This window comes from Aythya ferina, assembly GCF_964211825.1.
Source record: "Aythya ferina genome assembly, chromosome: 5".
NCBI lineage: Eukaryota > Metazoa > Chordata > Aves > Anseriformes > Anatidae > Aythya > Aythya ferina.
Window position 1 is genome coordinate 10,193,259 of NC_140301.1, and position 144,179 is coordinate 10,337,437.

Below are 144,179 nucleotides of genomic sequence, written 5' to 3' on the forward strand. Positions count from 1 at the left end.
ACTCCCCCTGTGTCACGGCTGTGGCATCTGGAGCACAGCTCTTAACTCATTTTTGAAAAACTGGGGAAAGACACAAAGGACTATGTGTTCATCCCCTCCATCACAGTGGTAGAATTCCCAAAATAATTCCAGGCCAAAGCAGTAAAGACATTCTAAGACAGGGAAACCACCTGGACCTTACATACTCAGGGCCTTCTGAACACAAGCTAGACACTAAGCTCACAAAACAGCCCCCAACAAACACTGACAGCAGTTCTTGAAAGTGACGGTAGCAGCAGGGAGAAGCAGAGCTTGCTGCAGGCAGTGTTTCTTCTTTAGCAGCTAGCCCAGGGACTGGCTGATATTTTAACAGCTGGTTCCAGTGAACTGGACCACACTTAGCTCCAGCACAGACTCACTCACAAGTTGATTTACAGTTGTTCAAAGCTAATGTGTTCTTCACCATGAAGAATGGTATTCAGATCAACTAACAAGTCTGCTTTTCCTGCCTGAAACACAGGGGTTTGAAAGGATACAGGCACCAAGGAGAGAACCACATAATGAAGGTAGCCAGCATCCCTGTATTGCAGTATATAGTACCATGAGAAATGAAAGAGATAGATGCCATTTCATTTGTTCTAAATCAATGCATAATTTAAAGGAGATTCACATTTGTATCCGAATACAATATTTACATTGTCGATAAGTGTATTTTCTCAACAGATGTCTTATTGTAAACTCTGATCTGTTTCAATCTGCAATCACTGGGGCTATTCACATGCTAAAAACACTCTGATGGATGATATATTTTAAGAAGTAATTGAAAAGGGAAATAAAACACATAGTTTCAAGTCAGAAAGGCTATATTACATACTCAAGAGATACTGGGACTGAAAAGCAAGTGCTGCAGTGGAGGGAAAGACTCCATGTAGTTTTCCTTTGCCTCTAGCTTACTACCAAACCCCTAAATCTTTCCAGGGGAAGAGAAGCAGTTCTACTTTCATGATATTGAATTGCCTTTAGTCAATCATCCCAATGCAGGAAAAGTGTAACAGAATTCAGAATCTGTCCCATTGCAATGAGCACGCTGCTGTTGACTAGAGGTATTTTATAGTTATTTTTATATTTTAGATCCCTGTGAAATCTGGCTAGGATGACCATATATTTCAAGAACTGCTCACACCTCATGTGAGGACCTCAGACTTGGGACACTTATAGATCCTCTGTCCTCACCATCTCAGCTAGCAACCCACACAGAGCATGTCGTTTGCAGTGAACAGTTGGTACAGAATCCAATCTGAAACCTACTTCCAATTGCAAATAATAAAGCCCTGGGAAATAAATCAATATCAGATTAGCTGCAAGGTTAGCGCAAGCATGTGAAGAAGATAAAACAAACACCCAAAATAACCCCTCAGAGGGCAATTGTATGAGGTCAGGATTCCATATTAAGGGCACAATGTTCAAACAAGAAGATGAATTTTTATTAAAGGCTAATACACAGCTACTTTGAAAAATGAACTCAAAATATTGTTCACACATGTACAGATGAAGTATTTTGAACTAGGCATACTCAAACTTACAACAGAAGTTAGACTGAGAAGAAAAAGATGTAAAACTAATCTGAAAGTTTTAAACTTAGGGGTTTGGTTTGTTTGTTTGTTTTGATGTGTGTTTTGTTTTTTAAATGCTAATATTTTGATGGAACTGCTATCATTTCTCACTTTGCTAGTCAAAACTACATAGCACGCTAACTACATCTCAGGTCTACTGCAAAGAATATTCTCATATTCAAGGAAAACAGGATGCGCTATTTTCCACCTTGATCTCCAACCAAACTGGCTCAGCATTTTCTTTCTGTGTTAGGTCAGAGCACCTCATGCACAAAAGATACCTAAAAAGGATCTAAAACAATGCTAAATCATGCCAGAGAAAAATGTCTCAAACAATGAGCTTTGTATGGGGAACAAAAAGCTGAGTCCCAGATGTCATCTGCAGCAGTTAGGGAACTCAAGGACAGAGCATTTATGAACAAAGATTACAAGCATTTAGCTTGCAAAACAATTTTCCCGGGTGTCTCCCCATTGAAAGCACAGCAAGGATGGTGGAGATGGGCTGTGGTCTATGTGGGAAGCAGCCAGCAGGGCTCTCAGAAGGAAGCAGCCAAGAGCACACAAAAAGAACATGCAGTGTTCCCACAGTCCACATGCAGAGAACCTGCAAAAAAAATCCAAGCTCACCTTCTCATTCTAGTGCCATGTAACACTGGCTAACACAGCACCAGGTTTGTCTGACCTGAAGTACAACACTAATTAGTTTCCCTATTACATGTAGGTCTACTCTGAAACAAGCTATCCTGCAACTGCATAGATGGCTTAGGTGTGTACACTGAACTCCACAAACGTCCTCATACGAAGACCCCCTTTCAGCAGGTTCACAAGGGTTAGTGGGGAGCCAACACACAGAGAAATGCCCAGTGGCCAAGTGATAACCCGGATTTGCCCTTTCACCAAGTTCTGTTCGCATTTTCATTAATATAAATTTCAGCATCTTAATACAGGTACTGCATGAGCCCCATAGTGTTATTGTGCAAGGAGCAAATGCGAGGGAACAGCCTGAGATCAAATGTTGTGGGTATTGATTGGAGTCTGGCACAAGCCACAGCTTGAGCTCTGCAAAACTCCCTGCATACAAAAGCCTCCCCTGTAAGGCCACTTGGACCTCTGACAATGAGAACACCACAACACCTTCCTCCCTCATTCCAGCCCTGTCACTGCCCAGGGCTCAGAACTATGTTCTCTTTACCCTAGAACCTTTTCAGAGATATTTAAGGGAACCATTAGTCAAAAACTATTCTTATCCACTGCATTTTCACTCGCTAACAAGGAAAGAGCAGCAACCAGAGCAACTACGCACGTTGTGCTGCTGTGACACAATGATGTTGCAGCCATTCCAATTGCACACAAGCTGCATAATCAACCCTTACTGATGCTTCTGGCTATTTAATAATAGACTTGCTTCAGAAAATTGTTTTTATCTCCAGTTTATCATTTCAAACTTTGTAACAAGAAAGTACTCAGAGGAAGTCGTGAAAAGACCCACTAGATGAAAATTATTCAGTGGAGGCCCATGACTGCAGGCTGTCATGCATGCTGAAGTCATATCAGGCAACAATGCATTAGGCTGTAACCAGTTTTCATGTCACATAAGGACTATGGCTATAAAGCTACTCGAACATCAGAGAAGGCACTGCAGAACCTCTTTTGGATGTGCCTACCCCAAAACAGGATGCCAAACCTGGTGTTAGGCACCAGGCTCCCAGGCAGAGGGGAAGAAAGTTAGGCATCTCAGCAGACTGTGGCAAGGAGAAAGCTAGGCACTTATCTGGCAAGGGACTTAACTAAGAAAAGAGGGTTCAAGCATATGAGAAATTCTGCTCTCTTGGAGCTTCAACGTCTCAACATTTCCTTAGATCCAATATTTGGAACCCTCTCCTAGAAGGTTTGAATGACAACTTGTCTCCTAAAGGGAGTCAGGAAGGAAAAAAGCAGAACCAAACCTCCCCTTTCTGTTACACACAACAGGCATCACACATTTTCTGCTCCCCACAGCTGACATTCCTGTGGACACAAGCCCAGGGTAGAAGCAGATCATACACTCACAGGGCTCCCACTTTACCTTTAGCTCTTTTCTGCTGAAATGTCCAAGCTGTCAGCTAACCTTAAAACCTGTGATTATGTATGTATTTCAAGGGTGTTATCACAGCTGCTGTAGTTTGGCTGAAACACCAACAGACAAAATAGCAAAGCTGTTTTCACAAGTTGACTGGGCATGGTAAAAATGAAAGGCAGCCAATGAACAGAAAATGAGTAATAGTTCCTCTCATGAATAAAAATATTAATTTACTTTGACTTCCATGTACGCATGCATTTCTCGTAAACTAATAAAAAAGACAGAAGACATTTTTGCTCTCTGTTAGCATAAGCCTCTTCATGAGCAAGAGGACGTCGGGCTACATTTCACTCATCTAATATGTTTAAAAGCTTGGAAGACTGTCTGAAGCCAGTAACTTTCCTCCTATCCCCGTGTGGTTCACAGCAGGTCACGGTCAGCCAAGACATGACTCACACACATCACAAACATCTGAAAGGTAAAAATCCTTCCTTCCCTTACCCACTATGCTATGGTCCTGCTAAAATAAAGGAAACCTATTTCCATCATGTTTAAATGCAAATCTGCAGAACACCTGACTCACCCAAATGAAAATGTCACAAATTCCCTTCTCCTAGAACAGCTTATGATGCAAACCCTTGTGGAAGGGTTTATTAAAATATTATAAAACTAAGATTCGTCCTAAAGTATCTTCTGGCATGGAAGAAAGAATTATATCCCTGCAATATAATTCTGGAGAAGGGTTCAAAAATCCTCTTTAAAAAAGAAACAGATAATTCCTTTAAAATATGCACATTTCTAATGTAATTTATGTAGAAAACCTTATTGGTTTCATTCCTGTTAAATGCCATAGGACTCTCTATAATGGAATTAATTTCAGAAGAAAAAATGCCATTTAAGTTTATTTAATCCCATGAATTAATACAAGCCATTTTCTGACCTACATTAAAGAGGAGGGGTCTAGCCTTAAAATGAAAACAACTCCTAGGAGATTTTTTTCCACTCAGTTTAATTAGAACTACAACATTAGACATGAACTTCATCTCAGACCCATATCATTCACACAAACTCTACAGCATCCAATATCTGTAACTCACTCTAAGTTTAATTTTATCTTCTGTAACCCTGAGGAGAAAATAAAAATACTCCATGAACTGCATTGTTCCACCGCAATTCATGATAATATTAATTAAATAAAAAAAAAATAAGGAAAGAAAAAAAGAAAGATGGTTTCTACACTGGAAACAATTAAAACTATTCAATAATCCTAAAATTACTATTCAGTTGAGTATAAGGAAAAGGGCAAAACTTAATAGCTCTTAAAAACAAGTTCTGCAAATCAGTTTAACAACTCCTGTTAATCCAGAGATTAACAGATTCAATAAATGAGGTTTGCTTTGCATTTATGTCTCAAGTGAGAAGAAAAACAACGTGAGCTCTAAAAAGACAAGTAAAGCCCCATGCATCTTAAATGCATTATTATGTAAAACTGCAGGATGTGCAGGCATAATAAAGCAGTTACACTCATGTATTTTCCCCAAACTGCCAGCTTTGTGTAGTACTTGCTATTCTGACTCTTTAGCATCAAGAACCCTGAGATGAAGCAGCCGCCCAGTGTCACAAAGAGGAACTTGTCAACTAAATGCCTGTTCGATCATTACAAACTCTTATTTTACCCAAACAATCAAGTGCTTGTTTTACAATTACATGTTAAGAACAGAGATACGAGTTGTTCTCCCAAAATCTAGATGCCATTCCCAAGACTGTCAGAAACATCTGTGCTCAACCAATATACTGATTATTGGATCGCCATTAAATTCCATCACAGATAATCAGATCTCTAGTGGTCCTGTATGGTTCCTCTTCTGTTTCTCACATAACATTTTATGTTTTCATGGTAGAATCTCAATTTTCATCAGTATTTTTCTAAGTCATGTCTTGGTTTTCTGCAGTCTTCCCACTGGCATCCCTTCTGGTTGGTTTTATTTTGCATTCTGACCAGCACCCAAGAGCAGATGTGCTGCTGTGACAGCACCCATCACCACATCACACTTGAAAACTGCCTGCGCATGCGCATATGGAGAGAGAGGTGGTAGGATGTTTAGATTCCTTTACAAGGTTGATACACTTATGTTGCAAGTCCACCAAAAATAGTATATTCCCAAGGCTAATTTAGAATACCATTTTAAAATGCACCAGGTTGAAAATGTTGTGGACAACCATCTTCAGTTTGCACAGCACACTAATAATGCTGTCTTGGGGACACCCTCCCCATTAACGTGATGCACAAACCATCATGCAAGTACGGTTCATACCTCTGAGGTCAGTGTCTTGTCTAATAAATTCCTTAGCCAGAGCTCCAAATTATACCTCTAACCCCTGGCAATCCAGTTGGATTTTTCTGCTAATACACTACCATCTGAAATCAGTCAACTATCAAGTCAGTAACTTAAAACGGAGAGAAATAAGAAACACAACAGCAGTATTGAAAACACACTAAGCCAGAAGCACAACTATTTTGCAGGTGAGTTAAAAGATGCAGTGCATGCATCTACGGTAATGTGCTTTTTAATGTCCTTTCTTCAGTTTTCTTTTCAGCAAGTCCCTGCAGTTAGTAGAAAGACCTTAACGTTAACAATTTCCATGGTAGCTTATTAGCACTTCATTGTTCTATAATGCCAACTCTATACACAATACTGTTGCAGTTCAATGGCTCCTGTATTATGATATGAGATTGGGCTAACTCAGCCAATATTTCAGCTGCACCTGAGATTTACACTTGGTGCAACTTGCATTTTATATATGGTTTGAAAATATATTAGAATAAATTGCAACTTGCAATCATGGAATACATGTATTTTTAATTTGCAGAATAGATTACACAGATTCCTCGTGCCCTTAAGAATCAAGGGGAGAAGCCTCCTACATGTAGTTCTACAAATCACCTTTTTCTACGGATGGTATTACTGTGACTCATAGGAGAGTATGCATAATCTGTAATGCAGGGAGAAAAAATTATTTTTCTTTTTTTTTGTAGTCTGAAGAATTGCTCATAAAGACAATGAAGTCTGACTCATAAACTGGGCAGTCCTGAAGAGAAATTCATAATCTTAATTTATTTATAGTCAAAAATGAATTATAAGTGACCAATGTTCAGTGATATGGTTGATATCCTACGAAGAAGTGATGCATTACTGTACAGTAGATGCGCATAATATATGTCTTTTTAATTCAGTTTTTAAAATGATAGCTTGTTACTTGCACAGAACAGAGTTTATCTGAACTCAAATATATAGAATAAACATACAACATGTTGCCATGGAAACATTACACTGAGAAGATTCAGATCTGATCTACGGTTCACAAAGAAGACAGCACTTCTTTTTAATTGCTGCAGCCAGTTAAAAATAGCAAGCATTGCTTTTGAAGATGCACTCGAGAATATTTAAAGGAGAGCCAGCACGAAGCAGTTGTTTCCCACTTACTGTTCCACTTCTTTCACCTGCACAGCTTTTCCTCCACAATCAGTCATCAAACCTCCCGTGTGTGCCCACTAAGAGGTGTCCTAAGCAGCTGGCACCCCATTGCACCCCTGGCACAAGGGTAAGAGCCAAACGCCTCTGCTCAAGGGTTCTGGTGCACAAGATCTTCTCAGGGCGGATGTTTGCATTGAACACATGACTCAGTGCTCCCCATACACTTTCTATAGTAACTGAACTTTTTGCTGAAACTCCTGAAAGAGAAGCAGCCCGAGGCAAACGCCCACATGAGGAATTTAAGTTTGAGCAGCTTGAGCCTGGCACTGTTAGAAAAAGATGAAACCCAAACCTTTTCATGCTAAGTGTCAGGAAACCAACGAAATGACACAAACAATTCTGTCTACAATAAGCACATAAAGAAGTGAAGAATTGAGACAGCAATCCTCCACAGGGTCAGAAAAGTGGACAGGGGGCTTTGGAAGATCACGAATGACAAAAGCAGCTGCAAAATCACAAGATAGGGAGCAGCTGAGGGGAAAGAATGTAGAAGTTGAAACACTAGCTAGACACGAAACACGTGGGAGTATAAGTGCAGAGATGTCACAGGATGGAGGAATGAGGCTATTAAGCACTATTGTGTCGGCTTCCTCTGACAAGGCATACCCACGCCTCTTCCGTGGCCAGCATTTTAAAGCAGTTTAAGCATTACTCTTTCAGGTAATGAACAGCTACAAGGTGTCCTTTCCAAAGCAAATTAGCAGTGCTACTGCCAGCCTGCTTCAACCCAGCAAGCTTCTTATCTAGAAGACCGAGGAAAATACCACAAATTTTCTATAGCAATGACAAATCCCCATGTTATTCTTTAAGCAAACTTTTTACTGTTGTGACCCTTAAATATTTCTGTGTTCACTCACATACAAGTTTCTGCTATGTCTGAGTTTTCCTTGTTTCCCTGGAAAGGCCTACTAAGCTCCTGGTCTGCTTGTTTGCTCTTTATCTGGTAATTAGCAAGAATCTGATTGACTCACCATGAATGCAAACCTGTAAAGGGCTAGGGATATAGAAACCTCTTCCCATTGCCATTCTCTTCAGTATGGGATTAAAACATTAACAGCCACAGAAATCAAATGGGTACTGCATCTATTTCCGTAAATGCCAGTGAATAATGACAAATTACTGCCATGAGATTTGTTGGTGACAATACACCCAGGTGAAATCTGGAAGTTTACACTGATTTCTTCATTTCCTGAATTTCACTTGACCTACCAGGATGGCACCTCCAGTCTGCTCAAGGACTTGTCTTCCTAAAGGCTTCAATATATGTACTCAGCCACACTGAAAGCAGAATTTTAGATAATTTTGAAAGATTTTTTTATATATATATAAATATTTCCTATAGGAAATATATTTCCTACCAAACACACTATTTCAAATGGAGTAAGGAAGTATTGCAATTTAGGTGTTTGTGTGTTTTTTTCCCCTCTTCAAGTGGCATACTGGAATTACATACATTTATTCTACAGTTTTAGTGAATATTCTTGTTTTTCATGTGGCTCTGAGAAGTACTAGAACTTCCTGGAAACTTATAACTCTATTGCACTGCTGATTTCTATTTATTAGGCTATGATTTACATTACACTGTAAATGTACCAAGTCAAAAAATCATCACTAAGGAATTTATCAGTAGGTATGGTCCACGTGTATAGGTAAAGCTCAGGTATGCTCTTCTCTTGGTCCAAGGAGACCATTAAGGCAAAAATAAATAAATAAATAAATAATACTGCTATGTTCATGGAATTGTACAAGCAGGTTACAGAATGACCAAAAATACCATGAAACATTAACATTGCAAATATATTCCAGAACATGCACCCATGGGTTTTGGGGACAGAATAATTTACATATCACTACAAGTTTTATCCCTAAGAATAGTCTGATGCACTACTCAAAAGGAAAAAAAAAAAAAAAAAAAAAAAAGCTTTGTGCCACATACACTGTCAGACACTCCAGCATCTGCTGACTGCAAAAATTTTTGTTTTGGTACATAGGTGTGTGCATTGTTTTCTTCTTAATATAAAGGTGTAGCTGAAGTCATACTTCCAGGATAAGGGGAAATAAATAAATAAAAACAAATGCACACCTGTGGCCTTCCTCCTCTGTTGTTTTGTTCTTAGCCCTTGCAATACTGATTTTAAATGTGTAACTGAATACAAATGTTCCCCACTGAGTGGATGCAAGAGGTACAAGAGGTTTAAAAACAAAAGCAAAACAAACAAAATCAAAACACATGCATGCGCACAAACAGGGCAGCTGAACTTAGACATGAAATTTTACAATCACATTTGTAGGCAAGTCCGTAAGATACCCGTGCTCTCAGTGCCCTGTTGTTTTTATGCCCCACGCTTGGCATGGGCCTACAGATGTCTCACCTCTGAGGAGACATCAGCTATATGATGTGACCCACGTTAGTAAGCAGCAAACCAGTAAAAGGTGCAAACAGAAAAGCACTGAGAGTTCCTGCATGGAAACAATTTTGAGAAGGACAGAATTTGAGTCAGAACATCCCCTCTCAGTAAGATATGTTAAAGCCGTACCAGTCCTTGGGAATACAGGCACTATGGCAGGGAGCAGACTGCGAGCCCCCCTTGGATTTGCAGGGGTTATTACACGTGCACAAGGCATCCATGAGAGAGCTGAACCTCACACTGCACTGAAGATAAGAAACTGGTGCCCAAGGCAGCAGCGTACAATATCAGGAGCATGCAGAAACCAAGCAGAATATACACAATCCAAAAATCAGCTGTTCCTCTTCTTATCCAATCGCAGGAGAACAGTCTGCTTTTTGTTTTCAAAGTTATTTTCTGCCCAATAATTCAATGTTTCTCTCTGGTAACATGCTAGAGGGAGAAAGTGTATGCAGTGCTGTATGTCATGTAAATGAGTTTATTGCATAGCGATTTTTCAAACTGTGCAGCCGTACAAAGGCAGAGTGCAAATTGACCTTAAAGAGCAGCAAAGTCTTCCTTCTCGGTTTTAATTGCCCTTGTACTCAGGCACAAGCTATTTCACAATGCAAATTTTTCATTATAAGTGGCAACTGTAAGCAGAAGGTTTTTTGGCAGCCCCTAATTGCTGTCTAACCAAGGCATTCCGGACTGGTAAGTGCATCGTGCGAACATGCTCAGTGCAGGACCTAAAAGCCTTCCTTTGTACATGTGAAGGAGCTTCATCAGGATTCCATCGAAGATTTATTCCTATGTGCCGGACAGTCGATCAAGCAGGACTTCCAGGTGTTTACAGACATTATTCAAGGAAATGCTGCCATTAATTTTTACAGAGTTTCCCAGAGATGTCAATGTATGGGATTCTGCTCAGAAGGAAAACGTATAGACAGGAAGTTTGTATGCAGTGTGCAAGTTTTAGTCACCCACGAGTGACATCCATACACCTCCCTTGCTTCCAGAGAGCAGATTGTGACAATCTGTTAGGAAAGATGGGAAAGTAATGGCAAGGGATTCACTGCTAATGAAGCAAAATCACTGAGATTAACTGAAAGCTTATGAAGTTAAACCATGGCTTAAAAAAGGTCAGTTTTCCTGGACCTCAGCAGAAGTTGTACTTCCAAAATAGAGAGTCTCCAGAGCGTGGACAGCAGTCTGACATTTTCAATAATCCCTAAGCTAAAATATAAAAGGAAATTTGCAGAAAATCATGAAGCGATCACTGAATATCTGCATCTGTATTCTATCAAGCTAGTCAAGCACTACACCGTATTCATCATCCTCTGGTTAGTCATAAACAATTTTTCACAAAGTCTGCCTTGCCACATTCTTGAAGAAACTCAAACTTTAAATGTACTAGTTCTCAATGTCGTGGAAACTGTTATCAAGTATCATCAAGTATTTTCATTAAAATGCTCCTTACATATGGTTCCCTATGTTTTGTGAAGACATAAGTAGAGTGAATACTTAAAGATCATTACTTCTTTACTGCCAATATTCTGCAATATGTGTACATAAAATATTTTGTTTCACGTTAAGCTGGTGATTTCACAGCTAGTTAGTTTTCTGAATTGTCCCAAACTAGGCAGTAGCTAGAAGCTTTCCTGTTTTTGGTTTCAAGACAGGCATAAACCTAGAGTTATTATCTGAAGTAACTCTTGAGATACAGTCCTATAAAAACAGGCAAAACACGAAGTCACTGAAACATGTTCATTCTATGCAACTGTATTTTTTCTCTTGCCCCACAGTCAAATATTATAATTAAGACTTCGGTCTGGCAACAGTAAGAACAGATCCTTATTTATTTATTAAAACACCAAGGACTTCGGTGGAATTACCAACAGAGTTGCGAATGAAGTTGATGTCTTAAAGTTTCATGATCTCTGTGGTTGGAATCACTATCTACATACAGAAGTAAAATGTTATGAGTGAAAAACCACACGATTTGCAGGCCCTAATTACTGGTGTAATAAATTAACAAACAGTGCACCTCTGGCATGCATTGGACCATTGCACATGGCTGTCCTTGAACCAGACGAGAATGGAAGAGCCAGAACAAAGCAACTAAGGATCTAAACCAGCATCACTGCCAACTTGAATATATCCAGTGTGCCTAAGGTACAAGAACCACCTGGTTCTTGTGGCTAGTCTGCTTACTGGCTGGATTATACACATTTTACAGACCCGTTACATAGGCCTGAACAGGGAAGAATGGCTGGGGGAATGGTCCTGTTTAGCCTGACTTGTTGTTCACTAACAGAGCTGCGTAGGTTTTCCTATATTCATAGGAATAGATCACCCCTATATTGGAGGTGGTGTTTACACAGGGACAATTATTCTACAACCAGAAATTTATTTCCCCTTTCTGTTTACTACAGAGCATCACAGTATGCAACAATAAAGCCAGAAAAAAGATGACACAAGCAGGACTGACCTGGTGGAGCTGCTGTGGAGGCCATCAGACCTGGAGCCCCACGACCATCTATGCAACATCACGGCCCCAGCAGGATGCTCTCAGAAATCAGGGACAGCCTTTGTATTGATTAGCTTCAGTCCTTTCCAAGTGGCATTTAAACTGATGGCTAATTTCTACAGAGTAACATATCAGGGCCATAAAGGCTTATATAAATGTCCACAGAGGCTGCAATTATTTTTCCAGTAGACAGCGTGGCACTAAGCTGACCCACGCCTTTCCCGTAAGGGTCTATGCTTCTGTTGTTGTAAAAACATTGCACGGTGAAAGCAAGTACTGCCAGTGCACAAATCAGAGTTATGACCAAGGCAGCTACTCGTACAGTCATTTGCATTTTTCTTGGGGAAAAAAATCAAGAAGTTTAAAAAAGTCAAATAAGTATTGTTATTAGCTGGAAGAGAGGTATGATACCTTAACTAGGCACTCCAAAGTTTACTCCCAATAACTAGAATTTGGTCTCTAATCAGTTTTCCTTGTGTTTTTGTTTCTTTTGTTTGTTTTTAATAAAATGATCACAAAAGCTTGTTAAACTCTCAGTCAGAAATGGGTTTTCTCTAGATTTACACACACCACTAACAACATTACTTCTCCATTATTAGTAAATTCCCACATTAAAAGATCAGCACTACAATTACTGTGGCAGTTAACAGCTCTTCAAGAGGTGCTTTTTTGTAGAGAAAGAGGCATTTATGGGGTAGACTAACTACCCCATAATTTTCACCCTGTAAATGTACGTTATCGACCTTCAAATCATTTGGCCAGGGTTCTTAAAGCCACTTCCCTTTTCTCTGCCCTATATTGCATACACAATAGTGGAGGATAAAAAATGCCTCCGGTTGTTTTTCCTCTTTTTGCATATGTTGTTGGGACTCAACCTTTTTTGGAGGGGGAAAAAAAAAAAAAAAGTTTCTGACACTTCCAGAACTCTAATGGATAGTATTGTATGATCCTCATTCCTATTCAAAGCCACACTGCCTGCAATATTAAAACACAACAAATCGAAAGTGTGTGTATAGATTTGGGAAATTCAGGAAATGTTTGTGTCAATAGTACCACCTGCTGGATTTAAAGAAGACAAAAGAGATCGAGCCTTAAATTGCATTGAGTTGCATCTTAATCTGACTTTTATCAATGTCATTCTTGCACAAGCCCCATCGTAACTATTACAAATGAACATGTAATGAACTGCCAGATCTTCTAATGAGCCACAAAATAATCTGCATAAAGGTCAAAGACATCTGTAGTGTGTATTTTTTGGTAAATCAGATACTCAAAACACTACACACTATTCATAACATTAACAAAAAAAAAGTTCCAATTGATCAGTCTAGCAAGCCCCTGCAGGAAACACGATACTCCTGTTAATGTCACTGTTAAAAGTATGTGGTTTGTTTGCTCGTTTGAAGGTGACTGCATAACAAATGTATTATGCAATAACACATAGCACTACCATTTGGCAGGGTGGGGAAAGGGGACAAAAAAAAAAATAAAATGAACCAAACCCTCCCCTGTTTTCTGTTACTGTTGAGCTACCAGGCGTTATTATTACTGATCTTACACTGGCAATAAATCCTCAGCGTGCAATTAATCGAAGAGCTTTGCCATCTGTAATCAGGAAGAGCACTCTTCACTCTGTTGAGCGATCCCTGCTGTGCTGTTTACAGATGATGAGCGTCACCCCTTTTCCAGGCAAGGAGCAGAGCAATGCTCTGCACTGCTCACCCCCAGCACGGGGGAAGGTTCCCCCAGAGAAAGAAGAGTCTGCTTAATCTGAAGAGACAGAGAAGGATTAAGAGGGAAGGGAATGACGGCTGATCACCACTGCTTGTTTTCAGAAACGCTTCCGAAGGAGATGCAGATGAGTTCAGCCTGCTGCCAGCTCCATGTTTCACTCGTGCTGTCACACTGCACCCCTGGCCAGGGGAACCAGCTGCCCTGCTGCTTCAGGCCAGGGAGCATCTGCCCCGTGTGCTGAAGCTAACTGAATAAGGCCCTTATTTCCCAACCTTTGAACGTGTATGTCATTTTCAAGCATCAGCACATCCGAATACTCAAAGATCCTGCTGACTTCATGTCAAGCTATACATACTCAGGGTTTCTTTAAGCTTATTGCAGGAAGCCTCAAGAAGAAATCAGTTCTTAAAGGACCCCAGACTAAGCAAAGTTACTGCAAGGTTATTCTTTAACTTCAGCAACTTCCTTAAATGTCTTGTTAGAGAACTAGTTGGTACCATATTTCCAATTACTTCTCAATAACCAGCACTCTGTGCCTTATGCACACAGTTTTAAAGAAGTGCGGTTTTGGTTGGACCACTCACTTCTCAGTTATATATCTTATCCGCTCACACTACCAGGAAGCTGCGCTGTCTCTCTCTGCAGAGAAGTCTTGTTCAATAGCGCTTACATCTTCCTCTAAACCTGGTAGGCAAGACAGACACCTTTTTGCTGTATTCAGGTGTTATCATGGTACTGATGGAGTATACAGGGGACTGCAGCAACCATGAACCCCTGGGGTCTCACCTGAAGCTTGACAAGCACTAATCACTCAATCGCTTAATCCATCCAACTATAAAACCATAGCGCCTTGAAAGCTCAGAAATGATAACAAAACTGCTTCCATTACAAAGCATCAACTTAAATCATAACACCCCAGAACATGCTGCAGCTCCTGGAGCACCACAGCCCTGCCACGCTGCTGCAGCTTCTTGCCTTCCTTTAGACAGCCTCTAGCTGTGAATGATGGAGGGAGGCAGGTAAATCTCCTTCTCCCTCCCTCCAGCTTGATAAGCCTCCCAGGACTACAGCCACACTTCTGATGCTCACTTCAGAAAGCCCAGGGCCATGCTGTGACTGGCTCAAAGTACTTCATTTAGCAGTATGATAATCCTCTCTGATGGCTAATTAGAGCTGCAGGGAACAGACACAAGAACTAAAATTACAGTAACATATGACATTGTGTACTCGTGAAATAAATAGCAGGACAAGAACATGGGCACAAAAATAAGTACTTGGTTCAATAGCACTGAGACAGGAAAGAAACTGCACAGATGTGGCATTGTTTGTGAAGAGTACTTCCAACACTCTTCACCTAACCCCTGAGAAGGGCTATATAGACAAAACCAAGTTCAGGAAATGTTGTTGAATAGAGCAATGCCATAGCTACTATAAATAACTAGGACAAAAGAGAAGGTAGCAACATTTTAAGAAAAAAGGAACAGAAATAGTCTAAGAGACAGGAAAGAGGAAAAGACTTTTGGAAAATTCGGTATCAGTAAACACAGGGAAACAAGGCCAGCATGGAGAGAAGAGGTTTGCATGGCACTTCAGTGCTGACAGGAAAGCACAGCAAACCATCTCAAAGGGGAAAAAAGGCTGAAGCCCAAAATGCAGTGCACGGAGGTGCTTGCTGTGCTCACTGACAACATCGCTACAAGCTGAGATTGTGCCAGAGCATTTAAGGGTTTGGCAACAGGCACATCACTATCAGCTTTCAGCAGGACCTCTGAGACACCCCACCACCACCATCGTATTGGAGCATGAAGCAAAAGCAATCTTTAGACCGCACTAAATCTGGCTCAAGCTTTAGTTATTCTGACACTTCCAGAAATCTAGCAGATGCTGGTGCCTTGGTTCCTTCCCATTTAGCAGTTTATGTTAATTTCTCAGAAATTATGTCAGAAATCTCTCAGAAATTGCTTCACCTTGGAGTGCCAACTAAGCCAGTTGGGAGGGATGGGGACAAGTGCTACGGTCTGCAGAAACCAGAGACTTTCAAGTTCTCATTTCACGATAGCACACGTGATAGCACCAAAGGGCTGCCAGGCATTGGCACATACAGCTGGGCCAAACCAACATAATCAGACAGAAAGAGCACTGTGCATTTGCTAGATATCACCAACTTCTATCAGCGTAATTCCTGATAACGTGGCTCAATGCTTCCATCTGAATTTTGCTTTATCACTGACAGCTAAATACAATTTTGTCTGGTCAGAGCGAAGGTTTGTCTGTTTGCGAATTAGGGCCGCAGGAGCTTTCTACTGACCCCAGGAAGCCCCCTGCTGACATTCAGTATCGGTATCATTGATACCTTCTTGCCAAAAATACAAGTACCCGATGTGTGGAAGCAGCCTGCCGCTGCTCAAGGCCAGTGGATGGCAGCATAACACCAGGGAATGGAAATGCTGCTTCTAATTTAAGCATACTTCCAGTAAACTACAAGTCCTAAGGTTTAGCAGAGCCACCTGGAAATTAATTAGACTACTGCCCCTCTCGCCCTAACACAATGAAGGCAACGCAGTTTACTTTTTGAAGGATTTATTGTGTCCTCAAGTGAATAGACATTGACACTAATGCCATGAACAAACGGGAACTGGAGCACTGCTCTCCTTTGGGGAGGGCTGGCTACGGGCCCGCCAGCACCGCCTGGACTCGAGCTACACGGGGACAGCTCCTGGGGTGGTTCCTCGGGCTGTGATTTCACCGCCCCTTCGGCTCCCCCGCCGGTGACCCCATAAAGCCTCAGGCACCGCCTGGGCTCGCAGCGCTCAGCCCGAGCCCGGCCCCGGCCATGCCCGCCCCCGGCCGCCCCGCACGGCCCCGAGGCGGGGCGAGCCCTGCCCGAGCGCGGCGCCGGGCGGAGGCCGCAGGCGGGGCCGCCGCCTCCTTTTCCTCCTTCTCCTCCTCCTCCTCTTCCTCCCCGGCCGCCGCCAGCCGTGCCGGCGGTGGGCCCCGCCATGGGGCTCTGCCTGCCCTGCTTGGGGGGCGCCGTCAAGGACGTGGTGGAGACGCCCGACCCGGTGAGTGCGGCCCGGCCGCTTCCCCCCGGCCGCCTGCGAGCGCGGTGAGGCCCCGAGGCCCTGGGCCTGGCCCCGCCGCCTGTGTCCTTCCCCCCCCCGCCCCGCGCCTCCTTTTGCCCTGGGAAGGGGAGAAAGGTGCCCTGGACACAGCGCTGGGGGCTCCCCGCAGCCGCACGGGGTCAGGTTTAGGCTGCAGGGACAGGAGCTGCTGCAGGGCTGGTTGCCCCTGCCCGCCCGCCTCCACTCCCCACCTGCGGCTTTTAGCCAGGCAGAGTACAATAACCCCTTCTTTACCTTCCCCAAGGACATTTATCACTGTCTTCTCCTTGTTTTTCGGGGAGCAAAAGCACCGTAGAGGTTTCTAAGGGGGGAGGGTTGGACTGCAGCTCTGTCAGCAGCTGCTCCTCTAGCCCATTAGTCACTAAACACACTTTGTTCTCCCACATTTGCAGTGGAGGTAAAAACGATGCTAATTGACATAAGGTTGGCATTTCGTGACGGTTTGCAGTACAGATTTGAGTCACTTAAAAATGCAGACTTTTAAAAGAAGGTACAGACTGTATCGGAATAGAATTTCACTGTCTTTCACATTTTATTTAGGAAATAAAAAGAAGACAGCTAGCAGAAGCTGCCGAGAAGAGGCAGATGGAGGTAACGCCTGATTAAATGCTATTTATTCAGAATATATTTGGGGAGCTGGTTTACAGGGAAAGTAGCTAGGACTTCTGCAGGAACACCAGATATCGTGCATGGATTATGGGCATTGTCGCTAAGTTTTCTGACTACTGATATTTTACCTCCATACTTCAGTATATACACACACATACTAGATTTTTTTTTTTTTTTTTGGTAAAGTTAAGTTCTGTCGTTGTGTCTTAAGGGATGCAAACTGGGTACACTTAATTGCATTAAAGTATGTTCACCTGGATATATTAATATCAAACTAGAACTCCCTCACATAGCTGCAAGAGCACTTAATATAAAGAAGTACTCTGAAAAGTCTGGTTTGACATCATGGTAGTGTTAATTACTGTTTACATCTTTACATGCAAACCAGAGTTCACAAGGTACCATTACCAGGACTCGCAGTTTGGCTTCTATCCGTAAAAATGACTGACCTTATGCAAATATTTCCTTGCAGGCTTCCTCTCGAGGTATTAAGAACACTTATTCCGTAGAGCAGAAGAAAAAGAAACAGGAAGAAATAGAAAAAAGAATTGCAGCTTCAGGTTCTGGAGGAGGAGGAGGACTGAGAGTAAGTTTAAAAATGAAACAGTATGATGCAACTGTCTTGATATTCACTAAGGAAAATCCAATTTTGTTTTGTTGTTGTCTACAAGATTGAATAATGCAAGAAAAAAAAAAAACAAGAGGAAGGGAAATGGAATAGAAATAGAAGCATGTGTCATGTATTCTCAAGCAGATTTAATTTCTGGGATGCAAGGATGGCAGAGAGCTTAGTTTTCCCGTCTTGCTCTCAGTTTCTGCACCAATGATCTGATTCTCCTCAGTTTTATGATACTCTCAGCACTGGGGAACCTCTTCCCTGATCTCAGTGTCCCATTTCATTACCTCTTAAGACTTGCTCTTCTTGGCTCAGAGTCTACAGAATATCATTCAACTAAGTACAGTAAATGTTTGGGGTTTCAACCATCTTTTTCTCTTTCTAAAAAAATGCAAAATGCTGCCCTATTTACTGATAAACTTGGTTGCTGCTATTGCTACCACTTTTCTAAATAAACTGTCACAGAAAAACGGGTGAAAATTTAATGCAGGAGTTCTCCAGGGCAATAGCTGGATCCATTTCTTGAAACACAAGTTTTGTAAGCAATTATCTCTTCCCCCTGTTGCTGGATATGAGGGCATTCATAGCAGTGGAACTCTGTGGGTGGGAGTTCACATATCTGCTACCACTGGTGAGCTTTGTGTCCACCACTCACTGGATATAAACTGCATTAGACAAGGGAGTTGGTCTTTGTACAACCCTGTGGTGTGGATATTTACCCCTCCAGCTTCATATAAACCTGTGGTGCATTTTGTTGTTTTTTTCTTTAGTGGCAGGTTGGATAAAGAAGTATGACTTCTGGAGAGACGATTGATGTTTACTGCCAATAACTTGCCAGTTTCTGCAGCCAAGTGGCACTTACTCATCATGTGGCTTTTGCTGTTTGCGTATGAAGACTCAGCAGTACTTTGCCATTGCAGGAGGGCAGATGTGGAATTGTGTACTAAGAAAGTTAAGAGCTCAAGCCTCTGAACACTAGGTTTTGGCCAATTTTTGTTTTATGTGCATGTTTTATTGGTTCCCTCTCAAGGGAGTGAGATGGGTTTTCTCACATAGAAGTGATGTCTTGACCCTGTAGTCAGTCTGTGTGTATGTTATCTGGTCAGTGGGTATGTCTATGTTTATGGCCAGCTTAGGCAGAGTTCACATGCCCATGTGATGTTTAACACTCACTTCGAGCTCTACAATTAAACTTTTATCCAACTCCTTATATAGAATGGAGTTCATAAATATGTATCTGGATATGTAGGTTACCACATTTCTTTTCAGTTTCCTAATAACTTGTGAACTGCTTAAGGATTTAGTGCCTTTAAAAAAAAAAAAAAACAAAAACAAAGCAACAACAACTAAAGCAGTTTCAATGATAGGCCCTCACAGACTGAAGCCTTTTGACACTGCATAATACACCTTTATAAACCCTGTATACTTACAGCAAGAAAGCTGTTTTATTGTGAGTCTAATAAGCGTTCTCCTCACTTTCAGATGTGAATTTCTCTTCAACATATACGTATTTATAAGGAATACTGGAGCATAAACACTACATTAAAAATACCTTTAATTCATTGTTTTGTTGCTTTTTCCTTTTAAACACAAGAGGGCAGTGCTGCACTTCAGATGATTTTGAAAAACACAAAACAGAAGACCCATTATGTCATCTCTTGGCTGGTTCATTTGCTGAAACTTCTGTACTATCTGGGTGGGTTTGTTACACTGCACTAACATTGGCCAAACGCCTGAAGCTCTGTTGCTTTTCTTCTGTATTCAGGAATGTCTGTAATTCCCTTCCCAAATGTGAAGCTGCCTTGGATTATTTAGAGCTACCTAAACTATGGCATAACTAGTGACCTCAAGCCCCTGTTTTCATAGACAAGGAAAGCTTGTTGCAGCATGATCAATGCTAAAAAGCTGGCCACTCTTTTCCCTGAAAAGCATTGTGTTTGGCTCAGCATGTCATTGACCCCGTTTTGACCTATATTGGCTTTTCGTCTTCCCTGAACTAAATACTTGTTTTACCTTCCCAAATTGTGTCTCACATTGTCTTAGGAGCTCAGTCCTGACACAGGGAGTTTCCTGGCTTAACCTTCATAATTGACTCAAGAAAGGAGACCTTACAATTTTAATATGATAGCGTTAGGGCTAAGAAGTTGTGTCCTTGGCAGATGATGAATACATGTCGTTTCCTTTGATTGTTTGCACTTGTTCTCTTCACTGTATTTAAAAAACATTACTATGACCAATTAATTCTAATGAAAATGTATTGAGATGTAATAAAGTATATAAAAAAAAGCTTGCAATGTGAATTTCAATCCAACATCTGTCCCATTTGGTGTCCTACAGAGATTATATAGATGGTACTTAGCACTGGGGCTTGTCATTTGGGATATGTCTAACTAACACATTTTACTTCTCGCTCTCCATCTTATTGCTCCCCCAAAACTGTAAGGGAAGATCAGCAAACTGACCTAACAGAGAGTCGGTACTTGAGTAGTGATCACGAAGATTTTCATGGAAACCAACATAATAACCTCATCAAGCAAGTTGTGATTCCTGGACACCTGCTGAAGTTTCCTCTTTGACAAAGCAAGAGGTATTTGCAGTGTGAAGTTCTCATGCTAGTGTGCCATGACATGCTACCCACACTTGCTATAGATAGGGCAAGGTAAGCCTATTCTGCTCCAGGTAATATCATCTGGACCAGCAAAAATGCTGTACATTTATTTTAAAGATTACCACGCTGGCTGAACATAAACACCACTTGTCATTGATTCCTGGTCCAGCCAACACAACTTGTGGCTCTTGGCCTGGCAATTTTCCTGGAAGGTGGGAATAAACAAAAATCAGATCACCTCTGATTGAGTGGGCCTTGTGTTAAAAGGAGGTTTTGCAACCCAGAATTACCACAGAAGCAAATCTTGCTTCTTTGTCCAACCCTTCACTAAATAGGAGATACGTCCATGCTTCTTAAGTGACCTGGTTTTGAACATGAAATATATTCCTACAGCAAAGAAAGACTTCAGAGGATTTGGGGTGCTGTTATTCTGTATTACAAGTCACCAAGTGATAAAGCTATTTTTAAAAAAGCTTTCTGTACCATCCTGGCTTGATTGTTTGGGCGATCACAGCCTGAACCTAAACTGGGAAATGATTTGGGTGAATAAAAACGCTTCTTGTTTTCCTAAGTTTTCTGATAACGTTAATACCAGATCAGAATGAAAGCAAGACATACTGTAGTTCAGTAGCATACAATTTATCGTTGCCTGCAGAGTGCTATTAGGTGGTAAAGCCAACAGCTACATAGATTCAAGCTGCTCCCTACTTGGAAAAACAGATACCACCCCTCTTTGTTACCACTTTGTGCTGCACTAAGTAGCTATTAAACTCAATAGGAATTTGGTCCTTATTTCCTCCATTCCTATCAGTTCACTTCCCCTCAGAAACTGTTCAAAAACATTCAGATGAGTTAGGTGGTTGATACTGGGTTTGATTTACAGCACTATGACCACACCTCTTCCGCCTACCTTCTGAAAGCATTTTTAGTTTCTTGCAAAACGCTTGGGGAAAAAAAAAAATTCTGGCAGCCAGAAAACCATGCTCCTGAACTGACATCAAAGGGCTGAAACTGAGTGACAGGATAGTCATTGCAGCAATAGTTACAGAATGAAACCATCTGCTACTGTGCACTGTCAAGATACACTGATTCCAGGCAGAGATTGAGGCAGGACTTGCTGAGGTTTGGGAGAATGCAGAAGCTACGGCTCCCCAAGGGTAGGTAGGTAGCACCACTGGGAGCCCTTAGCCAAACAGCTGGCTTCAGCATGTGGTTTGGGCACCCTGACAGATTCAATCATGGAGACAAAGCTCATCAGGTACGAGTGGTGCCAGCAGCTGGACTGGGATGGAAAAACCTCTCCAGCCCCATAAAATTTTGCGTGATCCTAAAGGTCTGTTTCACCTTACTTCAAACTCCAGTATACCCACAGGCTAAGAAAGTAGGAGACAAAGCAAAGAAAAGGCCCTTGGCTTCCTTCCCAGTCAGCAGCCAACAAGGCAGTACACAATATAAGCCCCAGAAGAATCAAACCCCCATAAGCATCTCTAGCAGATGCTGCTGTAACACTGTGCTGCGGCAAACAGCTCATCTCACTGATCTAAAATGAACACATATAATGTATTCAGTGTTGCGTCTTCAGTTATAAGAAGCTTGCTATACCTTCCCACACATATATTCACACCTCACTCTTTCACTCATCCCCACCAAGAGCCCTTGAGCTGGTTACCATAGAATTTCTCTCTCTTAAGTTGCTGTTGGGCGGGGGGGGGGTCGGTAATGCAAATGAAGGCTCAATTATCACTACAATAAAGATAAGGTAAAGTAATGTTCCCACTCAATTATATAAATAAAAATAGAATATGAACAGCAAGGTAACATAAGGTATGTTCTACAATAAGTATTAACAGGTGTTACAATTAACATTTCCAAATTATTTCTGAATTGTTTCCAGAATTATGATGTTTATTTAACGTTATATGATAATAGTTTTTAAAAGCCATCTTATACCAATTACCATCTTGAGTTTTACCAGCATTATTTATTTATTCACAGCTAAAAAGTGGTTCTGTGTTGGCTTCTACATGACCCAACTCACACTTCAAGAAGAGGCTCTGGTGCAGTTCAGAGTAGCTCAGCTTTGTAAGCCTCCCTGACACTCACACTGCAGAGTTACACAATGACAAGTTGAGCTAAAGTCACTACATGGTCCTCTTCCTCACTGTCAGCCTCCATTGATGCGTCAATGTTTCATCTTTTCATTATTCACTGTTGTAACAAGGAACTATTTCAGAGTCTCAACAGACCTTGCTTAGGATACAAAACAATGTTTGAAGATCTGATACACTGAAGACCAGAGCATCCACTGGTACTCTGATATTCAGTTCAGCCTCCTAGGAATCTATGCAAGATACCTTACTAGCCACACACCACGCCATAGAAATTTTAAGTACTATCCAGAATAACTGATGACCAACTTCGTTTCCCCTCCACAGACAACATTTTTCAAACAGCCTGTTCTGTTCCCATACTAACAAACAACAAGAAGCACTCTAACTCCTTCAGCAAGATGTGAATGCTCAGCTTCAGCTTTGTAACATGAATTTCAGACTCCTAACTCCTCAGAAAAATAAATAAATAAATACCCAACGTTGCTCCAGAGCTTAGTACAATAACAAGACACCACTTAACTAAAGAACTACACTTACCTTCCAAATATGATATCTCCAGCCCCTCTTTCCAAAAGAAGTTAAATTACTGCAGGATTTTTTTTATTGATTCTCCTGCTTTAACTTCCTTCTCCTTGCTCCTTACCCATCCCAGGTGCATCAAATGACAGAAGCCCCACCTGAAAACGTTTTACTCCAGTTAGGTGGTAGCAGGCAGTACGTCAAAAAAAAAAAAAAAAATCCTTTAAAGGGCTCCTATTATACCATCAAATAGGCTGAAGTTTTAAGTCAAGTAGTATTTCAATGTGATTTTAGGATGCTGGAGAACAAATGCATACCCTAGTTTATTACTTATTTATTTATTAAATTTAAAATCTTGGTTTGGATTTACTGGGATTATTTGTTGATGTTTAATGTTAAAATAAATCTAAGTATAACATATATATAAAATTGTAAATGTCTGTTCTTAATCTATTAACATATAAATATCTTTCAATACTGTGTGCCAAGCAACTGTGTAATTGCTAGTATTTAGCAGGTATTTATAGGTAGTAAGGTAGGATAGTTCTACTGATATGTGATAAAATGTGGTGGTTTTAGTAAGGCATTGAGCGTGAGGGAACAAGGTCTTGAGCCTGTCTTGCTGTAGCCAGTAGAAATCTTGCCTTTAATTTTTAAGACCACAGGAGCAGATCATACGGGTATTTATTAAAACTAAAAAGTACAGAAAAATAGCAATTGATACTTTAAAAAACAAAACAAAACAAAAAAACACTTCAGGAACACTTTCGATTCTGTTCTTTCCCTGCAAAGGAGGAAAATTAAACATAATCCAAGTATTTTCTGTGCTATCTGTCGTAAGTAAATGTTTACACCACCATTTGCTGTTTACCTTACTATTAGGTTAGTAAGCAGTTCTACATTGTAGGCATCTCCTCAGTGGCACCAAAGTACAGGAATACAGTTTACAAATACCAAACAAGACTTTGAAAACATATGAGTATTTTTAAAAAAGTTTATTTCATTTGTAATGAAACAACTGAGTTCTGCTTGAATTTATACAGTCAGTGAAATAATCCTATAAAATGATTTTTCTAGGAAGTTATAAGGCACATAAATTACCAAATATAAACAAAGAAAAGTAGCCAAAATTATGAACTAAGCCCCAATACGTCTTTAGCTATTTTAGAGGTGTGTGAATGATTTACAAGAATGTGAATCACTCTACTGACAGGGTAATGAATATTTTATATTTGGCATGACCAACAGAATGAAAAATAAGGGGAAGGAAAAGCTCACGCTCAAGCAGAGGATAATGTTTTGTGATGGAAGTGGGACTAGTCTGTTCTGAAGCTCCTCCTTGGATAGAAGGGCCATGCATCTTTTACTACTTCCCTTCATGGCTTGCAAAACATCACCCTGCTAGTACAGCTGGCCGTCTCTGTTGTCTGACAGGGGAAGGGGCAACCTTCCTTCTGCTTCTATATTGGGCAACTCTGTCAGAAAGAGGGAGGATCTAAGTGCGGATCTAGCACTTGGTATTGCCTTTTGTTTTAAAGAGTAGAAGGGTTGTGGGTCTTTCTTCTTGAGCTATTTTATGTTGTTTTGTTTTTGTGTTTTTTTTTTTTTTTAAGTAATCACTTTGGGAAGTTGTTTGGCATGCAACAAGTCTCTATATTCTATTGCTTAAAAAAATCTTGCAACCCATAAAAATAGTCAATTCTGATTTCATTTCAAGAGGCATTACCAAATAATTTCCACAAATACTAATTTTCCACCTGCATATATATATTTCAACTAGTCTAACAGTCAAGGATTCAATGTCATAAGATTTTCATACAAATATATTGTATTATGTATTTTCTTCCTTTAACAGGATCCACTCCTTTATGTAACTCTAAGTATACATTCACGTATTAAAGAGTAATAATTTGGCTAAAAATATATGTCTATTTCTTATCTGATTGTAGTAATTAGCCTAGCAAGGGTAATTTGCTATAAAAGATACAGTACTAGAAATAAATATTTCTACAATTCAAAGATCTTCAAAATGGGTTGCCATTTCCAGTCTGAAAGTTTCTGAAGTCCTTTTAAAGCATAAACTAAATTTGCTACACTTGAGAAAATAATTTGGACCTACATATATAGAGTCCCAATCACATGAGAAGCTTATTTCACTTAATCTCCTTCTTGGTTTTGTAATGGGCAGAAACAACCAGATAATTGTCTGGATTCATGTCCCTGAGGGTTGGAGACTTGCTCTGGATTGGAGAAGTTTTCCCATCCACTCGAGAGATCTGCAGCATTCGGCACGGGTCATGCTTCAGTAAGTAACCTGCAAAAGTCTCCCATCCTCCTCCAACACGGACCATCACGTGTTTGTTGTGCAGCATCTGAAATTACATATAAAGGAACAAAAAATCTTCAAGGTGAACCATTCACTGGGTTTTCATTCTTCCTGCTGGAAAAAGCTCTGCTTATTTAATTAAAAGTCACAGACATATTAGTATTTTGCTTTAAAATAAAAGGGAAAGAAACAAAACTGTAGAATGTTTTTTATTTGAACTCAGTAACTATGAATATTTTTTTAAAAAAACTTTAAATAAAACTTTATATAAAATATAAAAATAGTTTATTTAAAACTTTAATAAAATAAAATAGTATTTAAAACTAAAAATTTTCATACTGTCTGTAAACATTACTACTTCTTTTCCGAGTCTGATGCCACTGAGTGATCCTGTTCTTCACGTAGTTAGTGTAAACATGGTAGGGCACATGGATTATTTTTTTTTAAATACATAGATACCATCATACATGTTTTGATACCATCATACATGTTTTGAGACTGTTTTTTGTTTACATGAGAAGGAACTATATAAATGAAGTAGTGAGGGGAAAAAAAAAAAAAAAAAAAGATCTTCTTTATCTCCTTAAATATCAAAAAAAAAAAAAAAGTTATTTAAGAAAATGAAGAAGTGAAGTATTGTTTGTTTGCTTGCTTGTTTTTTTGTTTTGTTTTTTGTTTTTCAGTATTGCTGACATATATTGTAAATAAAATGCTATAAGGAGGGACATCACAACTGCTATATCTGTAGCTGTTTTGAGATATCTCAATTTATGCTGAGTTGTGAAAGAATATACAAGAAAAGTCCCTACGCTCATCCTAGGAGAAGATCTCAGTAGTGCTTATGCTTGCTGTCTTTATTCCAGCAACACTAGTGCTTGACCTACAAAGAAATTTTAGGTTAAGACAGAGGTATCCAACTGTCCAGTTAGGTGCCTATCTCTGTTGTAGAGTGTGGACCTCAAGGTCCACACTTATTTTCTGCCTAAACTCAAATAAGGCTTTTCACCAATTACAAAAGTAATGTCTATGCACCTAGTCAAGTCATAATTCATGCATTGAAACATGCTTCGATTAAATGCATCTTATGAATTGCAAAACATAATTTAGCCATAGCACAAGAAATTAAAAATTTGCCTTGTGAAAGTTCCACCTCCAGGCCACTGTCCTCAGACAGCTCTACATTGTCTTATACATGCACAACTGCCTTGAGGGCTTACAATATTTGCACTTCTGAGAGTTATGTGGCATACAGACCTTTTGTAACCTAGCCCAGTGGTGCACAATCACTACACAGAGTACAGACAGCAAAGCAAATAAATAAATACATAAATAAATTAAAATGCCCAATAAAATAAATAAATAAATAAAAAGCCTTCAGTGGCATGAAATTTAAATCACATTTTCAGTCTGGACAATGTATCATCAAAGAAGCAAATGGTTTTTACATCAAATTGAAAATTGAAGTTCAAACAGTGACAGTGCCTTACGACAATAATATACATACTTCTATTTAGCTGCTTTCTCCTGTTTGAATGCTTTAAAAAAATAATTTTGAGAAATGTACCCAGAACTTGTAAAGTAAAAGCATTTTAAACTCTACATCAGTCCACCACGACATGTGATGCTGCTGTGGGAATGAGTTAAGTGTTGCTGAATTTCAGCTTCCACATATTGTCAGAGGGGGCTTCACGTTCCAAAAGAAGTTAGTATCTGGACTTCTGATTAAGAGTTAGGAATGGAAAGTTAGTAAAAAAATATATTTGGTTCAATTCCCCTTAGGGACTGCTGCACAGACAAATAAAACCTATGTGGTATGCTATTTCCTGATGCTCAGGTTAAATATACATCTTCTGTCTTTCTCCTCCGTTTTGAATATATTATTTTTATATTATAAAATTCATTGCTTGCTCTCTATAGAGACAGGGTTTTCCTGCATCCTAAATATGGTCATTGTTTATGCTGTGCTGTGCCACAAAAGCACAATTTTATTCCTATGGCCATATTTTGATTTCAGGAACATCAGCACAAATCCAGAATAAATCTGCTAGCTTCAAAATTGCTCTGGACTCCTCACAGAAGAATAAAGGATTTCTCCTGCATCTATAAATAATTGCTCTAATTTCTAACTGAAAAATCCATTTCCACTGCAACACCCTTCAGCTGAAGATGAAACTTTTGGTTGAGATTCTATAATCCCCCCAATCCAGCTTTTCCATGAGAACTCTGAGAAAAAAGCTGGATACCACAGTAATAAATTTAATTAGTCAGTTATCAAGGCCAATAAATTCATAACATTAATGTATTTTGATGCTGCTATCCAGCTAATTAAAGCTGAGAAAACCCTTCCAAATGACCAAATTACCAGACAATACCTTTGCAGAAGAAATTATAGATTGTTTTGGTATGCGTTAAGGCATACCAAAGGGATAACAGACAAAACAATTGAGAGAAGTTCAAAGTATGCTGTCACTACATAGGACTTGGACATCAAAGTGAAACATGGTTTAAACTGTTTTGATTTTCACATAAAGGAATTGAGGGAACTTTGTGGACTATTGGAGAGATATTAGGCTGTACGTGAAGATATTAAGCTCATGTAAATAAGCATAGCTCTACTGACTTGAAAAAAAATCTATTTGGTTTTATAGGAACTGAAAATCTGGCCCAAAAATGTTATTCTTCAGATTATATTACAACTTTTTTTTTAAGGATATTTCAGGGAGGGGAAGGGAAGCAGGGGGAGGAATTACACACGATGGATCTCATCCAAATCCTGCAAAAGCCAATGGAAAGAATCCTACTGACTTTAATGGCACTGGGGCTGGGCTCTGGAAGCCAAACTCAGCAACCTAAAGCAAATCACAGTCTGGAGTCAGTCAGCGTGATTTTAGGCCAACTTCTGAAATGATGTAGGCTACATACTGAGAGTATATTGACTATAAAATCCAAAGGTGTTTGGCAAAATAACGCAGCACATCACACCAGAGGCTGCACAGAGAAAATTTTACACTCTGAAAGTATGAAGTTAATGAGATTGGGAAAGATAAGAGCTGAATGTATTTCAATTAAATTTTCCTGAATACAAGCCATTTAGATTTATTGTCATCAGAAGATAAGATTCTTGTTTCTTGTATCTTAGCATTTAGCGGACCTTTTTTTGACAGGTGTTCAGAACCACATAATTAAATGGGCTTCTACATTAATATATTTTCACAGTGGCCCTAGAGATATTGCAGGCCACAAAAAAAAGAGAAAAAAAAAATAGAAAAAAAGAGAAAGAAAGAGAGAGAGAGAGAGAGAGAGAGAGAGAGAGAGAGAGAGATCCTAGCGTTGGTAAGATTTACACACACTGTTTTGTCAGCACAGTACCAGCAGCAAGCTGGAACACCTCCCTGCCATCACTTGGCAGGCTTCGAGGCCAGTGCTAAGTCACAGCAGCAGTCACAGCAGCACCAGCACACCCGTATCGTGCACTCAGTCATGGCACTTTAACCACTTTAACTTTTTTTTTTTTTTCTTCTGGAAATGCAGCTGAAGCTCTTTAGGAATCGTTTTGCTCTGCAACTTGTCTGTACCATTTACATTGCTGATCTACCCTTCTGTCTATGCCAAAAAATGGCTTTCTCAAGTCTCAGTATTAGTCACTAAGCATTTTTCATGACAGGCTTGGCTGTTAACCTACATCCTCTTGAAGCTTGCCACTGAAAATTATCACATCTGTCACTTCACGTGAAGCTCAGCCTGGTAGGGCCCAGAGAAAGACTCCAAGAAATACTGGCAACATACAGAGAAGCCTGTCCAGCTGTATGCTTTCATGGACTCTCCAAAAGAAACTGTGACAATATCAGTTCAGCATCTCTGACGGTCACTGAGACGTACAGAGAAGTCTGTGCCAACATTTGAACAAAGTAATGCTAATACTGTGTTCAAACAGGTGATGACTGGGGGCTGACCGAGAAGATGACATTGAGGAGAGCTGAGTGGGCACTGGCCAGTGGTCAGAGAAAGGTCTAAAAATTGAAAACAGCTTTGATAAAAAAAAGAAATGGGGGGAAACTACACAGATGTGCATGTCATGCTGAGAGTGGCATGTCGCTGTCTGCCCCAAAATGCAGATTTAGATTTAGGGATGGGGCAAGCAAGAAGCATTTTGGGTTTAGATTCATACTTCTTCCATTGAGTTTTTGAGAAGTTCTGATGCAAGCCAGTACAAGGGCAATGGACAAAAGAAAAAGAGCTGCCCTGTGGCCCATGGATTAGCAGTACTTCATGGTGATGTTTAGTAACATCATATTTCCATGATCATTAATGTTATCACTCTGACAGCGTATTAGTTTCCAGTACATGCCAGTACAGGAAATGCAGTCACGTAAGTATTTGCACCAAGTCTACTAGATACATTCAAACGAGGAAGTGAATTTTCAGAAATATGCAGGTAATTGTTGCTCTGTGGAGTTTTGCTACTTCCCTGAGGATTCAGTGACCTGAAAATGCCATCGAGAATATGTAACAGTCTCCTGATAAATTGCTGCAAGCCACGTAATTACAGACTTGAAAATTACCTTGTTAGCAGAGATTATGAAACTTCATCTCTAGAGTTCATCATAAAATTTATAGCAAAATTCTGCAATACCATCAGATTTAAGCACCAGTCAGGTTAGATTTAGATACATTGCTATTTTTAAAAGTTCCCAGCCACTCCAACACACATTTTATATGAGGTATTACTGCTCTGCATACATAGAGTTCACCCTTATGGACAAAAGGGATCATGGGCGCAATTCCCAAGGGTATATGGAAGGAAAACAGCTCCCCTGCAACTATTATTTTTCTTGGCTCTCATTCTCCTTTTGTCATTGAATTTGTGGGTGTTAATGTCTTCTCAGAGAAAAGCAGGAGTCTGACAAAATATAAGGCTGATTTTAAATGTTTAAGAACTCATTTGTGTGCCTAAGTGCACATCTGAGGAATTCAAATTGAACCTCAACTCTGCAAATCTGGAAAAGTGCAAATTATGTAGCCAATTCCAGATATTAATTATTCATCCACACTGAAGTAATCTTCTTAGAGTATATTAATGTGCATTTTGGCAGACAAAAGTAGATTAGTCCCTTCCAACCTGAATTATACTATGATCTGATTATATAAAGAAAAAAGATGTTTCCCCACCTGAAAAACAGAACTCTCTGTTTTATTTTGTCATCCCTCATTAGGTCATGTTTTGTCTAACCACCTCTTAATATAGAATTATACAAAACTGGTTTGGATTATGTTTGCTACTTTTAAAAGTTTCAAATAATGCAACTTCTATTGCTCCCGTCATTACATATGGATTTGTTTAGGGACCTCCTCTGAGTTTTCGTGTCGTAGTTCTAAAGCCCCAATAAGGGAGCTCGCGCTTCCCCTCTCTGCAGAAACCACACTAATGACATGGAAAATAGGCAGCTCGCTGGATTAACATTTCCCTCTCATTTTCAGGGACTTATGTGTAGTAAATCACACTACATCAATCTCACTTAGATGGAAAAAGCATTATAAAAAAGCTCAGCTTGAAAAAAAGTTGTCAAGTGCTCACGGTAATTGCTTGTCTCAATATTTCTAACTGTGCTGGAGTTGGATTTTAAAATTACCATTCCTTCTGAATTATAAAGAATTGTATTTTCATGTTACATCGTGGGCGATATCAAACACATTGACGGGTGTTCACTCTGTTAAGTGAAGCGATTTCCTATGCTATGTTGTATACACAAAGACCACGGTGGAACGATACTTTACAAATGAGTTAGAAGCCTCACTGGTTTAAGTCTATATTCTCTACACAAATCAAATGCAAACATTCCTTTTTTTTTTTTTTTCTTTTCTTTTCTTTTTTTTTTTTTTTTCTCCTGGTGGAAAATAAACCACCATTGAGGCATTCTTCAAAATCCTTTAGTCTCCAGTTTGGGGCAGACTAACATTTATTGTTTTACATCAAGTGATACTTCTCACTGAGCAAAGATCTCAGTTTTCACGTAGAACCTAATAAAGTTCCCAACCAGTTCAGCAACACCCACGCTTCTCCATGGCTATTGACTGACATACAGGGGCAGGGAATGAAAGAAGCATTGACTTAAATAGGTGTTACAAAAATTGTATCAGTGTAGTTCCAGCTGGAATGATTTTCAGTGGCTGCTGATACACTGAAGCCTGATAGATTTTCCAGGTGAGGCAGCCATAGAGGCTCGCACAAATGAAGCCTTCTAACCATTTCATTACAGTACATATAGACCAGGCCTTACAATGAAAGATCAGAAGCCTCATGTAATTCACTGAGTCATTTGTACAAAGTTTGTTTCAGATCAAAAGATCAAGCAAAGTTTGTATACAGAAGGCATCTAAATAATCATTCACATGTGCAAACATCCAAAAGTCAACCTAAAGGTGAGTAGCATTAAACAGAAAATGTTTCAGAAAATGTTTCAGTAGTATAAAACAGAAAATGCATAAGCATCTGCTTTTCTTCTTCTCAAAATTTGGCTCTAACATCACTCAACCAAAATTTATCAGAGAAGACTACAGGCTTTTCTCTCTGAAGACAGGACCTTAATTCAGGAGGTCACCCAAAGTCAAGACAGGGATTTTAAGCTTATCCTTACCTCTTTAGAAGTTATAATCTACTAAGTGAATCTTTCTCCAAAACTAAGCTTAGTACTAATTTCCATACATTCTCCTAGCCAAGAACTGTTTTTATATCAGAGTGCTGAAGACAGAAGAAGGAATGCTAGCGGTTCAGTGTTAGTGAGATATTCAGGAACATTTTTAAGACAAGCACTATCTTTTACTATATATGCTGATTGTCCAGTATCGCATAACAAATAAGAATTTGGGTCACAGTGACATATTTTGGTACCATTTACCATATTTAACTCCAAACTGCTACAGATATACATACCAGGTTCATATTAGTAGCATGTTATTTATTCTTCAGCAATAAGAATGAGATGATAGTGTTAATTATTAATGTCCTCTGTCACAGACAGCATTGTAGCTTGAAAGAATTATTATTATTTTACACTTTTTATTTATGCTTAAATCTATTAACATATTCTACAATAATGTAGAAAAGGAAATATTTAAATGTACAAAAAAAATAAAGAAGATTGACTGTTCACATTTTGAAAGCTGGCTCAATAACAGATATAGCCTTGTCTATTCCTTCTCAAAATTAGTACAGCTTTGTATCTTTTTCCATTTGTCATTGAAAAGAATTAGCCATTCATTATTATTTTTAGGAAGGATTGAACCAGGAATTAATAAGATGAAAATCTGTCACAGAATGCAATGAATCTGGGTGAGCAGTATGTGGAGATTTTATTACTTACACTTCGCTTTTCCAGAACTGACCTGAAACATGTAGCTCTTCACAGGTTTCATAAAATGGCTGATGGTGTCAATGTTAAGAGCCAATGTCTAATTGTAAATCACTTGTTTTATTTTTGGTGCTTAGAGAAAAGATCCGAGCTTGGCTATTCTGAACAATGATTTATGCTCACTCCTCAAAATGATCCTGCCAATTTGGCCTTTGTCAGTCTGACTGAAAAAGTTTTGGAAGGCAGAGCTCTATCGGATTTTTTCAATATTGTGTAGAAAAGGGGGGTATTAAATTATTTAACTATCTTCTTTATGTATCCTCCCTTGCTCACAGAGTTTTCTGGGATCACAGAAGTTGAATTCTTAAGATTGTTCCACCTCTACCTGAAAATGCCAATCTGCAAGTAGAAAAAGAAAAGATGTTTGAAACATGCCACAAAGCCAGAAGGCTCACGAACAATACTTAAAGCATAATGCTTGCAAGCTTCAAAATACTTAAGCACTGATATTAAAATGATCCATGTGAGATACCTAAGTAAACTCTTGGTCTCCTACCAGATTAACTAACATATGCACCAAAAGGTCTCAAGGGAAACATAGTGAAGTCTAATAAAACCAAATAAGACCAGTTACACAACATTTTCATTAAGTGACTGATCCAGTTCCTACTGAACACAATGGGAATTTAGCCAACTTCTCAAAATGTCTTTTGGGTTGTGTTCTTCTGAAATCTAAGCCTTAACCTTTTGCTAATATGAGTGATTTTTTTCTTTTCTGAAAAGCCCTAAGGATAAGGGCTTTAAAACTGTATGCACTATGTCTTTTGCTAATTAAATCCACTCCCTTAAAAAGAAGCCCTCTCATTCTCCTTTTCATCTCACAGATATTTGTATGAAGCGATGCATAATAGCATCAACTTTCTTACTTCACTAAATCACATTGCAGAGATTTCTCCTCTTTTAAAATACAAACTGAACCACTTTCACCTAACTCGTCCTTACTTAACTGATCAGACAGTCATTTTGCTTTTGTGGTGATTTCTCTTTTTTCTAGACTGACATTATTGTCCATTTATCACCTGTCCATTTGGCTAACGCTTCCATCTGCCAAAAAACACCTCCTTTCCATAAAAATAAATAACTAAATAAATAAAATAATTTTTTTTTTTTAAAAAAAGCAAATGAAGCACAACTACAGGTAAACTAAAACAAGAACACCTTTTCCTCAAGGGGCTCAGTTCCTTTTCAAAACCTTTTTAATTTCATTTGTAAGTTCTTGCTAGAGGATTTGTGGACCTCACTTGAGATTTCCACCTCACCACTTTTCAGTTGATTTTTCCAATACTTATACACGCTGTTAAACTAACTTATCAGTCAAAACTGTTTCTTTATGGGACTTATGAAACACTGTTATAAGATGTCACATTTTCAGCATAGGGCTGATGATTCAGATGGGAACTGAACACATCTGCATCCCGCTATGACAGATTGCTACAACAGAAATAAGTGTCTAGTGATTCAACTCATATCAGACTGCAGTAGCTCAAATACAAAGTCTTTGCATATTAACATAACTTGTAGGTATAACATATATTATCTGGTCACCTGCTCAAGAAAGTTAAAACATTCTAAAACTGCTTAAGTAACATATAGTTTGTACATGACTGTAAATTCTTTATCCTAGCTCCTTAAGGGGAAGGTAAATTAAATATGTATAACCCTTTAAAAATATGGGGACAGTGTTAACCAGTATCTCAATTCCTTGACTTTTGCCCTCACATAGAGCTAAATGTTGCTCCTTTGTTTTGGTTTATTCAGAAGGCAAATCCTCCTCACCAAGCACCACAGCAATATGAAATGAAAACAATCATTTACATGTAGTCACAGCTCAGCAAGCTGGAGTGTAGTAGGGATAGAAATCCAATACCAAAGGGAAAGATTTAATACACTGTCTGTTTCTAGAGCTTTTCCCTAGTGGAGGTACATGTGTGGAAACACTGAAGTAGCTTCTTAGTTATAAACTGGTTTTACAATATGCATCTGCTGAAAGCGTACACTGTATAAAGACTTTAAACAATCCAGGAAACATGTATTTGAGCACAAATATGTAGGGTGTCTAAGAAGACAGAATTAATATGATGCTACATGACTAAAGCTTCATACAGTCTGAGGGGAACAGCTAGGACTGTGACCTCCACTTGAAGCAAAGAATGGCAAATGACAGCCTCATGACAGCACAGGAGGACAGGAAGCATTGAAGCCCAGGACATAAGGATGACTGAGCCAATAACAAACACTCGACCTAGAAACACCCAGTGTAACACTACAGACAGTAATATGCAAGAGCCAGGGGAAACAAAGGTTATTTTTAAGAGGCATCTAATGATGAGCAAGAATCCAAGAATCAAGCAGCACAATGAAGCACTGTACTGATGTTAGATATAGAATATTAAAAGACAGAAAGGGAGACTTAGGGGTAACTACAATTAATTATTGAAATTATAGATCAACAATTTAATGACTCGGAGGACAAACTAGAAATGTGACTGACAATGCTGTACCAATAATTACGGGATCTAGCAAAAAGATGATTTTTAGTTAATGTCATGATTTGAAAAGAAATTAGAGACTGAAACTATGGAGCAAGATCAAGGGAATTCCACATGATACCTGGCATCAGAACCTGAGGCACACACACAGACATATACGGAAGGTGGTGTCAGAGGGACAGGGAATTTTATCGGAATGAGATAGGGAAGAAGAAGGGTCCACTTGCATTGTGAAATGAACAGAAAGACCTCATTAGGCCTGAGGCATTGAGGAACAAATAGTTGATTATTGAAGAGGTCCAGTCTTGACAGAGTAGCATTTCCCCAGCCATTACATTACGAAAGATACTTGGAATCCATGAAATAGCATCTCAGCTTCTGCAAAAGAAATAATCGAGTGAGAAAATTGGAATTTTTCCTCTTTCACATTGTGGAAATGCAGCTTACCCCTTCTATTTATTCTTGGCAAGGAGTTAAGCTGATACGCTTGGTATAATGGCACAAAACACTACTGCATGTGGCTGGAAACTAATGAAGCAAGTTGCTTGTTCCACTGGTTCAGCTCTGGATCGAACATACACACAGGGAGCCAGCCTTGTTTGCAAAGCTCTAGATTGTAACAGAACAAGAGTTTCGCCAATTTTCATATACTTGAAAAGGCCAGGAATTGGTTTAGAAGTTGAAACCACAACCATGGAAATCCTGCATGGCATAGACAGCTAAAGTTGCATGGCCTCCAATGAGCTCTGGAGGTTAAGAAAAAGGCAAAGTCGCATAAAACATTTTTACCAAAAAAAAAAAAAAAAAAAAAAAAAAAAAAAAAAAAAAAAGGAAAATTTTGATGACACTGGTGGAGGTCAAATTAAAGTGTTGTGTACAGAACAAATGTTGCACTTAATGAAGCATATTTCTGTTTTCAAAGTATAACAGACTTACTCCAAGTATGCCTGACTAACTGAAACCAAGATACATTTTTGGATGTGTACTAATACAAGTAACATGCAGGTTTGGACATTTGGGATTCTCATTCTTGATTAAACCTTCCCTCAAACTTCACTTTTTATTTCTGTATGACACAATTTTATAGAATTTGGGAATAGTATGCCTACGGTGTCTAATTAACACTAGACCTTGGCTACTGTTTGAAAAAGTATCCCGCGTAGGCGAGCACTTTGTGTGTGAGAAATGACTCAGATGCAGATAGAAGTAAACACACTTGTTTATTCATTAAAAGTCAAGTGAATTTCTGACAAGTGGAAGCTTTTATTTCTTGGACAAGGAGGAATAACGTTGTGGAGAATTAATTAGATGCGGTAGTCATGTTCAGAAAGGCTTTTGGAGGTGAAGGGACTGTGCACTTCCAAGCCCCTGCACCTGGTTGATTATGAAGGCAATGATGTCAGTTTCTTACTGCTTCCCCTCCAGACTTTTATGTGGGGGCCAACCACAAAGCAGACCTATTTCCTATCAACTGAAATGTGGGACGTTTAAAAGAAATCTAGCTACTTCCAGCTATTTTATGCAACGTTCAGGAGAAGAGACGATATGGCAAACATTAAATATGGAAAAAGAAATCAGGCAGAGTTTATGAGATTAAGTGAAAAAAAAAAAAAAAGTACAAACTGGCAAATGCTGTCTCTGGATGGAGACATGGAAAACCAGATGCGCTAAGATCAAACAAGGGGGGAGTGGAAGACTGTCAGAAAAACATTTAAAAAACATAAGCATGACACTGCCAAAATAAATCTATGAGCGACTGATTAAAAAGAAGTCTTTACTCTAACCTTTGAATCAAAAATACTTTTGATTCCTCTTACTTGTAGATAGCTGATGTTTCTGTTCTGTAGATGCAGATAGCTAAGCATTTTGAGTCTTGCAAAGTCTCTTGAAAACAAATAGCTAAGGGGACAATTTGTGTTCACTTACTCAATCTAAGTAAGTTCTTACCCCTCAAGGAATACCACTGTAATCACATATTGGAGCAGCGAGATAGTACTCAGAATGAATTTCTAATAAGAAATAAAAATATGAGCTAGGCTCATAAGCAGTGCATGAATTTTAAAACAGAAACCTCTGTAAATACAAAAGGAATTAATTTTACCCTGACTATTAAGATTCTCCAAATTTACATTCCATTCAGTATATTAAGTTATTTACACAGTGTGAATACACATTCATGCACAGTGATGATCAGTTTAGATTTTGCCACTGAATTCAGTGAATCTAGGATTATACCATGCAAATGTGCGTGGGTAGCATGTGAACACACTCGTGTTATAGCATTGCAGAAGTACATGAAAATGTTCTTTTGAACCCTGAAGCACCATCTGTTTTCTAGCTATTTTCTCAAGATTCATTCTGTCTCTCCTAATTTCTGAATAACAGCCTCAAAAAAGCCAAATATAATAATTCCGGAAAGCTGATAATAACAATTAAAAAGCTTCTTCTGCAGACTTCTCAATGCCTGCCCATGCAAGTGACGTGTATATGATAAGTGATACAGAGACGTTACAAGTCTAGAAGATTGATTTGAATTATCACATACATCCAACTGCAGCAACCTTTACAGTACTCTAACTCTGCTTGCAACATTTAACATTTCACATTGCTTCAAACAGCTGCTTTGCTGTACTTTATGCAAGATTAATGCATAAGCTGGAGGTAAAATGTTTGATATGATTCCTTCAATGGGCATCCCTATCCTCAGAGATATCAATACAGCACACCCAGCAATAACTTTCCTGTAGCTGTGACCTTCGTAATATTTGTCATGGAAGTGATCGTGGGCTATTTTTCCCAAACTACTGCTTTCCTCAGTGAACAAGACAAGATTCATGGTCAGAAACCCAGTCTTCTACAGATAGTAAGCCTATAAGGACCCTTTCAGAAGCAATATTGCAGCAGGATCATGTGCTAAGTACTGAAAAACACCCAAATGGATGGTGTTTTCTCGCAGGTGTGGAGGAAACAGAAGGAAATTTCATTATAAATCATTTGCTCCACAAAGGTATATGACAATCAGATTTGTTGTGGAGACTGGAAATTCCTTGAGCAGACAAGATTTGAGTAAAGTAGCTGAACATTTTTATTTTTGCTGAAAGAAAGCTTTCAGTATCTGTAATTCTATTTTTCCTATCATACAGAAGTACTGATATAAAGTGTTCATGAACACTAACAGCTCAGAGCCAGGAGGTGAAATCTGTTATCTTAATTCAATCAATGCTAGGTTGAGTTGCATTTCAAATGGACTTCGATTTGCTAGAGACTATTTTCAGCCACCAGCATCTAGAAGTCCATACAACTCCCCATAACATTTGGTCCCCGAATTCCCTTCCTGTTTGAATGTCTGAATTTTCTTGCAGTTGAAGCCATCCAGTGTTGAAAAATAATATGCCTATCTTTCACTTCCTCAAGAAAACAAGATGCTGCCAGCTTCCTTAGTGGTAAGAATCATGACCCATAAATGTTAAAATTCTGTTTAAGGTATTACCCAGCATTCAATAATAATTTCAATTGAGATAGTTATGCCGATATCCTCAAGTTGGCTGTTAGTATTTCATTTTAATGTGTTAAGCCTGAAGTCATAATATTTTGGAAGGAAAAACCCAAACCACAAATCCCAACATGAAAACAAAATCCTAATACCTGGTGATTTTAAATATCTCTTCTTGGTGACTTTCTGAGCTGCTACAGACCTCATATGCAAACAGTTCAGTAAGGCAGTACAGATCAAGGACTGGGTATGTGATTGGCCATTTTTCAGGTTTATATGACTGACCTTCTCCACAACCTTGAGAAATTAAGTCCACTAAACACAAGCTTTTTTCTCTTACTACATATCTATTTACTTCATCCAATCTGATCATCTGAAAATCTGAACAGAATCAGCTTTTAGTATGAGTTTTTACAGTGCCCAGCAGTTTTTACAGTGGCTAGCATCACAGACCTGATTTTCGCCCTGCAGACTCCACTGCAGAATAAAATGAGAACACATAATGTTAATAAAATTAGGAAACAGAACTGTCCCATTTTCTTATATTGCAAACAGAAGTTTTGTAAGAACATCACCACCGCTTCCTAACATTTAAACAAGCAGATGTATAACAACAATTTATTCAGAATACTCAGATTTTATTTCTAAGTTATATCTGAGTTCTAACCTTTTTATCCCCTTTTCTTTTATAACGGAAGAGCTACTTTTCAGAGCTGTACATCCTGTGCTACAAAAATAACATGACTTATAATAGAAACTGTTGTTGTCTGGAGCCATGCGCAAGATGAAGTCACCTTCAGGATAGCATCTTAGTCACAAGATTTAAAACCTAGTCAGCAACAGGAAGGTATGATAGCATTAGCTATCGCTTACACAAAGAAAAAACATGATGACTAAGTATGGGATCACACTCATCTGTTCGTTAATGAGTCTCTCAAAGGCATCACTCTTACGTGTTTCTGAGTAATAAATAAAAAATTAGATTCCTAGAGTCAATTGTTATCAGTTGTTTAGCATGGCCTATTAAAATAAAAATACCTACACATCAGGTTTGCAATTATAAAGAAAATCACAAGGAGGCAGACAAATACCACAATCACGTTCAGAACCAGTGAGGATCTCACAAAGGACAGTTAAAACTTCTTCACTTGCTTGCATAATGAAAAGTAAAGGAAAACAAATAATTTCCAGACACTTTGAAATACTAAAAGAAACCTAATACTAAAAGAAAATACCTACACATCAGGTTTGCAATTATAAAGAAAATCACAAGGAGGCAGACAAATACCACAATCACGTTCAGAACCAGTGAGGATCTCACAAAGGACAGTTAAAACTTCTTCACTTGCTTGCATAATGAAAAGTAAAGGAAAACAAATAATTTCCAGACACTTTGAAATACTAAAAGAAACCGAAAGCCATGTATTTTATGTTAGTAGACTGATCTTTGGAAAGAACTTAAAAATATTTGACACAGTACCGGTCTTCTGCACTGATCAGCATAACAGGCACCTCGGCTTTAGATAATTTTCATCAGCCTATGAGCCCACTTGGCTAGTAGTAGCCTCCTTGTTTGGCATGATGCTATCAAGTAAGCTAAAGGAAAGACAACAGCCTGTGGTGTTTTGATAGACTCAAGAAAGGAAGCGGTGGCAACATGCTCTCTATCTTGACTCTGAAATAAAGACCACAAAGATTGTATACTCCCAGGATGGAAAAGAGGATAGCATTTCTGTCTCATGACTGGAAACACAGGAAAACTTAGTCTCTGGATTTAAACCAGAATACAGAGCTATTGTTTCCAGTACAGGCATCTGAAAGTATATCCACGCCCTTATTTTCAGTTTCCATTAAGTGTACCTTTAGCTCAAAGAGATTTTTGAGAAAAAAAGAAAAAAAAAAAAAAGGAAAAAAAAAGTTTACTTTTCTCTTCCTATATCCACAATGTGAATCATCTCTCAAGTGCCAATCACCACAGCAGAACCGTTGTACTAGAACATGAAATAGATGCCAACAGCTCCTGCTGTGTATCTAGCTTCATCCACCATGAGAAGCTGACTGCTGTACCAAGGGATGTTCTCACAACCCAAATGTTTGCTTCTGCCTCTAGCAATATCTCTGCATCACATTCAGTCTTGAGGTATTGAGGTGACATTGCCTTGGAAATGTACTGACACTGTATTGAGGTGACATTGAATTAGAAATATACATAGGAACTTATTTTGTTATATCATTTCTTAGGAAAGCAGTGGTAACACTCAAAAACAGCCAACCAAACAAATAAAAAATCTACAAAGCATTCTGCAATGAGGGCCCCAGATAAAGAATACCAAGATAGATATGCATTTTTTCCTGGAAAATTTCCTTTTTTTTTTTTTTTTTTTTTGAAATGAAAAATTCAATAATACTTTTAGTACTCAGACTTCTTTACTCTTCATGGGATTACCTTCAGGGATGGTAGAGGCATGGGCTATCTGACACAAATCATAGCAATAAGTAATATACAACAGATATGATACCATTTCACTTCATCAAGTTTATGTGACAGACCTAGGATTTATTATAAGTTCTCATACACATCTCTTGCATGACCTTTAGCAAGTAAATATACTTGAATTCCATGCTTTGAGTCCCTAGGCTGAGAGTAACAACTTATTTCTTCTGTGTACTAAATTGCAAGCTATTCAAAGATAGGGCATCTGAATATATACAGATAAAATGTCTCTCAGAAATTGGAGTTTCTAATAACTGCTGTAAACCAGTCAACACAGGGAAGATATAACAGAAACTAAAAACAGTTTCAACATTTGTAGGTAACACATGCATTATTATAGAATAATATAAGGGCTTGGGTTGGGAGGAACACCTTAGGATCAATTAATTCCAACCCCCTGCCATGGATGGACAGGGACACCTCCCACCAGACCAGGTTGCGTAGAGCCCCATCCACATCCAACCTGGCCTTGAACACCTCCAGGGATGGGGCATCCACAGCTTCTCTGGGCAGCTTGTATCAGTGCCTCACCATCCTCATAGTACAGAGTGGCTCCTTACTGAAAGTTTTCAGATGAAACTGGGCTGTACTTATAGATATTTAGTTGCCCACATGTCTCCAAAGATGCAGCACAATTTCATTATACACTCAGACCCTGTCTCTCTGTGACAGCTACTTATAATATTAAAAAAAAATCACACAAACAAAACCCCCACAAAACTGTAACAACAACAAATAGCCTCAGAACAACAACAAAACAATGCTTTGCAGTGATGACAGTTCTGAAGTTTACTAAAGCAAGAGGTCTAAAATTGGGGAAGCCTCAGCCATGTCATTACACTGGCCTGGGGATATTTTGTCAAAAACCAGAAGTGATTTAAGAAGAGTTGTAATATGCTTACAATCCATTTATTCCTGTGGCAAAGAACTAATGTTCATTTAAAAAGCTTTTAAAAGCAATACAATATGCCATGCAGATATAAAGCCATTTGTCCTTGGTTGCTTAGTGACCCTAGAAAAGAGATGTAAAGAAATTCATGGGGCCTTTATTCCAACTAATTCAAAAGGTTACATGTAATTGTCTGGTTCTATCATTAAATACACTTAACAATATGATCTGTTAGAAGGAAACTATTCCTTTAGACTCCCCTCTATGAAAAAGACTCATTAAAGTGTAGCTACATTGAAGATATTGCTTTCAAAATCTCTTCTAATGGCAACAAGAACTAATAAACACCATCAGATACTTGCATCATGTTTAAAGGTGGGTTACATGGCAATTATTTAACCCATCAATTTTTCCTCCATCTTTTCTCTATAGGGTGCTTTTTTTTCTTCACTTCCCATAACCTATAGCTTTAGCAAAGTCTGTTCTCTGCATTACAGGCAAGAAAAAATTGAAAGCTGCCAAATAATGGAAGATGCAGAGGAACAAGTACAGAAATGGAGAAGGGTGCAAGCCTTCTCTTTATGAGCGCCCCTGGCAATCCAGTACTCCAAAAGGACAAGGAGAAGAATACATGGAATAGTTCTTGTCCCTTCACACTGTGATGCCAGAATATTCCTCATACAGGTGCAATATCATTTTATTACCAGTGCAGCAGGAACAATTGCTTAACATTTACCCTAAGGTGAAAGCCTGCGTGTGAATACTCATGGAGTAGCTGACATGCAGCTAACTCACACCCTAAAAGTACTAGGTTAAAGGTTAGACTCAATAATCTTAGAAGTCTTTCCCAACACAAATGATCCTATGATTTGTGCAAAAGTCTTGGTGGCACAATCTCACTCTACAGACATGTAAATAATTCCTAACATACTGAAAAAGATCTTCTATTCTGACACTCTTCCAAGAAGTTCTGGTTCACAAAGAGAAGCCTTGGCCTCCGATTGCTTCCCCCCACCGGTGTAGTGTAGCAGGAGCTGTAATCCCATCTCCTCCCACTCACACTCACTCTCATGGGAACATTTCCACTGCCTCCTTCCTTCGACGAGTGGCAGGAATGCACCACATTGCATTAAGCACCCTACACTCAATAATTATCACAAGAAAACTTTGCATAATTACTCCGGGCTCCAGACCGATCGCATTCTTGCCTCATTCAGTCTATGTCACACATATAAAGAAGAGTACATGAACAGAAGAACAAAGAATGGACAGAACACCTAAGAAAATAATTTCTTTTCTTCAAATGTGTACAGCTCCCCCTCTACAGCTCCATTCAACCAGGCATCCTTTTCCTCTTTTGAAAGCATTCCTTCCAATATTCAGAAACCTGCTAGACAGAGTATGGTTAAACAAAGAACATGTGCTGACCAACATTTAAGATTAAAGGTCATGACAAGCAGACATCTGTATTCTGTATTTCCTCTATTATTTGTCATGTTGCAAGTGATCAGATCAGATCAGTTAACAACTGATATTTAACAGTACTTAATTATACTGAATATCAGGGTAATTTACGCTTACTTTAGCAGCTGTTAAATTAATTTCAGTCTTTTTTTTTTCTTTTTTTTTTTTTACACATGCAGCAATTATCTTAGAAAAATACACTATTTGTATTTTTTCCACTTTTTTTTCCACACTATTTCTTCTTCTTAGTCCTGAGTGCCAGAGGACCTCTGCACTATAATTATCAGATGTACCTCAACCTAACGCCAGTTCATAAAAATGGATCCTTATCTCATTTAGTAACACAGGGTTCTCACTGTTTTCAAATTCCATCTCAATTTCTTTTCAGATTGCAATAGGCCTTTACATATGCGGTACAGTCAAAATACAAACATTTTCTAGTTATATGTAAGTTGGAATTAAATAACACAACAAGAGAATAGCATTACCTAGAGGAGAGAAAGCTAAGATCCCCAGTGGTAAGTGCACTGCCAACTTTATTCTGCAGTCTAACTGTTTACATTGACCTATCACTAGAAGTGTCACAACTATAGCTTTTGTGGGAAAATTATCTCAAAGAACAATCTTTTGGTTACTGGCACCTCTAACTGAGACAAGAGGCTTACAATTAAAATATGCGCAAGCTGACAATATTAACATTCCACAATTGTCACTGACTAATCAGTGATTAATTATTTAGAAGAACCATCACAACTCTGTAAGAGGCTCAAGAAAACCAGTGCAAAGCCCAAGGAGCCAAGATACTGGTTGGCTGCCTATAGAGTACCTCAGATTCCTTCTGTTTTATGATTTTTAGTTATGCTAGAAAACTTAGCGCTATTAGATAAGATTCAACAGACAAAGAACACAAAAGTTGCAAGATTTCTTTTCCATCTTTATATAGAACAGTTTAGGGCAACACCAGAAGTATGAAACCAGTCACAGATGTGACCAAGTAAAATGCAGAGACGTGGAAACTGCCTCCCACCTCCATTCCTGTTTTTTAAATCAATGCAACTGCATGCACAACCAAGAAAATTACATTTGGAAAGTATCTAGAAACAGATTAGTTTATCAGATCTTTCTTGAACTAAAACTAGAGATTATTCTTTTAAATGAACAGGCCTGAAATAAATTTAACTCCATGGGTTTCACTAAAATACCTTCTAATTTACAACTGGGGAAAATGAGGGGAAAACTAGTGTATCCTAAGTTCAATAATGTTTATATTTAGGCTTAATTTCCTTTAAATAGTACAAAGCATCCTCTCAAAGTTTTCAAAATGATGTCAGCGTGAATCTATGAGGTATGATGTTACAATGTTGGAATGAAATTATGTCAGTTCAAATCTATGAAATCAACATTGTAAGTAACGAACTGAAGCTATACTAATGTGTAAAAAATCGTTAAATCAGTTTGAATTGAATAAATAACTCAGAATAAAATTAAGATATTATGGACCAGAAATGAATTATCTGAGACTGCAATCATCAGTCTTGACTGAAGACACTGGGAAGATTTGGTCAAGTGCAATCTGTAGTATAATATTTAAATTCAAGTCCACCATAGTTCAAATGATTCCAGCTTGCATTGGAAGTCTTTGGTCTAAATTTAGTGGGACCATAAGTAACCCCAGAAAATTATGTACTGTGTACAACAAACTAGAGAACAGTACAAATGTTTGGAGAATGTTAGCTTGAATGTTATGTGGAAAAAATCTTATCCTGATACTAGATAAAAGCAGAAAACCCTCATCTAGTTACTCTCTCATCTTTAAAAAACAGTAATCCAAACACAAGTCAGGGGTAATTTATTTCCATTGATGAGCACAAGTTAACATATAGCAACATGGCTGAATTATCTTTTGCTGGTACCGACTTTTCTTGCTCTTTTTTATTTTCTTTCTAGGATCAGATTAGCACTTGCACTCATGTTGATTCCAAATTCCAAAGCATTTGATCTGAGAATGGGCTTACCGTGCTGCAGAGAAGTAAAGGATCTGCATTTCAACTTACAAAAGGTATTGATTTTACATACGGAGGCTGACTATTTCATTTCATACACAACTACTTTGTCAGTCATTATGTCCATTTTTGGACCTGCTTACCAGCACCCTGTACGTAATGTTACACTATCACTCCAGCACTACAGAACATAAATGAACACAAAAAGTACAATGATTTCAGTTTTCAGGGACCTGAAAAAATCGTTCTCATGTTCTAACCTGTACAAGTCTGAATCAGAGTTTCTGTCTTTTAACCAGGCATATTTTTTCAGCTGACTGTCTAACTAGAAGCCAAACTGAGCTGCAATCAGTCTCATCTAGTTTGATGTATAACATTTTTTTTAACTTGTTTTGACACAAGATAATACAGTTTACATGGATATGAAACTGGCAAGGTTTGGTAAATTTGGGTGATAAAAGAGAGAATTCTGATGTTTCTGTTCTTTTCATGCCTGCTTTGCACATCTGATATTAACTTTGTGCCTAACCCTCACTTTTCCATGGGAAGGATCCAGGAAAAATCATGGTAATACTATCACTTTTGTTCTGCAGAATTCCAAGTTTATCTTTGGAATGCGTTCTAAGACAGTTTACTGTACAATATTTTTGTTGCACTCGTGAGTGGCTGACCAGGGGCCAAGCCTGATATCCATTTAAGTGCTGAAAGTGCTACCAAAAAAAAGCCACTTCCTTGGTGTAGAAGTAAAGATAAAGAACTAATGGGGTCAAGGGAAGAAGCAATCAGACAAACGGCATACATATTTTTCATGCAATGCACTATTCTTTGGAATATTTAACGATTTTAGGACTCTGATAACTCTCTTGACACAGGAATGAATTATCTAAATTTAGCATTAGTAATATAATTTAGCTTAGTTTTGATAGACGCCAGCTGTAACCTGACGGGACTTATATTTAGTCACATGGAAATCCCCTGTTGTATATATTCTAGCATGTTGGATCTCTTTGCACTCATCGGTTTTATATCTTTCCGCAAATACCAGAAGAAAGATCTTTTTAGGTTCTGGCAAAGATCTTGGAATGGGAAAATGTACTAGTTGCCAAAAAAGTACTGATTATTGTAACAGAGTAGCCTGGAGTTTCTATCCTTTTCCTTTTAATATATAAACTTGATTCTGATTTAGAGCTGACTCTCCTGACAGAGGTGTTTTCCTCTGTGCTAATTTTTGCACAGCTTGACTTTGAGCAACTCCATTGTTTTACAGTACATAAGCCCCTTCTCAGGTACTCAGAAGCACAAGTTTGTTTGTTTGTTTTTTGTTTGTTTGTTTGTTTTTTTCCCCCCATCATTTACTCCTCTGTTGCAGGAGATAAAGCGGGCAAACAGAGGGAGAAACAAACAGCATTCTATTGCATGCATGCTTTTTAACCATGATTTCTCTGGGTAGCAACATATCTTTCTACCAAACAAAGTAAATACCTTCAGGAAAATCTAGTATGCCCTTATTTTTTTGCATACCTGATCCTGACATTCAATTTCCTTCAGGTAAGCACTTTTTTAAAAATCAATCAGCATAATAGATATTTATTATTAAAATAATGTTCTAATGGAAAATATAATGAACAAGATGATCTTTCCCAATGGTAATGTTTGTTTGTATGAACACACGGGATTTGTATTTATTTATTTTTAGGTCATCAGGTGATGCTACAGTAAAGCCTCAAAAGCTGTGGAAACGTTCTTGGCTGAAATGCTTTCCCAAATATTCTCTGTCATACATCTGAACTGCAGTGTAAAAAGCACTTTTTATGTTCTTACACTCCAGGTCTGTGTGGCACTCCAGCCACATCTTAATCCATGAGAAAGCAGGACTTACATGTTACTTCTCCTTTTGCTTTCTGGTTTCCACAGGTTAAAAAAAAAAAAGCTCTAGCTGCAATCTGGACTTCAGAAAAACCAAGTGCATCCAAAACCAAATTATTTCACACTCTAAACATAGGTAAGGCTAACTACAAACTGTAAAATGTAACTGTTTTAAACTAACTGAAACTGTATATAATCTAAGCATCAAGAGTGACTGTTCTTGACTTCTTGAAAGCATGTACTGAAATTCTACAAACGTAACTTGTTAAAATTAAACATTGCAAATAAATTAGTGCTTCCTTTCAAATGAAATATTAAAAGCCAAAGTCTTCATGTCCAGATTCCTGAAAGAAATACAGTGCAACTGTGTGACAATTTAGATGGTGGCTAAGTACAAATTCCATGTGTACTGTGGAATTTCATGCATCCATGTAGTAGCAATGAACTCATATCGTTCAAGCTCTGTCTTGTATCTGCTTGAAAACACATCACATTGGCATCTTACAATAAATAATAATAATAATAATAATAATAAGGTCATATTTCAAAGGTGCTATTTGTGGGAAGTCAGTTTTGAAATTGGCACTGGACAGCTGAATTTCTACCAAATTCTTGTGTACAGATCTTTGTTTTCACAGTGTCCCTCACACATACTATTTTAATTGATTTTTTTTTCACTATGATCTATATGTTCTGCAAAACAGTTTGACTAGATTTAGAAATAGCACACAGACAATAAATATTTGCAATTCAGTGCCAAAACCCAGAATAATTAATCAACTTCCCTTTTTACATTTGCAACATCTAAAAGGCACAGCTATCCCTTTTAATTCTCCCTGTGCATCTAACAAAGACTTTGATAATACACACCCCAACATGGTATGAAAAGCAGATTGAATATCACTAACTCAAATAGTTTAAAAATATCTAAAAATATCTCTATTACCAAAGTGATAGAGAAAAATAATAACCAAAATATGAGATTTCATACCTTGCTTTTCAAGGTGGGGATTTGACTGATCATACTCAGATCAGTCAATATATTGAATTTATTCTTGGGTTTCATCTCCAAAGAAGATGCTGACCACCCTAAGTGGAGTGGTAAAAGCTGGACTCAACTTGCTTGAAGCCACACACATTCTGTGGACCATTTAGGGCAGTAAGTATGCCTTTGGGATGGGTAAAGAGCATTTCTCAAAACGGAAATATCTATCAACTTGGTAGACTGGGGGATTGACTAAAAAATAAATAAATCCATGGTAAACATTGGAAAAGGACTGTTGAATCTGAAGCATCAAGAAAAGTCAGGGGAGTATTTCTAGATTTGAACTTGTCTCCTTTATCTTACAAAGGTCAAAACTGAACCTGTAGGCCTACAGATTTTGCCACCACCAAAGCAAAGCATGGAATGGAAACATATGACCACCCAGCTGACACAGGAATTAAACCTGGAAGAACATATAAGCATGCACATTGTAAATGAAGCTGCAGTTTAACATGCAATTCCAGCTCAGTGTCTGCCTTATACTTTGATCTGAACTGCAGTAATTGTTCAGGATTAAGGATTTCTATTATTTCAAACCAACATCATCTCTCATCATCAGTATAGTCTTATTTCTATATTGGATTTTTTTACTTCATTACTAGCAAAATGGGGATATTATGTAACAATTCCTGAAGTATTAAATGTCAATATATTAATATTCACTAGAATCTGCAAAAAATTACTCGATGGCTTTAAGCCAAATAGAGCCAGACTGTTGGCTTCACAGAAGAATTCACTGACCAACATCTTATGCAGATATAACTACATTGCCAGACCTGGATCAAATACTTGATCTCCACATTTCCTACAGCAAATATTTCATACCACTGACACCCTATTACACAGTATAAAGCTTTGAGCTTGAAGGTATCTCATCTGGCTTAACCCTCACGCCAGCTTTTTGGACAAAATTGAAACCACAGTAGAGAAAAGACAGAGTTGAAGAAGCATATTCAAGCCTAGTCAGTACGTTATGGACATTTTGCAATGCTTTTCACTAGCTGAAACAAGGGATCTGGATGCTTAACACATTGAATGAAAAGTCTTTTCCCTATTATTCTACACATACTGGAGTGCTCTTAACCTACCATAAAGTTTACTCATTGTTTCTAGCCTTCCTATACTGATAGGTTGGTTCTCAGAGGTTGAGAAAATCTTAACTCCCCAGAGAGAATTTTTTTTCAAAACACTGTTTTCAAGGGAAATATCTAAGTAATGACTAAATGATTAAATTACGTCAGATTAAGAACAACACAAAAATCAAATGGACACCTAAGCCCACTTTTCTGTTACTTTTTCTTAACTGGAAAATGTGTTCCACAGTTAGGCCAGTAACAGGATATTCCTATATACGGTATCTACACTACACCTGAATCTTTAAGATAATAAAACACAAATATCAATACATGCAGACCAAACTTTCATTGACTCCTTCACAAAAAAGGGTTTATACTCAGAATTGTCTTATGTAGGACTTCCTACAGGATATTTTACAAATACTATATTTGATTTAAAGAGAAAAAACAAATAAACAAACAAATAAAAAACACTACCACCAGGAACAGACCAAAGAGCAAAAGAAGGGAGACTCAAGAACAATGTACACTTTCACTATGAAAATGCCATGATATCATTCTTTGGCTTGCTAATATATATACTTGGAGAGACTGAGGGGGCTAGGGGGGGAGGGGGCAGGAACAGAAACAGGGTTCTTTGTGTCTTTATGAAATGCCAAATGACTCCTTCTCCCTCTTGCCCCTCAGTAAATCATAGGGAAGCAGTTAAGTAACATGAACCAAGAAATTAGCACAAACAGCATAGTCATTTCTGAAAAACTGGCTTCACTAAAATGCCAGGCTGTCATTTTACCTGATTTATGTGACTTTGGTTAGAAGAATTCTGAACACCACTGTAATTTTAGACCTGAGACACACCAGCATATTGATGATATTTAAAATAAATACTTTTTGCAAAGAAGGCTTTTTAGGCCAGCATTCTCCTTACACTCTTTGTAATAGACCTCTGTGTTTTAACACATATACAGAGAAGAAATCATAATAGTAACTGTTGCTTGACACTACAGGGGGGATTGCTGGCTTGGAGTTTACTTTCAGGAATTATTTTACTTCCCATGTGCAGATCTTATTGGCCTCCATCTTGCCAAAAGAGAAATACCAGTTAGGTTGACTTCCAATGTCTTCCACCGAAAGCAGTATGTTAAGCAGAATGGTAACAGCATGATAAAAACTTGTGTCTAAAAAAAATATATGTTAAACAGAAATTCTTACTAGGTCATCTTCTAGTGCAACATGTAAAATAACATGAATGAAAGGGGGATAGGGCAACAGCCTGTTACTAAGAGGAAAGGCCCCAGCCACACTCTGGCCTGCTTGCAGAGGCAGATGGTAGGTCTCGGTGGCACACCCAAGCCACTCGCACCACACACATCTATTTAAAAATATTGCTGCTCTAATGGAAAGTTTCCAAACTGTGTCTGGGATCAAGGCTGAAATTTGGATGTGTAGAGATCAATGCCTTTGCTTTGGATCACCTCTGGTACCTCTGTCAGAACAAAAAAAATAAATAAATAAAAATAAAAATAAAATAAAAATCAGGGAAAGGGAAGGTTTCAGGCTGGGGCCTGTTAGGATTGAACACCGGTGAGGTAGAAAAGAGTTCCATTACGCAGGCAGTTGAACAAAAAAAGTTACTTCCTTTATATTTAGAAAGTCTTTGAGATTGTTAAATCTTCCTTTAAATGAGATAGCCATTTGTTATGGCTATGCATTTGACAAATTGTTAAAAACGAGTCTCTTTATAGGGAAATACTTGCTCTTAAGTTCACATGAATGTTTTTTATATTTAAGGTGATCACATGTTTAAGGTTCTATGAGAAAAGCCAGACTGTCAAAGGCTTTGTGTAGTAAATACATCAGAGGAAGCAGCACCCTCCGCCCACCTACTTTTTTTTTTTATACTGTAATGTGATATAATAAGCTCTGCACGCAAAGCGAAAATAAATATATAAATATATATATATATACATATATATAAAAGGACAATGTTTAGGACAATGTCTCTGGCTCTCAGCTTTATAAGAAGTACAAATAGGGTTTCATCTAGTTGTGTAGACAAAAGGCCTACTTTTGATAGCAAATGGGATATAGACAGACCGAAGCACTGGGCAATTGGCAAAAGCATGACATTCAACAAAGGAATAGCATGCGTTTATCTAAATTGAGTGTTCCTGTAGTCTAAGTAAAAATTTCAGCATCTGTTGTCATGTTTGAATTACTGACTTAATCAAATACTACAATTTTAATGATTTTTTAAATTTATTTATTGTAAGTTAAATCATGGAATCTTAAAACATTTTGAAGTTGGAAAACACCTTCAAGATCGTAAGGTCCAAACTTCAAACTAATTTCTGGTTTACTGAAAACAAGACAGGCTACCACACCTCAAAGCAGTCAATCAAATGATGCTGATTTATGACTTGACTTGAGGAAGTCTTCAGATACAGCTGTACCTTTTTTCTTTTCTTTTTTTTTTTTTTTTAATTTAATAAGAGTTCTACAGAGTTTACTAATCTTAGCCAAAGAAAACATTTGCTGTATTTAGTACAGCACCAGATGCTTGTTTTGCTGCTGCCTTTCAAAAAAATTAATGACAAAAAAAAAAAAAAATAGAAGAGATGCTCCCAAATTTCCATTAAGAGTTTACAACATTTTTTTTTAAATATATATTTTAGATAATTTTTACACAGACTAGGTGTCAATGAAACCACAAAACAAGATGAAGTTGAAAAAAAAAAAAACGTTATTAGTTAAAGAAATTTGTGTTTACCTTTTTACCCCCCAATCATAACATATTGGAAAACTTGTTTTCATATGCATATATAACAAAATAATTGTTCATTTTTACAAGACAGTCTGGAGAAAGCACTTCTGGACCTATGTAAAAAATATATATATTTAAAAATAAAGTTGTTTTCAGGAAAGGTGAAATAATGGCACTGGGTACATATTTTAATATCCAAATTATCCATACCCAAATTTAGCTCCAAATTCCACCTTTGGAGAAGTGAGAATTTTTATTCTTTGTGGCTTCTGTGGGCTATGACTGACTTCAGTGTTTGTCTACCAGTTTATGTCTGTCTCCTTCAGTTGTCACTTAGCTTTGTAGCATTGGTAATAATTAAGATTTCATAACAATAAAAGGGCAGTAATTATATTCTTACTCTTTTAGCAATGGAACATTAAAAAGACTATTTAGAAAATAACATCAGTGAGAATTTGTTAATTGATGTACAAAGTATAGAAATGGATTTTGAGTCAAAAATGCTACTTCTAATATCCAGAAAAAAAATCAAAAACACAGAAAAATAAAGTCAGGCTCAAATGTTGGCCATGGTTAAGCACTTGCAGTTTATCTTGATTTGAACAGGAGCCACAGAAGCACAATTTCAGTCCCGTGTGAACTGGGATAGCCATTTGCTGCAACTATTTCAATTTCTGACATAAAAAGAGTTTGCACATTCAAGCAGAGAGAGTAAGAGATAAGATTTAGTCCAGTGTTTGACAGTTACCCAGGGAGAAGTAAGACCTACATTTTAATATGTTAATGTATTATGATCATAAACTTTATGCTTAGCACAAACAGCTTGAACAGGAAATTAATCATCATATAAAAATAAATATTGTATATTTATAATCATATAATTATATTTATATATTTATAATCAAATTTGCATGCATATGCCCTCAAAGTCTCTTTCCTTAATTTCCCTTTACTGTAACCAAGATTTACCACAGTTTTTTGAAATATTAATTTAACTTTAATATATTAAATTAATTAGTAAATATTAACCCTGTTCTAAACTATTAACTGCAAATTACATTTCAAATGAAAATATTAATTTTTAATGACATAAAATCTAAAAATCTGTTCTTCAGGAGAATTGTTCATTCTATGCAAACAGTATTATTACTGTACAATTTCATATATAAAATAGACATACTATATTTATCATGAGACTTTCATAGCCTTTGGCTTCTAGACAGATTAATAAATAATTCAAGGACGTGACTATTATGGCTAAACGAACTGCACCACAAAGGTTTACTCTTGATAAATACTTTTTTTGGCTTTTGAAGCAAGAATCAATTCCTATTGATCCATGCATATGCAGCTCAAGTAGTTTCAAGTGTTTGAACACATCTTCAGACAGAATCTTAGTAAATAGCATCATTAAAGACAAAAAACTTGCCCCCAAATTTAAAATAAAACAAAAATGTGAAACGAACAATGTATTTTTAAAATTTGTAGTCCAAGAAATATGTAATATAAAAAGCCACGTAATTCTGTAAATTGATTTACAGTCCAGTTAATAAATGTAATAGAAAGAGAGAAGTACTGTGTGTTCCTCACCATTAGAAAAAATGCTGTAGGCATGAAACCTAGGTGACATGAATACAGCACTCAGATTCTAAAAACAATATTCACTTTTGAAGAGGGGGACGAAAAAAAGAAAAAAAAAAAAACAACACTCAGCACAGCTGCATAGTCATCACAGTCTCTTTAGTGGACATCTCACAACTACTGCCAAAGCAAAAAAAAATAAAAAAATTAACACATTCTGATGGAATACTGGTCGAAAAAATAGTTGGTACACAAGCCATATTCTCATTAAAATATAACGTTTTATATTTCACTGTGGTGAAGAGCATTTGGACAAATATCATTTTCTACTTTTCTACTGGTCAGAATTAGAAGCAGCATTGAGGACAAATCCATTGAACACACGGGATAAAATACTGCTGCCCATATGATAAAAACTACCTAACACTACTTAACACTACTTATCTTGCATGTTACCACTGAGGTGTGACAGAACTTAACTTTAAACTAAAACTATAAATTTCATAAGGATTTGGCATTTATAAAACACAGAAAACACAGTAAATACAAACCGCAAGCGAGACAGGCTTTACCTACATCTGCAGTAAAAAATGTGAACTCTATTTTTTCTATTTTCCAGTAGAATTATTAACATTTATATTTTGGATACCTGAGTCTGTTCCCATGATCTTGATTTAAAATACTGACATCGCTCTAGTCCTATCTGATAGGAGATAGAACAATTCAGATTGGACAGGAGCTCAGGAAGTCACCTAGTCTAACCCTCTGCTTAAAGCAGGGTCAGCTATAAGGTCAGATCAGGTAGCTTAGGGCTTTAACTAGTTGACTTACACAAAACGCCATAGATGGTGACTGCACAACCCCTTTGGTCAACTTGTTTACTGGCTTGACTATCCTCATGGGGAAAAAGTTTTTACTTAAATGAGAAGAAATCGATTGCAATGCAACGAGCTTTTGTAATCAACTGCATTTCCTGTGCGAGTAAAACTTTGCCATTAAATGAATAATTTAAGCTCCACACAAAGTGATACTGGATACAACAGGAGGAAAAAACATTCATTTCACACTGATAAGAGAATGGCAAAGTAAAAGAAATGAAAGGCCTTTTTAAAAACAATTTAAAATTTTCATGTTATTTCAGGAATGCAAAGGCCAAACCATGTTGTATTAAATATTTAAAAGCCTACATAACAGTTTTCTTAAACCATGGCCAGTACAATTCGATTTAAAACCATCATCCCTACTCAAGATATAAAGCCTAGGTGGAAATCCCCATGAAAGCTTCAAGTTCCTTAAAAACATTACCCTAAAGCTAAAGAATACTGCAAGAGATAAAAAATGCACTTTTATGTCTGAATCCTACATGTTCAATGAGAATTTCTAATGAACTGTGCAGAAACTTTGGTTTACTAACATCACATAAGCCTCACTTATTTTCATTTCTCTAAATGGTAGCCTAAGTTAAGTTACAATATGCTTTAAAAGCATACTGTACACAATAGACACCTTAAAGATTCCATTAAATTTTTAATTAGCATTGTCTACTACTTGTCTAAAGCTATAGTGAAGAATATTAACTCTCACTCATCTTGTAAATCGTTGCAGCATAGTCCTATAAAAGATAGATGTGCTTGCATTGACTTCATTGATAGTGCTCACATTACAGCAATACAAGATCCTTTTTGCTTCAGCAAGGGAAAGCAAAAGGTTTATACAAGAGCACAGAAAGCTCGGCGCTAAACTCGTTAAAGAGTAACATTACAAATAGCTGCATCTCTAGTTCCAATACATCAGGATTACTAGCTTCCAGCTGTGAACACTAACTGCTGTCTCATCATTAATGTAAAATGTATTAACAGCTGTTAAGTTCAAAATGGAATCTTACAAAAAGATTAATCTATGAAGCAGAAGCACAAGAAATAACTGGAAATACTTCCCCCTATTGCTTTCAATATAAACCTATGGATCCCAACCTGTAATTCTTAACAACAAATTATAAAGAGTTTTTCATGTTGCAAAGTAATTTTTGTCTGTAAACTCATGGCTGAGTGGATTAGCAGTTTATCTGTGCACTCAGATATGCAGATGGTGATCCAGTACCTTTTCTATAAAAGGACAGTTGAGTCAGCAGAACATCTTCTCAAAAAGGGAAAGAAAATATGAGAGGATTTATGTAATTTGTTCTATTTTTATATACTCAGCATTCTAGGGAGAGGAAAAAAGAAAAAAAAAAAGAAAAAAAAAAAAACAGAAACAATGAGATCTATAACTCTTCACATACTTATATTCAGTTACCCACCTTTATTGAAAGTATTGAGAATTTCCTTATATAATTATTTGGTAACTAATTACTAACTAACAACTGAGAAGGTTGAAAGAATTCAGTGTTCACTTGCAAGAAAGGATGAAACACAACAAATACTCAGAGAGGGTCAAGCTGTGGCACAGGAACTGGCACATGGTTTAAAAACAAACAAACAAAAAAAGTCCAATCATCCACTGTGAGAACATCTCCAAACAAAACAGAAAAACAAACAAACAAGCAAGCAAAACAAGTTACATCTGGGTATAAATTAGGGCGAGACTTTAGACATGACTTTCACATCATCTCTAGCAGTTAACCTTGAGCTGACAATTAGAATGTTTGTCTAGTAGCAGTAGAAGACTCGGATTCAAAGCTCAAAGAAGAGGTGAATGACTGTCACTGTCCTTGAAGTCCAGTGATCCTGATGAAGTCCTGATCAGCCAATGCTTTTGACATCTTAAACACCACTGAAAGTTATCTGATATGGATAAAGCTCTAGGAAAGGAATTAATGTGCTAGAAAGATAAACTGTTGTGAAGATTAGAAGTGAGAGGGCCTTGGCAAAGCAGAAAATCTCTTAGAATCCTTCAAATAAGCAAGACAAAAGAGCCAAGTGTTGAAGAAAAACCCAAACCCAAAAAGCACAGTTAGAGCTGTGAATATGAATTACTTATTTGGTCTGGAAAAGCAGAAGACATCTGAGTCTTGACAACTGTATAATCCATCTGCTTTCCATTTTTACATAGTTAAGTGGTATATCATGTCTACCTGGATGTCAAGCGTGCTTACATGAGTGCATTTTTCTCACTAAAAATGGGCAATAGAGGGGAAGAACACTGCCATGCTGTTTGCAGCCACCAGTGATCTTATATGCATTCACACATATTGAAAGAGAGTCCCAAAAGAAAGCTTCTACATCAGTGCTATAGCAGGAAAATAATGCCTTTCATTTACTGAGATTTCAATTCAGATAGAACTAGTATCAATTTAAATGTGTCATTATTATCACAAGCAAATAACTGATACTAATGATTAAAAGAACCAGATCAAAAAGTACAAGAGCAATCAGAAGTCAGGAAACATGACAGACTTGAAAGTGAGGACCCATTAAACCACCTAATCGGACTCCAGTTGCAGAGAAACAGTTTTTCATTCTGCAGAACCCAGTGTTTTCAATTTTATTATGGATGTGGATCAATAGTATACATCTTCATGAGAGAAGCTTGCTAGTTTGCAGAAATCATACATCCTTATCCTTATACCACAAGATAGCTTGAAATATTTGCCACTGAAAGTCATAGTTAAAAAATAACCTTTTCCTATGACCTGACTGATATTTCTTAATATAAAATTATGTATTAATGTAAATAACTCCTTTGCTGTCTTCTGCAAGAAATAAAGAGTTGAAAATCTGTGACTCAGTTTTCCAAGTTAAAAAAACATGCTTTTGTGCAACTGAAGTTTTCATGTCTTGTTATTCTTTATTTTTACAAACAGGCTTATTAACTCAATACTACTTGGTAAGATTAAGACTTGTACCCCAAAGCACTTCGTGGCATAATGGTAGGATCAAAGATTGAACAGACAAATAATTGATTGTGAAGCTTAGATGCCATTTCCAAAGAGATATGGGCACCAACAGCAATAAATACAAGAACGTAGTTACTAGGCACAGAAGTGTCCCATAAAAGGGAAAATGGACTTCAGCAATACAGATACTTAGCATCTTATTTTTGAGAACAATTACAACTTGAGCACATTTTACACTAGTACTTGAAACAATTGATGAAAAGCATGATTTAGGACAAGGTTGGGCAGATAGTCATTTAAGAAATTCTTTCTGTAATTTTAAGCACCTGCAATAAGATGGTCAAGGTAACTGCAACAGTGAGACTCAAGTCTTCATACCAGTAAAGCATATTACTCAATTGCATTTGGATTTCAGCTGCTAAAACCAAGGAAACCATGAACTTGCTGTGGCTGCAGATGTGGCAGTTGCTTAAAATGTGCTTGGTGATCAACGGTGCTAGAAAAAGGTACTTACATACAACAAAGGCCTGGAACAAAAACCACAGGTTGAAAGTCTCCATGAAAGAAAGAGCGCTTGACTTTTCTCTTGGCTCTCCAGCACTGTCAGATCACAGAAACTCTGAATGATCCAGCACTAGAATAAGCCTCTATAGAAACCTGCTCCATCAAAATCATATTGGTTATAAAGAACACTGCAGTTCTGCCTGAAGCTGACCATATACACCACTCAGAAGTGATCGTGTTCATCAGTTGGTACAGAACGATCTACAGAAGTTAAGAAAAACTGTCTCAGTTCAACTGATTATACACACTGGATTATAAACAAGTGGCGTCTATCTGGTTGTGTTACACTCTATACAGAACACAGAATGTAGGAGGAACTATCTCAGCAGCACCAGAACAAGGTGCCAAATATCAACAAAATTAGAAGTCAGCTATGCATCTCTAACATATTTTCTCATAAGGAAATGTCCAAAGGATTCCAAAGAGATACTAATAAATCTACTCATGTACACAATAAAAATACGTAGAATGAAGAATCAAAACTTACTGTGATCCAGTGGAGCGTTCCAAAACGAGATCCAAACTAACCAAAACCCAGGACAAATGACTTCCAAAATCTATGAATATAAGCTTGTTCCCACTGAACTTCCTGGCAAGTTTCCATTGATATCAATGTTGCAGGAATGATCTTTAATACTGTATTTTAATGTCTAATCTATATTACTGTTATTTTTTGGCACAATTCTACTTTGGAATGTGGTAGCGTGATATGAAAAGGGTGTTTTGTTTGCAAACTTGGAACAAAATCTGACTTGGACTAGATTACACAATGAAGAAGCCAGTGAAAGGGAATTTGACGTTCACCATTCTGGCAGAAAAAAAAATGAGTTTATCAAATCTAGAAGATTTAAAATACTTTGATATTGTTATTTGAAATGAAAATTGAAAGGGAGAAAACAGAGGTGTTAAACTCTTCCAGATTACAGATTAGTTTGTTAATGAAACTACCTTCTTCAAAGTCATGTAAAGTTAGTACCCTAAAATATCACAGAATTAAAAAGTCTCATTGGCTATGAAACAGAAAAGCTATTAATCCTTTATGCTAGCATGTTAAATCTCAAACTATCTGTTACAAATCCTGTATTTCTTCTTCACTCTTAGCTATTACTGAATTAAATGGGAGTTTCCGTTTTCAGCAAAGTACTTAAACATGTTCTCAACTTTATACACATGGGACAACCTAAACCCTTATCTAAATTTGACTTCAGTGTAAATTAAGCATACGTTTATGACATAGAAAGCACTCTGTTTTGTTGAATCGGGAATTTGACTTCTATAGATGGGAAGGAGTCCTCCTGACTTTTGTTCTTAGAAGTACTAAATCCTCAGTTTTATCAGGCCATAGTTTCACGTCTTTAACAAAACAGGGATAACAGTTCTTCGACAGCAAGAGGTGTCATTCGAACCAGTCTTTACCAAGGACAGCACGTGTGAACAGAAAAATGGAAAGAAGCATAATATGAACCGGATTCTTTCCTCACTATCACAAAATCGTATGATGAGTATTTTCACATTATTAGCATGAGCATGCATCCAGAAGATTAAGGCGATCAAAATTAACTTTGGCTACCATATTTGTGCTAAATTCAGCTAAACATTAATGCTAGGAAATATTTACATTTACAATTACTTTCTGGTATTGGAGTTAATATACTACATATGAAGTCTGAAATACAACACTGGGTTTAGAAATACCTGCTCATCACATGTAGTAATACAGACATTAATGTTTTGCTCCCCTACTTTAGGGATATGTCTTAGCTGTGACTTGTTAATTCAAGGATCATGAAGTCTTTGATCCTTTTCCGGACCTGTCAAATACTATCAGCCAATACAAAGTGGGGGAAAGGCTGTGATGATGAAGTAGATTTTCTTTCAGACAGAACTGTGAGGAAATCATCTTCTCTGTAAAGACTTCTGATTGCCATTGATCAAAGACGGAGCAAATTCAATGACCTAGAATTAGAAGGACCTACCAAATGCTAATAATTCCGTAAGTCAGTTAACCCACTGTATTTCTTTATTCAGCATCATAAAACTGAGTTGATGCTGGTTAAAAAGAAAATGTTTCCAAAGGGGAAGGTAGAAGACACTAGCAACTTGCTATAAAATAAAATAAAATAAAACTTTTACCCTAATAAAGAGGATCTTTTCTCCAACTCTGTATCTTCCTTGTGAAAGGCGCTCCACACAGAATTTATTAGGGCATTTACAAGGTGGATCTTCAGAAATGTGTTTAACCTGATAAAAAAAAAAGAAAAAAAAAAGAAAAAAAAAAGGAAGGAAGTTATTAACAAAATCTGTTTAAAATAGTATCTGTGGCAAAACATTCAAGAGGACATTTACATGATACCATTAATCTAAGTCTTCATTGCTGGTATTTTCCTCATTTTTCTTCATTTCCTTTTCACTTTTTTTTTTTTTTTAAATACTTTCATCTTGATTTTATTTATTTGTTTTTGAGAAATACTATTTCACCTACCACTTCTTTAAAGGGAACATTGTAAACCCTTCACTCAGATCTAAATTCTATCGAAGTTATTGAGAATTTCACGTGAATTATGAATGAAAAAATCCTGAATGAGAATTCAGCATTAGGCCCTTCTTGTACTGATGTGAATGCCACTGTAATATTGTTTAAAATATTCAGAACCTAAAAAAGGTTGCTTACTTCTTAGGAAACTGAGGAAAAATATCTGTGAATGCTTCCCTGTCTTTTCAGATCACTCACTGACCAAAAAGATCTAGGGTCACTTCTAAATACACTCAGCCTTAGGATGGCTATAGAAAGCACTGCATAGATTCATGTGCACATTTAGATTGTGCACGTATGTCCTTCAGGAGCTGCACCAAATTTAGCCAGACTCAAGAATCAGGAATCAGTTGCATGTTAGCCTTGAAATACAAGCTATGTGAAATCAATTAAATAAAATGTTAACATTATATATACACATGCACGCCCGGTTCCTTATAAGGCTTATATATTAAAGCAGATCTTGAATGCTGATTTTTTAAATTATTTCCATAATCCCAGACTGTGGTGCTTCCAATGTAAAGGAGGATTTTACAGCTGTGAAAGGGTAAAAATAGAGACAAGTGTCATAGTTCAACATAAAATTTGTACTGTATAATTGAAGTCTACAAACACTTTGACAATTTGAGTTTAGCATCAAAATTTTGTAGATGCATACTCAATATTTTATGGTGAATCAGCTCAACTGTCAAAGAACCAGTACAGCTGACAGATGAAGGTGTCATAATAATGTATTTTGCCTTCTAAATAAATACAATAAATACAGAAGCATTTTGGCTTCTGGATAAAAGTTATCCAATACTTCCATTTTGCACTTTCAAATAGTACACTTGTACTTTAATTAAAGGTGAGCAGAGAATATTCTGACATAGTCATGCCAAGATGCTCCTCAGTATTGCTAACTACTCTTTGATGATCACCAAGTTAGGGCATTATTGCAATCAAGGGTAATTTAAAGGGGCCTCAAGGCTGCTCTACTTTATCAATGCCAAACATGACTACATAGCCCCAGCAAGAAGAGCTGAGAAAAGACAGATTAAAACAACCTTCCTGCTTTTTGTCAGCTACATCTGCTTGACTTCAGCCTCTTGTGAAAATGCGGCCCTGCATATGCTACCAGAGACATTAATATTTAGTGAAAGTTTATTTTGTACTCTTCAGTGATCTGAAAGTAGAACAGCCGTCAATTGCTAAAAGAGATGTGGTTGAGAAATTTATTTGGCATTCCAATTGTACACAGGAACATCATTTTCATACACTGCAGTTTTCTTTGATGGAAGCTGACCTAGTATGTGGGTGTCAAACAATGCAAAATGCTGGAGGAACTTCCTGGAGGTTTTCTCCACTTCAAATAACATTACAAAGTCCTTTTGAAATTCAGATTGTCTATCAAGGCCTTGTAAAAGCAGTCTGAAGACTGGGAAATAATCTGCTCAGAACAGCTAAGACATGAACATTTTGAACTTAGAAGACAAACAAAAAAACAAAAACTAGTAAAGCTATGGAAATACAAGAGGTATTTTGGTTACCTTGAATAAATTAAAAAAATACTTGTGAAGCAAAACCAAAGTTTTTCAAATATGCTCTTAAGAGAAAGTCATAGATTGTTAAACACACTGGAAAGAAATTAAACATTAACCAAAATTATTCTTTCTATACTGGACCGGTGAACAAAAATGCTTTTGAAACCAGCCTTCATGAGCAACATGAAGGCCATCTAATTACGTCTGAAGTTCTTCAGTGTAGTTATCTGAATAACTACATTACCTCGTGGAATAGTTTTACTAAGTACTTTTTTATTAGTAATATTTGCCTTTAAAAATAGGGCATTATGTTTTTGTGAAAAATATTGCATTTAAAAATTACACTTAGGAAAGGGATTCTGTGTATTTGACACAGAAAGTGTTCTTAACTATTAGATGTTTTGTCCTCAGTTTCAATGTACAATCACTGCATTATTTTAAGACTAGTTATTTAAGTGACTCTTGTGAACAAACGCTAAGTGTTAGCCTCCATTTTCTAGAGAATCAAATTATTTAGATAGTCGGCTGCAATAGGAATAATGTCAGTGAAGCGAAGAGTTGGTGACTGAAATCCAGGGTAGGTTTCTGAGCGTGCAAAAGGTGCATTCCTATATCTCTTGAAATGTAGGTAGTCCTCTAAACACCATCCCCATCCTTTTGACAACGGCCCTCTGAATGCTGCTTTATAATCAGGGATTCCTAACACAATATCCTATCACAGTTATCACCTCTGAAGATGGTCTTGAAATTTCCATCTGAAAATGGGTAAGGTGGAATATGCCTTAATTACTACGTCTACCAGGGATAATCTATGCAAGCAAAAATACAGCATAGTTGGACCTAACAGGTTCAAGATTGTTTTGAGCTGTGTAAGCAAAATAGAGACATATTAGAGCTGTGAAGAATGAAAGCCAACAGATTTATACCATTGTAAAACAGCAGATAATGAGACCTTCTCTGCTGATCCTCCTATTGAGGCTTCCATTACCTTACGATCCCAAAGGATACAGCAGTATTATTGAGTGGAATTTGGAAATCAAATAAGGAAGCAGAGGGAAGAATTATATCCTATTTTATTTTGTGTCTGGACTCTACGAGCACTGCTGCTATTTTATGGTGTGAGTGTCTGGGGCAGTAAGGGTCAAGAATCTAGCTGGATGAATTCCATTATGTTTCTATCCCTACTGGTTTCTAAATTAAAGGAGGTGGTTGGAGACAACCTTCATACTCTCTCGTGTTCCTACAAGATATGCAGTCACCACACTCCTACGCATAATTGTTCTTCCTCAATTCTATTGAAATATAAGTGAGTGCTTTTGTAAAGTTGTGGAAGAAATAATAAAACAAACAAAAAAAAGGTAAAAAAAAAAAAAAAAGTTAAATTTAATTATTTTCATTAAATAGTATAAAGTATTTCAATAAAATGAACAAACATTATATTCCATCTGCTTTTTCTAACAAAAAAGTGGCACATGGATTTTTCAAGAAGTGCTTTGTAACTCCCAGGTGGCACATCTACCTTGTAATATAACAGTTACTATAGTAACAGCTTCTTTCTATAGAATATATTTGTACTTTTCAAGTTTAACCTCTTCCTGGTCTCAGAGTGTGTCCTTTTCATCTGATTCCAGTAGTTTCAAATGAACCCCTCTAGGGATTGCAACAGAGATATGAACACTACAGTATAATGCGAAGAGTTTAATAAAATTCAAAGCAAGATGCTTTCTAATAATGAAGAAAAAATCTTCCCCCCACCACCACCACCACCACGTGAGAAACATGCACAACAGCAGAATAAAAATTAAGCTGAGATAACTTCAAAGCGTTTCTTAACTGTCTGTACAAGTCAGTATGGGCCAAATCTCATAGTCCTGACTCAGTCCTTTCTCAGACAAAACATCAAGTGGGAGTTGATGAATAAGAAGTGAACAGAAAAACACAGACTAATAAGAAGGGAACTTGGCCTTAAACACTAAGCTAGGCTAAACTGCATATCTCCTACACAATGCTAATTTTTTTCCAAACTTCTGGCAGAAATAATTGCGGTCAAAAATAAATTAACTCTATCAGTCTGCAAATCTCTAAAATACAGTGAGATGTAAAAATGAAGCTTCTGTGTGTTTTGCAAGTTAAGTGCATACAAGAATGGACCAGATGGGAAGCTTTTCCCCAGAACTTACAGCATCATCCAACAGCTTCCCTGTGCTCTTTTTCCCTGGAGACTTTGTTGGTGAGGGCGAAGGAGACGGGAGGGGGGCTGAAAGCGTTTCCTCTTGTTCAATCTCTTTTTCCAACTTTATTAATCCAGGAGGCTCCACCCCAAACCTTTTAGAAACACACAAACAAATTACTTGTCCTTCTGTATTTAATGTTTTACAAAAAAATGGTGGAAAGTATTTATACTTCTTATATCACACTACCGTGCAATAATAGGTTGCCACATGCAACCTATTTTTTGTACTTGTTTATAAACAAGTACAAAATATATTATATATATATAATATATATATATAATATATATATTATATATATATATTATATATATAATATATATTGTTTATAAACAAGTACAAAATATATCTGTCATTGATGCCATCACTCCAAATCAACACCAGGAATGAAATTAAATGATATCTTTCAGTTAATTAAATTTACAGCCAGTGTAGTTCTTCAGCTTCTCTGTCTGATAACGTATGGTGGTGATTGAGTAATTTATGAATAACAGTAGGCCTTAAAAATCGCTCTGCTGTGGAGGACTGATTGAAGTTCAGCACACTAGCAGTTTTTGTCCCTGTTGCTTGTATGTGTGGGTTGGGGGGGGAGGGAGGAGGTGTCTTTTTTGTTTTTGTTGTGGTTGTTGTTTCCTTCAAATTACTTGACATCTTTGATTTTCTGTTAGCATTTTTCATAGAACTCCAGCTGAAAAGGAATTAAAGCCTCTAATATTGTACCTGGTCTCTAATATTGTACCAAATTTACAGGCCAATAAATGGACACACAGCAAGTATTTTTCAGAATCAGCTAGTGTTTTCCTTATAACCTATTTTTCACAGCCAATCTTCAGACCTCTGCTTACAGTGGCAAAATACTTGCAGCTCCAACCAAAACAAATACAAGCAGCTTTGGCATGGAGCATCTGAAGCACAGCACTTGAGAGCAAAGCTCTTTAAAACAATGCCTGCTTTTGAAAGCTTTATGGCAAATGATTAAGTCAGTATCTCACAGCAAGCAACAGAACTTGGACATATGTCAGGAGTCCAAAGGCCCATCCTATTTTCCTAATCACTGATAATTCCCCTCTGCGTTTTTCTGTGCCAACATTGATGAACAACAAGAAAAACAAGGAAAAAAAAAAAAAAAGATTTCCTTTTTCAGAGAAGGGCTTCGACTTGATAAAGTTATCATGCCATGTAGATTTCTCATAGCAAGCAAACGGCTTGCATAAATGAAACCATATTTTCTTCTGTAGTAGAAAAGTCCATAGATCAGATGCAGAACTATGCTGACTTATCTAGGTAAAGATCTGGACACTGAAATATTGAGTGGAAACAAACACATTATTAACATTTAATCTAAATACTCGAAAATAATGTTAAATGCATACAGAGAAAGGGCATAAATGCATATACTGTCTCTTTTTTTTTTTTTTTTTAATAAATTTTAATTTAGTCACACTACTGCCTAGTAAATTAATAGAAAGAAATCTAAGAACCAAATCTGTGCTTGTATTGGCTTATAACTGGTGCAGTCGGCCTAATGAAAAGTCAGCCAACATTGAAGCAAGCACTTATATACAATCCATTTACTTCCTGTCTGTCTGCAGATGCCGACAGGCTGTAAATCATTAAATTCCCGCTGGGCCCTAAGCCTACACCTGCATGCAGCCTTACTCATCAAATAAAACTCTTCCACTCTTCTAAGCAATGTTGCTTCTTAACTTCTGCTGCTTTCCATAATCTCCATTTTCTTTTTTTTATCATTGTAACAGACTTTTAAAGTTCCACATGTTTGTTATGTTCTAAATTCTTCTGGTGCTGAGTTGAAAAGCAAACAAACAAAAAGCCCAAACATACACACATTTTTTTCCACACGTGGAATCAACCTGGATTGATACTGAATGGATCAAACTGCTGGGAAGCTGAAATGGTAGAACCACATCTTTTCTGAGAGGGCTCTGTCATGCAGCAGAGGTGCAAATTCTGTTCTGGAAGGTATGCTGAGAATTTCCTTTCCTGCTCTTTTCTAGCCTGCTTTCTCATAACAACAAATGAAGCAGCGTTGGACTGTAACATGATCTCCAACAGACTTCTTAGAGCACCACTTCCCATTTTTACCAAGGAAAAATTGAATACAATACCAGAAGTGTTAAAATTGCTCAACAGTAATTTCAAGAGATCTGTGGGGGTTGTCTTGCCCCCAGAGTTTAACGGTTACGTAAGAACTTCATTCTTTTTTTCTGCATCTCCCATCAGAATTTCTCTTGCTGCCTCTCATGCTTTCAGAGGAGGACTGAACTGAAGGAGTTGGCTTTGCTAGGCACCTCCATCCAACCCCCATTGGGTAGAGCAAGATGCCAACTGCATCCACCAAGTTGTCTTCTATAGTCTGAAGAAATCCATGTCCATCAGCCTTTCCTCACACAGAACATGTTCCAACTAACAAGCACTTCGCTCGAGCTGCTTGTTTTGCTCTTACTAATGCAGCCCTACACACATTTGTCATCTTCATTGCCACAAGGGTATCCTGATGACTCCAGACCACTTCTTGGCAGACTCTCAGGCCGTCTCTTGCAATGCTGCTGCTGAGATGGTCTGTCCCTAACCCGTACACAAGTATTCTGCTCCTGGTGCATGCTTTTGCACTTCTTTGTTTTTGTTTTCTTTTCTTTTTTTTTCTTTTCCAACTCCAGAATTTTTCTATTCTTTCAACATGTCAAGGTCCCTCTGGACAACTTTGCTCTCCAGTGTGTGGACTTGTTCCCAAAATATCCTGTTCATCTATTAATGTGCTGAGGCTGCCTTCCATCACACCATCTAGACCATTAATAAAAACGTTCAAGCAATTTTGTCACCAGTATAAATCCCTAATAAATGCCATGGGTAACCAGTGGGGCTGACACTCTGAGCTAAGCAGTCACTACAGTTTTCCACTCTCTGTGTAGTCTATCCATCCAGTTCATCTCTCTCTAATTTGGTTAAAAGGACACAGTGAGAGATGTGTTGTTAAAGTAGTTAAAATGCTATTAAAGCATAGGTAAATTAGAAACCATCTACCCTTGTCCACAGAGAATCTGTTGAATGACTTCAAGCTGAGCAGAACAAAACTCAGTTCTGTCTCCGCCTGGAATAATCCCCATTCTCTTTCATTTATGGATCAAACCCAAGAAGACCCTGAAGACTAACAGTAATCTAGCTGGACATTAGCATTCTTGAAGCTGGATCCTTGTGATGAATAGGCTGCTTTGAACATATCTTTCTGCTTTTAGAACAGAGAAAGAAGAGGAAAGTAAGAAGTTATTCAGTGTCTCTATTCTTCTCATTCTGTAGAAGCACATACATGTAGAGGCACCTTTTCAAAAAATCTCTGTGACAAGTCTTCTGGAAAGCAGACCCCAAAAGGCTGTTAACAGACCTAGTTTGCTTGACAAAGTGAGCATACAACCGGCCTCATTCCCATTTAAAACAGCAAATTTTCTTTCCTATGCTTAGTGGAGGGAACTGTCCATATTCTTTTTCAATAATAGTTTTAGTTTACAAAAGATCAATCAAAATTGATGCCAAATAAGTACTTGTCCATTATATCAGCCTATGAACCATCAATTATATTCCCCTTGAACGGTTTTTGTGCCCCTCATAAACTTAAGAGATTATAAATATTTTTGCTTGCTTTCAAGTAAGAGATATTAGAGCAGAAACAAGTATATAGACATATGTTATTTGACCTCTAAGCCGTAAATAAAAAATGAATACAGTAACATAATCTGTAAAACATAATAATGATGTATAATAATTCCTGCCATGTAGAAATCAGTTCTTTTTCTTACCACCATTGCTATGCCAACTTCCACTGGCAACAAAGGCTTTTCTGAAACTTGACCAAGAGAAGTTGAATTAAGCAGCTTCCCAAATGAGTTGCATTCATAAAATATGAATGCCTACAATAAAATTTTGCCATGAAAATACTAGTTGTTTTACTAAGAATAAGTGCAGGCCTCCTTCATACTGATTGTAAACACAAGGCATTTTACTGAAATTAATGAAACTATTTAAATAAGGCAATCCACTGCAATAGAGAGGACTTCGTATAATTGCCATTTACATGTATGACTGGGCAGCACTACTGCTGTTCAGATATTTTGTTGAAAATATTATGCACTGCTCTGGTTATTTCTGCATCTGCAAAAAACAGAAAAATTGCATTTAATTACCATCATTTTGATTGTCTAGAAAAAGTCACTGGTGACTTGCAGGCAAAAATAACACTAAAGGGTACTGAGGGTCCTGTCTGATTAGGAGCATCTGACAGAGGTGGAACACAGGCTGTTAATTCCATTCTTGTCCTGATTCTGTTGGTGAGAATCAGAGCTAAGTTTATTTAAATAAATGAGGTAAGAATCAGTGTTGTTTAGATCAGATTTAAGTTATTTGAAGACTGATTTATTAACAGCAAAACTAATGAAATCTCAATTGTTTATAGACAGACGTGACTATTAGAAAAAGAAACAGATCAAAGTTTTATTTAGAAATCATTCTCAACTGTCTCCCCTCCTAATATAAGGACAGCCAAGAGAAAAGCTTACTGATGTGAAGGTATAGATATTTTATTATATGTGTCCTGGGTGACATCATGTTCTTCTTGAACCTGATGAGCACAGAAGTTAGCTTGGGATGTGCTGATTTAGTAAGTCTCTCAATAGTCAGTGCTGTCAAGAATGTAAATATTTCTTCATTCTTTAAATATTTCCACCTACCTTGCTGCAATCCTTCCAAGTTCCAGCAAACAAAGGCACACTTCTCTTGGCTGCTTGTGGAGAACTGGAAAAGAAAAGTGAAGATGGAAAACATATATAAATAAAAGCTATTTTAAACGTCTTTGTGACGGACAGAACTAAATCATCAACATCTATAACTCTCAACGCAGATGAAACTTGCATTTTTCTTTAGCTAGCTAGAATTTTACTTACTGCAACAAAAAGGATGGGATCAAGGACTGTTTCTCAGAGTGCAGATGATTTAGGAAATTCCCATTTAGTAATCCTTTAATTCTTTTGATAATAAAATTCTAAATCATTGGAAAATTATTTGGTAACCTACAATCAGTTTGTAATATCCTAAAAATAATAAAGAGCTCTGGCAGAACTCTCAGACTAGAAGAGGATCAAAAATAAATGAGTAACATTTAAATTAAGTTTGTTTGTTGGTTTTTGTTTTTTTCTTTTTAACCCTATAAACTAAAAGAATTCATATCCTTTACATCACTGTTTTTCTTAACCAATTTAAATCAGAAAAACTACAAGACTTCATTAATATACCTCACTGTAAGTTTAGTCCTGAATTTCTCATACCTTTCTTCTTAAAACAAATAAAAAATGTGAGTAATCTAGGAATTAAGCTCATCATAAGAAAACCAAACCAAACACTTGCTTCCTGTAATATATATATACACGCATGCAAATATGCAAGTTTTTATGCCTGAATTCCTCATGACCTGCAGTTGTTAAGCTTCAGAAGAAACTGTAACACACTATGAATCTCTGTACTTCTAATTCAGATATATCACCATTATCTGAAAAGATTCTCTCTCTTTTTTTTTTTTTTTTTTTTTATCTCAGATAGGTAGAGTTTTGCAGAGAAGTCTGGTAAAATACATAAGCAAAAAACAAAATCAGGATTTAAGGAAAGCCTGTGACTTCTTGTAGAATCAACTCCCACAAAATCCTCAAAGAAATACCAAAAAAAAAAAAAAAAGAGAAGAAAAACAAAGCAAACAACAACAACAAAAAAAAAAAAACACAGATAACCTATGAGAATTATGAGTACATCGTCATCATCTCTCCAGTAGAGAGATGTCTCCATTGTCACTGTCTCTTGCAGCATAACCCTCACATTTTGGATAAACTTGAGGTTTTAGAAACTCCCATACTAACTGAAAGATATGTACCTTATACTTCAGATTGAACTGACACTAAAAAAATAATTGTGTGACTATTTGTACCAATGAGGAAAAAAAAAAAAAAGGCAATGAAGTTGATGTGTTTTCAATGAGTTCAAGCTGAGACATCTGTAGTATAAATGTTTTGGTTGTCTAATGACTCACCTAACTGAAATGCATGAGGAAAAAAAATAATTAAATATATATACACACACATATACACCTGAAAAACATATTTCAATGTCTAGCTAAAACTCAAAGTTGTTGCTTTGTCCTATAATGTATGCATAAGACCTGGACTTGGAATTCAGAGTTAAGCACCTCTAAATAACTAATGCCTACTGGGGCTGATCTTCAATTTCTGCAACTTCAACTTCTCGCTCCACTGACTTGAATAAATCTGTGGTAAATTACGTGAGTTGAATGCTCGCCCTTAAGTCTTTTACTAGCGTATATGTAGCAATTCAAGATGTATGCATTCTTCCCCTCTAATCTCATCCAAATATGTTTCCAGAAGTAAAACTGCAGAGCATGAAAACTAAAATGGCAATATACTAGGAAAAGTATTTTTATCCTTCAGACATCTGTTATTAAGAATATAAAAGATGGAGACTTGGACATCCAGCTATTCTCAATGTTCTTTCTTGCCACAACAAAGTAATTTTATGAAATATTTAACCTTCACTAGCAATCAATATTTTTTAAGTGTTATATTCATGACTCTCGAAAGATATTCTGCTGCTTTCATTCTAAAGCAGTTAGTACTACTCCAAAATAAAACTTGATTTTAAAGAAATAAGACATCTCTGAGACTACAAGTGGAATAAACCATTTTTGGAATAGTCAAAGGGAGTTTCTGAATTGCAATTCACACATATACACGTCTGAATAACTTTTGGAAGGGAGAAGGAAAAGAGAGCCTCAAGTAAAATTACTTCCAAAAGGATTCATAGATATTACTCAACAAAGACTTGAATAAGAAAGGTAAAGTATTTTTATGTCAATGCTTAAAGCTCTTCTACCCAAACAAAACCCAAAGTTCTTTAGCAAATTTGACTCAACATAGTCTAGACACATTTCATGCATTTCACACTGAGCAACGTGAAACAGTGAAATCATTGTTAGAGGATGAAAAGCTGTGCAGGCAATAACCAAGCATAAAAACAAACATCTGGTCACACGATAAGAACAGGGTGACACACTGCTTCTCACAAGGCAATGTTAGCATTCCTGAGGACTATACCAGCATATGTATTTGAGTACTTGAGAGACAAACAAGTGTTTCTTTGTACACTGCAATACCCACTGGAAATAATTAAAGATTCTCAAAACAAAATTTTTGGTATTTTCCAAATACAGCTGTATAATGGGCTACCACCTCACTAGTGAATGTTCAGGAGTTAGCGAATGCCACAGAGACACAAGACTGCATTTCTATACCTATCTTGGTTGAGATGTTCAGTAACTTTGAAAAAGCAAACAAGACCACTGCCTTTTGGAACAAGAAGCACTTCCAAGAGTCTCAATTTCTGAGTACTCATCTCGAGTGTAACTCACATCTTGAGCTATTCCACAGTGACCAAAAACTTGATATTTAAAGTCACTTTCTAGAGGCTGCCTCCTCAGCTTTATGTGAAAAAAAGCTACCTTATTTCTTTCTCTTGCTTATTTAGTTTTACATATGGAAGTTGCAAATTCATTGATGTTTTTAAAGCAGTTTGAGACATCTAATAGAATAGGATTGCAAAAACTATTTCAAAGACACTACACAGCATGGAATTCACTTTTTGTATTATTTGGAATCAGTATGGCACTAAAAATAAAATGTGTAGGATTCCTCATAATTCATATTTAAGTTCTAACACTAATTGTACTGCAGTTCATGGACAACTGTATCCTCACATGTACACAGTTTTCTGAACATATATTTGTACAGACATATATATTGCCAATATCATTTGTGGACAGCAGGCAATTCATTCCGAGGTGATTGGTTACAAGCACAGGTTGAAATGCAATAACTGTGCCTATGGTATTCTGTTATATCCTGTGGGAAAGGCATCCATCTTCTGAATTACTTGAATTTACATTAGTATTTACTTATTGGAAATGGGCACCACATCTACTTTTGATATGACCAGTTACTCAATCCTAGAAATCTTGCATGGCAAACATACATTTGCTATGCTTTTTTTTTTTTTTTGAACTGAAGCAATTGATACACAGTTACACACGGTAAGTGCTGAAAGCTGAAATGATCTTTTGAAGCCATCTGCATTCTATGTATAGCCACATACATAATTCACTGCACATCATTCAAAGTCTACAGCATGACTCATTTCCCCACCAGTGCTACTGTATGGTGTGAAGAACTGAAGAAAAAACAACTGTGGAGATCTCTCTAACATTCCTGCGAAGCAAGTGTAATTATCTCCATCTGATACACAGAATTAACGTACATGCATTACAAATAAAAATGCACACTAATTTAAGTGTTATTTAAAGAGACATACACCCTTATCTGCAGGGTACTTTCATGTTTTCTAGCACTACATTTTTTATGAAAGCAAAGCCAACACATCGCAGCGATCCCATTACAAGGTCTGGTATGTTTCATACCACTGCCATAGTCACTTGTCAAATGCTATTCAGTAGCAACATCCAAAAACGGTCTTTCAACATCTTATATTATTCTCCAAAAATCAACATCTTCAGATTTTTGCATCAAGTGAGGCATGTGAGGAGAAGACCTACTAGTAATGATTTCCTTCACTTCCTGAACCAATCACTACCAATACATGGCCAGAGCAAGGTCCATTCTGAAGAGAGCACAGCTCTTGATAGACCATGACCACATGAAGAGTTGATAGATATATCAAACAGTTAAAATAATTAAAGTGGTAAAGCCAGTCTTAATTATAGCTTAAGTACTTCACTTTGCATCATTAATACAATTTTTGTATGCCATTTCCTATAGTTTTTCAAGCTGTCACATACAGAAGAGAACAGTATTCATGGAGAATCCCTGGCCAGTCCTCTCCTAACAAACATTAGGAAGGTGAATCTTCTGCATAGATGACTGTAAGTAAATAGGAATGTAAATGTAGAGGCCACGCGTGCTACATAGATCTACTGCAGAAGGGAAATGGCTGCCTTGCGAGAGAATCTTCCTGTTGTTTGCTCAACAAGAAAGCAGTGTGAAGATTTACCAACAGTGCATTAAGTCCACCTTATTTTAGATATCCTGACAATTACAAGGCCTTTTGCTTTCCATCTCATTTATTTAAAATTCTTATCTATTGTCATTGCCTGCATCTTTTCCAGCTATTGTCAGCCATTTTTTTTTTTGTCAACAATACTTTGTTTTCAGCTCCTAACAAACCTCTATTCCTGCCACTCCCTAGTTCTATCTTCTTTCTCCACACTGCCCCCATCTTTTTGCTGCCCATGTCTCTTAATACAGGCTCTCTGCCTCTTCCACTCACTCACTCACTCACTCCTTTTTCTCTTTCCTTATGTTTCATTTCCTTCCTACCTGCTTTTCATCATATTTCGACATCTTCCACCTCTCCCTTGCCCAGTGGCTAGACCCTAGCAGGAAAAGCCAGAGAGCAGAGGAGGAACAGCCACTGCTTTGAAGTGCTGGTCACCCCCGGGGGCTGTGAGATGACAGCATGCACCCTGCACATGGACAGCATATGGCTGCTGAGCACACTTAAACTAAGGGTGTTCAGAATAAGAAACATGAGGTGTGATTACTTATTTTTAATTAAAATTTGCAGAATGTACATCCATGATACAGGAACAATCTTCTTAAAACTGCCTGCTAAATTTCAGGTCTTGGCTCCTAACATTTTAAAAGCCATTTTTAACAGAGTCAGGGTGGTGTTCTTTTTTTTTTTTCATATATAATATGTACGCACATATATATAGCTATATATTTTATATCTCAGACAGATGAATCAAAAAAAAAAAAAAAAAGTATGTGATTTATTCTTCTAAAGCGTTTCCTAGCTCACTAGACATAAAGAGATAGAGGTTTAGTACTAGTCATCATACCCTTCCAACTCCCATCATAATTCACACAAGCCTAGGGAAGATTTTTTGAGAAGGTTCATCCTTCTTTCTATTGTCTTCCACTTCTTCCTTAAACACTTTTTTTTTTTCCTTCAGATCCTACAGTAGTTTGTTTTGTGTTTTAATGTTGCTTAGACAACACCTCATCTGTTCAACTGATCTCAATATATCCTTTCTTGTACATCAAAAAGAAGTAAGCTATGACATACACGTACTTACTTAAGGAGTTGGGTTCTCCCAATGGAACTATATAGCAGAACTACAGAATGGCTTGCACAGGGAGGGACTTAAAAGATCATCTAGTTCCAAACCTGTGCATGCTACCCACTAGATCAGGTTGCCCAGGGCCTCATCCAACCTGGCCTTGAACACCTCCAAGGACAGCGTATCTGTAGCTTCTCCCTGTTCCAGGGTCTCACCACCCTGACTGAACAATTTCCTTTTAACATCTCATCTAAATCTCTCCTCTTTTAGTTTAAAACCATCCCCCCTTCTCCTATCATTACCTGCCCGAGTAAAAATTTCCTCTTCATCTTTTTTATCAGCCTCCTTTAAGTACTGAAAGGCTACAATGAGGTCTGCCTGAAGCCTTCCATCCTTCTATCAGTTACAGAAGTCTCAAAACAATGAAAGTTGCACACAATAGATCTATCAATAGCACAGAACTAATGTAGAATTAATATAGATACCATCTAAACAGTAACAATTTACTAGAATTATGATGCTAATCCAATGCTAATAACACTGCCTGGATGCTTCTATAGTCCTCAAAACAGAACATATTCAACAATAGAATGAGTTGTTTAGTAAAATGCTGTGAAAGATGGGACGTAGCCTTATTCTGATGCAACTACACATAAAATTCCATGTGCTACTGTAAGATGGCAATATGTCACTCAAAGAATGGTCAAAATATGCTTCCGTTTTTCAATAGAAAAATTAAATTAGAGTAAATCAATCATAAAAAGGAAACCATTTGCCACTACACATTAAATATTTTTAAGCAGTCATTTCAGTATTGTGTGCTTTTGTTTTTTATTTTGTTTTTAATTGGAAAGCAGTATTAGAATAGAGGTCAGAGGTGTTTGTGTTTCTGTCTATTATTTCCACTAAAGCACTACATGCTTTTGTTTATGGAACCTGTTAAGTAAACTCTAACCAATAAATTGCATCAAAACAAGTCCACGTCACACACTGTGTACACACACACACACACAGTAACAGAATATACAAGCACAAAACATTAATACAACAATATCCAATAACTCTCAAAATGAACAACACACATTAGCATGCTGGCACACTCAGTGGCAAACCCTTTTCTTGCTGGGTAGACTCTTTATCACAGAAGAGACGCAGAATATTCATTGGTTCCAAATCCTATAATCATCCAACAACACTACATTACCAACGATGAGTTCATAACTTCATCTTTAAGTTCAGTTAACTGAAGCAATCGTACAAAATCTTACCATTCTTACTATTTGGCCAACAGTATTTCTTCAAGTATTACACTCTTCAGGCTTGAGCACCATAATTACAAGAATCTCCATCAAGAATGCTTCCATAAACAAATATCATAGCTGTGTGGATCTGCTGCCCTAAAAACCTACAAAGGGGAACTTACAAAATATACATGACACATGGAAACAGAGGAGTTACAGACAGTATTACATTTCTTAGACTGCAAAGAGTGCATCATGTTCCAAGTACTAGATAAAGGATAAATTTTGACCTGTGATGTAACTGAGAACCCCATTTGAAGACAATCATCATCTGATCAAATTGTGAGATGCAAAGTTTGACTTCAGATAATCATTTGCCCTTCCAATACAGATAATTCCTTCTTTAAATACACTAACAACAAAATAATAATTGTTAAAAACAGTTAATTAATCAGTGAATGCAGGGAGCATGCAAAATTTCCCTTTCTTGACAGGTTATTTATCAGAATTGATCTATTTATTACCACTTATTATTATTAGAATCCTATCACACAGATTTTGAATACCAAAATCCTAACTTCAATGCAAATACAGAAACATGTAATTGAGTAAGTCACCACTGTGTACCAGAGATATCCATGTACTGAATCAGAGTATACCTACAAAATCCAAACTACTGCAAATTTATTCTTATCTGAATAAGACATCATTTTCTACTGGCTTCCAAAGTCAGCGCTAGTAGTGCCCAGGCAGAAGGGAAATCTGTGCACTTGTCCACAAATAATGGACAAAGACACAAAGTGACACGGGTAGGTTTACTCACCTGCTTGTCTGGATCCACCCCAGAATTTTAAAACATTGCAGAGCCTAAACTCTAACAACACTCAAGATTCCCATCAACATCTCTTGCCTGCAAGCTTTAGAGGCGTGGGCCACACCTATCTGCCATGCTGCCTGTTTCCCACTGTTCTAACTCTATGTGAAGGAACACCTTTGTATAACCTTCATTCAAGTACCAAAAACATGGCAGTGTTGGATGCATGTGTGTGTGGCTAGTCTTGCATGATTTCAAAGACTGCATGAATATTTCCTGTGATACATAAAGGAAACACCATTATGTGCATCTAGAAGCATTTGCATACCATAAGGCAGGCTGAGCAGAGTAAAAAGGGAGAATAAAAATCAAGGCAAACAAGAACATTAAAACAGTAAGGTTCCTCAATATAGGCAGAAAATATTTCCTTTATTACACAAGCTTTTATGTTTCAGTACAGTTTATTAGCCATGGAGGGGAGGGAGAAAACAAAAATTAGTTACCTTTGTAAACACCATTTCACCAGGGTTATTTATTTTCAGGAACATAGCAAACTTTCATGAGGCAATGTGAACACTTACACGTCAATCTCACACATTCCTCACCACTTTGAATAGAACCTTTTATGCTACTTACCTGTGCTGAATTTTTATTTTCTGTGCAAGGGAAAATGTGATTTATGTGACAGAGAAACATAAATCCTTTCAATTGATAACTGTTATGAATCATCATTACTTCTAATGTAGTAGTACTGAAAAACTTCAAGCAAAATCAAAACTTTTCCTAATTGCACCTCAAGCTGAGGAACAATAGCAGCTTCTATTTTTATCTTGTTTGGAAACAGCACGGTCACCATTACCCTGTCAATTTTAGAAAAATAGGTCAAGTTCTTATTATCAAGTTCTAAACCTATTTACAGCAGTATGAGTCTTTTCAACATATACTTTGCATACATAGTAACACTCAGAGAACAGAACCTGATTTTCAATCAGTGAGTGAAGTCAGTCAGTAATCAAACAAACCCAATAGAGCCACGTCTGGCTTATGTATTTGAGCACAGTTCGCTTTGGTTTTCTGAAAGCAGAAGTCATCTTTAACACCAAATTTCCAGGTATGTTTGCAGTCTATATTATACTGTGGCTAGCAAAGCACTGTATATGTCTAAAAGTATGTGTAAGAATTCATTTATACAGGAATGATGTTATCAAAGCTATGCTGATTTCACCTCTAAATAAGATCTTATTTCTTAACAAGACAGGAGGAAACTGTAGACACACTTTCAACTACACAGTTAACCTGTTATTGGAACAATGTTGAACTGTTGAGTTTACCATAGCAGAAGAAAACCTATATTTGTTTAGATATTGGCTTAACCAGAGGGGCTCTGCTAATCTCAAGCTATTGGAGGTCTGTGTTTCCTTTCTTCTTGACTTTGCACTTTTCTTTGTTCTAGGAAATATTCAACTTCTCCCTCATTTCAAAACTTTGAAAATATGGTTGTTGTTCATCTTATACTCAATTTACTGTGTGCAAGAAAAAATTCGTCTTGAGGATTTATCTGACAAAATAGAGACAATATATATCTTAGTACTGTTTGTCAATTTAATGATACTAGTTTCTTCTCTGCCGAACAACTTCATTTCATTTAATAACTCTCACATGGTAAAAGGACAAATGAAAAAAAATGTTTCAGAAATAGTTGTGCTAGAAGACCAAGACTGTAAAAGAAGGGGAATAGATCAATTGCAACACAGGTAAGAACTCCAGACAAAGCTTCTTGTTAAAGTAAAGCGTGTTCATTTATCCTCCATAAAAAATGAGTTGTCTATCATCACAAATGCTTTATAATTTTATCTGAGTTCAGATAATAAGCACAGATTTGTCCCTCTATTTCGCGATAGGTGTCTGAAACAAAACATTGAGGTAACTAAGCCCTAAGTTTCCCTTTGAAGTGAGGAGTTAAAATCATAAAGAATACATAAAGAATATATACTGATATAACAATGTTTTTTTAAATGGTCCAATTCTTTTGATAAAGCACCCTGAAGCACTGATAGTTCTTTTCCAAAGCTGCCCAAGTGAATCAGGTGAAAAAAGATCCAGTATAGGACACGAAGAATAAAATCATATTTTCTTGCATCCTGAACAACTCACTGAATCTGCACTAAGAGCTAAATACCAGAAGCAAAAACTGAGAATGCACACATATCCTACTGTCCCAGAACAGAACAGGACTGTCCTATTCGCCAAACTAAGCAACAACATTCCACGAACAGAAAAGTGTGTATCGTGAAAAATCATTTGCATGCAAGAAATCATTTTAAGATTTTTGTTTTATACAAGCCCCTTTTAAAATTGACTTAAATGAATTTCAAGTTATGTGTACTTCATTTGTTTATGCTTCAGATAAGGGGCAGAATCTACACAGACAGAGGTCAGTTTCAGAGTCAGGATCGATTAGAAGAGCCATTTTCTCAAGGCAAAAAAAAAAAATAATAAAAAAATAGTGCTTTATAGTTAAAAATTATTATTTAAATAAATACATACCCAAACCTTCCGATTCAAACAAGCAGGTATCATCCACCCCTACATCTCTGCACCAGGATAAGAAATTTGCTGTGTTGTCTCGTGCAAAAAAAGACCCTGAAGCAGCATTGGCTTTGCATGGAATCTTCCGTACTGGTAAGGTCTGAAAAACACAAGTTCTCCATTTAGATAATTAATATCTGCCACTTAATATAATACCCAAATATTTTGAAATCAATATGCCACCATTTTTCTTTGTCCATTTCATTCTTTGTTGAGAATTTAATGGCACAAAGTGGTCAACCACAGAGACTCTTCAGAAGCATAGTAATTGGACATGTGATGTGAAGTTCAGATCACAATTAGTATTAACAACCTTTTTTATTTTTTTTTTTTTTTTTAAAGAAAAAGCTATCATTAGCAACTACAGCTTTGAGATCTAATGTTTGGTCCAGTTCACTCAATTAAAAAAGAAGAAAACCAATACTTTCTAAAGAGAGATTTTCTACTGATAACTTTCCCAAAATTAAGGGCAACTTCAGGTCTAGTTTCAAATCTCCACGTTAGAAGAGTTTTTAAGATTTCCCTATAGCTTGGTGAGTGTGAAATTGTAGGTCTTGAGGACTGAAGACTGCAAATAAGTAAGAAATGCTACTGTTCCCAACCCCACGCTAGCCCCCTGTGTGCAACCCAGAAATCTAGCCTAGCAGTTACAATATTAAGGTCTAACAGGGCCAGACTCTCATTGTACCAGAGCAGGACTATCTACATAACCACAGCAGAGGAGACACTACTGGTATAGCATATCAATACCTGAACCCAACAGTAATTATTACAGCAAACTTGTTGCTCACGTTGGTAATTTTACTGAGATGCATACAAAGAATACTTCAGCATTTAGTTCTCATTTAAGGGTTCTTTTCCAAAAAAATGAAAAATAGACGTCATCCACAGTGAAACAAAGAAAGAATGATATATTATTACTACATAGCTTTAGAAATCAGCAAACCATGGAGGAATTCAGACTCCATGCTGATTTTAACGTGCTGCTTTTCTATTACGCTAATTTATGAAATACTTTATTCTGTTCTGGAGTCAGTAGTTACACAATGGCAAGTGAGCAAATCGGTAGCAAACTGAAAATGGCTTATCTGGTAGTTCCTGTATCTATGTCCAAATCTTAGTTTGAATGGTCCCAAGTAATTCTTAGAAATGTAGGGAGGGAAGACAGACATGGGAGCAGGCTACCCTTTACAAGAGCTGCTGGTAGCGTACTTATATTAGTATTTAAAGACTATTTAGAACGAGTTGATACATGATTTTCAGTTTGAGGTCTTATTGCAGTAATGTAATTGCAGAATACATATGCAGACACTAAACTAATCTTCTCCACATACCTGATAACCAAGTAAACTACAAATAGAATGTCTACCAGAATAAACAGCATTCCAATTAACTTGTCATTATGTCAGTGTGAGCCTAGAAGTTGCCCTAAATATATACGCATGCCTTATAAATATTTAGGCCTATTGCTTAGTTAGCTCTGCATCTAGCCCTCAGCTCCTGAAGATTCTTATTCCAACTGCATCTTTTTACGTTTTTCTACTTGCTCTACAACAATGATTATGTTCCAAAACATTTATAAAGAGATATTGATATTTTTCTACATGGTATTATCAAAACCACTGACCAGTTTTACATAAATTTTTAAAGAAAAACCCAAGCTACACCATTAATATCAAACAAGGAAACTCTTTTACCACAATACCTCCACTTGGACCACAGCATCTTTATGATGCAATACACAGACATTAAACCAACTGAGTGAACAGGTCAACGTAAAGATACCAAGCAGATTACATCCAAGAAATCTATGTCGGTCGGACTTTTTGAATGACTACATCCAACTTAAAGCTCAAATCCTGGATGACCTTGTAACAGATTCATAGCACTATAACAGGAACAAGATGACAGAAGCCAGCTCCAGTGTTCCTGGCACTTGCAGACTTAGGTATAAGCTAGTCGAGAGAGTATGGAAAGGAGATAAAGCTACACCTAATTTTCCTCTGAAAATACCCTTGCATTGTGAAACTCTGTCATTTCTCAGTTCACACCTCAGTTCTCATGGCTGCTTTTCCACAGCACATCTAAGTTACTTTATTCTCTGACTCTCCTTTGCAGCCAGTCTAGCTAGTCTTCAAGTCAAAAACTGCTCATAAGCCCTGGAACAGCTCTGAATGATGTTACGGGTGAAATCATAGAGGGTTTCCTTCCACTCAGTTCTCCAGCACCAACCCAACCAATTCCTTGCCTTTAGAGCCTTCACCCTCTTGCATCCCCTGAAAAGTAACCTATATTCTTTTATGTCATGCTAACGGTATTAAACACTGTTCTGCAAGCCTGTCTTAAAGCCCTCATATTATTTCTGGAAATTTCAACTAGGAAGAGAAAAACCAAAATCAAACTATTGTGCTATATAGCTGGTGGGTGCCAGCTGGCAATCAGAGGACACCTGGACCCTACCAACTCACTCTGCTGAGCCCAGAGCACACAGGACACGAGTCCACCTGCAGCACTGACCCCATAGACCAGGCTGCTCCCTGGAACAGATGCCCTCAGCAGAACAAAAGCAGCTGGAGCCAAGGAGACTGCCAGGAGAGCTGACACTGCTGTTCTTATAAGGAGCTGTTGGGGAAGGCATTGCTATACCTGACATGGGAGGCAGAAAACTGGAGTCTTCTTCAGGTCTGCTGCTGCTCACCAGTATTAACAGCATATTAAGAAATTTGCTTCTAAATGTTTTATATCTGTTGATTTAGATAGATGACAAGACTGTCTATAGAAATGCTTTCAAGAAAAGCACTTCAGAACAGATGGTTTATGCATCAGAAATCAATGCAGTTATAGTCAGTAAATAAATTACCTAAAACCTCATTTACATAATGGGCTATCCATCAATAACACATCCATACCTTGACAACTAGGACAGACCTTTAAGTATATCAATCAACCTAACTTCACTGTGAAACATAGACATTCCTGGAACTATAAACGATCATTTTACAATTATCAAGATTCCAGTGTCTTCTAGACACTATTTTTGTGTAGTTATTGCTACTGACAGCAAATAATAAGGGTCTAGACACAGATCTATCATACCTAACGAAACTGGGATATTCTTTAGTTTCATAGTAACAGATAAATGGTTGATTAACAGGTGCTCTGAACAACTCAGAGATGAAAACTTCCCAAATGCAAAAACAAAACGTACTGACACTGACTACAGAAGGGAAAAACCTGCATTTTTGAAGGGGGAAAATGCACAAAAAAAACCACATGCACATAACTAACAGTCATTTCTGGAATAAATACTACATAGACAAATATCCCTGGCATTGCATGATCTCACTACCATATAGCATTCTATATTTCATCCCATTTCCCACAGCATTAGGGTCCTGCTGAATAGAACAGCAAAAACCTCCTCTGTATTCAACAACAGCACAATCAGGTTGATCATAGAAATCATAGGGAAATACTCATATTTTCTTATCACCTAATAAATTTGCCTACCACCTTTTAAATAGAAGTCTATTTTTTCAGTATTTCCAAAACTCTCACTGTAACATTCAACTTATAACATGTGAAAGCTCTTATTTAGGAAAGATTTCATGCTCAAGTATTCTTTGCCGGTTTGTATAAATGGCCTGAATATCTCAGAAGTGCTTTCTAGCAGATCATTCTGAACTAATTAGCTTTCCATATGGCAAAAGTGACTTTTGTTGACATAGTATAGTATAACCACAGTTGCTTTGAAACAGCAGTGGCCGCAATTACTCCTATCGGATATCATGAAAACAGTTCCCCAGTTACACTCCTTTTACAATCTTGTCTTGTTGATGTGCATGCATGTGGTTTAATGCAGGATGTGAAAGTGTGAGTGAAACATATGACGCAATCCTGGAAAAATGCCGTCAGGTTCACTTCTAAACCCAAAAGGGACTCTCTTTACACTGATGCTCTGGAACCACATGGAAAAAAAAAAATGTATTTTTAAACCATTTTTCCAAAATGAGGGTCCACACATACATGTTAAAAAAACAACAACAACATTTCTAATAGCAGATTTGAGTCATATTTTGAAGACTCAAAATCATACCTCCTTTTGAATAAGGGATTTCACAGCTTTTTGAAGTGTCACTCCCACTTGGGTACAAGGAAGAAGATGAGCAAGTATGAACTGAATGATGAATAAACTAAAGTAATTCCTGCAACCTTAAGTAGCTATTCAGCTGGACCCTTTGTATTTTTTTCTTCCCCTTACTGTGGTAGTAAGGGGAAGAAAAGTAAGTTTACTTCCATTTACTGTGGTAGAAACAATTTTCAAAGCATAACCATTGGACCAACAAATGAAAATAACTTACTAAATACACAAATTGGATACAAGTAACTCTGAATATGGAAATACATACCTGAAATTAGAAAATGAAACCTCTCCCATGTCAAAAACAAAACCTTAGGAAAAAAAAAGAGCAACATCCTCCAGCCCTTCCAAATATGCAAGATAAAGTCAAAATACAGGAAAATTGTAGAAATTAAAGCTTAACATATAAATTTTCAAGACTTAGGAGTTTAAAGAGTTGACAGTTTAAATATTGACTATTAACCAGATCCTTACCCTATGCAAGCAATGTAGAGGTCATCAAATTCCAAAAAACACTCCTTATCCACATCCTAGATTTTATTAAAACATTTGGGATTGCTTTGGAATACCCAACCAGTTTATGATATGACAACAGAAATAATTAACATTACTGGGGCTTTATATAAAGGTACAGAGTACGACATTAAAATAAATTCAAATCTAAGTTTAGCCATGGTGTTAGTCAAGCATATTCTCTCATTTCTTCCATGTAGTATTAGCTTTAACTTCTTAAGAAGAAAGCATAGATGAAGAATAAACTTACTCTAACAACAATATATTTTTAAAAGCTAAGACTTTGTTTATGGCTCTGTTATTCCAAGAGCTCTGTCCAAGACACAGCTCACTGTTCATGTAGCAAGAGATGAAAACTGATTTTTATCCAAAAAAGATGGGGTTAAAAAAAAGTTATGAAAATCTAATCTAACAAATGCACAGCAACTCCTACTTCTAGCAGTGTCTTAGAAAACAAAAGAATAAAAGAGATGACTAACTCCATATATAATGAACCAGTTAACTTGTATACCCAGACGCAAATAATACCAAGAAGTAGTATGGCAGAAGCTTCATTCACCAGTTAAAATTAGTTATATAATTAGATTTGATTAAAGTTTAGTCAAGGGGCATTTCCATTTTAACATATGAGGCAAAATCATGACATGTGCCAGAAAAAGCACTATTTAATTGAAAGCAAAATATGGCATGGAATTAGGTGTCTGTTAAAATTCAAGAGCTATTCAGCAACTGAATTATCTGGGAAAAAAAAAAAAAAAAAAAAAAAGGAAACAGAAACCGAAGGAGGAAATAGCCTTCTCCCAGCATGTCCCATACACAGCATGGCTATTGGGTGGCTGGATAACACACAGAGACCAACAACCTGAACCCTTCCCTTGAAGAGCGGGTGAGACCACCTTTATGAAAACCAACAACAAAAAGCCCACATAAACAGATGTCAGACCCTGCTCCTGCCTTCTCTATTTGTGTAATTGAGGCAGGGATTAAGTCACCGGAGTCCAATGGCTTAGGGAGGTCTATAAATTGACTTTCAGTTTCCTGACATCTAACTGTATAATGTACCTAAGCCTACTGACAAATTCACTTTTCTCAATTATCTCTCAGAGATAATTTAGAATTAACTGACAACCTTCAAGGATACATGCACCACAAATTAAAAGACATGACTTCTATTTATGCTCTGAAAATGCCAGCAGGCCAGAAGCAAAAAACAAAAGGAGGGTACTGTTTGGTTTTATTATGCTATAAAATAATTCCTTAGAGATTGCAACCTAAACAGCAACCTAATTGCAACCTAAAAAAAAAAAAAAAGTAGCATTTTATAACAAAATTAAGACAGAGACTAAGGTATGTCATGTCAAAGAAGCCTTGGCTTCATGAGTTCATCGCCATTCATTAAGTGTTCTGAACACTGCCTTTAGGTTTCCAGAATTCATGTTTTTACTGGCGTTTTTTAAATTGCCATTTCATAATAGGCTTCTTAGGTATCTGATGAGAACAAAAAGGGGCAATTCTCACACTTGTTCTTTAAGAAGATAACTACAGCTTATCTTTGATAGACAATTTGGAACTTTTTTCCCTACTGCAATCGCCAAAGCCAGAGCTGAATTAACATACAGTTAGTTGACCAAGTTAAACTATCCCAGCTTCTAAATTTCCTTCATTTATATGTAATTTAATGAGAAGCGTAGGAGGACTACATTTGTGTAAGCTGTTTGTGGTTATTTCATTACCATGCAACAGGGCCTGTGAATGAACGGCAACTGCATGTATAAACTGAATTTTTTCCGTGGAATATAACTTGGTCAAATATGAATGCACTTTGACAGGACACATTTTAAAAGACATCTTATTAACCCATGACCATCCCTTATCAAATAACACATTCTTGAAGCGTAAATGATTCTCTTGAATATGAAAAATATTAAATTTTGGCAAAAACAACATATTTTAGTCTCAGAAATTTCAAAGTCACTTTTTCCCCTTAATCATTGCAGAAGAATCCAAGCTAAGGTCATGACAATGCTTAGAAAATTTGAGTCTGAATAGCTCGAGTCCATCAGAACACATTATAGGTTTAAAAAATTTTCATATTGAAAGATGTTTCCATGCTTTCACTTAGAGTGTGGTGTAATGCAGTTTGAACAACCAACATATTTCTTCGATCCATGGAATTAGAGGATAACATCTCACTGGCAGCCTGAATAACAAATGTAACTAGTCATTCAAATCCCTAGATGTAATTATTACAGTGCTGGGTATACTGTCATGCCTCTTCTTCTTTTTCCTGCAGCTTTTCTCTCCACGATCAATCTCGTGCTTTGTGATCCTTTGAAGTGCAAGGTGGGGATGAGGCATGGGGAGGTTTCCCAGCCCTTTCTGTAAGATTAGTTCCAAATGGTGCTTTACCTAACACGAGCCAAGTGTCAAGGAATACATGATAAAGATCACCCAGTCTAAAGGAAGACAGTTGGTTTTTTTCAGGTGCTTTATCTGTTCACTTTCCAGATGCGTAACAAAAATAAAATTTTTATGCAAATGCTGAAAACATTGAGAAAGAATTTTACACGTAGCTCACTGCAGGTAAGTCTGACTCTCCAAAGTCCTTCATGATCATTTTTAAAAAAAATTAGGTCTTTGCCTTTATGATAAAAACTTTTTTTCTGCGAGTTCTTCAATTAGAAACCACAAGGAAACTGCTGGAGCCCTGGGAATTCTACACTGGCGTAGAATTTAAAAGTGTCCATGATTTGAAAAACATGTTGGAATGTTAATCTACACAGCCAAATTTCCAAACCAGCCTTAACTCACTCTCTAAGGTTGTGAACAAAGCTTTGCTTTATTCCTGAAGCATTTGGGGCCAATCTACATACACGTGCCCAAGTGGGAATACATGCTTATAAAAATAAACAAATTCAACATAATTATGATATCTATAAATTAGTGTCTAAACTTGAAAATGACTAATGTTTTTCCCCTCCTGCCTTGCAGTCTTAACGTGTGGCAGTATATTCACAAGTACCATTTCAGAAATGTTTGCTCCTTTTATAAGTTCAAGACTCACTATTGGTATCAAATCCTGTAGTTCTTACTCATTTATTACTTCCTTCAAGCTGCTAACACTAAATCTGACTTAAGAAATGGACAATTGAGCCAAAGACAGTTTGTCTAAGTTATATTTTCTCAAAAAAAAAAAAAAATAATAATAATGCTAATGTACATTCAAGTGCCTAATCTTATGTTCCTGTTCCAGACATTTCCCTAACAGTCTATCAGAAAGCCCCATAAAATATCTGTTGGAAAGTTGCAAAAATGTTTATAGATTAATTTAGAGACTTAAAATAAACAATAATAATAACAGAATGCATTTCACATAAGAAGCAAATCAAGCAAACCTACAAATGGCTGTTTATACTTTCCTTTCAAAAACTATGTCCTCCAATACTGAGGCTGGAGTAATGGTAAAATTTTATGAAGAAAATCCAGTTTGAACAGAGATTTTGTGAAGAATCTAAATATTGGTATTTTATTTAAAAACTGTGTTAACTAAATATCCAGGGGGGGAAGGGAACATGATTTCTAGCTAAATGGTATTATTAGAAGTCAAAATTCCGTTCTCTTGACCCTATTTTCAGTCTGAATCATTAGCATATTTTCCAAAGCAGGAGCTAACAGATCATTAGCTCCTTAAATCTGAACTACTTTTTCCATGATAGTTATCACAAGATGCAAATTTTGAGTATTTCTGCAAGTTCAGGAAGGGCCAGAGAAAGAGGTATGCAAGAGAATCCCTGTCTTAGGTTCACTTTCCAGAAGAGCAAGGACGGTTCACATGGTGATTAAATGTCCACATCTACTCCAGCTAAAAGAGGGGGGAAAAAAAAAAAAAAATTCTTTTCCCAGGGCAAAGCATCAGCAGGAAGAATGACCTTGAAGATACAGGATGCTTCAGAGCTCTTTCCAGTGCTGCATAGCACTGTCTTCAACATGGTGCATAAAGTGCACTTAAAAGCCGCTATGCTCTTCAACACGTTCACCTGGAAAATACCAGGCAGACAACCACAAAATATCCTAAGTTTGGTGAAAGATCTCCTGTTACCATGTGGTAAGAAACAGAACCCTATGCTACCATGCAATCTTCCTGCAGGCAGGAAAACTTGAGTTGTAAGAATTATTTGCTCAAGCACGTAGGGTTTGTCCACGTGACCATTTGCAGGCAAATCTTCCAGTATCTGCAAGAAACCTGGTAGCAATCCAGTTGTGCGTATGAACACGAGCTCAGCAAGCTATTGACATGTCTGAGAAAGGTAGAAGGAATTTGCTAACAAACAGCTTTATGGTCTTGTGGAAATGATTCCTTCCAGATGGATTAGGACTCATGAGTCATTTCACAAGATTACTCTTTTCCTCTTCTAGCCACATCAGGGTGTCACTATAAAGATTAATACACAAAAAGACAGTACTGTACTTGATTTTTGTCCCTCCTGCATAACTAAGAACCATATCTATACTGTGTATGATTAGAAATTGGCTCCGCAAGCTTTAGCTGAAAACAAATGTCTCCAGAAAGTACAAGTGTGCAGACAAGCAAATTGCTGCCGCAGACCACAGAGAATCTGTTCATAGCCTGACCACATCCATGCAATTCTTGGCTTGAGCATCAGGTTTACAGCTCACAGAGAGCACCTGAACAGGGGCTATGAGACCACCAGACCTGCTAAGGCCGTGCAATGCTTTCCAGTGCCATGCAGTGCATACGTGGTTGCCTAAGTGGTAGCTGGGGAGGCTTTACTGTGGACTGACAGACTTGAGGCATCAAGCTTACAGAATACCATATTTGCTGCAAGTCCATTCCCTCTACAGGACACAGGTAACCTTGAAAAACTGGAGCCTGCAGTAAAAATAGGTGTGCAATGGTGATCAGATCACGCTTTCAATTTTGGCCATCCAGGGTATGAGAGGAGCAAGATCCACACGTTTCAGAGGAAGATACTTCAAAGCAAAGATAGAGAAAAAACTGCCCAAATAAAGTGTTTATTCTTAGCCCTTTCCCTTTGAACTTAAATTACACCTTCAGGCATGGAAAACTTAGAACCTTTCCAAACAATAATAAAAAAAAAAATCGATGCAATTCTCTCTGCTGTACCTATGGATGTTATCATAGCAAGCACGCAAATTTGATTCTGTTTAGGAATCTGGTAGCCATGTTCTTAATTAAAAATACCTTGCTGTTTAATGTTCAAAAAGCATTATTACAATTCAGAAAGACCTAATGAAAGAAAACTATAAATGTACTGATTTTCATTGCATAACACCTAAATCATTTGAGGAAGACTTTATTAAGGCAGTATCTTTTCTTCTTCAAGAAGAAAAATAAAGTTATCTGGTTTCACTTTCTTCTTCCCCTTTCCTTTTTTTTGTTTCCTTTCCTCATTTCAATGCATTTGCTATTTCTCACGAGCTTCCAGGATTCTGATAAGTTCTCCATTCACTTAATTCCCTTGATGCAAAATAATAATTGAAAAGATAAAACAAGACTATATATATCTTTTGTTCTTGTAAATTGTTAGGGCAACCTAAAGCTGTTACTCGATTCTGACTCTCAATGGACTGGGAGATCAGTCAAATCCTAACCCAGATTCTCCTCTCCAGGAATATTACATTTAGTAGATATTCTTGTGGCCTTGTTGCAGAGCAAAAAGCAAACTCTTTGAGGCAATAGATTTGCAAGCTAAGGTCTGTCTCCTATCAATGTTTACAGAACCATAGCTTTCCATGTTCCCTATGAATGAGACGAGTCAAATAACATTTTTTGTTTTCATAATGGAAATTACTTAGGTACTGATCACAGCTCAGCAAGTGGGATAGTAATACAGTTTGGCACAAGATGAGCTCAAAGCACTTTGCAATGTTCACAAATCAAAGCAATAACATGCAGTGAATAGTATTCCCAGGTAACACATGTGGAAAATGAAAGCATTGAATGTATTCTCCCAAGAGCAAACAATAAGCTTACAGCTGAAATTGAAAGTGAATATGGTCTCCAGTTTATAATCTTGTTCTTTTGCCATTAGTCCCTTCTTTCAATATTGACAGAATTCAAGTCATTTCCCTGCCTTCTAGAGTCCTTTGCTTTACAGGATTCTGTCTTTACTTCCACAGGTGCACAGTTCTCTTTAGAAGCATAAACATCTGGAAAACTTCAAACAAACTTTAAGTTTTTGCTTGTGTAACTGAACAACTGTTTCTTATCTGAGATCCAACTTCAATATTAGATATTAAGGGCAAGAAACCTTCACCCAAAATCTCAATACAGATCTCTTAATTATAACTCAAAACACATACAGTCAAAATTTCACTGTAGGCAAATCTGCATGACTCCAGAGAAGCCAATGCTGTAACAGTGATCTGCACCCTCCAAGTCTCAGATTCACTAAGTATATTTCCTGGCACAAGGGAAAGCTTTGCATGTGGAACCACTGCAGAATACACTTCGGTTACTAGGACCATGGATAAGAGGTGGGCACTATTTCTTAACGTTAGGAAATACAGGAACGTGTGTGTGAATAAATTGGTGCTTTACCAGACAGTTTCAATGGAAATACACATGTACCTATGAGGGCAAAATTTAGTGTTTTATACACAACAGCTTTTTTTCAGCGTACATTCAGTTTAATGACATTAAACCAGGATAATCTCAGCTCCCACTGGAAGAATAAAATTTAATGCATAATTGAATTAAATAGTTTAAGACTTCAGAAATATTTGCATCTGGATTTATTTTATACTTCTACCTCTTTTATATGCCAAATCACATCTAGATCATGGCTTCTTGAAAATGAGGTTGAATTTTAGATTTTGATTTGTTTTTCCAAATTATTTCTAGGGGAGATTTGAGTTGAAATTTATTTGATTAACCTCTGAGAACTCTGAGACAAGGAATGATTCAGCTTCGAACTGTTTTAATTCATTTTCCATGAAACCATTGTTTTCAATGGAATATTCATAAATACATGTATGGCTTCAAGGATGGTGGGCAGACTATTACACCCTGCCTATTAAAACTGCGATAACCATTAACACAGTTTATCCATGTTTATTTTAAAATCTTAATTAATGGGCTTAATAAACTAAGCCCAAGCAAATGCAGGCTCTATGCATAGTGCACATGCCTTGATGCTTTAAATTTGTTTGTACAGCTGTGAGATTCTCAAATTAATTATCTGTCAGGAAAAGTAAAAGACTGCCAGGAGAGCATGGAGATGAAATCCAAGCCAATGGGAGAAAATTAAAAAATGGCATCCTGTGACATGAATCACTTTTACAGAATAACCTCTGCTATAATAATAAGTCTGTAGTTTCTAGACACAGATCATTAGCAGCAATACACGTAGTTGCATCAACTTACTACCATTTAAGTGTCCAGCATTTATTAAGACGGATATCAGTCATCTATCTCCACGTCATTTTGTAAATGCATACAAGACATTATTATGACAATAAAATCTCCAAAGAACTGAAAGAAATTATTTCTCTAAGCAGATATTACATAGTCACACTACCCAAACACCACACTCCCTATTCAAAACTCTAAGTTGTCTGAAGCAAAAGTTCAGATACAATATCAACATTTTCTGAAACACTAGGTTTTGGAGCATGGTTTAGCTGCTGAACAAGGAAGAACACTGTCTTCTGGGATTTGCAAAAGAATCTAGCACCTAACATCCTTTGAAATGAACAATTGCTACCTTTTTCATCATTAGAAATGGAAGTGTTTTTAATAGCCTGTTACTGTATGATTAACTAATCTAACGCCAGAGGTCAGGGAGTTTGACTCGTGACAGAAACACTCAGTATCTATTCTGACATCCCCAAGTACCTGTTAAGACATTAAGCTCAGGAGGGCGCTGAGCAGAAACTGCGTAAAAGGCACCAGAGGCTGCCAAACTCCAGTGCTCTCAATCTCATATAACTGTTCTGGATAATAGATACCAAGCAGAGTCTGACTCAGGTGCTATTTTTAGCTGTAAGACTTCAGTCCTAAAGGCAAAATGGTATTCCATATGTATGCAGAACTAGAAGTACAATTTAATTTAAATTGATTTCTGAGAAGCGTGATCCTTGTGTAAGGACAGATTTGCCAGTGCCCAACCCTGCACAACCAGCAAGGCGTTCAGCCCCCAAAAGTCATAACCCACAAAACATAAGAGCAACCCTACTGGATCAGCAAAAGGCCCACCTAGACTAGACCAGCCTTAAGTAGGTACCTTCCAACCTAGGAAAGATTAAGACAACAGCAAACACGTTATACCTCTCAACACTTTCTCAGGCCCCAACTACTTGATGATATGGGGACTTTCTGGGTTTCGTGGGTTTTCTGTATATTCAGACTTTTAAGGTCTTTCTTATTTGGCGTTTTCCTGAACCCAGGTCAACATTACGAGTGGGTAACGTTCATTGGCAAGACACTTCCAACCACTTCATCAACAAGAATCCACTTTTGTTTGTTTGGCTCCTACCAGCTTCATTAGATGTCAGTTTTGTATAGGAAAAACTGGGAATATCTGCCACACCCTTCATGATTTCAGAGGTTCCATCCAGTGTACCCATTCTGCTTCCTTCCACATTGAAGAATCCTAACCTACATAAACACTTTTCACAAAAAACTACTCTCTTGATCTTTGGTGCCTTCCTATGACTCTTAAGGAAGGAAGACTTCACTCATCTGTTCTATACTTCTTAATCTCCTTTTCAGTTTCTTAAAGCTGTATTTCCAAGTGACTTTACCAGCAGTTCCCTAACTCTTTGGAAAATGTTTCCAGTATCCCAAAGCTTCTCCACATGATACAATAAGGAAGGGTTTATATCAATACCAGCCTCTTCCTTCCAGATTTGGAAGACCTGATATTACGGGAGACACAGCCTTTTTGGTTTATGCTTTCCCAAATTATTTTATGCTTCAAAAGGCTGATGCTGACCTACGGGGGCCCTGAAAGATGAAGAGCATTCAGTCCTCCCTCGTGAGAGAGGAAGTCATGCAGTTACATTAAGAAACCAACTGCAATACTGACAGTGAATAGAAACTTACTGTACAAGTAATAAATTCTGAGGCAATACAATTTAACCTCTGTCAGTCTGTAGATCAAACTTAAGAAATTATAGCAAACAACTGGCCAGTGAGTGTATGCAGCATTAGTTTTTTATTGTATCCTTACACATGTTGCTGTAGCTGCTCAACTAGCCAGACAGCTCCAAAAAGCTGTGAAAGCAAATTCCTGATCAGCAGTATATATCAAACAGGACAGGATATGTCATCTTCCTCTAAGATGAAACTAAAACCAAAGTATTTTATGGAGTTCTGCCATCTAGGAAGTAGCTTATAAATGAGGAAAAACTTGACTTATGAAAACAAACCAAGTCTTCAAGCTTGTGGAGGGACTTGGTAAGATTCCCTCCATCCCTATTATCTTTATCTTCAGCCTTATCCTCTCTCTCCCTCACTCAGTTGCAAAAAAACATTGTATCTGTTTTGATAGAGGCTGTCTCTATAGAACTTCCAGCTACCAGTGAAGTCATCTGCTGCAAAGCACCTGGTTGAAAGACCATAATGGTTATGTTTTCCTGTGCACAGAGAAAGGACCAAATTGTTTCAAAATTCCGTATGTATTGTTACTGGAGAGCATAATAATAATAATAATTCAGAGGAGGACTGTGGAATTCTTACTATGTTAAATATCATACAGTATAATCTTCTTATAAATTTCCTTGGCACCACAAGTCAGATTTTCCAACGTGTATACAAGTCCTATTGCCTGGGATTGCTTCACAGGGAATTACGATCTGAAATGATAAGTAGTTCCCTAATAACCTACAATGACACAAAGCTATTACACTGACATTTCTTTCAATTCTTACTAGAATAAATATGAAATAATATACATTGAGAAAATAGCAGTGGAGCATGTTTTCCATTTTGTTGTATTGCCTATTATACCAGTGTGACAAATAATGAAGACCAAAAGTCTTCATAATTACAAATGTCTAAACAGCTTCTAATGTAACTTCAGTTAAAAAAAAGGGGGATCAGCTATCTGAAATAAAGAAGGCCATATTGTCCACCGAAGAAGTTAATCTAAGAGTGGAGCACTACCACTCCAGTGGCAGAACACAGATGTAACACTGATATATTTCTCGGTTATCTTTCCAAATGGCTGCTCTATCAAAATGACCCAGCATCAGATAAAGGTCTGATGACAGAAAAGCAAACAAAAAATAATATATCTTTAAAATGAATATTTTGAGTTTCTGAATATTCACTGGAATTTTGTAGTTGTTGATTAATTTACACCTATTATTTTTCTGACAATTTAAAATTAAAAGGACATGGCTTTCAGAGATGTCAGTCTTAAAAAAGAAAATAAAATGGCTTGCCATTCAGGATTTAATTGACTTTCTAGCATATCAGCTGGGCAAGATATGAAAACTGATTATTTCAGAACTTTGTAGCCAAGTTTACCTTTGGGTTATTCACTGAAGCTTTTAGTAGCTTTTGTTACCAACAGTAACTTTTCATTTGTTTATTTTTAAGAAAAAAATAAATTAAAAAAGTAATAGCTCTTTCTGCCTAGATAGCTCCTAAACTCAACCAAAAATACTGCCTTATTTTTTTCCTTAATTTGGGAATTATTGTGACACTAATAGACCACTCCTTAGGTGAAAACAAGCTGGACCGTATTATAAAGAGCAATTCAGAAGTCATCCAGTATTTCTACTAGCCAAATCTTGACTGCCAGGTCAAATATGAAATATGAGTTCCAGCTGTATTTTTGTCCTTGTGGGAGAAATTTTCCTTCCCTCTCTGATTTACTTCTTATCACTTCTCCTCACAGCTATCTCCTCCTTTTTCTTTAGAGGAAAAAAAAAAAAAAAAAAAAAAAGAAGCCTGCCTTAGTGTAGACATTTTTTTTCTACAACAACAATTCTAAGCTTGGAAACTAGAAAAACAAAACAAAAACAAACAAACAAACAAAAAACAAAACAAAACAAACAAACAAAAAAAAAAAAAAAAAAAAAAAAAAAAACAGCTTAAGCAGCTGCTGTTGACAACACTGTCAGTCCTCAAAACTGCTGATAAAACTTACGGTGTGCCTGGATTTCTCCTCCAGACAAGTTATGAGAACATCAAAAAGAGAAAATGCATTTTTTGCTTTCTGTTTTTGGGTGTTTTTTGTTTTTGTTTGTTTGTTTGTTTTAAACCTGCTGTGTATTTGCCTTTTTAGGTTTAAAGAAAGATGTATCTGTTGCCAGAAAGAGAAATAAAAACACTTGCAGAGCAACTGAACTAATGTATATGTCAACCATCTCATCTAACTTCTTTTAAAAAGACACTTGCTGCACTCTTTAATTTCTCCCAATATAGTCAGCCTATGGTTGGGACCAAGCGAGATCTTAACCTGATCTTTGCACAGCTCTTCAGTGTCTTCTGAAGGTTTATGTTTTCCACATTATCTCTACAGCTCTTGACTGAACTCCTTCCAGTACACCACAGGACCTTTAAATTCTAGACACCAAAAGTAACTATAGAATTTTATTATTGGCCTCCCTAGAGCTGTTTATGGAGGAAACAGCACCTCCCTTGGCTACTTAATATACCCTTTGCAAATACATACAAGGATCACGTTTTCTCTATTAGCTACCATATCACACTGCTAGATGCCATTCAATGTCTTATTCTCCACATGTTAAAAGTCATTTTTGAGTACCTTCCTCTTGTAATTACTTTACTAATTACCAAAGAAGCATTCGTTTCCCCCAGTTTTACATTACCAACCATTATATCTCTGCCCATTTGCAGGAACTCCATAAATAAAAATTCTTAACTGCACAGAAAATTTCAGTACCAAAACAGTCAAAATATCTCAGATAATGATAATACATGCTAGAACATTTAATGACACTTACTTTACCAGGCTTGTTTGCCTCAAAGCTGTTTTCTTTAAATTTCTCCTGCAGGGTCTCAGCTAACCGACAAAGTAAGGCACCATTATCCAATTTCTCCATAAAGGTTTCTGCTGTTATTTCTCTACCTGAACAGCAAGCAGAAAGTTAGCATGGCAAAAAGTGTGCAATAGTATCAATTGCACTTATTAAAAAAAAAAAAAAAAAAAAAAAGGACATTCTAAATACATAGACAACAACTTGAAAAAACATGCTTTAACTGAATAACTTGCATTACATTCAATACTTAGTGAATAATCTCACTACTACCTCACCAGTACATATACAGCAAATTATTCAAAAATAACATGCTTTTGGGGGGAAGGTACGTTACCAGAAAATAATTCCAGCCTATAAGAAATCACATACAGCATTTTACCTAAGAAATTCCAGTGCTTTTAGCTGTCTTTTTTACCTGTGCAGCAGGCAGATGATTTACACCAGTATGTGTGGGTAGCTATAGCATAAGAATTGCTAACACTGTTACTGCAGATTATTTTGCAACAGAAGCAGCAAACTGTGCAAAGAAGGAAATGACAGTTTTCTTTAACGAGCCTTCAAGACTTGATCCTGCAAAAATGTGAGCAAATACTAGTGACTGCAAAGCCCCTTTGAAAAAACATTTTTCAGAAGAAATGTTAGATTCATTAAAAAAAAAAAAAAAAGAGAGAGAGAGAGAGAGAGAGAGATGACAAAGTTTCATGTCATGTATCTACTTGCCACACAAATTAAAACTTTCATCCAAAAGAACAGAACCAATAGTCTGATTTGATATTGCCATTCTGGCTGATAACATCAAAATATGCTGGCTGGAACAAAGCCAACTACCTTCCATGACTCTACCACTGCATCTTCCTGCAGGAGGAGATCCCGAGTGTCCCACAGAGAGACCTGCCTTCTGATGAGGCTGGACAGGCCAGTTGAAAAGGGAATTATTTGCTGCCTCAAACTAAACTCCCAGAATCACGACATCATTTTCAAATTAAATTATTTGTAATTCTTGTTGAAACTTTTCATATTTTTACTGGAAAAAATTGGCTTCTCTTTGGAGACTCTTTTGACCAGCAGCTGTCTTGTTCAGCATTCTTAACTTCTACCAATACCAAGAGAGAAACAAGGACTAATTATTGCTAATTATTGCTTTTCCCATTAAGACAGAACTTAGTTTTTGTTTGTTTGTTTGTTTGTTTGGGTGCACTTTTTTTTTTTTGTGTGTGTGTGTGATATCTTCCTCTGTAATTTGGAAACTGGAATAACACAATCAACTCATTTTTTTCATAGGATATTACACAGCAATCCCAAATAACGTTGTGAGACTGGTTCCCAAGCCCATTCACATCCACTTCTGCTACTCAAAACTGATTTTAAAAAAAAAAAAAAAAAAAAAAAAAAAAAAAAAAGTAGGTAGAAGTCTGCCCACTGCTGGTTATTTTTGCCACAGATTTTTGACCAGGAAGCAGCTGCCTGACCAAATCAGTTAATCAGTTTTATACTTTTCCAGTCAGTGTGGGAAAAATTATTTTCCATGAGATGTCTGGAAACTGAAAGCATTAGTCTGCTTAGAGCTGGTTCACAATGTTTTTGCCAAAAAAAAAAAAAAAAAAAAAAAAAGGAAAAAATAGGAAAGCTATGAAAAAGATTAAGTAGAAATAAAGCTTTTCTATACTTTTTCATTGAGAAGGGAAACCAAATACTCAAAAATAAAAATGAAATAGATAATTAAAAACTAATGTTATACCCTAACATACTGTGAGTACATTGTAATCTGATAATCAGTGTTCACTTACAACATTGAAGAGAGCAGTATTATAAAGCAATATCAGTAAAAAGGAAAGATTGTTTGTCTAGGCCCTTGCCTGAAAACTGTTAGATACTTCAGCATCCTTTGGACAAAAAAATGCCTAGTCTTTTCAGTTTGGTCAGTTAAAGAATAAAGATTAAGACAAAGATCTTTGCAGCAATTCATTCTCAGATACAACAGACTTACATTTCTGGTTACAGTTAAATCTGCTTTTTCAAATGCATTCCTCAGAAATATCTGTTTAATGTCAGTTGGTTCTATTTGTTTGTTTGTTTTTCCTCTCCCCTCCCTTAATTCCCTCTGCCATACAGCCTGCTTTATAGCTCCCATACACGGAAATTACTTCTCCAGGCAGAAGAGCAGTAGCAGCACTGCAAACATTGATCATGGTGGTAGCTTATGCGTAACTGACATGATTTTAGCAGTGCCTCCAATTCAGCTGAAGCTGGGTCTCAAACTGTAACAGGCCACAGATACAAAAATTGAGCATTTCAGCACCTCAAAAAACTTCATCGCCATTCTAGCTTCTGTTTTATTCCCATTTGCGCCATCAACATTTATGGCAAAAGGTATAAACCAATAGAAACCTGAAATTGAAATATTACCATGTTATAGGAACTGCTTTATTTTTAATGAAGTATTGGATTTTTTTTAATAGACTCATTTTCTCTTTTAAAAATCTATTTCAAACATTTTTAATCTCTGCAAGGTTTTACTTTTGTTTTGAAATGCACAATTACCTCTTGCATGGGTAAAAGAGAAATCACATCCTACCAATCTATTCTGTTTTATAATTTATAGATGCAATTTATAGATTTTACTGGTCAAGCCTTAAAAAACAAAACAAAACATAACAAAAACCATGACACTTAAACCTATTTAAAGCTATTTTCTCTTTAAACAGACACGGGAAAGATCTTCTATCTTCTGCTTATATTTAACAATATGTTTACACTATTTTTAATGCTGAATTGTATTAGCAGTTTGGTCACTGCATATTGTATGCTAAGCTGGAGTATTTTAGTTCTGTTCCCTTTTATGAAAGCTGAAAGAATGAGTTTTGCACTGAACATCTGTATCCAATGAAAAATATATTAGGTGTCAGCTTTCAATTCACTGTATTTTATGGCTCCAAGAGGTGGCATTTCTTTGCTAAAACAGACACTCTGACATATTTAACAGTTGAAATGTATTGATTCAAATGAGAGTAATGTTCATAGCCTGAGGAAAAAAACGGCTCTGTGTATTTGTATGGAAAAAACATTAAACTCCATTAAAAATGTATAACTCCCCCTATAATTACAAGAAAGCAGTTGCAATGTTTTTATAGAATGGTAATAACATTAAATATAATAAAAAACAACACTAGAAGTATGAAAAAAAAAAAAAAAAAAACAGGAATATGAAGTCTTTCTCAAACCTTACAAGCATTGCTTACCCTCTCTTACACTACACTGACCAGATACCCCTTAAAAAAGTAGTTCTTTTTCCTGAATGCCTATTGCTTGGGAACTGCGGGCAGCTATCTGCAAGGCCACCCAGCCCTGGGGTCTTCATACAAGCAGACTGGGAGGTCTGTGAAAGAATAACTGCAAAGAGCCCGTATCCTCACCCTCTTGGGCACATGCCCTGGGTAAAGCACTCCCTGTTGCTCCCCTTCCTCCCCAGACAACCAGAACCTTCAGAAAAAGGTGGAGGGACTCGAATATTAAAACAGAGGTATCAAAGTCTAGCTGCTTCCTCTATTCCGTCCCTGAATTGTTCCACACTCAGTTTAATTCCCACAATGCAAGACACTGGCTCCAGCCCAATAAGTAGCTGATAAACTATTTGAAGTGAAGATTGGAATGGTAAGTCAAAAGTAATAGTTTAGAAACAGAAACATCTCTGAAACATCTCAGTAGGAGGATGCTCTTGTACTGCACTGAGGTAGCAGTGGAAGTATTTCTCTTGACCCCTCTACTTGTGTGGCATTCATACCCAAGACAACAAAAAATTGAGAAAAACAATGGCCAATGATTTTATGCACATAAAAAAACTGCCTCTTTTCTGACGAGAAGGCCGTTGTGTATCCTAGAATAGCAGAGAGCAAGAGGAATAATGTTGATAGCCTTGACATTATTGTTTACTTGAAATGGGATATATAAACAACCCCAGTGGCATGCTGATACTAAAGAAAATTATAAAGTCTCTCAGCTACATAATTTACTCAGTGCCAGCAAAAACACTACATGTATCAGTGCCATGAATATCTCGATGTTCAGAGATATTCATTATTTCCCTGTATTTCCCACTGGCTTGAGCTGAACACACAGATGTTGAAAATAGAGGTACTGTTACAAAATCCTCTTAGACTGTAAGATAACTGAGCTGAAGGAGGTTTTGCTTAAAACTCAGAATCTAAGAAATACCATTTTCTTACAGAAGACTTCCAAGCCTTCATTCCCCAGACTTTATGCCTCCTTCCACACAGCTTTAAATTCCAAACCTGGTCTCAACTCAGTGCCTCTCCGACCTTCCTCACCTTACTATCGCTCTTCTCCAGGTCTACTCCATTTCCTTATCCAGGCAAGCAACTTTTACATGCCTCGTACACCACGCAATTTCTACAAGTCCAGTTCCTCATTATCTTACAATCTCCAGCTCCTTACCTATGAGTTTCTGAAGCCCAGAAGTTCTGATAGCTAGGGTCTCAGCACCGAAGCCCAGATATGTTCCCATAACCAGGGAATATCTTAAAGGCCTATTTTGTAGTTCCATGTTCTAAATGAAGCAGGATGGAATAAACAATGATATTGGAATCTCCTGCATCTGGTAAACAGGCCCCAGAAACAGGAAAAAAAGATCAGGGCTTTACACAATAGCCAAAGGGGAAACAGGGAAATTTGCACTTTATATCTGTCCTACACTATCAACTCATCATGAGGCCTGCTCATTCTGATGGAAACCTTTTCCCTCTCCAGATACCTAAGATAAAATGAGACAGTATTGCAGAATACAGAAGGCAGCAAACCCCTGTTGCCTTCAAATTGTCATTTTGCCTCCCTTAGAAGATGAGTGTGGCCCAATGGCTGTAATTCCCATGTGAAGCTCGCTCAAGGTGATACAGATTTCAGTGTCAGCAAGAGGATTCAACTAAACATGTATTATCTATCCAATTCAAAGTGCATCAGCAGTGAAAGCATCGTGCTTATTGTGCTTCATTCACTCTATACAAAATAAGGACATGGCTAAGGAGATGATCACACCTTGCAAGACAATACATCTCCTCAACTTTGGCACTGCAAAATCTCTCAGCTGAGCCACCAGAGAAAAGTGAGGCTATGAAACAGAACATCCATAGAACATCCAGCATGTAATCCCATTCCTGCCGCAACCCTGAGGCACCCCATTTTGCAAAGGCTATGACGTAAAACATCACAAATCAATCCCATTGGAAACATGGATTTCATCTGAGATGTCCCTCTCCTAGTCCCTGGAATGCAGGCAGGTAACATCTATTCAGCAATGTAGCTGTAACGACAAACTGTTCTTTCAAAAGCTTTGAGTTTCTCCAACATGAATCCAAAAATAAATAGTGAAATGTGTGCAAAAGTACTAAATACTACCCAGAAACAATCTCCATGCTAAACTACAGTAAAATGTCTAATGTCTCAGGGTTAAAATTCTTAGAAAGCTATTTTTCAGATTCATCATGTATCCCAGTCTTCCCGTTTGTCCCTCATATAAGGTCAAATTCTAGCTGTGATGTCTAATTTTTATGTAATTCGTATTATAAAGGTCAATATTCTTTTCATCTTTTCCAGTTTGCAATTTTGAACCCACACAAGGCTTTGCTGGTGCAAGATTAACTGCCACGTACACTGTGTAGGACGTATTTGCTGCTCCACAGAATGCCAAAAATGCCGTCAGTTGATCAAAGTACATCTAAGAGGTTCGTCCCTCTTCTTTACTAAATTACTTTGTAATATTTTTGAAAAATTCTACATTTATTTGAAAAGATTACTTGTCCTTGTTGATCCATAGTACAAATGAATGAACAAAATGTTATGAAACAAAATGTGAACAAACATGACAAAAATTAATTTAAGTACATCCTAATTTTTACTATAGTATAAACCGGGCAGTCATATTGTGCTGACATTTTAATGATAAAGTGACATAAAGATACTTAAATGTAGATGACACAAGTTAAAGCATATACCAAACTAGGGCATGAGTATACAGAACATTTTATCCTACAGCAATATGTGCATTTGTCCTTCCTCTCATGAAAGTTAACCACAATTATATAGTAATTAAACCAAATTTGAATTCTGGGTGAATATCTTTACATGAATATAATTACTTTAATTTAGTTACACTTAATTTATTTTCAGTGTGAATTTTAACTTAATTATTAATTTGAATAACAACGTCTACATAGGAATTCAAAGCACTTGAACAAATCACTGTAACTTAGTTCTTCAAAACAATCTCTGAGAAAAAAAAAGCTTGGATGTGAAAAGGTGTAGGGGAATGCATTAAGCAAATGAACTGTGTATGCTGCTTAATTAAAAGAAGGCTGAGCCCATTTCGTTATACAGTGCAGAGTTTGGTGTCCATATGAAAAATCAGATTTTTAATTACAGTTGGCATTTCAGAGCCTCCTGCTGGTTGCTACTTTCCTACTAAAAAAAAGTGACCTCATTCCTAAACTTGTCACTGGAAAAGCTCTGTTAGGAACTGCTAACAAACTTCTATTTGTTTTCGCGTGGCTCACTGTAACTTCATTGTTTAAAACATTTCAACAATACATTAAATCCTTGATAGAACGTGCTTCTACTGATTCAAAAAGCAGTCCTTTGGATTGCTGTCTTGTGGTAATTGGAACGAAAAGGCAGGATTTCTAGATTTTGCTCTGGCATTGCCTAACCAACTTAATATTTGAAACTCATTAATTTAAATGGAAGTACCACACTAAGATGTGATTTAAGGTGCCAATTTTACAGTTTTGAGTTCATAACTATTCCAACTCTAAAATAGGTATCAACTATCTACAAAATATTGTGGTCCTGAGTACATTCTGCTGACACCTAATTTTTCTACTATGCTTCTCAGAGCATAGCAGTATTGCCCTTCCTCTCAAAAAAGACAAACTGCAGCAATGCAGAACATGCAGAGGAAAGTCACTTTGTTATTGTAGGATATCACTGAAAGGGTACAGCTACAGCAGCTGCCAAGACAATACATTGCCTATATTCTCACCAGAGGAGACTCACACAGAAAATCCCCAATTTAAAAAAGCTCATCCAAATTTTCCTCCAAAATAAGATGAGCAAGGTTTTCAGGTAAACACCTCATCTAAAACAGTATTGCCTGATTTTTGAACAAGGGGAGGAACTGTTGCTGTGTTTCTCTTACTGTCATCTTGAGGATAAGGAATTTATTACAAAAATCAGCTATTTCCCTGATGTATTCCCTGTATATTCATGAGCAATATGCTTCTGCTTCACACAGCAGGAGGCAGAGCCAGAACCAGTAACTCCCCAGGTCCCAGCCATAACCTGGGGTCAAGCTCCTCTACACACAAGCTTCTGGAAGACTTTGCACACATTGCACTGGGCAGTAATTATCAATCACTAGACTACTTGGTCAGCAAAGAACTATTTAACAGGTTCTTCCATTCAAGACATCCAATACACCTATAGTTTGTACAAGGTCTCCCCATAAAATTATAAGATACACTTGATGGTAGTAAGTAGCACTGTCCAGCTTAATAGTATTAATGCAGAAAGCACATGCAAAGGAAAATTGAAAGGGAAATTTGAGGAAGAACAAACATGGAGGGAGTAAGAGTTCAATCATGCTGCTGTCAGAAACACTGTGGAGTGTTTCTCCGACTACTTATTAGCTTTTCTGACCATACTAACAAGTGCAGAAGGTGAAGATAGCTAGCTAATCAAAACCACCTTGATTTCTGAAATGCAAAGATGTCTGAAGATCTGCATTTTCAGCTGAGAGCGCATAGAGTTCTCTAACTGCCCAGTGATTACATTACTCTTATTGTATCTTACCCAGTAGGTTTGTGAGCCACAGGGCCAAATCCTCTTTCATCGGCAACAAGTTGGCCTCATGTCTACTGGCAAGCCACTGACTGTACTGATGCATATCAGAGAGGCCAGGCCCACGTGCCTTCGGGCTCAGAGCAGTGCACATTGCTTATCCACTTGTTGTACCTGTTGGATTGTCAAGAAGAAAAAAAAAATCCATTATACCAAATAAACTTTGACAGGTTCTCTTTTTAGAATTGTAGTAGACAACAATGTTAGCTATGATTGTAAGAAATCAGATGTCAGACAAACAGATGGGGATCTAACACATGAACACTTCAACTGAAGTCTTGTTTTGTTAATGGCTCGCGTTGCCACTGATTAAATCACATAGATAAACGTCTACTTCATTTGTACTCACCAAGCTACACATGTTGCCATCACAAAACCAAATATTCTGCAAGGAATGATTAAAATCAAATGAAAATAAACATTTCACACAACTCACTACGGTGCCTGATCCAATATCCATTCAAAACAAATGGAAAGCTTCAAAGATTGTTGGACCAGACCCAAAAAAAACATGTGAACAACTGAGTTACGCTACCGCAGCAAACTTACTAACAATTAACAAATGCAGTTACCAGGTGGGATCCACGTATTCCGCAGCTTTAGAATAACCAAAGAAAAAACACCACGTGGATTTACTGAATAACATTGTTTCTTCAGAAAGCAGCATGACAGCCAGTGCTGATCACCCACACTTCCCACTTCCACCATTTGCACAAAGACTCCTCTGCTTCAGTGACAACTTCTGGAAACTTTCGTTTCAGGTAAGACAATACGTCATGTGTTAAATATTAGTCAAGTGTTCAGACTCCTGCAGTGGCCAGGGATGTTAGGCCCACAGGACCTATATCCCTGTTCCTGAAGGACTAATTCTCCCATCTGTGGCATTCGTGTGCTAAGAAAGAAGGTTATTTTTTTTTCCTGAAAAGAAAATCAGACCTGAACCCTAATGCTTGCAGCAATGACTGGGATGCTTTCTTGCCTGGCAGGCAGTAGCCTACTGAAAACCTGGTTGCACCAACAAGGCCTTATGGAGGTTGAAAGATTATTAATGGGCTAGGGGGTAAAAGTCCTAAGAAATTGTTCTTTGCCTGTTGTCCCAGGTGACCCGTGCTAACTGTGGTTATATGTGGCAGCTGACTTCAGCTTATGAAGCATTGCAAACACTGTTTCTTTCTGTGCACTGCATACCTTTCAAGTCAGGTAAGAGGTAATAGTGACTTAAAAAAAAAAGTCCAATTTGTTATACTATTCCACTGTGGTCTGGAATAGCAAGAATACTTAAAATAAATTCTTTGCCAAAAGGAAAATGTTTACTGAATGTAAAAAGTAATTGCATTTCCATAAAACTGTGCTGTAACCTGCATTTCCAAATACATGAAAAGCTATTTGGGATATTTTAACATTTACATTAAAATACTCCAGCATTTTTAAACCATACCCTGGGTAACTAAACTTCTTGTTCACAAAAGCTTCTGCATAGCTCTTGATGAGAGCACCCAACCTCCCACTCTAAACCCTGAAACTTTAGTTGCCCTTGAAGTAGTTGGACACAGCTTTGACTATGACTCTACCTCTCACTGAAATCAGACGGTTTTCAGCTGGGAGGTAGGTGGGAGGGCGGGGGGGGGGGAGAAGGAGACAGAGATGGCAATAAAGCTTGTATTCCTGCATACAAATACCTATTTCTGAATTATCATTATATTTGATAGTTTTCTAACAAGAAAAATCCTTAAGTATCAAAATTCCTTTGGAAGCCAAGCATTTTAAGATAGACTAAAAATGTAAACGAAGCACAGCTCTGTTCTGTAAACTGACTTGTTACAAACATCAGCCTGAACTTGTGTTTTTCTGGTTGATTACATTCAAGTTATACCTGTTCATTTTGTTCAAGGGGAAAAAAAAAAAAAAAAAAAAAAGAATTAGGCAGTTGACTGCAAAAAGTTATCAGGAATGTCACTCACAAAATGGATTCCTTCTAACTAAATGATGCGAACAGCTTCGGACTTGTAATGACAATGTATTTAAAGTTGTTTGAAGTGACTTGGAACCACACAACTGATGCTTCAAATCACTGCTTCTCTTTGGACAGATGGAAATGGAAGCAAGACGGAAAACTAACACCACTTGTCTTCAAAGAGTATGTGGGAAAAATCAGGGATAAATACATGTACTTGTTACTTTCTTTGCAGACAAAAAGTAGTTTTAAAATAATTTGTGAATGATTTCTGGAGCCTATCAACTCCACTGATGAGGTGAGAAGCAGAATAGAAACTAGTTTGCTCTCTTTAATTGTCTTGGAAATTGCACCAGTTAAAATAATTAAAAAAAAAAAAAAAAAAAAAAAAAAAGTTTGTTTCATATACAATACACAAATAAAGCACAAGAAAAATGCATCTTTTTCATCTATTTCCCAGTTATACACCAACTATGTAGCTGAATATTTCGGAAACAAAGTCCTGCAATTTGTTTCTTTTGATAAATATACTGAAAAACACATATCCAGGACTTAGAAGTACCATTGTTCTACAGGAAAAAACTACACATTGCACCTCGTCACTCGAAATAATTTCATAAAGGCTTTGAGGAGATGGTTGGACTCGATGACCCTTGGATGTCCCTTCCAACCTACACTACATGTACGCTGCCCTTTAATATTTCAAGGATGCACACAGACATTTCATGGGGCACCCATTAGATGGCACACAGCTGGGCTGTGCTAACAGCAAAACCAGGGAGACAAAACCCTGTCCTTTCACCTCAAGAAAGCTGCACCTACATTTTCACTCCTAAGACCTTGTATGTGAAATGTGGAGTTAATTGATAACCACCATTATAATATGCCTCACAGACGGCCTGAATGCTGTAGTTGGCTTCCACCAACAAGGCAGGACTAATTCTAAAGTGGAAAAGTTGCTTTTTTTTTTTGTAATTGTTGTTACTGCTTCTTTGTTTAAAAAACAGAAAAAAGGGAGTGAAGTCTCCTGGACCAGCTACACAGAGATAATTTGGGTTTCCCTGTCAGTCTGTGAAACAAGTGCTGCAGTCTGTTTATGCTTCAGTTTGTTCTCTGGGGAAACGCAGAACACAGAATTGACAGATCTGAGATGTTATTTGAGTTCAGGCCTAAAATCTCGAAATACACTTCATACTGACCTCTCTTGTCTTACAAAACTCAGCAACCAGGCTGAATGAAATTCAGGAAACTTGGGCCTCAGTGCAGGAAGGAAAATGGGAGAATAAAGAGCTCTGACTTTGGAGGATAAATAGGTATTTGAGTCTGGTAATAACCTTACTAGTAAGAAGAGCCAAGATCCAGAACAAGAATGGTGCTCTGAGTTTAAGGTGGTTTTAACAGGACACAGGGTCACGGAATGGGACAAGTTGGAAAGATGAAGAAAGACAAGAGCTATAAACTGAATGATTTGGTCATCTCTACACTGGGATTAGGTCTGCTTGAAATAGTAGCCCTGAATTAACCATAGTTACTGAAAGGATATGGGTTAATTTGCAGAGCTGACATATAAAGTTCAGACAGCAGAAAGAGAAAGTCAGTACTTACGAAAACTCTCCACAGAAAAGAACCCTGAAGAATCGCAGATGAACCATGTAGAATCCAACTTTATCTCTAAGTTTAAGTTCATGTCGGAGAAGATTTCTTCTTCTTCCCCACTACTTCCCCACCACTGCCACTTCTCTGCAAGCCTGCACTACACCTCAGTAAAATATTTCCTTGCTAGAATCAAAGCAAGAAAGTCCTACCTCAGATGTTTAAAATAAAAATCAGCCTTCAAGGAACAGAGCAAAATTACTCCTGTAGCACCTGTAGCTCCTATCACAAATTCTACAAGAGACAGCTGTGGTACAGCTATCAAATTGTGACAGAAGCTATAAACTCCTAAATATTCTTTATGTGAACACTGACTGCTACTGAACCTCTAAGTTTAACTCAAGCCTCCACAATATTTCAGTACTGAAGCACCTACACTCCATCAGTGAAGTACCTACACTTCAGCCTAGAAAAGAAAACATTCTGGGGAGACCTTACAGTAACCTACCAGTACTTAAAAGGGGCCTACAAGAAAGATGGGGAGAGACTCTTTATCAGGAAGCTTAGCAACAGGAGAAGGAAGAATGGCTTTAAACTAAGGGTATGTTAGGTTAGATGTTACAAAGAAATTCTTCACTCTCAGAGCAGTGAGGCACTTGCACAGGCTGCCCAGAGAAGCTGTGGCTGCCCCATCCCTGGAGGTGTTCAAGGCCAGGTTGGATAGGGCTTTGGGCAACCTGAGCTGGTGGGAGGTGTCCCTGCCCATGGAAGGGGGTTGGAACCAGGTGGTCTTTCTGATCCCTTGAAACCCAAAGCATTCTAAAGAATGCTTCTAGAATTCTTCCAAAGAATTCTATGATTCTACACCATCATCTCACTGCTTTAAGATGTATTAAGATATTTACTTTTTGGTGAGGCAGCGAAAACTGTCATGACAATATAGCATTGACGGTATCAGTAAGAGAGATTACCTAACTTGCCACAGAGGTAAACAGTAGCATTCAAGGATACATGGCTACAGCTGAGGAGGCGATCTGCTTTGGCTCCAACAACTATTTCATCCTTTCCTTTTGGCAGACACAAGGTATGAACAAAGTAGCCAAAAAATATTGTTTTTCCCTATCTCACTACTTCCTAACAGCAACATCAAATCAACATATATACAGTTCTTTAAAACTAGCCAACACAAACATGTCAAATATCTCATTTTGTATGTTACACTTCTCTATGAACTGTTGAAGCTGACATGAGATATGCCTAAGTATTTTTAAAACTTGCCTCTAAATGCTTTGCTCCTCAAAAAGCAATTTCTTCCCCCTATTCTGAAGGCAAAGTAGGAAAGGTCTTAAACTACTTTTCATTCTGTTTTGTTACAGGTCATATTTATGCAGCACAGCCTTTTTCTTTCTTTTTCCTTTTTTTTTTTTTTTCCAACCTCTGTCAATAAGAAGAAAACATCTCAAATTCTCAGACCTATTGTCTAGCTGAAGAATTCAATGTGGGATAGTTTACAGTACACCCAGTGTCTTGTAACAGATTGAACACACTGAAAGGTTATATTTCTCTCTGCTTGCTTCTACTAAACAGTGAAGTTTTTATTTTGCTTTACAGTAGCACATTTAGTTTTCTGTGTATTGTAGCTCTCTGCTTGTATTTTGCCAGCAGTGTAACTTACACTATCTGCTGATTGTTGTTAGTGATCATCAGATGAAAGCAAAGAGAATCAAACAAGTAATCTTCTGTAATTCCACTGGCTTTTGTTGGGGTTAACCAGTAGAATAAAAAGATTCAAGAATAATGCACTCTGTATTTAAAACACACAGGAGTCAAAAATTGTTTAATGCAGAAAGTAAGACTGGCCACACAATTAAGTGCCCACAGTTGCATATCCCTGGATTCAATTCCATTTCTGATTCCAACCACCTTCCTTTATGAGCAAGTTTTCATAACACTACTCTTCTAACAAATTGGAGCATTATCAGAATGAAAAGATTGTTTACTCTGCATTGTAAGAAGTGTGTATAAGTGTAGGTGCACGCATATATATGCACATGTGAAAAAAATACACATGCTCCAGCCTGTGAATTCATCAGGCAAATCAGTAACTTGTTACTCCCAACTACCCACCTAGCACATATACATAATGGTTTATACAGAGAACCTGCTGGCTTTGCAGTGCTCTCTGTTAGATGAGTTTCGCTGTTGCTTCAGCCTTGTCCCTAATTACGACACGTGCATTTAGGTCTCAGTAAACAAAAGGAGGATTGAACCACTCCTTTTTACTTGCTGCATGATACTGTCCTGCCGGGTCAGGGACAAAGTCTTTCTGAGTCCCTTCCTCTTTATACTTTGTTTTAAGAACTAGTATAGAAATGAAATATCTAGCAAAACAAGTCTATTTCTTTGTATTCAGTTAGAAAAGTATAAAAAGATGTTAAAATTGGATAGGAAGGAAAAAATCCTAAAGCAAATACAGAACTGTGTTGAGATGTATCAGATCATCTCTTATGCAAAGGTATGATGTATCCTTTGTACTACACCAGCTTGATCTAAGCTGCATCACAGACCTGTTGCTTGAGTGTACAACAGGGATGTGTTCGGGCTCTCTAGCCTAGCAGGCAGGACATTGGACTGGCTCCTTTCAGTTGGCAGCCAGAACAGAATTAGCCAGGAGGGAAGATTTGTGCACATGCCAGTTCAGTGGCCTACTCACTCTACAAAGCTGGAACAGAAGATGGCATAACTCAGTCTTGGAACCCAGTGTCCAAGGCAATTTCCTCAAGCTTTCACAGAAGTAAATACTTAGGCTTTAAGCTTGTGAAATGATGTTTCCCCTACTATGGTAGGAGGAAGCGTGTTAGCTATCTAGTCATAGAAGAGAAAATACCATGCATTCAACCGTGCAATAGCTTCACTGTCAGTGGTAGAGAGAGCAGACAGCAGCTTAGACGAGAGCAGCAAAAGTTTTCTCTGAAGGAACTGGAACTTGAACACTAGACTGCGCATTGGCTTTGACAGAGGGGTATCGGCTATAACTGCAGACAATCTCCTGCTGTCTTAGAGAGAAGGTAATGCTATTGGAAAGCAGCCATCCTGGAAAGAGAGGAGACAGAGGATCAAAAGCCAGAACAGAGCTCATGAGTATCTGGCAAGGGTCTCTGCTGGATCTCCCTGCTAGTCCTAATCACCTCAAGCAGATGGAAAAGAACAGAACTTTTGAAACTGTACTAGAGTTTAAGTGGACTGTGTGAAGCAGTCGCTTACTGTAAGCTGGGTGCAAAAGAAGCTTAAATAAAAGATCCCACATTCATAAATAAAGTTGCAGCAACAAAACACACTTTTGTGTGAGCAGAAGTGATGCTGCCCACAAAGTGGGATTCATACTTGCAGTCGCCCCTGTCTCAGCAGCAAGTGCCACTCACACATACAGCATGCCTAAGCATAAGCACGCTCACTGATTTTTATCTTCCTACCTTGGTGTTGACATATTTTTCAGATTTGGACAGAATAATATAAATCCACAAACTAAAGACTGCTTTTTGTTTTTTTCCACATCCTCAACCATATACATATGTGTGCACACACTTGTGTATGCAGAAGCTGAGGGTGGGGGGAGAAGATGCGAATGCCTTCCTTAGAAAGCCACAGGGTAACTAACAACTTCTGTAATTTATGTTTTTGGTGTCAGGAAACTTCTTAATGGTGAGATCTGCTAGACAGTGGCATAACTTGAAGTCAAGTTGTGAAAGCTCCCCTACTTGAAATACTTCAAATAGACTAAACGAAGCCATAGGACTATGAGCAGAGACCCATCACTCACTGGTCAATGTGAAACAGGCAATTTTTGTCACCTGCAGTTTTCAGCTTAGTGCAGAACAGTTATCTCTTTCCTTCTGTCATTCTACATGTGTAAAAACAAACACAGTCACTTTTAAAGTTATGATTCTGCCACTATCTCTCATAGCTCCTCTTCAAAAGCTAGTACAGAGCCTTCCCTTCTGTAAGGCACGACAGGTCATTCTTATCTGCATCATCTTAAATGTGTATATATGTAATCTTAGTTTTCTCAGTACCATAAACAAGAAGATAAAACATAGGCTCACAGATGCAGCAAGCATATTTTTAAAAGGAAATTCAATTTTTCTAGTTATTTTATTATCCTTATAAACTATACCACAACCAATTTAGCCCAAGGTTTCTGGAGCTTTACCAGATTGACTTGGAGCATACTGTACGTGTTCGGGGGGAGGGGCACCGGAGGGGAACCACCATCTGAAACTCATTAATCAATTAGAATTTTTAAGGGCTTACATCAAAATGTGATCTACACTGATAAAGTAAACTTTAATCACAAGAAGCCTTTGTCCTTTCCTTTATGAATATACTCGCTACAAACGCGCGCAGCGCTTGGAGCGGAGGATGCAGAACCTGGCAGAAGCAGTGCGCTGATACTTTAGACCTGTAAGGCCCTTGGTCTGAGGCCAGACCAAAATGAAGTTAACCACACAAAAATCTGAGCTAATCATTGAAAGCCTAGACATTTCCAGGACTATGCCTGGTAGAAACAATTTTGTTGCCTTGATAACGTCTCCTCTTCCAAAAGGAAAGCAACGAGTCCTTCTCACATAGACCAAAACAAAACCTGAGGAATGTTCAATATCTCCCTGCTCATAAAATTACAACTTCTGGAAACCAAGCTGGTTGTAACACAGTCCAAAAACTTTCAAGTTGACTTCTCTTTGCCTGGCTCTTACCACATGTTTTTCTGCTTATCTAAGCAAAATAGCCATTAAAAATTAGTACAAAAGAAGTTTCCATCTCCACCTGAGATCTCAACTAGAAAAGGAAGTATTTCCAGACAGGCACATACACACACACCTGGCATAAGCACATCTCACAGGGAGTGGAAGCGCATCTCTTGCTACAGGCACACTATGCAGACAGAGTTACAAACCAACGCTCATCTACATTGCATTTAATTATGAAGGTCCATTTCCCCGTTGTGTCCTGAAATTAGTGTCAGGCTTCCACCGAGAGGTTTCAAGTGGAGCGAGAAAGGTACTTCAGGCAGTAAGCGTGCTGCTTGAAATAAGACCACGGGCAAAAAGAAAAATAAAGGAACCAAGTGAGTCAGTGAGAGCTGCGAGCTTGGGGACAGCACTGAGTCTTCTTCACCTCACTTCCTTCACGGTTTGGGTTGGCTGTGGTTCCAACCAGGGTACCGCACTCCAGTGGCGATCAGGTGGCCTATGGAACCCCACCATATCAATTCTGGAGCGCCGGCTCCTTTCCTATTAAATCGCAACGCACACCACAAAACCGCCACCAACCCACGACACCTGGCACGGCACCTACCCCGCGGGGAAGCAACCGGTCGGGATTTAACACACGCGGCAGCGCAGACAGACTCTGGGTTGGTTGCTTTTCATTTCCAAGTCACGTCACAGGCGTGCAGGAGCTGCACGGGGAGCCCGCGGCGCATCCTCCCCGGTGCCCCGGGAGCCGGCCCTGGTGCCCCCGCCGGAGAGACGGGGCTCGGCGGGGCGCACCGCTGCAGCAGCATCCTCCCGGCGAGGCTTTGGGGTCGCCCTAAGAGCTGACCCCGGAGCCCGAGGGAGGCGGCGGGCACAGCCGGCTCCCGCAGCCCTTCCCATGCGCTTCCCCCCAGCTCCACCACCGTGCCAGACGAGTGTCCCCGTCCCTTCCCCAGCAGCCCGAGAGCCCGGGGGGGGACCCGACCCCTCGCCCGCGCTCACCCGCCGCGGAGCCCGGCTCGGCGCTGGGCTGCGATCGTTCCTCGGCGGGGCCCCTCGGCGGCGCGGCTGAGCTAATGCCTTGGCCATCGGCGCCGCTCCCGGCTCTGCCCCTCGGGGGCAGGACCAAGCGCGGCCGCCGCGGGGTGCCCGGGGGCGGCCCCGGCAGCGAGCCCCGGCCGCGGGGTTTCGGGCGAGCCCCGCCGCGCCCCCAAGCCGCTTGCCAAGCCCGGGAACCCCGAGAGCGGGAGGGGAGGACCCCTAAACCCCCAGCTGGCCGCGGGGAAGGAGGCTGCAACAGCAGCAGCAGCAGCCGCTCTCCTTCCTTCCCTCCCTCCCGCAGCTCACCTTCCCGCGGCGCTCCCCGTTCTCTAACCGCGGAGGCAGGGGCCAAGCTCCCGGAGCGCCCCCGGGCTACCAGAGCCGGGGCAGAGACCCCGCGGGGCGGGCACGGCTCCCCCCAGCCCCCGGAGCCCCCCGGAGCCCTCCCCGTGCCCCGACCTGCGCAGCCCGGCAGCAGCCGCCCGCCGCTCCTCATGCTCCTGTCCGCTCAGCCCGGGCTCCTTCCTCTCTCGGGGAAAGCCGCCTTTTTCGTATTTTTTTTTCCTTTTTTTTTTTTTTTTTTCTTCCCTCCTCAGAACCCGATTTCCTATATTTCAGCAGTCCGCGCAGCCTGAACGGAAGTTAAATACTTACTTTTTTTCAGAGGGACGGCAAAGGCAGTTGACACTGATTTACCCTTGAAATGCTGAGATATTGTATTACAGCCCTTGGCAGCGAGTCACTGCCGGGGTCCATTTCTCTTTTATTATTATTACTCCCTTTCCAAGACTCTTGATTGTGGAAAAGAAAAAAGGAGAGAGAGGGAGAGAGAAAGGAAGTCATCCTACCTAAGTAAAAACTCTCTTTTTCATTAATTCAGATAGTTGTTTCTGGAACTTTTAAGTACTTAAGAGCACCTCTTTTGATTGTCACGTTTCAATTTTTCTTTTTTTTTCTTCTTCCCCTCTGGCTAACGGAGCAGAATTTCAGCTTTGTGTCTTGGGAACTCTGCTTTGTTCCATATGTCTCCCAAACGATTCCGTGCCACCTTGCAGTCCATTTTGAACAAATACTGTATGCTGTTCCTCAATTAATCATTCTTATATTACACTTTTAGAAGGGTGATGGATAGAGGTTTTGCTTGTTCATGTATGTCTGGGCTTCGTCTGCCCAGCTGAACCCCAGCTAACTCTTAGCACACCTTGAGTGCAGTCATTATTTCCTTCTCACCTTATTTCATTTTTGTGACATTTCAACATTTTGTTAAACGTCAGAGATAACCTTCTCCAACTGTTGTTTATTCACTTATTCCCTGCACAGAGAAGCCCCTTTCGTGAATTCAATAGCGGGAAACAGATGTTCAGACTTCTGTTTCTCTTAATGCATGGATGTAGATTGTCTTGTTGAGTTTCCTAATGGTATCATGTTATCGCTTTCCGTAAGACCGCTCCAGTCAACCAGCACGCTTATTTTTTTTTCTTTCACAGCATAGATTCACTTAATTAAATTGTTCTAGCCAGAGCACATTACGTATAATTATACTGAAAGAATTGTCTTAACCCGATTGCTATAAAGCACATCAAGCTGACCCTTATTTTTCATTTGCATTCATTTTTTTGTACTCTGATCTGCTGGGAAAATTTGATTTGCACAATTAATGCCGGGCTATTCCTCAATAATTGCACTGTAAGCAAATTCCTCTTCTCTGAGCAGCAGATGTTCAATTCTGGCCAATCAGAATGGCCACATCTTTCGTTATTTGTTGTATTCCTATGCTCGTATTATGCTGGTCTGATGGACTATTAACTGCTGCGATGAGTGCTACTTAAATGAGAGCATTTCATCAGCATGTTGATGTATTTAGCTATCAAGAGTTCTAGCCATGTAGTAGATGGGTAACAGAATTGCACAGAATCCTAGTTTTGTTCTGGGTAGTAAAATGTGGACGGCCCTGAGCATGACAGATTTCTTTGGTTAGTCCAATTTCTCAGTCAAGGAAAAAAAAAAAAAAAAAAAAAAAAGAGGGAGAGAACGAGAGAAGAAAGCCCTCAGAAGAAAGCCCCTTCATGTGTTCTCTGGAAGTTACAAGATTCCTACCAAGTTTAGGAATTTCATATAAGGAGTTACACTGAATTAAGTTAATTCCACGTACGGAGAAAAGATGAGGCTTTTCCAGACCACAAGCAATAAACCTTGTATACACATTTGCATATGAAGCAGTGAGAAGGACTGAAAAGGCAGTTGTAAGATCTCAAAGCCCAGGTTGGTTATGCACTCCTTGATGTGGTAGCTTGTCCCAAAGAATAACCTAACAGATGCTGATAGTAGCAAAGCATACATTGACAAATGAATCATCTATGTGAATCGTTTTATCCTTATTATCATTTTGATCATATTTCTCTTTTACTATCATTCCACAAAGAATCAATAGCGGACTAGCAAATGCAACACCATTACAACTGTTAAGAACAAAAACCTGTGACTTAGATCAAATCTTATGCACGCAAAACTGAGTGGAACACAGTGCCAAGTATGCATCTGCAATGTACATTAAATGAATGCTACGGACGTTTCACCAGTGACACCACAGTTACGAGTGCACTGAGCTTCACACTTGAAGCAGGAATACAACTTTTCTGTTTCATGCTTTAAGATTTGAATTTGGCTTTCAAATTTGACATAACTCCCCGCAGCAGAAATACATTTTTTACATAAAGTTATTTCAATAACATTCTTGCTAACCTTTGTAGAGGAAATACACAAGTGTTTCCTTGTGAAATCTTAGCACTTCGTTCACTATTTTTCCACATAAATAATCCTCTCTCCCCACACCTTCAACTTCCAGCGTCCATACATTCTGATCATATTTCTGACACTCCATACTTTTGATATGATATGAGGATGACTGCACACATGATGATGATTTGAAGACAGACTTGGAAAGAAGAAAGAGAAGGAAGACTTACAGAGACTGAGGAAGGTAGAGCTTGTTTGGAAATCATACAGTCACAGGGAAAACCTGAGCAAAATCGTTACCATGACTAGGACAAAATGGTTCCACACATCATCACTGATATAATTTTGACTGTAGAGATAGACAGAGAGGTGTCTAATCCGCTTACATGCAGCAAATTCTATCCAAAGATGTGAAAAACTATATTATGTTTTGGGACCACAAATCAGGATTCAAAAATTACAGAAGTTTTACTCCACCTTGGCTGCACATTATAAACCTTGACATTTAGATAACTAGACATGAAATTCTGGAGCACGAGGTCAACAAGGATGATTACAATGGCCTATTTTCCTCCATGAAATTCATCAGCCCTGGTCTAGAAATGTCTTAAAATCAACACACATGGTGGCCAGTGGATGCTATATCATTCTTGCAGGTCAGCTACTGGTAGGAAGAGAAAATTACCTGGAACAAGGGGTTATCAATGCACAGCCAGCTCAAGTAACAGTCACTAAACAGGAGGAAAAGAAGGGAGCAGGGAGAGGGAGAACACGGAGAGGCATTTGGAGTTCTTGGTGGGCAGAGAAGAGTCACAGGCATCATGTTTGCCATATCCCTAGACTTTGAACCTTCTCGGTTCAAGAATAACTCAGCGTCCTGCAGCTTGTCATTGGAGCAGGCTCACACTTGGCTATTACTATTTCAAGAGGATTCTAACCCCAAGTACTCCTCTTTCACTATGTAACCGGGGTCACAATTCACTAGTCTAATATCAATTATATATAATGGATATAATGTAATTTATGACAGACATCCTAATTCTTTATAGACTCTTAAAGCACATGACTATACAGCCATTAAATGGGACGTTTTGGTTAGCTAAGAGAATAGAGACAGCAGAGAGCAACCGACACACAGCAGCAGAAATGATGAATAAAGTGTGTATTTAGCACAGAATGTTGTACCTGTTGACTTTCATGCTTTTTACCACTTAAGGGACTATGAGTAAAACTGAAATGAATTCAGCCATGAGTGATTTTCCATTTTAATTATCATGGAAATAAGGCCCGCTCTAAGTTAATTCCATCCTCCAATAATTCAGTTCAATGCACACAATGATTTTATAATCAATTGTACTTTGATCAAATCTGCAGTGGAATACCCATTTTAAAGCTCTATTAAGACTTTGCAAAGAATTCCTTCAGTACAAGAGTAAAATGCTTTGTTCTTCCATCTTGTAAACTTACTATGCTAGAAATGTAATTTAATCAACATACAGTTATGTTACCTTGGATAATTACAACTGCCATGAAAATCTTTGCTTTATATCTTATATCTGAAACCAACAGCTGTAATCTGAGAAAAACAAGTTTTTGTCATGGTAAGCCTAAATAAAAGTTAACTGCTTACTCTGCATCATATTTATTAAAACATATTTATTTTTAATCTTTCAGTCAAGGTAGACACCTAGATTAAATTAGACCCAGGAACAGTTTTCCATCATTATAGAATATACATACCTGAATTGATGTACCATGCACCAGCATATATAAACTGCTTAGAAGCTCAAGGTGCATAGTACAAGCCTCTCGGAGACCTATCTTATGGATATGCACTACTGGCAAGAAGCTGTCACAATTCTGATTTTTACAGAAAAATATTTTTTGACTGAGAAGGTCATAATATGGTCATAAAAGCTCATGGATACAGAGCTTGCAGCTGTCATTCCAAGAAAACTACTGGAGCTGACACAATGATTAGCAGGCCAAATTCTATGTTCTGTTTGACAATTAGATTATAACATTATAATCTGTCTCCAAACAAACCAGTACCTTAAATATTAACAAAAATGACAGATTGTTATTTTATTTTCTTAAATAGGAGGAACTCAGATATTACGTTGATAAGGATTATTTAAATGACAACGGAGATTACATAGGCCTCATGGCATTTTTCTTCCTTCCTGAAGTAACTGAAACTGAAGAAGAAAACTCCAAGTCATATATGTAACTGCATTCCTGTCTCCATGAGACAGTATAGCAATTGCAAGTGACTCAGAAGACTATACAACAGAAACCAACTCAAATACCTCTCAGCCCAAATGTAAACAGTGATGGGAAAATGCATATTTGATTCTCAGATTTTGCCTACTGCTTGGTCAGACAAATTAATCATACTTAATTCAGTGCATCATCATCTCTTCTTTTCTCATACACCTCTCAGAAAGTAAATTTATCTGTAAGGAGAGTTTTGCCACGGGGTGAGATGAACTTATTGATATTATCAACTTCACTCTGTTCTCTGTTACATCAATGTAACTACAGACTAAAATAGCTTGAAGTTGAAACCAGTTTCAGCAACATTTTCTGTTTGCATATTCACTATCAAAATAATTTAAATAAATAACAATTATATCCATATTGCTTACTATATACAATGCAACTGAGCAAAACTAAACATCAATAATCTCTTCTACTGTTCCATACATATTACAGAACAAGACTCTGTAGTGGGTTTCTTCCTGTGATGGACAAATCATTAAAATAAGATGCTGTTGCAAGTCAAATTAAAGCATCAGAATTTAGCTACTAAGAGCACAAGAGCACCAGTGAGAAAAAGAGGATTCAAGAATAACAGCAACTACCAAAACATCATTGCTTTGTTGTATCAGAAATGTTCTGGGATTTATATATGTATATATATATTAAATCAGATTCTTGTATTCTTTGTACTCAAAATACACAAAATAATCTTCATAGGAGTTAACTGATAGATGCTGTGCTTTGGAAAGCAATTTACAAACAAAATGTAAAATTTCCAGATGCACACGTTTTTTCAAAGTAACAAACTTTCCAGACAAAGAATACCAGAAGACCAATTCATTACTTAAGAATTCAAAACATTTTTAAAACAGAAAATGTTCTAACAGACTAATAACACCTGCTCCCTCTTGGTTGGTCAAAACTCTGCCTTCCCTAATTGTATCTTCACCTTTCTATGTCTTGCATCTCCTAACACATACCTAGGTTTCCTCTTACAATCATTAGTATTCCTTGCTTCAATTTCCCCTTCCAGTAACTTATTCCCTATGTTTATTGGACTGTGTATGAAATTATTTTGTTCACTGGAGCAACTTCAAGAGTCCAATTCAGGATCTTATTTCCATATGAAAAACCCCATAAAGCAGCAGATTTTTTGGCTATCTTCCAAGTTCAAATCAACTTTTTGCACATTGCTCTGTTCATGAAGTAAAAAGCAACAGACAATTCTACCCCATTTGAAGTGATGCATGCTCACAAAATGCGTAACTCTAATAAACTTGCCTTTGTAATGACAGAATTCAAGAGCTTTATTGCCTGTCCAACAATGTGGAGGAAAGAGAGGCAGAGCGGTCCTTACAGGAGCAAATTTGGTGCTCTTCAAGTCTGACTTTCTTTCCATACTACCTTCAAAGCACTTCCAGCCCTTCTCCTGGTGTTTTTGACACTACTTTTCAGCAATTATTCCTCAACCCTATATTTTCTCCACCAACATTTCAAATTCACTCTTCTCAGAAGCTATTGTTTTTCTTCCCCATTTTGAGATACTATTGCTATTCTTTTCCAGTTCCCTTTTCCTAACTGCTCAGCTCACTCGCTCTTATACCTTAGGGAATGCCTTGATTCCAGCACTCCTTTTCATTCTTCTATGGAAGAAGTATCATGGAAGCACTCCTAATGGAAAGAACATTATTCCCCGGGTCACATTGCAAAATGAGACAAGATGAATGCAAGCTCATTTAATAAGTTATTCCTGTCTCGTGGGAGGTTAGGAGACTTCGTTTCTTTTGCTAGCCATGCAAACTAATCTGTTGTACAAGTTTCATCAAATTACTTTTTATTTCAATTTTCCCATCTGTAAAATAGGCATATGCATAAAAACTTCCCCTTGTAAAGTAGTCCAACATTAACAAATGGAGAGAATTCTATAAAGATGGGCCCGATATATTAATTTAATTTATTGAAGAGTCCTGCACATATTTCCTTTCTCTGTCTTTCCTCCTTCTTTACACTGCAAACCGTGTATCTGGTAATATGCTATTAGAGAAGGGAAGTTAAGAGGTTTGGGAATAACCTTGGCTCTGATACTCACTTGCTGTCATAAGAAAATAAGAAATCTGTGATCTTGGAAAAGTTACTTATCCTTCCAGATACTTCAGATTTCTGATCTATAAGATGCAATATAAATATGTCATGGCAGTTGTGAGGTAAAAGACTCAAATAATTTGATGTCATAGACCGAGAATTCAACAGAAATGAGAACATTACTTCTTTAAACGTATTACCTCTTTTGCAAGCACTCTTCTTGCTGTGTAGAAATTACTCAATTCCAGCATCAGCCCTGCCTGTGACATTATTCTTCATGTAGGGGCATGTTGTGGAATGACAATTTCCTTCAGCAGAATCCTCCCAGATCCCAGCCTTGCTGTCTGAAATGTGGTAAGAGAATATCTAATTGTTGACAAATGACTAGCATCTATATTTTCAGTCTGTTTGTTTCAGGCCAAAGTAGGCTTATACAACTCTGGAAATTTCATATTTAGGAGGACATTATTTTGCATAGATGTTACTTCAGCATCTGCAATCCACAGATCATCCTCCTCCAGTTTCTCTCTCTTCATTTGGAATGCCTTTTTATCCTTGCTCTTAGCCACACCAGTATCAAAATTACTTTGTTTTGTTCAACAGGTTTCTTGTTCAGCCCAAAAGCAAAGCATCAAAGCCCAGTGTGCTCTTTGGTTTCCTTTTAGGGAGGAGCCTGACATATCTCTGTTTATACTATAGCCTGTGCCTTGGGCATGTTTTCCTAATTGGAGCTGGCTGAAGCTTTTCTGCTTTCCTGCTGCCTGTCATAGGCTGAATTACAAACGATGGTGAGACCGGTTACCCAACTCCCTTCATTAATGACATATGCTGCTGAAACACATTGAGAGAATTTCAGAAAGATCAAATTTCAGACCAACCTTGAAACCAGATGCCCAAATCCAACAATGAGGCAAGAAAGCTATAGATAGAAAGCTAGTGTTTTACCTTGTGAACGCTATAGTCATTCTTCCAAATGCTTCCAGTATTAAGGATAATTCTCTGTCATCTTTTAATTTAGCATGTTGGCTCAAGTCCAAATAAGCAACCCACAGAATATTTAAATCAAGAAATAATTCAACAAATGTGAAAAACACTTGTGCAAAATATCACAAGCTTGGTGAGTGAGAAGAATTAGGAACAAAAGAGACTAAACAACTATGACTGAACTTTCAGATCAGGTATCTGATAGTATGAGGTACATGAATGCTGGTAACTTTCTGTGTAATCTGCTATCAAGTGCTTCACAGAATCACAGAATCACAGAATTTTCTAGGTTGGAAGAGACCTCAAGGTCATCGAGTCCAACCTCCAACCTAACGCTAACAGCCCTCCACTAAACCATATCCCTAAGCTCTACATCTAAACGTCTTTTGAAGACTTCCAAGGATGGTGACTCCACCACTTCCCTGGGCAGCCTGTTCACTGCTCATCTGTGGCTCTCAGGCTTTATTCAACCAAAAAGGACGGTAAAAACAGTACTTTGACATACTTCAGTCTTAGTTTACACAAATGGTAGGGTCTAAATCCTTCATAAGGGCTATGTGATTTCCATACCAGCAGTTAAACATGTGAAATTTTGATCAGGAAAAAATAATATATATATATATATATATAGAGAGAGAGAGAGAGAGAGAGAGAGTGTATATATATATATATAATTATCTATTAAGACATCACCAATGATCCACATCTTCTGCTTTATCAAACACTAAGTCTTACTGGACATAGATAGAAATCACAACTTCCTTAGGGTAGCTTTAATTTTCATTATTCTAATAATAAAAATGAATAAATAAATACAATGGTCTAAATAGAGTAGATAATCATATTTCACATTCTATATATAGTCTGAGTTCATGGGATGCTTCTTCATTAAATGCTACAGAAATAAAGAGAAATGTTAAAGAAGCCAAAACATTTACACTACTTTGAAAGCAAATCAAATACAAAGAATGCCAGACACACAATATGTAAATTTTGGAAAAAGGATTCTGGAATCTCTCTCTTTGAAAAGATAGTGAAAAATTCTCAAATCTAACATAGACTCCCAGTTTTGCAAAGTTCAACACAACTCTCCCCTGGGGCTTGTAACAATGAACTGGGTTTTGTTGAAGATGGCAGCCATTTGCATGAGGACCAGTGATAACTGAAGTGTTCTGTGAGCTGTTAAGAACTGAAGCACTGAATCTGTTTTGGGACAAATTTAAGAAGAAATCCATGACCAAATCTGACCAAATAAACTTCTGTTAGTATTACAACTGAAGAAATATTCAGAACACGTCTGAAGTCACTGTTTGCAATTTGCTAATTAATCCAACACATAATAAAACTAACAAAACTGAAATCACATCTGTGTAGTTTTTGTTTGTTTGTTTGTTTTGTTTTTAAACCAATACCTTTGTCAGTACTTCCCAGCAGATTAGTTAATTCAAACGATCTGAGATAGCGGTGCATTAGCCAAAGTAGCAAGTTAAGCAGACAAAACACATTTATCTGCACGCTGCATATCTGTAGGACAATTTACTTTGAACCAATGTAGCGTGTATAACTTGAGCCTTACGTGTTTAGTATGAAGCCTAAGTACACATCTTGAATTCATTCCCCTGTGAAAATTTTGTCAAGACTGTAAAAGAAAAGGACTTGGAAACCAGGAAGAACAAAATACTGTTAGAAAAAATGATATCTTCCACCACAGGAACAAACAACAAAATAAATAAACAACAGTCTCCTTAAGCAAAAGGAGAAGCAAACATCTTTTCATTCTAAGCCTACTGTTTGAAGAACCATTGCATCCTACCAGGCCATCTCTACATTTCCAGTTCTTCCTCTTTTGCAGTTCTTCCCACACCAGCCAGAGAAAATAATTTTCAACCAGGCTATTTATCGCAACCGTCTCAACAGGAGAGAGACAAGACCTTTTCTTCTTTTCTGAGCCCTTTGAATTGATCAGGTGAGCAAAGAGCAGTTCAAACCAGTGAACAATCACTAAAAGTATAAGAGGAGGTTAAAACTTTTCCAGCAGAAGGCTGGAAAGTGTCTTACCCAAAGCTGAACCTCCCAAACAAATGCTTTGCTTAGAACAAAAATTTTGGGGGTAAAGGTAACCATACATCCTCAATGTTACTATACAATTAGAATGCTTTTAGAAAATATTTCAGTTTTTCAAATGTTTTAAATAATTTCATTTTAAATGGTCATTTAAAAACTAGGTAAGAAAATTAAACAAGATTGTTTTCCTTTTGAAACTAATATTTTTATTTATCCCAAGTTATTTCATTTAATAATTTAGTAAAAAAATTTAACCCCTCAAATGACCATTTAACTACCCAAGTAAATAGAAGCAAATTTCATTTTGAGATTAAAAATCTACTTAGATTTCTCCCAGGGAAATGCTTTGGACTATTATTTCAGATGAATCATTTCTATACTACAGCTTGTATCATCTATCCATTATGAATGAAGTATTCAGGTGAGTTACACACAGAGTATGTACCATAAATATAATTCCTGCCTAAAGCTTCAACCCTGAATATCTTCTGGGTGCACTGGATGCTTTTCTTAGATGAGTGAGGATTCCTAAGCTAGACACAAAAATTTCTATTTACACACAATTTTTTGAGAGATTTAAAGACCCCTAGGCATCTGGTTCCCATTGACTTGCTATTGCATCCAGGCACGTGACTCCCTTAGGTGTTTTTGAACTGTTAATCGTAGGCAAGTTAGGTCTAGAAGACTAGCTCCAAACTGTCCGTTTTCAAAATACTACTAGATTCACAGATCCAACTTTTCCTAAAAATAAAAAGGAACTGACTCCAGTCCTTAAGGGTCATAAGTAGTTATTTAACAGAACTTCTTTTCTGAACAATTGATGAGCATCATCATTTCACAGAAATAGAGAGACAAATAATAATACTCCATTGTGTTATTTTCTCTGTGCAGGGTGCACAACTCCAATAGATTTATTAGAGAGTAATTATTGGAGAAGTTTCAAATGTATTTCTCTAAAACAAAGGAAGCTATTGTAACATTAAGAAATATGAAGATGCTTGCAGCAGTGGTTTCAACTGAAAATAGTGTTTTCATTTGAAGTAATTGAACTAATATGAATTTGATTATTTCCAGGTTTAATACTGACTGTTACTTTTTTTTTTTTTTTTTTTTTTAAAGGGGGGGAGGGAGGATCTTTAATGAAGCTAACCTTTTATTTAGACTTTTATCTTAATTCCATGAATTCAACAATTCAGCTTCACCTATCACCTTCATTCTATCCACAGCTGTGAACCACAAAGAACTTTTTTTCTGATGGCTTTTAGGTTTAATGCAAATATCCTATGTGCTACCATGTCAATTCTATTTTTTGTTGTTGTTCATTTTTTCCCATGGTTATTCTTTTCTGTAAGTACAATTCATTGTTTTTAACACTGATAATTTCCTGTCTTACTCAGGTAACCAGCAGCAGTATTTCAGGTTCAGCTATGAACTAGCATATTTAAATACATATATTATGTGTATTGTGTTGCTTATTGGTTATCTAACCCTTAACTTTCATTCAGCATTGGACTAGGAACAAATTTATAACCAAAAGAATATGAAATTAATATAAAAAATGCAAGTCATCACTAATATGGAGTACTGTAACACTAGATTCAAATATTTGGGTTTCCCAGCATTTCTACTAAGTACCAGAATTTTCAAAGAATCATGGAATGGCCTGGGTTGAAAAGGACCTTAAGGATCATCTAGTTTCAACCCCCCTGCTCTGGGCAGGGTTGCCAACCACTAGAGCAGGCTGCCCAGAGCCGCATCCAGCCTGGCCTTGAACACCTCTAGGGATGGGACATCCACAGCCTCCCTGGGCAACCCATTCCAGTGCCTCACCACCCTCTGAATGAAGAACTTTCTCTTAATATCTAACCTAAATCTCCCTTAGTTTAAAACCATTTCCTCTTGTCCTATCACTATCAACACATGTAAACAAGCGTTCCCCATCCTGTTTATAGGCTCCCTTCAAGTACTGGAAGGCTGCAATGAGGTCTCCCCAGAGCCTTCTCTTCTCCAAGCTAAACAAGCCCAGTTCCCTCCACCTTTCTGCAAAGGAGAGGTGCTTCAGCCCTCTGATCATCTTAGTGGTGCTCCTCTGGACCCATTCCATGCGCTCTACATCCTTCTTGTGCTGGGGGCCCCAGGCCTGCACACAGTATTCCAGGTGGGGTCTCACAAGAGCACAGCAGACAGGGACAATCTCTTCCCTCTCCCTGCTCGCCACCCCTTTTTGATGCAGCCCAGGACATAGTTGGCCTTCCAGGCCGCAAGCACACACTGCTGGCTCATGTCCATCTTCTCGTCCATCAGGACCCCAAGTCTTTCTCCGCAGGGCTGCTCTCAAGTTCTTCTTCTCCCAGTCTGTATAAATACCTGGGATTGCCCCAGCCCAAGTGCAACACCTTGCACTTGGCCTTGTTGAGCCTCATTAAGTTCTCATGGGCCTACTTACCCAGCCTATCCACGTCCCTCTGGATGGCATCCCTTCCCTCCATTGTATCGACTGCACCACTCACCTTGGTGTCATCTGCAAACTTGCTGAGGGTGCACTTGATTCCGTTGTTGATGTCGTTGATAAAGATGTTGAAGAACACCAAACCCAAGACTGACCCCTGAGGGACACCACTTGTCACTGGCCTCCACCCAGACATAGAACTGTTGACCACAACCCTTTGGCTGCCACCAGCCAACCAGTTCTTTATGCACCTAACAGTCCATCCTTGGAGGGTCACTAAGATGATCATCCAAACCTCTCCAATTTAGAGAGAAGAATGTGGTGAGGAACCACCATATCAAAGGCTTTGCTCAAGTCCAGGTAGATGATATCCATCGCCCTTCCTTTGTCCACCGATACTGTCACTCCATCACAGAAGGCCATCAGATTGATTAGGCAAGATCTGCTGGGTGTCTCAAATCACTTCTCTATCTTCTGCATGCTTTAACATGTCTTCCAGGAGGATCTGCTCCACGACCTTCCTAGGCGAGGCTCATCGGCCTGTAGCTCCCCAGTCTTCCACTCTCCCTTTCTTAAAAATGAGAGTAATGTTTCCCCTTTTCCAGTCACTGGGGACTTCACCCGACAGCCATGATTTTTCAGATATGATGGAGAGTGGGTCGGTAGCCACATCAGCCATCTCTCTCAGCACTCTGAGATGTATACCATCTGGCCCCATGGACTTGTAGACAATCAGTTTCATCAGGCTGTCCCAGACTTGTTCCACTGTCACAGTGGGATAGAATCCACTCCTCTCACCCTCTCCTTGAGGTTCAGGGTCTTGACAGACATAGAAAACTTGACCAACAGTGTAGACTGAGGCAAGCACTTATTGAGTACCTCAGCCTTTTCCATGTCAGAGGAAGCCAGTTCTCCCGTCTTGTTTATCAGACGGAGAAGAGTCTCCTTGGCGTGTCTCCTCCTCCTACCTATGTATCTGTAGAACCCCTTCTTGTTATTCTTCACATCCTTTGCCAAGTTCAGCTCCATCTGTGCCTTAACTTTCCTGATCTCATCTCTGCACATCTATTTTCTGCAACATGTGGGAAGAAGCTTGTCTTACAAGAACACATTTAGGTTAAAAACCCTGGAGCCAGGAATGAAGTTCAAGTCTGCCCTTTCCACAGAAGATGTCGACATCAAGACAATAGGGCAGTTACGCTAGTGGTTTCTGTGATCCTAGAGGCTTACCATCAGTAAGGTCTGGCCTAAACCAGCCAGAAGCATTTCACAGACAGGTACATAACTCATTATTAACAAGTGGCCCTCAAGAGAAACTGGAATTGTTTTACTGTATAACTGAACCTATAAGAAGCTGTATTGGTTTTAATTATTTGCTTTCAGAGTATGCTAGATATAAAGATAACAGAAACCAGTATTCCACTCTGTTTCTTTAAATAAACAACCAACCTTTATAGTTTCCTTAAATAGAAAGAAAAGGCCCTTCGAAGTTTTGCATTAACACCTGCTTCTTGATTTATCTTTTTTTTTTTTTTTTTGGTCATGGTATGTTCTTCTTGACATACTGAAATAGAGAAAAGTAAAATCTTTGAATCATTAATGAGATAAACATATATAGCCCCTCCAACCCAGAACATTCGCTTAAGTAATGATTCTCCCACTCTTCCACGTTTGCTTAACAGTGAAAAGGATGTTAATATGGAAAATTGAATTCCTTTGTAAATATTAACCAATGAACTTAGCAAAGACTGAAAAAAAAATGTATATATTCTGTGGTTTCCATTTCCTTGGCTTTATTGTTTTTATGTAAATTCTCCCAGGACATTTCAGGTTATATGTCTGGAAACCCCAGCCATCCAGCAGAGGAAAGGTTGAGAGAATAATGAGAAATGTGCTGGAAGAATTCACATAAAAGCTTTGGAGACATGAAAATGGAAACAACAGACACTTAAAAGCCATACTGCTCAAAAAAGAAATGTCTATTCTGCGTGTGCATGTGCGTGTGTTAATGTATCTACCTCTGTGTACACAGAGGCAGGTACTATTCTTAAAGATACTGTACAGAGCTATGAAGGAGCAATATTAGTGCATCTGGTTATTTACAATGTTCTCAGGATATTAGGCAATGCAAGTGAAAAAATCAAAGTGACTTATGTTATTAGAACCTAGGTATACATAAAAAAAATAGCTCTACACATAGTTGTCTTGCACTGAGTTATATATATATGTGAAAAATATAACCAATTCCAACATGAAAGTGTGTTTATAAGATCTCCCTGTACTCTTGTGAATGACAGCAATTTAACTGTCATGGAAATACACAGAATATATGGGTAGGAAAGAATTTCTTTTACATCCTATTCTTAAGTGCATGGACTTTTGTTCCAATGCTATTAAAGACATTTCATTGTTCAATGGTAAGCCTAGTAATACTAACACTAGACTTAGCTTAGTCCTCATATGCTTGACTTCATACAAGCACCACAGTATTAAATATCCAAGTTACAAACCCTTAGCTATAGACAGTGACGTTTACCACAAGCTTTATGGAGCTATTATTTTCAAGGGATTCCAGTAAGATGCCCTCTGAAACAGATACCTCCTTAAGATACTTCTTAGCACATACCCTAAAAGATGCTGGGGAGAAGTAGGGGGTACCATGAAGGAAGGGGCTCAGACTGCCCTAAAGGCTGAATATGTATAATTGATCCTGTAAGAATAGTAGTTAACGTAAGTAATTAAGACTTTTCATAGCTTCAAGGAAAAGAAGCCTGGGAAAAGGCATGTAGAGAAACATTCTAATCAATACACGTCAAATCCCTGGCCACAACACACAGCAAATGGAAGTTCTCTTTAAGTTTTCACAAACAATGGCAATTGACCAAAGCACACGGCTTAACACCTTAACATTCATTAGGTAATCAACATTAAATGACTGCATGCATGCTCTTATACCACTGCAAATGCAAGTTAAAATGCTTTAGCTCGAACAACCTTAGGTAAAACCAGTCAAAACTAATACACACTTTGGGCGTTTGGTGTAGGATTACACAAGTGGTTATTTAATGTGGCTCCTCTGCTGAAAGACAGCTTCTTAAGTCTGCAATTGCTTTTCCACTTCTGATTATTCACAATTAGAAAACCATGGCACAGCTTGCCATGTAATTCTATTTTTTCTTTTTTTTTTTTTCTTTTTTTTTTTCTTTTCTCCAGAATACTGAAGAGCTGTACACATGCTTATTAGTCTGTCCAGGTCCCTCTGGATGGCATCCCTTCCCTCTGTTGTATTAACTACACCACTCAGCTTGGTGTCATCTGCAAACTTGCTGAGGGTGCACTTGATTCCGTTGTCTATGTCGTTGCTAAAGATGTTGAAGAGCACTGGACCCAAGACTGACCCCTGAGGGACACCACTTGTCACTGGCCTCCACCCAGACAAAGAACCGTTGACCACAACCCTTTGGCTGCCACCAGCCAACCCGTTCTTTATCCACCTAACAGTCCATCCTTCAAATCCATACCTCTCCAATTTAGAGAGAAGAATGTGGTGAGGAACCACCGTATCAAAGGCTTTGCTCAAGTCCAGGTAGATGATATCCATCGCCCTTCCTTTGTCCACCGATGCCGTCACTCCTTTACAGAAGGCCACCGGATTGGTTAGGCAAGATCTGCCTTCGGTGAATCCGTGCTGGGTGTCTCAAATCACTTCTCTATCTTGTGCATGTCTTAACATAGTCCTTCCAAACCGTCTGAGGCTCACACTGATCTATAAATTCATAGGTTCAATACCTTTCCAATGTGATTTAATCACACACTCATTCCGTTCTCATTTCAAAAGCACGTCATGGCTTTGCTACTCTTCAGGGTTGGAGAGATGACATTTTGACATAACATTTCAAAGGATTTCAGCTGAAGTTGAGAACAAGGTGGCATGTTCTGCCAGGTACAGCCTCAACTAAAACCTCATTTTTACATAAAATCTGTGGTACAAATAGCAAGATATTGTACAAGAATGGTCTGTGGGTTCACATTAATCAACATACACAAGTCACTATGTAATGACTGGTGGCTACTATGCCATTTGAAGTAGATAAAATCGCCCTCCCCACAGTTGTTTTTTTGGTTGGTGGTTTGTTTTTTTGTTTTTTTGTTTTTTTTTTTTTAAACACCTTTTTTTAAAAAAAAAAAAAAAGAATGTTAGTACAAAAAAAAAAAATCACAGAATCACAGAATTTCTAGGTTGGAAGAGACCTCAAGATCATCGAGTCCAACCTCTGACCTAACGCTAACAGTCCCCACTAAACCATATCCCTAAGCTCTATGTCTAAACGTCTTTTGAAGACTTCCAGGGATGGTGACTCCATCACTTCCCTGGGCAGCCTGTTCCAATGCCTCGCAACCCTTTCAGTGAAGAAGTTCTTCCTAACATCTAACCTAAAACTCCCCTGGTGCAACTTAAGCCCATTCCCCCTCGTCCTGTCACCAGGCACATGGGAGAAAAAACCAACCCCCACCTCGCTACAGCCTCCCTTGAGGTACCTATAGAGAGCGATAAGGTCGCCCCTGAGCCTCCTCTTCTCCAGGCTGAACAAGCCCAGCTCCCTCAGCCGCTCCTCGTAGGACTTGTTCTCCAGGCCCCTCACCAGCTTCATCACCCTTCTCTGGACCCGCTCAAGCACCTCCATGTCCTTCTTGTAGCGAGGGGCCCAAAACTGAACACAGTACTCGAGGTGCGGCCTCACCAGAGCTGAGTACAGGGGGACGATCACCTCCCTAGCCCTGCTGGCCACACTGTTTCTGATACAAGCCAGGATGCCGTTGGCCTTCTTGGCCACCTGAGCACACTGCTGGCTCATATTCAGCTGACTATCCACCATCACTCCCAGGTCCTTCTCTGCCTGGCAGCTTTCCAACCACTCATCTCCCAGCCTGTAGCTCTGCTTGGGGTTATTGCGCCCCAGGTGCAGGACCCGGCACTTGGCCTTGTTGAACTTCATGCAGTTGACCTCAGCCCATCGGTGCAGCCTTTCCAGATCCTCCTGCAGAGCTTTCCTACCCTCAAGCAGATCGACACACGCACCTAACTTGGTGTCATCTGCAAACTTACTGAGGGTGCACTCAATGCCCTCGTCCAGATCATCGATGAAGATATTAAAGAGGACCGGCCCCAGCACCGAGCCCTGGGGGACGCCACTAGTGACTGGCCTCCAACTGGACTTGGCTCCATTCACCACGACTCTTTGGGCCCGGCTATCCAGCCAGTTTCTAACCCAACGAAGCGTGCGCCAGTCCAAGCCAAGAGCAGCCAGTTTCTTGAGGAGAATGCTGTGGGAGACGGTGTCAAAAGCCTTGCTGAAGTCAAGGTAGACCACATCCACAGCCTTTCCCTCATCCACCCAGCGTGTCACTTTGTCATAGAAGGAGATCAGGTTCGTCAAGCAGGATCTGCCTTTCATAAACCCATGCTGACTGGGCCTGATCGCCTGCTTGCCCTGCAAGTGCTGCGTGATGACTCTCAAGAGGATCTGCTCCATGAGCTTCCCTGGTACTGAGGTCAAACTGACAGGCCTGTAGTTTCCTGGGTCTGCCCTCCGGCCCTTCTTGTAGATGGGCGTCACGTTTGCTAGCTGCCAGTCAACTGGGACCTCCCCCGATAGCCAGGACTGCTGATAAATCATGGATAAATGTAAATGATGGATAAATGTAAAATATTACATGATTATACATCTTGCTCAATTTACTGAATGGCTTTTGTATTATGAAGCAATATATGTAAGGAAAGACCATTTTGGAGTTTTCAATTGCTACATATACTGCAGAAACAGAATGTCTTTAGCTTCTATTTTTGGGAGAAACGGTATAATCTTGTTACAGCCGATATGACTTCTGAGAGGAAGGTAAATACAACAATGGACTGCAGACCTCTGGCTAGTTTGACCAATTTTGCTTCAAAACTGCTATTTCCTGCCAGAGCGCATTTTGTTGGCTCCATAACCAGAATAAAGAAACCCACTAGTTTCATAAAAATTTCATACAAATCTTTTACTTGACTTCTCAGCTTCAACAAAACAGTACACTAATTCATACAAAACACAGGGCTTGTGAAACTGTTTTGCAGTGTTTCATGGAAAAGTGGGTTTGTGTTCAAGGAGCTGTGGAAACGACTGCCCTGATTCTGCATCAGACAGGCACTTTTCATACTTGCTCAACAGCCGTTTTGGCTGCGTATCTTATCAATCAAAAGCTGTAACACAGAAACAGTTACCACAGCCTAACATAACAGTAGATGAATGTTCTCAAAGAAGCTATTCTTTTAACACATTTTAGACATTAAAGTGAAGAATAGACATCATAAAAATAAAACCCAACCTAGCCCCTGTTCACACTATCATAGCTACTTCTGAGAAGCATCCACCAGAAGAGTTCAACAGTCTGATATGCTGCAATTTTAAGCCTGTTCTCTGGCCTATCATACAAAATACACTTTTTTTCCTTTTTATTTTTTTTTTTTTAATAATCAGAAAAAAACAGCCACATGAGTTCTCAGCCTGGGAAATGAAGTGATAATTTTTCAGATGAGGTGACAAAAGCTGATTACATGCTTCCTCGGCCTCCTTAAAATAAAGCCTCATGCACTCACATGTGTAGTCTGTACAGTCTCCCTTAAAATATCCACATGGCTTTCACTTGTCAGACAAAACAAGGAGACTGTATAGTTTATCCTACATGAAACACACAGCTAAACACATCCTAAAACAATGTTGGAGATTTCTACAATCATAAGTGGCCAAAGCATGTGGTCTTACATGATCATAAACGGTTTTGTGAAGCCCAGACGTAGACCCTCAATTTTTCTTCAAGAAGTAATCAAGCTAAGCAGGAATGCACCCCACAAAGCTCTCTGACAATCCTCTCTATCCTAATAATAATACTCTATCCCCACATCTATGTGCTCCTACTACATCCTTTCACAGAATCATTAAGGTTGGAAAAGACCTCCAAGCTCATCTGGTCCAACCATCCCCCTACCACCAATGCCACCCACTAAACCATGTCCCTAAGCACCATGTCCAACCTTTCCTTGAACACCCCCAGCAACAGTGACGCCACCGCCTCCCTGGGCAACCCATCCCAATGCCTGACTGCTCTTTCTGAGAAGAAATGTCTCCTCATTTCCAACCTGAACCTCCCCTGGCACAACTTGAGGTCATTCCCTCTAGTCCTATCACTAGTTCGGATCATAGAATATCCCAAGTTGTAAGGTACCCATAAGGATCATCAAGTCCAACTCCTGGCTCCACACAGGTCTACTCAAAAATTCAGACCATGTGACTGAGAGCACAGTCCAAATGCTTCTTAAACTCCGACAGGCTTGGTGCTGTGACTATGTCCCTGAGGAGCCTGTACGAGTGCGCGATAACCCTTTGAGTGAAGAACCTCTTCCTGATGTCTAGCGTAAACCTCCCCTGCCTCAGCTTGACACCATTGTCATGGGTCCTATCACTGGTGACTAAAGAGAATAGGTCACCTGTCCCTCCACTCCCCCTTCTGAGCGGGCTGTAGGCTGCAACAAGGTCTCCTGTCAGCCTCCTCTTCTCCAGGCTGAGCAGGCCCAGTGCCCTCAGTCGCTCCTCATACATCTTCCCCTCTAGGCCCTTCACCATCTTCATCGCCCTCCTCTGGACACTCTCCAACAGTTTCACGTCCTTCTTGTACTGTGGTGTCCAGCACTGCACACAGTGCTCGAGGTGAGGCCGCACCAGCGCAGAGCAGAGCGGGACAATCCCCTCCCTCGACCAACTAGCGATGCCATGCTGGATGCACCACAGGTTGGCCCTCCTGGCTGCCAGGGCACACTGCTGGCTCATGTTCAACCACATGCTGTCAACCGCAACCCCCAGATCCCTCTCTGCGGAGCTGCTCTCCAGCATCTCGTCGCCCAGTCTGTACGTACAGCCAGGGTTGCCCTGTCCCAGGTGCAGGACCTGGCACTTGCTTTTGTTAAACTTCACACAGTTGGTGATTGCCCAGCTCTCCAATCTGTCCAGATCTCTCTGCAAGGCCTTTCCAACCTCAACAGAGTCAACAACTCCTCCAAGTTTAGTGTCATCATCAAATTTGCTCAAAACACCTTCTAGTCCTACGTCCAACGCATTTATAAAAACATTGAAGAGGACTGGCCCTAAAATGGAGCCTTGGGGCACCCCACTGGTGACCATCTGCAAGCCTGATGCGGCCCCATTTACCACAACCGTTGGAGTCCTGCCCGTCAGCCAATTGCTTGCCCATCGTAGGATGTTTTTGTTTAGCTGTATGCTGGACATTTTGTCCAGTAGGATCCTATGGGAAACTGTCAAAAGCTTTACTTAAATCCAAGAAGATCATGTCAGCTGGTTTCCCTTGATCTACTGGATGGGTGATCTTATCGGAAAAGTAAATCAAGTTAGTCAAATAGGACCTACCCCTCGTGAACCCATGTTTGCTGGGACATGGTCCCTGAGGTGCGCTTAGATAACCTCAAGGATAATCTCCATAATTTTACCACGCACTGACGTAAGACAGACAGGCCTGTAATTGCCAGGGTCAGTTATCTGCGAGAAGAGGCCAATCCCCAGCTCCCCACAACTTCCTTTCAGGTAGTTGTAGAAAGCAAGGTCTTCCTTGAACCTCCTCTTCTCCAGACTAAACAACACCAGTTTCCTCAGCCACTCCTCACAGGACTTGTGTGCCAGGCCCTTCCCAGCTTCATTGCCCTTCTCTGGGCATGCTCCAGGGCCTCCATGTCCTTCTTGTACTGAGGGGTCCAAAGCTGAACGCAGTACTCGAGGTGCACCCTCACCTGAGCAGAGTACAGGGAGGCAATCACCTCCCTGGTCCTGCTGGCCGCACTATTACTGACAAAAGCCAGGATGCCGTTGGCCTTCTTAGCCACCTGAGCACACTGCCAGCTCATGTTCAGGCAAGTGTTGACCAACACCCCCAGATCTTTTTCCTCTGCAAAGCTTTTGAGCCACTCTACCCCAAACCTGTAGTGTTACACGGGGTTATTCTCATCAAAGTTACAGTAACTTTACTAACATCATCTCTTTGCCTTACACTGTTTACTTTTCTAAGTGCCTCCTTGCTATTCCACTCCTCTTCCAGAAAACCAACTCAGCACTACTATCCAAACAATTCAAATACTTGCAAAGCTGCTTAGCAATACTATTGAGTTACAACAGACAACGCAAATTGTTAAAAAATAACTACATAAATAACAAAATTTTATAGTGAATAATTCTGCTGTTATAATGAAAAGCCCTAAGCCTACCCAAGCTATTACTTCACTAGAGCTAAAATAGGAAAGTGAAGGTAATAGCACTTAAAAATACAAGTAAATAATTAACCTGTGAGAAAGAAACCAAGTTTATTCAATTTGATTACTAGATGGCAACAGCATAAGCAGATCAATAGGCTCCATGCTTGCAGTGGAACAACTCAAAACATACTCTGTGAGTGGCCAGGCGTGCCCCCTCTCTCTCCCTCTCTTGTTCCTCCTCCCTCTCCCTCCCTTCCACCCCCATTCTTTCTTCCCATCCCTTCCTCCCTTCCCTCCCTCCCTCTTAAAAAAAAAAAAAAAAAGCAGAAAGGGATTTCCTTCAACAGCAAGTGTAGAACAAGAATGACTATTTTAGAGACTATTGTCGTGTTGTTATGTAACCATTTAACATATGAATCTAACTGTCTCAGCATTACGTTGTTCATTTTGTTTGTTCCTTAAATTCATCTTCTAATGCTATCTTATGCAGAATGTTGGTACTTCTTTGGATTAGTCTTTATGTTTTTTATTATATATACATCAACTGTGCCCCCATCATGACTCAAGACTCCAAATACAGCTGTGATACCTAGAAATACATAAAATCTTTCTTCATAACCTTTTTATTATAGAGATGTCAATCTGTATCCCATTGTTGAAAAGTATACTGATATTTAGACTTTTTATCGTAATTTGAGACAGGAACAAATATTGAAATATTCAGAATTTTTCATACAATAGAAACTGCATTTTTCAGGCAGCTTTACAGAGACCTACTTACTGTACATGACTAGAGTTTGTGTGCTCCATCTTTCCTTTAATTTTTATTAGTTTCTAATATGCTTTGGAATAGATGGACATGGCAGATGATAGGAAAGTATAAACTGATTAACAATAGAAGCAATAATTCTATTGTCAATGCAACACCCTAGCACATCTTATTTTTATTACTCTAGAAACAATCAACAGAAAGCTTAAAAGATTTTTCATTACAAAAACATCAATTTCAGAAAGAGATGAGATACAGTTAATTACAGGGTATTCATAGATACGGAGAGATACCATTCTCCTTCAACAACAATGACCATAGGATTTTACTCAGTAATTCTTGTTATTAGGCCCTTAATTTACAGGTGAACCCCATTCTTTCCTAAGTAGGTGGCTGAAATAAGAAAACAGGATAAGGGTGCTCAGGTGTGAAAGGGTACATGTTTTCATGAGGGTACTTAAGACAGAAGGTTCCTAAACCACCCTCCTTGAGTGGTCTAGGAAAAGGTTTCAGTAGCAAAGGTTAGTACCCATGCTTCTGTTTAGATTGTTTTATTTTAAGTTGATTTATTTTGGAGGCATTATGTCATTAAAGCCGGTCCTCAATGACTAGAAGTTGTCTTTAGGAGTGGGGTCTGTGCCCAGGGAACAATTGGTGTGTGTTAGAAAACCCCAAGGAAGCTACAGAATGGCTTGGATTGGAAGGGATCTTCAAGATCATGTAGCTCCAACTTTTCTGACAGAGGTGGGGATGCCACATGCTAAATCAGGCTGACCAAGGTCCTATCTAGCTTGGCCTTGAACTATTCCAGGGATAAGGCATCCACAACCGTTCTTGGTAACCTCTTCCGCTACATTCATACCCTTACAGGGAAGTTTCCACTTAAATGTCTGGACTGAATTGTTTCTCTGTTAGTTTAACACCATTCCCCTTTATCCTATCATTATCTACCTAAGTAAAGAATCCTTCTCCTTGATAAGCCAACTTTAAGTATTCAAAGGCCACAATGGGGCTTTCACAGGGCCTTCTCTCCTCTGGGCTGAACAGCCCCAGTTCTCTCAGCCTGTCTTTGTAGGAGAGGTGCTCCAGCCCTCTGGTCACCTTCGTGGCCCTCCTCTGGGCTTGTCCTCACAGGCCCTCATCTTTCTTGTGCTGGGGGCCCCAAACGTGGTTGTAGTACTCTACGTAGGGTCTCACGAGGGCAGAGTAGAGGGGGAATATATTCAGCACCATACAGAGCTATATTCAGCACTAGGGTGTATGGAAAGAAAAGAAAATCAAACAGGACCTCCACTTAAGAAAAGCATTATTCTTTGTCCTTGAATTTTGGGTTTTACTGTTTTTAGACCAATTCTGTGTGCCCCCACACTGTACGCCTGCAGCCTCCCCAGCCCTCAGGAGCCGCCGGGGCGCCATGGAAGGTGCTGGAAGCCGGCCGGGCCGCGCGGTGAGGCAGTGCCGTGTGCACGGCCCTCACAGGGACGAGACGGAGGGCAACGCGTGGTTCTCTGTGAGGTGATCTTCAGGACATGGGCGTGAAGAAAGTCCTTCTGAGCTGCTGGTCTCACAGGTATGCCAGGTTGTGCTGTGTTTTGTTTTTTGTTTTTGGGTTTTTTTTTTTTTGGTGCACTGTGGAGAAATGGCCTTCAGCTCCTGCTGGCGCAGGCGGGAAGGGAAGGCAGGGAGGGCCTCTCTCCTATCGCTGCGTGTGGAAGCGGTTCTGGCACATTTACACCATGGCTTGCGTGAGGTGTTGCTCAAGTTGCCCCCATGGGGGATGCCTGTGAGGGAATCTTCCAGAATTTTTTCCCCCTGAGAGGACAGGGTGGCAGCTCACAGCTCCCTCAGCTACAAGAGGCTTTTCTATCCGAGGCACGGACATGGTGCTTTGGTGAAGGCGGCCAGCTGGGGCATAGCTGACAGGGAGTTAGCGGTGAGGCACCACAGGGTGCAGGTGAGCAGGGCTTGGCTGCGGGCTGGGAGCCATCCCCAGTGGGGAACACCACGGCTGCCCTCTGGCCACACGGCCACCCTGGAGATGCCAAATACCCCCGCACAGGGTGCTCGTGAACAGCTTTCGCTTCTTTAAATTGCGTTCAGGCGTCACAAGTGCGTTTGGTTTATTTTTTAAGGTTTATATTCCCTCCTCGTGGAGCGCCACAACCCTCCCCTCCCGCCCCGCGCTGCTGGCTCCCGTCACGGAATGGCGGCAGCGCCCGCCCCGTCCCTCTTTATGGGGAGGCAGCGGGATTGACGCCCGGCTCGGCCAATGCCGCCCCTAACCCCTCCCTCGCCGCCTCGGATCGGCTCCGATCGGCTGCGGGAGGCGGTGCTGGGGGTGCAGCGGTGGGCTCGGCTTGCGGCGGGGCGATGGAGGCGGTGCTGGGGCAGGTGGAGCAGCTGCCGGCGCTGCTGGCCGTCTGCCGCTCCGCGCTGGTGCGCGCCTGGGACCCGCCGACCCTGGAGCGGGCCCTGGACTGGGGCCGCTACTTCCAGCACCTCCACGACCGCCTCCGCGCCCGGCCCCGGCTCCGCCACGCCGTGGGGCAGCGGCTGCGGAGGGCCCGGCCCGCTGCCCCGCTCGCCTTCGGGCAGCTGGGCCGCTGCGCCGAGCTGCTGGGCCTGGCGCTGCTGGAGAACCGCGCCCTGCCTCCTGCCGCCTGCCGCCGCCTCCTCCAGCGCCTGCTGCAGCCCCCCGCCGCCCGGCCCGGCCGCCTGGCGCTGCTGGCCCGCAGGAAAGCCGCCTGCTGCCTGCTGGAGCCGCTCCGCAGCTCCCCGCCCAGGTCCCCCGGGGGCCCGGAGCCGCGGCTGGCCGCCGAAGCGGGGCTGTTGCTGGGCCGCCTGCGGGATGAGCCCCCCGGGGAGCCCCTCTGGCTCGGGGGGGTCCTGCAGCAGCTGCCCCGGCCCAGAGCCTTCCGAGTGGTGGCGGCAGCGCTGCTGCTGGTGCGGCAGGGGGGAGGCCCCCAGCAGGAGGAGGAAGCGGGGGCTGGCCCCCTGCTTTCCTGGCTGCTGGAGGACGCGGAGAGGTTTGCTGCCTTCTGTCAGCAGCTCCCGGGCTCTCTTCTTGCTTCCTTAGCTGCTCACTATTCGCAAATCAGCGAGCGTTATTTGGACCTCTTGAGTGGCTGGGGAAGCAGCTTGCTGTATGACCCCTTGCAGGGACAGTGGGTTAAAAGCTGCCCTGATGAGGCTGAACTGTCCTGGGAGGAGCTGAGGGAGCGTTTTAGCTGCCTGTGTAAGGGACCTGTGATGCTCAGCCGACAGACCCAAGCTGCTCTCAAACTCCTGAAGGCACGGGATGGAGACTTTCAAGTCTGTGGCCTAAGTGTGTGGACTGATTTATTGTTGGAAGTAGAGAAAGACTTGAGGAAACGAGCAGAGCACTGATGCGTGAACGCAAAAGCAACACAAAAATCTTTTGAAATTCAGCAATTCTGATTAACTCTGTATTTGATACGAAAGGCAGGAGCACTATGTGTTGATCTGGGTTGAAAACCAACATTGATGGGACTGATGATAATGCTGTTTATGACTGTGTGTTAACTCTGCCAGGAAGGCCTGGTGCTTCTTCGTAATTGCACTTGTGATTCTCCTGCCCACCGGCAGGAAATAGTTTTCTCTTCAGTGCTTATTTCTCAGCTAATAAAATGTATGTTTGCCAACAAAAAAATGAGTTGTTTTTTTTCAAGTCTTACAGTTCAAATGTGTTTTGGTCATGGTAGTCCTGTTAATCCTCTTGTTGGAGGCTCACCAGATGTTAAAAGGGGAAGGTGGAGTTGAAAACCTGAAAACCACAAACTCATGGTTAATTCAGTAGTAGTGGTCTTTAGGCTGTCCTGGTGTTTTTTTTTTTTTTTTTTTTTTTTTTTTTTTTTTTTTTTGTGCCTATCTAGGTCTTGCATATGACTTAGCCTCTGGGTTGGTCTAAGTGAAGGTGAGGCTAAATGGAAAAACTGAAAGCTAACTGGAAAGCTTGTTGAAGTGTCCTCTAACGAGCAGGCTTTATTAGCTACTATACTATGTGCTAATACGCAAATCATGTCCTAGGAAAACCGCAGTAAAATATAGGATACTCTGTTCCTGTGTTGTTCTTCCCTTTTCTGTAGTCTGTTACATTAAATGTTATTTGATTTTCTTTTGTGAAGTAAAAATGAGTGTGACAGCAAACTTTTTTAATTAAGTGAAAAAAAAATCTGATGTTTAATCACACTCCGTGGGCAGAACTTGGTTATGTAATGAATAAATGACCAGATTACCATCATTTAAACCAAGTATTGCAGAGGTAACGAAATATTGTGCACTAAGGTTTTTATAAGCTAGTGTTACCAGCACGAACAATGTGAAACGAGAACGCCCCATGAAGATGGGGAAGGGTACGCAAATACCACAAGAAGAGGTCTTTGCTAGTCTTCTGTGTGGAGTATATGACTAAGAGTTGGTGTAGTCAGTGTTCTTATAGGTCCAAGATGAGTTGCAACACCTGTCTGTCTTCTGTCTCTGAAGTCCCTTTAGGAAGAGTTAGGTGCCTTCCTTCTGCTTAAAAGCTTTAAAAAAAAAAATAAACTAATTGATTGAAACTAATCAATGTAACATCCTGTGCTAGAGTGTGTATACAACTAATATGTAAAACTATGGCAGGAATTTCTTGTCACAAGGCAAAAAGGAGCAAGGAGGGATCTCGTGATTTTGGAATGGAAGCACACAGCACAAGGAGATGAATGTGGTTGGCTTGGGAAGAGGCCAACCACAATGCCTCTTGTAACTTGTATGGAAATAAAGACATATAAAACAAGTCCTTATCCTTGCCCCGCCCTCAAAGCATGAGCACTACTCAATGGTAACACACTTCAGTAAGTTAGAAGGACACACTGGTCTTCTATGAGATGTATGACTGTTTTTCTTAGGCTTCCTTGCTACAGCATGTAAGAGAGGCAGCGAGGCTGTGGAGATCTGCAGATGAACGTACTGTATCAGCAGCAGCTGTGGCAGTCACTGTTTGGCTCTCTTAAATGGGGCTGTTCTGGCGCTTGTGGTGGTGGTCAGTCTCAAAAGAGCGTGGTGTCAGGGGGATCTCAGGACTGAGTCAGTGTTTCTGTGGTTGCGAAAGGAATATGAACGCTGTCTATAAGCGTTTAAAACTGCTTAGAGTATAAAGTATGAAGTTTGAACTTAGGTTGTCTAGCCACAGGTCCCTGTGTTATGTAGTTCTGGCATTTGGTGTGGAAACTCTGCACTTCAGCATACTCTTAACGCTTTTAACAGGCATAGGTTATTTTGTCTGTTAAAATACTTCTTGCTATCAGAGGTTCCTGATGAACGATACACCCAAAGATGCTGGTCAGTCGTGCCCTCCTGCCCTGCTACGTGTGAAGTATGAATATCAAATGTTGCAGTAACACCAAACGTAACATTACAGCGACAAGCCTTACCAGTGCTCCTTTTGGCTTGGAGATCTAATGGGAAAGGTGGGTTATAAGCTCCTGGAATTCCCTCTTTTATTGATGGTCCTACCCATTGCAAGATGGATTGTTCCCAGGTACCTGAGCCTCTGACAGATTTCAATGAGACTGACATCTTGCTTTTGCTCATCAAGATAGATGTTTCTTAATGTCTTCAGCATGTTGGCAATGAGTTAAGACAGCTTTTAACTACTAGGATAAATCTGATACTGGTAGGGAGTTTGTACTTGCACTGTTTCAGCTTTTGCTCTTGGAACAACTTAAGTTTTCTCTTGCAAAATGCAGTTGGTCAAGGCAGACATCTTCGAAGTAATTCAGCGTTGCACCTCTTCCTAGCTAAGTGCACCTACTGCAGTAGCAGTAATGGGTGCTTCAGTGTGATCCTATTGAGAAAATAACTAACTGGGGAGGGGAAGGCGAGGGAATCGAGAAATAAAACCAGGAACTGGCAGTATCGCTTTGATTTGTGTCTCTATGGGCCGTTGTAGATCATGTCTTATTTCCATTCCTGTCCTTTCAGGAAACATGAACAGTAAAAGGTAGGCTAGCCGGAGGGAGGCAGAAGCACCTGGTTATAGCAATCTCAGAAAAATGTTCCAATCTGTCCCAAATACATTATAAAGTGGTGCCAGATCCATGATTACCAAATTCCAAAATACATATGGCACTTATTGAAATAAATGCACCAGTTCACATCCCCTATTGTTTCAGCATGCTTGTTGCATTTGCCAGGTAGCCATACAGCAAATGACCAAATGTTTTTGGAGCTCCTTTTTTAATAAAAGTATAAACAGGAGAAGAAGAAGCATGATGTTGGTAACCTTCCCCTTCCACATATTTGCAGCTCATTTCGGCATGCTGAGGCTTGCAGCCCAAACCTTGAAAACTCTTCACTTAAACAATGTGAACTGTCGTGAGAAGTAAGATACAAGAAATGACAGGCAAAAAGCTTTTCCCCAACACCTCCTTTCTACTATCTACTAGAAGACAAACATCTCTTTAGTATATTCTATATTAAAATGAGAAGAAACTGTTAACGTAAAGGAGCTAGGTATCAGGAGTTCTTTCTCTTATATTCCTGTTTTAGAAGATGGGTAAGGATTGTGACACCTTGCTTTTTATCATGGTTCAGGAGGATTTTAATAGAAAGACAGATACTTTACTACAGATGATATATGGTTTTTTTAATGTATTAAAGGAGAAGCTTTACCATTTGTCAGATGGTACTGTAACTCTCCAGGAGTGGGGCAATAGGATGCAGCTGGATACTGAACTGCTTTTTTTCCTAATTGTGAAATGGATTTTATCTGGTAATAACCATCTTAGGCAAACTGAAGGAAAAACAAATTACATGTTTTTTTCTAGTAATTTGTTGTATACAGCTGGTTACTAGAATATAGATTAATAGTGTAAAAGAAATTGTTCAGTTAGGAAAATATACAAGAAGACTGGTACCATTCACATCAATACGAGCTTCATTGTGACTCAGTAAGGTGTTAAATTCCAAATCTGTGGTTCTAATGTGAAGTGCAATTATACAGTAAAATGATTTTTTTTTTTTTTTTTTATGGGAGGCCTCTTTGCATATCCCCAACTACAAGAATAGCGATCTAATGTTCCTATTCATCCATGATAAAGAGAAGTGATTTCTTCCTTGTAAGGGACCATTTCTGGGATCAGGATGCATTAGAAATACTGTACTAACTTGGTTATATGGTAATAGTCTTCTTAGATGCTAACTAGAAAGCTGAAGTTAACATATGGTAAACTTTAGTTTTGCTCTTCCTGAGAAATGGGAAACGTATAGCTAAATTCTATTTTTTATTAACAGTTTGACCCATTGCAGTTTGTGAGTAAGTATGTAAAATACAGTGAAGAGGCACCATGCGGATGGCAATCATACACTTGAGGATCTTATTTAGTTTGGGCAAAGCAAGAGAAAAAATAAAAGCATTTTAACAAGCTGAGAAGGAAAGGCAGAAAACTGTTCCCTTGTGAAGCCCCTGGAGCAATGGTGAATTTCCCCTTGACCAAAATGGAGTGGTTTTGCCTCCACTGGGGACAGCGTGGAGTCTGAACATCATGATTTAAAAAAAAAAAAAAAATGCAATCTCAAGGCATTTGATTTGCTGTTGGCTGCTCTGCTAAAACACTCAGCATCTGCCTTCCCTAATGACCGCTGTGGATCGATGGTTTAACAGGAACAAGTACGATGGTAGAGAAGGAGGAAAAAGTGAATGTGTGTGCAGGGTCGGAGGCAGCATTTATTTAAATGGGGTTTGCTCTCACAGAGATGCAAGCAAAAGAGCAGTATCCTATCTGCAC

At 38.6% G+C, this 144,179-nt stretch overlaps 3 protein-coding genes across 5 annotated transcripts; 2 read left to right on the top strand and 1 right to left on the bottom strand.

Annotated features, from left to right (window-relative positions):
* Positions 1-16,720: 16,720 nt before the first annotated feature.
* SVIP (small VCP interacting protein) lies at positions 16,721-19,747 on the top strand. Its single transcript, XM_084520772.1, has 4 exons — positions 16,721-16,900; positions 17,501-17,551; positions 18,042-18,155; positions 18,956-19,747. The coding sequence occupies exons 1-4, from the start codon at positions 16,838-16,840 to the stop codon at positions 18,968-18,970; spliced, it is 243 nt and encodes an 80-aa protein (XP_084376898.1). The 5' UTR covers positions 16,721-16,837; the 3' UTR covers positions 18,971-19,747.
* Positions 19,748-24,403: 4,656 nt separating this feature from the next.
* On the bottom strand, positions 24,404-114,393 carry GAS2 (growth arrest specific 2). 3 transcript variants are annotated; one of them, XM_084520767.1, is made up of 8 exons: positions 114,211-114,393; positions 104,362-104,523; positions 96,469-96,593; positions 79,812-79,953; positions 69,748-69,811; positions 64,958-65,102; positions 60,855-60,962; positions 24,404-25,795 (listed from the first exon to the last, which is right to left on the bottom strand). In XM_084520767.1, exons 2-8 carry the CDS (start codon positions 104,501-104,503, stop codon positions 25,577-25,579), a joined length of 945 nt encoding a protein of 314 aa, XP_084376893.1. In that variant the 5' UTR covers positions 104,504-104,523; positions 114,211-114,393; the 3' UTR covers positions 24,404-25,576. The 3 variants fall into 3 exon arrangements, with proteins under 3 accessions (XP_084376893.1, XP_084376894.1, XP_084376895.1); XM_084520768.1 differs by lacking the exon at positions 114,211-114,393 and adding an exon at positions 114,058-114,124; XM_084520769.1 differs by lacking the exon at positions 114,211-114,393 and adding an exon at positions 105,848-105,929.
* A 24,364-nt stretch (positions 114,394-138,757) lies between these two features.
* Positions 138,758-140,065, top strand: FANCF (FA complementation group F). Its single transcript, XM_084520788.1, has one exon. The coding sequence runs from the start codon at positions 138,766-138,768 to the stop codon at positions 139,780-139,782; it is 1,017 nt and encodes a 338-aa protein (XP_084376914.1). The 5' UTR covers positions 138,758-138,765; the 3' UTR covers positions 139,783-140,065.
* The last annotated feature ends 4,114 nt before the right edge of the window (positions 140,066-144,179 follow it).

Bases quoted from the DNA above. Each gene is read 5' to 3' on its own strand.
- GAS2 (XM_084520767.1), bottom strand. From the start codon at position 104,503: ATGTGCACTGCTCTGAGCCCGAAGGCACGTGGGCCTGGCCTCTCTGAT. The intron at 69,812-79,811 runs GTATGTATTTAT...TTTCTTTTCCAG, and splicing joins GTTTGAATCGGAAGGTTTGG to TTCTCCACAAGCAGCCAAGA. The intron at 65,103-69,747 runs GTAGGTGGAAAT...TGTTTCTAAAAG, and splicing joins CTTGGAAGGATTGCAGCAAG to GTTTGGGGTGGAGCCTCCTG.
- SVIP (XM_084520772.1), top strand. From the start codon at position 16,838: ATGGGGCTCTGCCTGCCCTGCTTGGGGGGCGCCGTCAAGGACGTGGTG. The intron at 16,901-17,500 runs GTGAGTGCGGCC...CATTTTATTTAG, and splicing joins TGGTGGAGACGCCCGACCCG to GAAATAAAAAGAAGACAGCT. The intron at 17,552-18,041 runs GTAACGCCTGAT...ATTTCCTTGCAG, and splicing joins CCGAGAAGAGGCAGATGGAG to GCTTCCTCTCGAGGTATTAA.
- FANCF (XM_084520788.1), top strand. From the start codon at position 138,766: ATGGAGGCGGTGCTGGGGCAGGTGGAGCAGCTGCCGGCGCTGCTGGCC.